Genomic DNA, 144,179 nt, shown 5'->3' with positions numbered 1-144,179 from the left:
ATCTCGAGGACGCATCTCCCGAACGCGAGATTTTCATCATGAGCCTAGAAAGGTTTCGTCCTTAAAAAGATGTCAGAGTTTTAACGTATTTGAACCGAGTAGGACGAGAGAAAGCTTTTGCGCACGGACAGATGATAAAGACGATGTGCAACGCACAGCGCGAATGTTTAGGATGATCGGCTGCGGTGATAGCTGTGAAGGTTCCCTGCTCGCTACCCACGAGAAACTCATATGTAGGGTCCTGGGTCCGAGTCCGTTCCATTCCACTCCGACGTTTTTTCTTTTCTCTCTATCTCTCTCTCCTGAGTTCAGCAGAGGCTTGAAACAACATTCGCGGTTATGTTCAACCGTGTTAACAAGTGCGTTCGAGCTAAAACAAATAAAACCAAAGAAAAGAAAGTTGACGGCCTCGGCTATCGCTGCGCGAGCGCACGGTGTGGGGCGCCCGATCAATACACGTAGAAAGGAAGATAGAGATAACAAGAATGTGAAAATGTTCAATATACAAATAGAAAAAAATACAACAATGAGGAAACAACATGCGTTCCTCGAAATCTGCGACATAGCGTGCACCGAATAAGTTGTTCCAATGAGCAATAGCGCGAACAAATAATGATTTTTAATAACATTCCAGCAGGCGAAGTGTGACGTTAGGCATGTGGTGGTGAGTGCGCCTGCTATTTCGGGCTAAGCACGGTAGCAGATGGTCGGCACAGCAGAAATTAAAGTGTTCGTGATAAAAAAAAAAATAGCCGGGAAACTGATTTTCTTTTATTCCTGGTTTGAGACATTGTTTGCTGCCACGAGTTCTTTGCACCACCAGGCCAAGTACGTATTTCTGGCCGGGTTACCGAGACACCCTCGCATATTTCCTGGGGAAATGCCGTTAACAGTGCACGTGAAGGCACAGAGGAAAAGAGTACACAACAGTGATGCTGTATCATCTTTGTGCATTCACGTGGGCTGTTACCATGGAAGTCCTAAAGTAACTCGGCCAACACACTGTACTGGGGAAAATTCGTTTACAATAGCCCGATCGGCTTGTTTTGTAGCCAGTAGGCAAGTGCAGAGGTGGTTTCGCCTAGCCAGTGCCGAGAAGCATGCGTCATCTATGGACTCGCATTTCACGCTGCACTTAGGTGTTTATTCGAGGACAAACGGACAATGGCAAACTTCATGGCGCCTTCTCACTTGAAGCCTTTGCAGGCGGGGGCCAGGCATAAACCATTCATTGGAACTACCCAAGGACCGGATAATACAGCGGAGTGTTGACTGTCAGTTTAAGTATGATTGACGGGACGGGCTACCAAGCATTTGTGCTGAAATTTATTTCTTGTATCCTTGTAGTGGGGTACGCTTATTATCCAAACTGTAGTTGAGTGAAGAGCTGTTCTTGCCTGGCCTGTGCAGAGATGCGTGAGTCATCTGTGAACATACCTGGACCCCCCCCCCCCCCCCCCCACACACACACCATGACAATGACAACAGGAAGCTAGCCAACCTGACCGTGTCTTTGTTGAGGCAAGCTGGGGGAGACGAGGACAATACAAGGCGTCCATTCCAAAGGCCTAGAAGGTGCTAGCACTGGATGCGATTATTGCGCAGTCCTTGCGTGGATGAAGCTAGGGGCCTCGTTTCCTGGAAAAGCACGCGCAACGAAGTCCTCCCCCTATTTTCGCGTGGCATCCCGGCGAAAATGGCGACCGATGAGGCTTCGCGCATGCGCAGTAGTGCTACTTGGAAAACGTTAACTGGGTTTGTTTTTTTTTTTTAGACAGTCACGTGTAGACACTGAGACTGGTATTTTATCCGGTTTCTTTGCTTAGATGCCTTGTTCTGTCAGGCTTTGACAATCATGTGCAGTTCCTCGCAATATTTTGTTTTCTTGGTGTCTTGTTTAGCCTGTGACATGCTCATCCTTTGAAACATCATGATTCTGTTTTTTTTTATATTGCTGTTGTTGCTTGTTGCAATGCTTTATCTGCGATGTACACCTGCATTTAAAGTTGGCGTCTTCCGCAATAAACTCAGTTACCAGTAGATGTTCTTTATATCCGTCTTCTTTCCTGTGATCGTGGCCTTACGCGATTTCAATGGATAGCATGAACCAATTAGCCCCACAGCAAGTACATACTTCTATACGCTGGAGGTTTACATGAACTCGACAAAAGTCGGGCCCGAGGATGCAGGACAGAATCCCGGCCGCGACGGCCGCTTTTCGATGGAGGTGAAAAGTAAAGCGCCCGTGTGCTGTGCGAACCTCGGGTAGCCGAAATTTCCAGAGCCCTACGCTATGGCGTCTCTCATAGGCTGAGCCGCTTTGGAATGTTAAACCCCATAAACCAAATCATCTGTGTTCACTAGGAAAACCTGCACCTCTATCATGTGCTTACCGCATGACAGAAGATATGAATGCCGCATGGTAACCCTTCCCAGAGAACGGTTTGCGCCGTCATGGTGTTAATACATCGAATCAACAACGCCGTTGATTTGAAACATATGTGTGCACAGTGGGGATCCGGTAAAAAAGTCCCCGGAAAAAACGTCTCCGGAGCAAATGTACCCGGAAAAAATGTCCCCGGGAGAAACGTCCTCGGAAAAAAATGTCCCTATTGGCGAAGTAGGAAAAAAATGTCCCCGAACGGGGCTGAAGACTTGCGCTATAGAACATAGACTACGTTTCCCCTTGGCAAGCTGCAGTGATGAATGATGCATGTTAACTTTATTACAGCGGTTTAACCTGTCGGCTTGGAATTCACCGCGAACACCGAACTGATGCGGGCATTCATGACAAAAAAGTTATGGCAGCGGTAATACCCAGTGACAGTGCCTCGTCTTCACGTTGTTTGCGGGGAAAAGAGGAGCTGACCATTGGCTTTACCGGAGAAGCTTGGAGCGATGCTTTAATATGTCCATGATGCACGACCGGTTAAGCCTCGTTCTGCTTATACCACCATCACCCTTATCACAATTCTACACCAGCACCAGAAAAACGGTTGCACCCCGTCACCAGAAGGTCTGGAAAGTAATTCTAGTGACGTCTTCTGCTTTGAGCGGTTCCCCGAGACTACTTTATGCTGATCCGCTTGTACCTTTCTAAGTGGGCAGTGTTACCAAACTTATTAGACCTGCCATATATGATTGCTTAACGAGCTGCGGAACTCGGAATCTCGCAACGCATAAAAAGCGCAGATGGCTCTTTCACCATGCTTTTACACAGTTCTTGTAGACATTTCGGGCCCCCAGAGGACGCAGGTACTAAATGATGATTACATTTAACTCAAAGACAAAAAAGAATGGCATAAAATGTTATTTATTTATTTTTTTTTTCATGTGAGTTCCGGAAGAAATTTTTTGTAGAGCCGGCTTTGGCCTTGGGGACGTTTTTTCCTAGCTGCCGCTTCTTCAGGGGACGTTTCTTCCGGGGACCGTTTTTACGGGGACGTTTTTACCTACACCCGCTATCTCACAGTGGGCGAAACATCACCACAGTCCACTATTGTTTTTCATTTCTTTTCTGGGAGCGACATTGCAAAAAGGCGTGCTCCTCGCATTATATAGTTACCACCGCCTGCCACCTGCTGCCACGTGGCCCTTCGTGAAAGACACGTGCTCATCCCGAGAATTTTATTGATCTCCCATGTCCATGTGCGAATTCGAGGAGGGTCCTTACCATGCGGCGAAGGCAAATTACACTTTCTGAGTGCTCTTGGGGTGAGAGCATCAGAGCAGAAGTAAAGGAACTAGAACAAAGTTCCATCGAAAGTCAGCTATGCCTTGTCAACCTGAAGGAATCATAATAAAAATAAAAGGAGTGGAAACATGGGCCAGTTAGTGGTACGTGGCTGGGAGATTAAACTAAACAAATAGTTTCCTCGGAAGGCACCTGGCAAAAAAAGAATGCGAAATTTCCTAACCTTTCTACTACAGAATGAATCAGTACAATTGAATCAGTACAATTTTGATCTTCTTGCTGCAAATAACCCAAAGAAATCTAAGCTCTTAGATCAGCGCCTATAGGCTATACATTTGTCATCTCTCATGGCAGAAGCTTGTAACAGCACGTCAACGATGTCCACTTGATCATTGTTCACTTGTTTCATATCAACTAGCACAAAGTGTTTAGCTTGCCATAATCGTGATTAAGCCTGCTCGTGCAGCAAGGGTAATTATTGCGCCCAGGTTGACCACACGCAGAGCTCGAGCACCGACTGCGCCGCCTTTCTTCGCTTTTGCGAAGTAGCGACGGGCTGTTTCTGCTCGCTAGTTTCCCGCAAACACTTGACATAACCGCAATGGCTGCCATAAGTAAGCTTTTCGGAATAGACCATTAATCGAATGAAGCGTGCTGTCAATCTACTTCCTACGGAATTCAAGAACACGTTACCGTACTTATCACGTGAATCGAAACAGACCTTTCGGTAAATATTATGGTATTAGGCTGTCATCAATTCCTGACTGACCCTGCCTGCATGACTTGATTGCCTCATGAAATGCTTTGCGCTGCTAAATGTTGTGCAGTACATGTTATATCAAGGTCCCGTGTTTACATGAAGGAGACAGTAGCGCATCGTATCGCATCGCATTTAGTAGCGCCTCACGGTAGTGCGATGAGACAGCGTTTACATGTCTGGAAGAATGGCGCAAGCGCAAAGTCCGCTGATGATGTGCCGCCATGAGTGCGGCGCTGGGTAGGAAGCTAATCTAAACGCACAACTTAGACCGCGGCTGGCGCTGGAGGCTGGTTCGTCGCCCGGCCCAAGAAAAACAATAGTCATTGCCATCGACGCAGCCTTCACTTTAGAGAACCTTGATGGACGCTGGTACTGTGCTTTGCCTGCGCGGTCACGTGGTTACCTCGGGAAGAATATTTTATTCTTATCAATAGCTTCACGAAGGGTATATAACAACACGCGCCCGCGACAGTCTGCACATTGCTCTTTAGTGGTGTCGGTATTTTGACATGCATTATTTTTGCCAAGCGTTTGTTTCTTTTATGCGGGGTCGGCTCGACGGCTAAAATTGGCGAGAATGACTTCGTAGCTGAAAACACTGTCGCTGTAGAAAGACATTGTATATTCGTACCAGCTGCCTCTAGATACGGTTGCCGTGCGCTGGAGCAAGCATGTCTCGGGTTGTAATTAGAGTGGGAATCTTTGATTAGGAAAGCTTGGCCTCGGATGATTAGCCCTTTACGCTTATAAACAAACAGGAAAGCGTGACCTTTAACATGGTGACCATGGCTAGTTGTTGCGAATTAACATACTGAACCAGCGAAATACACAGAAAAAAAAGAGTGAATTTTGTATCTTGTAATGATTCAGTAGGTTGAGGCCTCACTTGGACATATTCCACGAACTAATCATTATTAGGGAAGAAAAGAAAATTTTTCCGCGATGTGCTCAAACTGCTTGCTTTCCACTGCGATGGACAGAACAATGCTTTCCTTAATGGACTTCGTGGCAGATATTAGCATCTCTCGCGAAACCTTTTCGACTGATATCCTTAGGCACTGCATCAGGTTCGAAGCTGGCTACTTCCGTCTTGAAAATTTCACTCTTAACAATATCCCTAGACGAATAAATACAAGGGTAATAAATCAGGCTACCAATAAAACGCCAAGTTGGGGTTCTAAAGTGCCCAATTCATTGATTGGGAAAGGACTTGTCTGAATTTCTAACCGAAGAAAAAAATGGGATTGGAACCACATTTTTTTTTTTTTTTTTCATCACGGCCAGAGGCAGCCTTGTGACAAATTCAGAGGCGGCACCCTTTAAAACGCAGTCTGCGCTTCTTTCCATTAAGTTTTCCGTCGCTTTAGTAAGGATGGACAATGCGGCCGTCATAAATACCACGACAGACATTCATAGACCACCTTACCTGATGCTTGTCCTGACGTAGACAATGTGGGTTCTGGTTGTATCAATAATGGACGTTCTTCTGGTTGAGATTCAAGCTCCTGCGGAACTGGGCCTCGTCTGTCTAAAGCACTTTGTGCAGAAGTTGCGGTTCTTCGTCGCATTTAATTAGGCACCAAGTGAGCCGTTTCTTAAAGTCATTTTAGGGTGGCGTAGACGCACGTATTATGGGTGGTAGATGTGTCTTCAAAATGGCCTCTAAACTGAAGCCGGGATAGCTTCATACGCCCTGGCTATCTTCCTGACACTTGCTTCCGGCCCGACAGAAACATACGGCAGGACTTCAATGTACTTCACCTCGTTGTGCTCTCCCTATCTCTTTCATTTTCCGCCGGCCGAAACTTGGGTGCTTCAGATATTAGATAGCAGTCGCCGCGGTTGGCAACTCTTTTTTCCTTCCTTTTTGATTATTATTTCAGTAAACCATTACTACCACCACCATGTCAAAATCAACGTCTGCACTCGGTGGTCGTTTCCTTTTCTGAACATCTGACGGTCCGAAAGCAATAGTCGGCACTGGACTACCAGAATGTTGGTCAGTAATCAGTCTGGATGCCAGCTGCACTTCCATTTGCGCGATGGCATAGAAGCATAATATCCGCTTTCTCACTCTTGTGCGGCAATTACCACAAATCACAAGCTGCAGAACCACATTGCGGCACTTCCACGCATGATTCAAGTGAATACAGGCACTGGCCTTGTCGCGCGTGCAGTTCTGAAAGAAGCACCTCGAAGGCAAAACGTCCGCGCTTTTGATAACCGGCTGCTAACACATGCTTACGCAATCACCAGAACGGCTGCCTAATAGCACACAGCCACTGCCGTGCAAGTCCTCCTTGCCACGCGGACAACGACTTTACGCCTATCAGGGCACTCAAAATCGACGTTCGCGTAGCTGACGATGAGTACCATTTTTCTTACGCCGAGCGACGAAGCAGAACGCTAGCGATGGTCTACGCTGAGCGCCGAAGCGCCCTAGTAGGATAAGTTAGCACAGACGTTTCGGATTCAGCGCCGCACGCATTACGACGAGTCACCACCAGATGTAGCATTTGCGCTAGACTTCTGGCGCTCCTCGTGCACGGATTCATGAGAGAGAAATATCTACCTTTATTAAAAGCAGACGTCAAATATTCCCCCTGTAGGGAACCTGCACTGCATAGGTGGGGCTGCAATTGTACCGCTGCGTGACTCAAAAATGCTGCTGTTAGCCGCTTGGTTCGCGATAAACGACCGAGCACATTCAGTAGCATTATAGATACTCGTGTGACAGATAACGTCCTTGCCCAGGCGGTCTTGATGTAGCCCAGTTATCTGACACAGGCCATCCAAAGCTTCGAAAGAGCGTGCAATCCGATCCCTGCAAGCTCATGCAGGTGGCGTGAAAACGCCCTAAAAAGCCGCCTCAGAAGTGTATGCTCTTCTCGCTAGGATATGTGTTATGGCGCGGCGATCAACACAGCAAACTTCATTGCAGGTTGCCTATATGGGCAGCCTCCTCATTCAAGGAGTCATGCGAAGGAGGAGGAAAAACTTTTATTGTTGCGCAGAAATGCCCCCCCCCCCCCCCCCCCTCTTATCTTACGGCACTAGGCCGAGGAGGTAGGAGAAACCGCTTTAGATGCTGGCTGGGAGACGGAGAACTTGGGTCCCGGCAACCTCTTCAGCCAGTCGGACGAGGCGGCGTTCAGGGTCCGAGCTACAGAGCAGGATCGCCCAGGATTCTTTGTAATCAGTATTTAGCACCATCTCGACAGAATTTGGGTATGACCAGATTATATGGTCGAGGGGTCCTCTCAACCCGCATTGGTTACGCTCGTCTGATCTTACATCCGGGACCATATGGTTTGCCAGGATAGGGTGTGTTGTTGTTGTGGCTGTAGGAAGAAGGAAAACAAAATGCACGGGTCTGCTACTGGCTCTGTAGCTGAGCCACCTCCGCTGCCTCGTGCAGACAGAAGAGAAAGTAGAGAAGAAAGAGAAGGAAGAGGGAGAGAAAGACGCACGCCGCAACAACAGCCGTCGTCCACCGCCGAAGCAGTGGCGGGTGCAATGACGGCCTACAACAGATAAAAATTCGGTGGCAGGCAAGCCCCCGCCGCAAGCGGCGGTGACCTACCCGTCCCAGCCCCATCAGGGGAGTCACCAATAGGATAGGGTGTGGGTACATGCATTATAGTCGTCTCCGTGGGACTAGCTATACGTTCCAATCTGTAATGCTGAATGATTCCGCGTATTTTACCATGAGTTCACCTTTCCCTTGCCCGAGGGGGTATTCACTAGCCCGGTAGCATAAACTTGGAGCTAGCTCGTGAGACGCCCCGTTGCCCGCGACAGCGCCATGCGTCGGTGCCCAGATCAACCTAATTTTCCTCGCAATTTGTCGCTGGTCCAGAATTTTCGCCGCCGCAAGCGTGATTGTGCCTGCACTAAAATTTTGGATGACAGTTTTACTCTCGCTGACGAAATTTGCTCCCGTACAGATGCAAGCCAATGCTACCGCAACCTCCGCCGCCAATGCAGCGGAGCGCGCATTTCCGCGGCCATCTACTACCGCGGCTACTGCTCGGACGCCCACGGCGTCCACAATACATTACCTGCTCCAAGGGCATATCTTACTATGCCGAATACTAATGACTGGAGCTCTTTTCTCTCTTCTAATCTCGTTATGCTCTGGGTGCATATTCTTAGGTAAAGAGCCACCTCCTGATTTCCTCCTTAATCTCTGCATTTGGGGTTGTCCCTTGTCGGGATTGATTCCTACTTTATCCAGGATAATCCTGCTCGTTTTTGTTGCGCACAATATCCCAGTCTGAGATGCATGTACCGCTTCCGCGAATTCAACCAACGTGCTGTGCACCCTGAACGACAAAAGTCTCTCCGTGGATGTGCGCGTGGGAAGGCCCAGCGCGCGCTTTACGCATCTACTCATTAGTCCGTCATTTTTTTGTTTTTTCCTTTAACTTCAGGATCGAGATAAGGCGTAGAGAAGCTTCATATTTAGCACTTTATAGAATGGTTTTTTGCACGTTATAAAATTTGCGGTATCGGAAGAAGATAGAAACCCGCTTTTCCCAATAACCTCCAGAAGTCACTAACTAAAGTTCATTAGTAAATTTTAACCAATAATATTTACTATAATTAGCAAGTCTTGTTTGCTTCTACAGAGATTTCCTTTTTCCTCGAAAAGCTTATTTTTAGGACATTTTCAACGTGTTTTCTGAGACACTTAGCATATTTTAAAAGGCATCTCATTACCGTGATTCTCTTGTTTTTTTGTGTGTGTGTATGCGTTTGCAGTTTGTGTGTAATTGTTGCTGGAGCCACAATGAAACGTGAGCAAGCTGCTCTGTAAACTGTCGGACAGACATGTAATGCTATATCTCAACGCATTAAAAAATTGGCAGTGGCATTAGCTTGGCTATGCCAGGATATACGTAGCGAGAGCTACTTTTCTCTGGTTTCGGCACAGTTATCGAGCCTATTGTTGAGCTTATATTGATCATAGCAATGAAGAAATATCATCACACATTTTTTTTTTATTTCATGCACAGAAAAAAAGACGGCCCGGTGATAGTAACATGCGGCCGTTTCAGTTGAACGCATGCGGAATTTTGAATGTAAAGATTTTTAATATATGAGATCAATGGCAGCCCCCTATACTGTGTGGTTAAAGTCGAATTTCTGCTTCATATGATGACTGAACGAGTCCTCCTCTCTGTTGAAGTCCCCCAATGTCACGCACAACTCTGAAACCGGGCCGTAAGCTTGCACACAGGTGGCAACTGTATTAATCGTATATCCGACAGATGTTTGCGGCGCCTTGCAGACTCCTTATATGAGAATGCCGCTCTCCACAAGTCTACGACAGCAGGCTTCTCCATTGTTGACTGCGATCAAAGGCAGATGTCTGAACGCAGCGACACGTTGTCTCACGTAGACGTAGACTCCGGCTTTCTCACAAGGGTTCAAAACGACTGGCATCAGCTGCCAAGTTACACGATGGTCCTTTACATCCTCTTCTGTCGCTGTCGTCGGTTTCCCTTATCTTCCGAAGGCTCCATCTGTGCAGCTATGCACCGCCTGTTACGCTCTGCATCCTGGCGTCTTCACTTGGCAAGACGTTCTTCTCTCTGTTCAGGCTTCTCTGCTGCTCGCTTGGTCTTTTGGTATTCATTTCTTCTGTGCTGAACCTGGGGTCTAGAGGTAAAAAGGAAGTGTCAATGAACCGGTGGTAGAGGTCAGCAAGAGATGTTTGGAAAATTGGTGGATAAATAGCAGGGACGGGACGCGTGGAAGCTAGATCGAATTTAAACAAGGGTATTTAAAAATAGCCCGTGTCTAGAAGTGAAGTAGTCAAATTTGAAGGGCTATCTAAGTTAAAAACATAAAAAGAAAGGTCGAACATGGTGATATCACCACACCCTTTTCAAAGGGGATCGCTCTTAACATACATACATACATACATACATACATACATACATACATACATACATACATACATACATACATACATACATACATACATACATACATACATACATACATACATACATACATACATACATACATACATACATACATACATACATACATACATACATACATACATACATACATACATACATGCCTCCGTCCGTCCGTCCATCCGTCCAAATTGCGTCTGTTCGGTGGTAAAGGCAGTCATCAGACGTCGCTTGTGTTGCAGGCTTGCTTGAGAGCAAACTTTTCTGCTTACTACAGGTGAAAGCATTCCTTCCCGAGCAGCCACCATGTGGCAGAGTTATTTTACATGGTGTCGACCCAGCACCTTCCCCACAAGAAATTCTAGAAAAATTTCGGGATGCAGGAGTCGGGGTTCTTTCAGTTTATCGCTGCAGTAAAGTGCTGCATGGCATGTGTGTTGCTACCGAGTCTGTTATAGCATCTTTTGCGGGCTCCTCCTGCCGTGTGGAACTAAATATTTGACTAGTTGTATGGAGTGTGGACACTCTGCAAACTCGTCCTCTACAATGCACCAATGCACGGTAGCTGTTACACAAATGCGGGACGTAAAGATTTCAGTGCTGATCGCAAGTAAGTAGAGCAACCGCTTTAATATGTCGTATATGAGGCAGTTCAGCTTTGGACAACACAAGCCTAATGCGGCGGACTGATCACAACTCGAGCATGCATATTAATTTATTTAAAATACCGTGAGGGGACAAAAAATTACTAAGGGGAGCGGCGGATGCAAGGTATATAATATAGAGACCAAAAGGTTGATAGAAAATATGCACGCAAAGCTATAAAAAACAAGATCATTGTTTATTTATATTTACTCTTACAAGGCTTGAAACTTGGGATTTCTTTTTTTTTTACTTTGGCATACACTTTAAAAAGAAAAGAAAAATTACTATGATGTTCCGTGGAAAAGTAGGCAAAAACAAAAACGCTACCGTATTTGTTTTTCATCATACATGATGTCATATTGTGTCAGGGAATTCCCCGAAGTTATAATATTATTTGTAAGAGGAGGCCTAGAGAGATAAAGAGCTATCAAATACTGACACATCTGCATCGGTACTCAGGCTTGAAAGGCTTCAAGCCGGCATCGATCAATACATTCATATTTTCACGAAACGACGGTCCGTCGCTTAATCGATGCGACGAACTGCTGCACAATAATTGCGTATACAGTGCCCCTAGCCCACCTCAAGCGAGAAGACAGGGCCAGGTTCGGAGGGGGAGTGTGTCAAGGCATGTCCACAGATGACTTACTCGTCTCTGCTCACACTGCGAGACCAGAGCTCCACTCAACTAGCGCTTGGAAAATAAATATTTCTCGGCAGTTCATTTTGGATGGAAAAACAGCGCAAAGGAATGAATTATAAAGAAACAGGAAGCACACAGATGTCTATTTGCGCTGTTTTTCCATCCAAAATGAATTACAACCAATTCGCCCAACTCAGCATGCTACTGCATTTCTCGGTATCGCGTCCGGTCAAACGCACTTCGCCTGGCGGCCGCAAGAGGGGTGCGCTATTGGAAAAAGGTCCATTGTGATGTCCCTGGTCTTCGTGCTGAGGCGAGGAAGGAAATAATCAACATCCATTAAAGGCTGTTGCCCGCCTTTGCCAGCTTCTCTGTTGGCCCTTCGTTGATTACGTGTTTTGTCACCTGCACCTCGTCGGCGATCCTGGAAAAGGAGGCGTTTCTCGGGAACTTCCCATAGTTGCCACTTGCGTCTTAATTCTCAAAACTAGGCAGTCGGGCATCCATGTGGTGCCTACAATTGTTGGTCACGCCACGTTACGGTTGCGACAAAGGATCTTTCCATGTACGCGAACATCTGGGGGAATTTTAGTCTTCATGGCTGCTCAATTTTCTTGTTGAGCCCCAGCGTGCATTGCCTCGTCTCCGTGTTGAGACTGGTGGTTCTCGGTCAGCGATGGTTCTGTTGCTACCGGGGCCCGACTATTCTTTGAAGCGCTGCTTCCGAGTGTCGACTAAGGTGCCTCGATGTAGCGCGCCTCTTTTTTTTTTTGTATTCTGAAAAAATAAATAAATAAATAACCAAATGGTGAGCCTGCATGCATACCTGAGCAAATCTTCGCATGAAACCCATCACGTGTGGCCACTGGCAAGCGAACATATGTGCCTTGTATGTGACACATAAATACTTTATTAAAAAATAACATTCAGTAATTTTGCTTGCTTTTACCATCGTGGGAAGGCTCTTAATTTCATTAATATTCAGGTGAATGCATGGTGCTACTACTTCCAGTAGCGAAGTACTGGAAGTAGTAGGCGAATATGTCTACTTAGAACAGGTAGTAACCGCAGATCCGGACCATGAAAAGGAAATAACAAGAAGAATAAGATTGGGATGGAGCGCATTTGGCAAGCACTCGCAGATTATGACTAGCAGCTTACCGGTATCGCTCAAGAGGAAAGTATACAACAGTTGCATCTTACCTGCACTCACCTATGGGGCTGAAACGTGGAAGCTAACCAAGAGGGTTCTATTTAAGTTGAGGACAACCCAGAGGGCTATGGAACGAGAAATATTAGGGGTAACATTAAGAGATAAAAGCGTGCAGAGTGGGTCAGATAAATCACACAAGTTACCGACATTCTAGTGGAAATTAAGAAGAAGAAATGGGCATGGGCAGGACATGTAGTGCGAAGAGAGGATAACCGATGGTCGCTTAGGGTAACAAACTGGATTCCAAGGGAAGGAAAGCGTAGCAGGGGGCTGCAGAAAGTTAGGTGGGCGGATGCGTTTAAGAAGTTCGCAGGGGTCAAGTGGATGCAGCTAGCACAGAACCGGGTTAAGTGGAGAAATATGGGAGAGGCCTTCGCCCTGCAGTGGGTATAGTCAGGCTGATGATGATGATAGTGCTAACCAAAACCAGGCAGCTACACTGCCTTATTTTGAGCAGGCATTTAAGAAAGTTATTGATGATCCCTCGCTGCCTGTCGCCGCGAAGTTTCTCGCACAACTGCCGCACCATATGATTCCTGAGGCTGTCGCATTCCCGAACCGTCCAGAGAGAGAATTGGAAAGCATCGCGATGCTCTCTGAAGTGCATCGCCATATAGTGCATACACATTTCCATCGATGTTGGTTTAACCCTGCGATGGTGCAGTGGTTAGGGTGCTCGACTGCTGTGCCCAAGGATGCCGGATCAAATCCCGGCCGCATCAGACGCTTATCGATGAAGACGAAAAACAAGGTACCCGGGTGCTGCGCAACGTCAGTGCACGTTGAAGAACCCCAGGTGGTCAAAATTTCCGGAGTCCTCCACTACGGCGTCTCTCAAAGCCTGAGTCGCTATGGGTCGTTAAACCCCATAAACCACTTTAAACTTTCAGAAATCCCTGTGCCATAAAAAAACATAGCCTACCGCTGGAACTGGCCCGTCGAGTCACGGCATCAGCCAATTTCGTTCACTCAAACCACGATTGGGAGTACCAAAATCGTGGCGCGCGGGAAAAAGATGCACGTGATGGCTTTCTTTACCTCAAATAAATGGAATGGGAGTTTTTGAAGATGCTCTCCAACTTTGCAAATTATATTTATTGTTTATAGTCAACATTTAGTATTTTAGAAAAATTATCCTAAGTACTAATTAATTAACTGCAATATAAAAATTGCCTGTGGTGCGCAAGACAGTTGCCAGCTCTATGCAACTGGTTTCCCTGCTGCCTCCATGTTTTATTTTTTTTTAACACTTCACTATAAACCTTTTTACACCCTGCAAAGTGTAAAGCGTCTTGTGATACCTCTAGCGTCACGTGGCACGTGATCATTAGGGAGGGCATAGCTATGCGAGACCCTCTTACGCGAAAGAGCACCCGACGCGCCTTTCGGAGGTCACGGGTTCGACTCCCACCATCGGCGCATTGTTTTTCTCTCCCCTTTGTATTGAATTGTCCTTCTCCCTAAATCATTACTGGACTAATTCGGGCCAATATCAACTTAAAACATATAAAAAGAATATCCCCTACATTTACCTTGTGCTCGCAGACTGTTGGCTCCTTTCATTGTATCATAATGAGCCCCTTATTTCTCCTTTAATTTCCTGCTATACTGCCGTGAACCCTTCAATTATTTATTTGTTCTTTTTTGACAGTCGCTGGCAGGCGGTCTTATCATTGTGAATCTAGCGCGGATCACTTCTGTATTATTTGTTTGTTCATGCTCGTTGTCGCAAGACGCGGCCTTATCATTCTTTGTTGTGGCAGATGATTCGAGGTATACCTCGAAGGATTCCAGCCGCGTGGCTTATATTTCTACAATATTCGTGGTTATGCTATCCACTGTTCGCGGTTTTGTCTAGATGTTTTTACGCCGCTTTTAAATTGAGCGCTGACGAGTGAAACGGGCATTCGTAGATCGACGGCCATTGAGCACGATTGTTGCTATCGCCGCCGCCGATTTCTTAGTTCTTTTGCAGGCGGAAGTCAGCCCAGTAAAGAGTTGATTCCTGTGAAGATAAAGTCTCCTCATCTGGTGGAGGTGCTGAATCCCTGTCAACGTGACAATGCCGCTGAAGACGGAACCAGCCGGATAGGCACATCATCTCGTTTTCGTCTAGCCCCGTGAGCCCCAGCTTCCAAGGATGACCGGAGGAGGATGCAGAAGTCTGGCTCGAGCTGCTCGAACGCGTGTGAACATACAACGCCTTATGACGAAACGAAGCTCAGGCAAGTGTACTTTGCTCTTCGACGATCCGCTCGAATGTGGTTTGAGAATCGCGAGGATCTTTTGAAGGATTTGGCCACTTTCAAGACAGAGCTATTGAATGCTTTTACTATATAGTACAATCGAAAAAGAAAGAGCCCAGTCACTCCTTCAGTCAAGAATTCAGCTACCTATTTTGCCGTGCAGACCCTGAAATGTTTGAGGAAAATAAAGTGAATTCTTTATGTGAGGCGTCAAAGAATTCATTTTCGCGTGCCTCGTGAGAAAACCACCCGAAACAGTTGCCGAATTCGAACTAGAGGCATCCTTGATAGAAAGGACCGTAGACGCCCGGACTCGACAGTAGAATCGGCCTCTTCAAATGTTCTCTGCAAACAACTTCACCGAAAAATACAGGCACCTTAACAAGGGCGTGACGATCGCTTTCCCCGACACGCTAGCAGATACCCGAGATGTCTTCGCCCTACCCGACCAGCCCGCTGATGATGCCCTCACCCGATGAAATCTGCTGACGTTCGACGTCAGCCCAGCATTACCCTGATGCAGAGAAGTTCTTATAAGCTACATCGAGTGCTTTTCGTCAGCTTCGACGGCGCGACAAACTCCGTTGGCCAAGCACCGCATTATCACTGGCGAACACCTCTTCGTCAAACCCCTATCGAGTATCGCCGCGGGAACGCCAAGCCATCAGAGAAAAATTTAATGAAATGCTCCGTGACGATGTCATCCAGCCATCTCAGAGCTCATGGGCAGCACCCGTCGTCCTGGTGACGAAGAAAGACGGAATACTTCGTTTCTGTGTTGATTACCGCCGCTTGAATAGCATAACAAAGAAGGATGTCTACCCGCTTACCCGCATCGACGACACACTTGACCTGCTCTCTAACGCCAAGTACTTCTCGAAGGTGGACCTGAAGAGCGGTTACTGGCAAATTGAGGTCGACGAAAGAGACCACGAGAAGACCGCGTTCGTCACGCCAGACGGCCTTTTCGAGTTCAAGGTAATGTCATTCGGCCTCTGCTCGGCACCAGCAATATTAAAGCGAGTAATGGATACCGTATACTGGCTGGATTAAAATGGCAAATTCGTCTGGTATACTTAGGCGACGTTGTTGTCTTCTCTTCGAACTTTGAAGACCATCTTAGAAAGCTTCGAACAGTGCTTGACGCAATCAAGTAGTCAAGTTTAACGTTAAAAGCAGAGAATTGTGTCACTTCGTTTACGAAGAGATGTTGTTTCTGGGTCTTATGGTCAGCAAGGAAGTAGTTCGCCCCGACCCACAGAAAACAGCTGCGATCACGCAGTTTCCACAGACCGGTGACAAGAAAGCTGTACGCCGATTCCCTAGGACTGTGCGCATATTACCGACGATTTGTCAATGACTTTTCGCGCCTCGCCGAACCCTTAACGCAGCTTACACAATCTGACGTACCATTTCACTGGGAAGCACCACAAGCAGAAGCCTTCGAGGAACTTAAGCGCAGCATACAAATTGTGCGGCGCTTCCTGCCCTAGGCCACTTTGATGAGAACGCCGAGACTGAGATACACATCGAGCAGTGTGGGCCTAGGCGCCGTTCTCGTTCAGAAGAATGCCGGACACGAGAAAGCAATGGCCTACGCTAGCCGGTCCTTCTCAAAAGATGAAGCCAATTACTCCACGACCGAAAAGGAGTCCTCGCGATTATCTGGGCCACTTCAAAGTTCCGTCCGCACATATGGGGTCGACCATTCAAGATAGTAAGCGATCATCATGCGCTCTGTTGGCTTGCCAATTTGAAAGACCCCCTCTGGCCGCCTTACTCGATGGAGCTTATGCGTCTCCAAGAATTTGACATTACAGTGGTCTACAAGTCTGATCGCGAGCATTCCGGCGCAGACTGCTTGTCCCCCCCAAGACGACAACGACGCCTTCTTGGGATCGGTAAGCGCCAGCAGTTTCGTTCAAAAGCAGCGCTCGCGAGCGGACTCTGAGTAAGGACCTGAAGGACTACTTAGAAGGAAAGATCGATTTCCTTCCTGTTGTATTCAGACGTCAGTTGTCGTCCTTCGCGCTGCACAACGATGTCCTCGTGAATAACTTCGCGCCCAACAAGACCACAGACCTCCTTGTCGCGCCTAAGGAACTCCGAAAGGAAATTATGCAGGCGTTCCACAATGAACCGACAGCAGGGCACCTCGGAATGGTGCGCACGTTGCACGGGATCCAAGAGAGGTACTACTGGCCACGGTTACCTGCCGACGTTGTCCATTAAAACGTGTTGTGAGTGTCAACGACGCAAGACGTCTCCGATCAGACCAGCTGAGCTACTGAACGCCATTCCGCTCCCGACCAAACCCTTTAAACAAATTGGAGTGGATCTCCTCGGTCCCTTTCCAACTTCATCTGTGGGTAACAAGTGGATCATCGTGGACTGACTAGCTTACCCGCTACGCCGAAGCGAAAGGCCTACCTAATGGTACCGCGGCAAAAGTCGCCCAGTTCTTCGTCGAACGCATTCTACCGCGGCACGGCGTCCCTGAAGTATTTCATCACGGACAGGGGAACATAATTTACGGCAGAGCTCACGCAGGCTATCTTGACCTACAGTCATACAATTAAGTCACCGACGTACAACAGCGTACCATCCCCAGACCAATGGACTAACGGAGCGCCTTAACGATTGCGGACATGATTGCTATGTACGTCGACGTCGAACTGAAGACCTGGGACACCATCCTGCCGTACGTGATCTTCGCATACAACACGGCCATCCAGGAGACAACCAGAGCGACCCCGTTCATGCTTGTGTACGGCAGGGTGCCCACGACAAAGCTCGACGCGATGCTGTCGCACGTCACAGAAGATAACCTATAGAAGTCGCCGCCTACCTGCAGCGTGCAGAGGAAGCCCAACGACTCGCCCCGATGCGCATCAAAGACCAGCAACGCACCGACGCCCGACGCTACAACTTCCGAAGACGACAAACCAGGAGATCAAGTTTGAGTTTGGACGCCGATACGCCGTCGCAGACTCAGCGAAAAGCTCTTGCGGCGTTACTTCGACCCATACAAAGTCCTTCAGCGCATTGGACAGCTTAATTATGAAGTCATACCCGACGGCCCGACCATATCTCAGCAACGCCGGGTGCGACCAAAAATAGTTCATGTTGTGTGCCTTAGCCTTATTACGCGCTCTAAAGGCCCTAGTTATTTTAATTTCTAGTATATTTTCACCTTTATATGTTTACTTTCTAAGCATCGGGGCGATCGATGCCTTTTTAAGGGGGAATAATGCCGCGAGTCCTTCAAATCTTTATGTGTTCTTTTTCGACAACCGCCGGCATGCGGCCTTATCATTTCCTTCGTTGTAGCAGATGATTCCAGGTGTACCTCGCAGGATTCTAGCCACGCGCTTGTATTTCTACAATATTCCCGGTTATGCTAGTCACTGTTCCTGGTTTTATCTAGATGTTTCTACACCGCTTTAAAATTGAGCGCTGACGAGTGAAACGGGCATTCGTAGATCGACGACCACTGAGCACGATTGTTGCTATCACCGCCGCCGATTTCTTCCTTTCCTTGAACATCCTCACCGTCACATCACCATCAACTTCAAGCGAACCGATCGGGACGATCGCTCGGTGGCCACGGGAAGTGTTACGAAGAAGATCGGCAGTAGTGCGAGAGGAGCCCTTGCGCTAGGCCAACCAATAAATCATCCTGTCCTTTTCGCTTGTCACCACGTAACAATATTATTCGTTGTATTTGCGCAGTATGCAGGCTGCATACTGTTACATTTCGCCACAAATCCACTGCTTTCATGGGCTTAGCGGAAGTTGTCGAATGGCGAGCCTAAATAAGTGGGAAGCTGCAACGGGCGCGATTGTTGTCGGTTGCTGATCAGAACACGATCCTTCGTGTGCTGGCGCCTTGCCCATTTCGCAGAGCCGTGCGAGCATAGCCATCCTCCCTGACTTCTACCGCAGGTGTCCCCTCCCGTCCCAAGTTCCCCGTTGACAATTTAAAAGCACCCCGCTGAAAACTAAGCCGACATCGGCAAACAGTTCTGATAGTAGTGTCGTCGCACTGATCGCAGCGATTCTTTCAGATACAAGGCTTACTTTCCAAAATACATCTTGAAAATCAGATTCTGCTGTGCGCTGTGATCCTCAGATGCCTGAGACGTTTTATTCTAGTGCTCTATTGCGCGAAGAAAAAATAGTTCGTTAGGCGAAGCAGAGAACAACGAAGAGAGATGTCCATTTTCTTTTCTGCATGTTTTCTTTACATTGCATAAACTTTTATAGATAGCAACTTTTCTCGTGGTATTCAAGGTAAGGCGATTCGAAAAAAAAAAGCGTAAATGTACTCGTTAAAAACAATTCCAAGTGTTTTTTTTTTTGTTTTTTTTTTACAATGGGCGTAACACTTTAGCTATAAGGAAATTTTATTACAGGGATCAGGAAGTGAGGGGGGGTTGTTAGAAGGAGCAAAAATGGAAATAGCAGAGGCCTCAAATTCAGAATGCCCATATAGCGCCCCTGCTCAGAACTTTATATACGTCATCATTCGGGAGTCGTCTCAGAGGGAAAGCGCAGTAAGAGTTGGCGAGGCTACTATTTTCTGCTAGCTTCATGCCCCATTAAAGATGTATATTCTAAACACCTCGGTATTTCATTTTCGAGTGTGCGATGAACAACTGACCAGCAATTCAAGCATGTTTAAGCCTTCGGCCACGCGAAGAGAAATTGTAAACACATGCTTCCCTATGCAATTCATACACCCTTCTTAGTAAAGGGATTCGAAATTTGAAATGCCTTATTTATTTTTATGCTTATGTGTGACGACTCAATGACCCGATAAATCATTAAACAACCCACACATCCAGATCCCGCGCGCACGAGTACTGCTCGCTTTCAAAGGGCCACCGTTCTGAATGCCTCTGCGAGCTCAGCTATGGCGGCAAGACTCGAAAAGCGTGGCGCCGGACGGGCGCCCGGGGGCTTGCAACGCGCTGCCGGAGCTGCGGAAGCCGTTGGCCATTTCGGGTACCCGTTATGTATACTGTTAATGAGTCACACAGTGAAGCATTCACTGCAGCGCGCTTGTCACGTTACACACCAGCACAGAAAGTGATGCCCTTCCTCACTGCGCCGTGCATGGTTCTTCTTGGCGGAGTGCGATTCAGAGCACGTTAACCACTCGGGGTCGCCGATAACCGTGGCGCAAGCAACCGCGCCAGCTGTCACATTCCGCCGAGGACATGCCACAGGGAAAACCAAGGCACTGTTAGACTACCGACACCTGTCACGCCGCCGGCGCAGACTCGCTGAAAGAGATGGCTGTCACCACCTCGGTGATGGGCTCGCGGCTTGCAGTAGGCGGCTTGTATACGGGCTGCGGCTGCGGCGTGCTGCGCTCCAAAAGTTTGTTGATGTCCGTGAAGAACTCGAAAGGAAAGCCCCGGTCTCGACCGTTACCAATCACGTTGTCCTTGACGTCGGCCACCGTGCTCGGTCGTGCTGTTGTGGTCGTTGTCGTGGTCGTCGTAGTCCTCGGTGTGCCTGCCGTGGCCATGACTGAAGAACCGATCTTGTTACTGAAGACGCGCACAACGGTCGCGGGGCGATGCGTTGTAGACGGCCTCTCAGTTGTCGTCCGCAGGCGCTCCCAGCTGAAGGGCGTCGTCCCGCTCAGTTTAAGCATTGCTGTCGGCGTCGACTTGGACCAAGCAGGAGACGTTGGCTTGAACGACAGAGGCCTGTATGGCGCTGGTTTGGGCTTCGTGGTCGTGCTGGGTGGCGTCGGCTTAGGCTGCATGGGTATTCTGGACGGCAAAGGCTTAGGTTGGATGGGTATTCTGGGTGGCGACGGATTTGGAGGCGAAGGCCAGGGTCGGGGAGGAGACGTGGGCAAGAATGATGTTGATTTAAATTGCGTGGGTCTCTGTGGTTTCGGTGGAGTTGCCTTGGGAGGTATTGTAGTCCATCCGCCGTACCAGCTAAAAGTGCGGTTGTCCTTTAACGGTGGGCTAGTAGGGGGTGGACGGACCGGTGTAGGTCGCCTTCGCCGACTGGGCTTCTTCCTTGGCGGTGGGCGCGTCACTGGTGGGCGCGTCACTGGCGGGCGTGTCACTGGCGGGCGTGTCACTGGCGGGCGTGTCATAGACGAGTGCGTTGCCGGTGAATGTGTCATTGGCGGACGCATGGGCGGGTAAGTCATTGGCGGCCGCATTGGCGGTGACTCGGCCAATGGAGGCGACGTCGGAGGAGGCGGTGGAGGACGCGAGTTGTGCATCACATGTTCTGGCACAAACATAGTCTCTGGAAGGTAGGAGACGCCAAGCTGAGTCCAGGGCCGCATTTCTGGATTGAACGGTGGCATGAAGTTCTCAGGATGTGGCGGAATATGTGGCCGCCCTCCGCCGAAGACGTGCATGGGTCTAGAAGGACGAGGAGGAGGACCTCGGAAGGGTGGCGGCGGTGGAGGTGGGGCGGCTTCCTTAGAAGGGGGTAGACGGAACGGCGGCCACGCCGGCGGCTCCTGCATGACGGGGAAGAAGCTTTTGAGCGGGAAGTGGACGCTTGGCAGCCACTCTTCTTCTCTGGGGGGCGGCGGGCGAAGCGGCTGCCGTTTGAAGAAGCGCGAAAGTAGCAGCTGGCGCTTAACGCGTGTCGAGCGTGCCCGCCTGCGCGACGCCCTGTGGCGGAACTCGAAGTATCCAGAAGGCGTCTTGTGGTAGCTACCGTCGGGCCGACCAAGCAGAACTTCGGCCATGGGCTGCCAAGGTGGACGCGGTGGGTCCATGGACTGCTCGTACCTTGGCCGTGGTGGGTCCATGGACTGCCCGTAGATTGGCCGCGGTGGCTCCGCGGACGGCTCGTAGCTTGGTCGCGGTGGTTCATCGGACATCTCGTAGCCAACCTGGTCTGGTTGGTAGTAGAAGGGACGCCCCAACTCGCTGGGGTCATACACAACGAACGAGTTGGCCCCCGAGTCCCCGGAGGAGCGAGGCTCCTCATAGGTAACCGCGCTTTCACGCAAGGTCTCAAACAGGGCCTGGCGGTCGAATGGCTCCGAAGGTGTCCAGCCCCCATCGTCGTGCTGGACCGGCTGCACCGGCTGTGACCAGCGCGTTTCGTTGATTGCGGTGGTCTCGTTCCTGTGACTGCCGCCTCCCGCATCATCATCGTCCAGCCATTCATCCTCGTTGCTCACTGCGGGGCTGGTGACGCGCGGCTTGCCGAACACTGCCACCGTCGTGGGCGCCACGGTCGTAGGGGTCTCCGTAGTAGTCGTCGTGGTCGTCGGTGGTCTCGTCACTGGCTTACGGACCCGCGGAGTCGGGCTGGTGGTTGTGGTGGTGGTGGTAATGTTGTAGAAGCTCTCCGAGTGCGGACATAGCTCCGCGGCGCCAGGCTCGTAGTCGCACATGAGCAGCCGCTGGTTGAAGGTGGATTTTGGTGGGCACACGAAAGAGTAGCGGTCTGCTTCCGGGCCGCAGTAGTGGAACACGCTGCAGTGGAGCTCAACATCGGCGTAGTAGCCGGTCGCTCGACCTTGGCAGCTGAACTTGACGTCGGGCAGCAGCAGTGGGCTGCCGCGCTGCGCGTCGCCGCCGGCGCCCAGCGCCAGCAGCAGCAGCAACAGCAGCGGCAACAGCGGCTGAGGAGCGGCGGCAGCCGTCGGCGGGACCGTCATGCTAGTGGCGGCTGCCGCGCTGCCGCGGACGCTGGCCCGCTCTTGACCCAGATGGCGGCGGGCCAGCCGACGACCGCGACGAGGAAGTGGAGCGCGAAGCGGGTCACGGCGAATGCCTGCTCTGCTTCCGGAGCGCACATCTTCCAGGGCGCGCTGGTCTCCCATGCGTGAAATCGCGGGCGGCCCGCGCGTCTTCGGGCCCGCGGATTCCCCGCCTCGGCGTCATGCGGCGACCTGCCGGCGGCGCTGTGGGCTTTCCCGCAGTATGCGCGCGCTCTCCGGGTGGTTTTATCGGCGACGGAATGAACGACGGGGGAGGGCGGCGTCGACACCGTAAGCGTCCATCCGTATACATGGAGACCGTAGAAGGCTTCTCGAGTGCATATGTTTTTCTTTTTTCTCTCAGTCAGTCCGTTGAGCGGACGCGACACCGTGAGCGTGCGCCCTTTAATGCGCCAACTGCATCATGAGCAGCGGTGTGTAGGTCAAGAGCCAAGTCGCCCTAAGCGGGGTCTTCGGCGAGATGGTGCTGCCAGCGCTGCTTCCCGCGGGAGAAAAAGTGCGTGCTCTGGCCCGCCCTTTCCCCCACTTAAATATAGAACAGCGCCGCCCTCGGAGCAACCATCACTGGCTCTAGGTATACACCGAAACGTGCCTTCCGATAGCGGGTTTCGAAGCCTCTTCCTTCCCCATATCCGTTGACCGTCGGCTGCGCGCAGCGTGGACGAAGAAAACGGTTCTTATCCTCTCTCCTTCTACACCCCTTTAAGCCAACGACCGCTTCGTCCGCCGAACTAATGGACGATTATATATGCCTGCGGTCGTTCAGACGGCCTTGAAGCCTTCGTGTAGCCGAAGCGGCCGGATGCAAATGAAGAAGAGGCGCCTTCCTTGTCTAGCTCTGCTACATCGCGCACTAAAACAAATCAACTGACTGCGCGCTTGCGGATGTATGTCAGGTCTTTTATCGAACCGGCTGGTTCCAGTCTGGATTTGGCGGAGACGAAGTGTTTACATTTTCAACGCTAAAGAAAAAAACAAACAAACAAGCAAAAAAAAACAGTTGCGGCGGCGAAAGACCGCAAAGCGCGTGAAAGTGAAAGCGTGCATGTCAATGACTGACCGCGCGTCCCTTTCACATGACTTCTTTTGCGGTGCGTACTTTTTCCTTGTTGTCCCTGGGGCTACGATACGTCGGCCAATCGCTTTATAGGTCGAGTTTCGGTAGTTTAATTCCCCTTTTTAAATAGCATTTACTTTATTTCATAAATAGCAGGAGCTCCTTAAATGATTACGCAGATAGAGCCACTTATCTTGCCCAAAAGCCCTCATTTACACACGCCTGTCAATGGGCAACTTATCTATATGTGAGGCTTGGCTACAAGGGTCACGTGGACAGCAACGTGCGCACTGTTGAGCGTCTTCTATCACGACGCCCATGCTGAAAGACAGACAAATAGCAGCACTCTGTAGCAATGAAACTGTGAGCTGCTCGAGGTTTAGCAAAAAAAAAAAAAAAAAAAAAAAAACGTGCTTATTCGTTCTGAGCATACGTTTCATTTTTGGGTGGAAAACAGCGCAAAGGGACTAAGCAACAAGGAACACCCTCCTGCAACCTTTTTACCGCAATTTGTTTATTATGTTTACTTTTCAGACTTGTAGTTTTGAAGTCTTCAAGTACTGCTCGAAAAAGCTTTTCGCAAGTTACTGTAGTTACTACTATGGGAAAACCTGTCTCCTCTAACATGCGTACCTGTAAGCGCATTCTATCTGCCATTACGAATTTATCAGGCTGTCCTGCCGCTCGCAGCAATTTGTGGGAATTTTTATTCATTGACCTCTGGTGATGTGGCCTTCTGCGGTTTTACTTTCCGCATGTTCGTGGGAGCTAATAGGCCTTGTGATGTTATCTATAAATACATTTTGCTTTCTGAACAAAATTGTAGTTGCGCGAGTCAGCGCTCATCGTGCTTTTTTTCACCCCGAAATGAATTACTACCAACTATAACGTATATATATGAACGCCCTGCGCGCCAGTTCGTGGTTGTAATTGCGAACTGCAGTGGTGCGCGAGTTCTTTTCCTCCAGCGCGTATGTTCAGTGTAGCTGCTACCTCTACGCAAGCAAACGCGAGTATAGTACAACTCGATGCTCTTGAAAATGCACAACGTATAACAAAGTACCAAGCAAGCCATGCTACAGCATAAATAGGCGTTATGGCGAAAACAAAAGTTGCAAGGAAAGTCAGGAGATAGTAATCCATTACTTTGCTGTACTTAGTTACTTCTTAGGAGCTGTAATTGGCCACTGTAGTCAGTTACAATACGGATAAGTAATTGTAATTGTAGTCGGTTACTTATTTTCTGCTACAAGATTGTGCAGCGAAAAGCTTTTCAGGCCGTGAACCACTATAGAATCACCGAGCCGTCATATAACGTAATTATATTTTACAACTAGCCCAACGAATGACCGTGTCTGGACTCCGCTACAGAATCTCGCAAATTCGGTCTGCGTACTTGAAGTCAAATTTTGCGCGCTTTGAAGTGATCGCTTAGTATTCGATGCCTGACTCGAGCTGCCTTTTTCAACTTCATGCTCTGTTTATAACGTTTGCGGTTTTTTCTCCGATCTACAGAGCCTCTAACTCTGCTTTTAGCCGCTGATCCCCCACATATGCTTTTATCTCTCAACCTTCTTTTTCTGTTCTGTCGACTTACTCTCTCAGGCTCAAACTCGATATAGACGGTTCGTTGCGGCCGCGCGGTCTGTTACAGGAACATTCTTTACAACTATGCAGGACGAAAACACGGAACTAATCGATATATTTAGACACAAAGCGGGCGCAGAACGGGCGCAGAACGGCCGCAGCGTCCGTATTTCTGCATCTTCTTCCGTATTAGATATGTTGCAAACAATGGATCATTACCAGTTCACCTGTCTTATACATGCGCGCAAAACCTGACATCTCTCCGTCTCTCTCCCATCCATGCATGCTGACATAGGTTGTACTTGTCACAGCACACACCTTTCGTTCCTGGTGTCCGAGTCAAGCTCGCTCACGGCGCTGTGGTCAATGTTCCCCCCAGAAATCACAGTTTGTGCATCTCTGCCCCTCTCTGAGATGCAGTACACAAATCTCGCTCTCGCTTGCGAGCGGTCCCATTCATGAATCAAAAGAGATCAGAGTACTCGGTCTCTTCATCCATCACCAAAGACGCCCTGAAACAACACTATAACCAAGCTCCGCCAGGTGGGGGACCAGGTGGGCCGTATGATCCGCCGGGTGTCTAACAAACGCGGGGGGTTGCGAAGTAAGGATGCCTTGCGTCTGGCAAACGCCTTCGTGACCAGTAGAATCCCGTATTCGACTCCTTACCTCCACTTTCGGAAGCACGAGGAGGATACCCTCGAGGTGATCCTCCGAAAAATCAATAAACGTGCCCTCGACCTCCCAATCTCCCCCTCTAACAGTCGGCTCATGGCCCTAGGGCTGGTGAACACTTTCAGGGAGCTTCGGGAAGCACATTTGATGAACCAATATACCCGCCTCACACAGACAGTGTCGGGTCGCCGCCTTCTTGTCCGGCTGAACATTCAACATAAACAGTTCACAGAGGAGAGGCTCCGCATCCCAGAACTCTGGAAACGCGCCCTCAGAGTGCGGCCTCTCCCTGCCAACATGTCACGAGAAGACCATAATGGCCGGCGCCTGGCGCGCGCGAAAGCCTTGGCCCGCCATTATGGCAACAAATCAGGTGTGTTCTACGTGGATGCCTCGGGCACCCATCTGGGGGGCTGGTACACGGCCGCTGTCGTTCGCAACGGGAACACAGTCGATGGCCTTACATTCAAGGCCAAATCTATAACACACGCTGAAGAGGTAGCCATTGCACTCGCCGCCTCAGACCACACTTCTAAATAGATCATTACCGACTCATGAGGGGCTTGTCGGAACGTCGCCCAAGGGTGGACCACCCCCTTAGCCTATAGAATATATCAAAATTGCAGTCGGGACACGGACCCCGCGTTCCGATATCTCGTCTGGGCTCCTAGCCACCAGGGTCTTACGGGAACGAGGCAGCTGACGCAGCCGCCCGCGCGCTTTCTCTCCGGGCAGTTTCCTCGGGACTCGAATCGGCTGAGGACATCGATTCCAATGCGGCCTACACATTCAAAGATATTGTAATTTTTTAGCAAAACTCGCATCGCAAATACCCTAACCTTTGCAAAGGGTTAGGAAAAGCGAACGAGAGGCTGCTCCTGCGCCTCTTCACTAACACAATGCTGTGCCCGGCAGTACTTGAACACTTTGACTCCCAATTCACAGGCCAGAGCCAGTACTGTGGGGATGTGGCTGACATCTACCACATAGTATGGGCCTGCCAACGAAACCCATCCCTTCCCCCCATCCCTAACCCTTCCCGGGAGGACTGGGAGGCGACCCTGCTCTTCTCCCAGTATTGTAAGGCCGAGGCCCTTAAGGCTCCGCGTCAAACCTCCAAATATAACAACAAACGTCTTCACTACCCACTTGAACATGACATTACACTTTCTGACGTTGGTACACCGTCACTGGCGGTCGCCTCTTGAAGTCCCCAGTTACTTGCGCGTGGTAAAGATGCGCTCCCGAGTAGAATGTCAGAAAGCCCATAATCGCCTTCATCACAGCAATATCCTTACGGTATTCGTGTAAATTTTTCATCCCTGCTTGAATCGTATCTCAACCACAGGATAAACGGGCACGGACACATGGCGTCCCGCAAGGTAGCATTTTAGGGTCGCTGCTATTTAACACGCACATAAATTACATTGTAAACATAGACACATCAGTACAATTTATCATTTATGATGATAGCACTACACTTGCACCAGGGACCAATTGTTCGCCGCGTGCCTTGCGCTGTCCTATTCATGCAAATCACTGGACTCCAGAGAAAGCCACAAATCTGTGGGACGTCGAACGATTTCCACTCCTATTTGCTGCTCGTTTCTTCTTCGTGTTACGTCGGTATGGCAACGCCAGCGCAGCACAAGCGGAAAACGTATCCTCAATAGGTATACCTCAGTAAAAACGCAATCAACTTGAATCAAGTTACACTTGGCACGCTTTTTAGACACGCCATAGCCTTCAACATGTAATATAGCTCCAAGCTAGTAAAAGCTAAACTTCGGGTGTATCACGCCTTGTTCAATTCATATTTAAACTAATATTTAGTTTGGTGCATCACAACGCGGAGTAATCTAAGCAGATTTCTTGTTTCACAGGAAAATATAATCCGCTACATTACAAATATAGAACCAGTGACCTCAACAAAGTATGCATTCTATTCCTTAAATATCTCAAGAGTATGATAACTTGAACCTATCAATATTTTCCCTCTACAGAGATCCAATAATTTCTGTCATCTTTAACACAACGTATTTCTATTATGCACACGAGATGTACAGATGTCTGGAAAATCCCACATTTCGGCACAAAATACAAACGCGAATTATTAGCACATAATGCTTAACATCTATACAAAGATACAAACAACCTAACTCCAAAGCAATTGCATCAGTACGTTGTGCAATTACAAACCATGACGTTTGTGTTTGTCTTCCTATTGCTTTGCTTTCATCATTCACGACTATTTAAAGTGCGGTATTACTCTGTCTATTCAATATTCGGTTCGTGCCTTACTGTGATTTATATGACGTGTGCTGACTTTTACTTTTGCCTCCCACATTTGCCTCCCACTATAAACCACATTTTTTATCGTGTCCATGCTATCAATTTCTTGAATATATGATCTATACTGCTGTAAATCATTATATGTATTTTCTGCCCCCTTCGCAACAGTGCCTTTAATGACCACCAGTGCTTCATCATCAAGCTGTTTGATTAGCTTTCAGCCCAGGCGGCCGTCCAGATTTTTTTTCTGAAAAGATATGAACGAATGAATGAATGAATGAATGAATGAATGAATGAATGAATGAATGAATGAATGAATGAATGAATGAATGAATGAATGAATGTTGCATGATCTAACGGGCTAGCACATGAAAATTGTGGTTAACAAATCCTGTTGGCTGTGCCACTAACGTTACGTGCTCTTCTTCCTTCAGTATACTTTCTTGGGATTCATGTAAAAAAAGGAGCCCAATGACATTTACGAAAAAGAAAGCGTAGTTGATCTGTTTATTGATAAACGTGAAGTAATCATATAATCGCGGAGATAAACGATTAGAAAGTAGAAGAAAAGAAACACCCACATGCTGTAGCTGTGATCCGAACACAAGATCTTTCAGTATACCAGTCCGGTGCTCCACTTTCTTTGGTATCTATGTTATACATAACCTATCCTTGAGAGTGTTCACCAGCGCCATCTTCCTCCATAGCAGCGGACGTGGAACATCCTGTGATACCGCGAGCGCCGGGTATTGGAACGCGGTCTATCGGGGAGGGTGGAAGCCGGTGATTCTGGTGATAATGCTCCTACGCTACCTTACTTCAAGACCGTCAGACTCGTAGCCCTCGTTAAGCTAATCAGCAACCGAATGTGGGGAAAATGAGAGGTTTCGTTATGAGACATTTATGAAAACAGACAGCAGCCACTTCAGACCAAGGAAAGCATAGAAAATGCGGACACAACACGTTTAATTACGTAGAACAGTTCTTAACGGACCGTGAAGCCTTTATCCGCATTCAGGACAAGGAGCACGGTCCTTATACTATGGGTACGTAGGGCACGCCACAAGGCGCAGTGCTGTCCCCACTACTCTTTAATTTGGCAATACTTCATCTCCCTGCCCAACTAGGTGAGGTTCAAGGTATACAGCATGCGCTATATGCCGACGACATCACCATTTGGGCTACAGAGGGCAACATTGGTGAACTGGAGGACTGCCTTCAAACAGCGGCGGGCATAGTGAATCGCTATGCTACGTACTGTGGTCTCCAGCGCTCTCCTCAAAAATCAGAATTCGTGCATCTAAGCTCCTCGCCGAGATGCAAGACACAAATACTTCTCTCTCTGGCTAGTGGACCCATACGCAAAGCCACATAGATTATAGTCCTCCGATTCTTTATTCAGCAAAATCGTCGCGCTGACACAACACTAGTCAAGCTTCGCAAGGTTGGCGACAAAGTGGGCCGCATGGACCGCCGCGTCTCCAACAAGCGTGGGGGCCTCAGAAGCAGGGATGCGATGCGACTCGCCCATGCTTTTGTGACGAGTCGAATTCTTTATTCAACTCCATACCTGCACTTGCGCAAGCATGATGAAGGCATCCTGGAGGTCACTCTCAGCAAGATGATCAAGAGGGCGCTCGAACTCCCGATCTCTACCTCCAATGCGAGGCTCCTTGCATTGGGGGTGGTGAACACCTATCGGGAGCTACGCGAGGCGCACCTCACTAATCAATACACGCGTCTTGCCCAGACCATGTCTGGTCGTCGCCTTTTGGACCGGCTACATATACAACACAAACATCACAATGACGAAAGGGTACGAGTGCCAGAGCTATAGAGAGACGCCCTCCGTGTTCGACCCCTTCCTACCAAAATGGACAGAGACCACAATGGACGGTCTCAGGCGAGGGCAAATGCCCTGCACCGCCATTATGCCTCTAAACACAATGTTTTCTATGTAGATGTTGCGGGCCCGCACCATTCCAGGGGAGGATGGTACACGGTTGCAGTCGTTCACGAGGAAAGACAGGTGGATGGCCTCACTTTTAAGGCCCCTAGCGCAACCCACGCGGAGGAGGTAGCAATCGCCCTGGCTGCCTCCCACCATCAATCTAAATTCATCCTATCCAACTCGCGAGGGGCCTGTAGGAATTATGAACTGGGCTGGATAACGCCTACAGGCCAAAGAATACTTCGGAGAGCAGCTTGGAATCAGGATCCCCAGACCCGATTTCTCATTTGGACTCCAAGCCACCAAGGCCTACCAGGGAATGAGGCCGCCAACTGGGCCTCCAGCGCACTCACTAACCGGGCCCCCGGCGTAGACCCTGCCGATCTAGACCAGGACACTTATCCTCTCTTAACTTTTCAAGAAAATTGTGCCTATTATCGGGACTCGCACCTTCAGTACCCGGCTCCTCTCAAGGGGATAGGGAAAGCGGGCGAAAGAATATTTCTTAGACTTTTTACTAACACTCAACTGTGCCCGGCAGTACTCAAACATTTCGACCCTTCATTTTCTGGCATCTGCCCTTTTTGTGGAGAGGTGGCTGACACCTTTCACATGGTCTGGGCATGCCAGCTAAATCCTTCTTTTTTACCCATAACCCCTTCCCCTACCCGATAGGACTGGGAGGCGGCCCTGCTCGGCTGCCTGGATCTAGCGGCACAACAAGCGCTGGTCCAGCGAGCTCGTGTGGCGGCCCAGACCAATGTAGTCCTGGAATAAGGGACTCCACCTAGTATTGTATGGGGAGCGGCCCACTAGGGGTGGCTTTCCAAGCAACCTCTCCTTTTGTAATAAATGCTTTCCACCACCACCATCACTACCAATTACTTTAGGACTTGGTAACAGCCCACGTGGAGGCACAAAGAAGATGATACAACATAGCTGTTGTCTCCTCTTTTCTTCTGTGCTTTCACGTGCGCTGTTAATGGCATTTCCCCAGAAAATATGCGAGGGTGTCTCGGTAACCCGGCCAGAAATACGCACTTGGCCTGGTGCATGTTGCCAGAGTATTGCTCTACTCGGAAAAGTCCCAATAAGCTTGCCTAGCACCATGCAAAGTTATTAGCTTATGGAGTAGGTGTGTTGCAATTTTAAGTTAAAACAAAATGTGTCCCCATTAGGACTCATGGCAAGAAACAATATCTCAAACCTGGAATAAACGAAAATCACTTTCCCGGCTATTTTTTTATCATGAACACTTTAATTTCAGCTGTGCCGACAACCTGCGACCAAGCTTAACCCGAAATAGCAGGCACACTCATCACCACAGCCTAACGTCACACTTGCCAGCTGGCGCCGACACAAATAAGAACAATAGAAAAGACGACCGACGAACACAGCGTTCGTATGTCTTCTATAGTGCCGTCTCCTGTTCTTTTGTCCGGAGCCTTGTCAGGAGTGCCTTGCACTGGAACTGGTTCAATACGTATTCTTACTGATTCCCAAGAAGCTTACAAGGAAATCGCTACTCCGGGTTCACAAGATGCAACTGATACGGACATACAGCGCCTCCTTAAACGCCACCACGTTATTCAGAGGACCCCGGGTCACTCGGACGAATCAGGGGGCAATGCGGCGGCACATGCCGCGGCTGACTTGGCAGGTGGGATGTCCACATTTACTTCCCCGCCCCCCTTGCTTCATCCTTACTCGACCTTGGGCGGGTAACCCACCCCTTCTCTTTCCCTTATGCACTATACTCGGACCAGTCTTCGTAGCCTCAGTCAGCATCGCATGCAGGCGCCACACCAGACCCACCTTTTACGAGAAGAACCCACCTCACCCGAAGTGAAAAAGTCTTTTTGAATAAGCTCATCGCAAATGCGGCTTGCACGCCACGTATTATCGCGAGCTGGCGTCAGTATACAGAGTAAATGGTTACGTAAATGGCCCTGGGGAAAATGAAACGTGGTACTGCTCCGGGTGGAGTAAATGGCCCTGGGGAAAATGAAACGTGGTACTGCTCCCGGTCGTGACAAAATTACAGTCAAATTGTTAGCCAACCTCCCCGACCCGGTATACGTATCTTGGATTACATTAACTCAATATGACTTGGGGAAGTGCCACTCCCCATCAATTGGAGGACCGCTCTGGTCACCTTCATTGCTAAAGCTGACAAGGACATCAACACGGACAACCTTCGTCCCATCTCTCTGACTTCATATGTAGGCAAACTAATGGAGACGATGGTACGCGACAGGCTGTCCGAGTTCATGGAATCCAAACACACTTTCGCGGACACCGTGTTCAGGTTTCGCCCACACAGACCTGCACAAGATGTCTTGCTACAACTCAATCGGACTGTCCTCGACCCCGTCGAGTACTCCCATACTCCCAAGGTTGTACTCGCCTTGGATTTGAAGGGAGCATATTCGACAACATTGCCCACGAAATCATTCTCGCCCACCTCGCTCAAACTGCGGTAAAAAACACCTTTTAATACTTTCGGAAATTTTTGACCGACAGACAATCTTACATTCGAATCCAGGATGAGGAACATGGACCTTTTCGCTTAGGAACCAGGGGTACACCTCAGGGCGCGGTGCTCTCTCCCCTGTTATTCTATCTGGCTATGATGCACCTGCCGGCCCAGCTGGGCGCTGTCGCCGGTGTGCAGCATGCGCTGTACTCCGATGACATCACCCTGTGGGCCACGCAGGGCTCCCTCGGAGACATTGAGGCCAACCTGCAGTAGGCGGCGACCATAGTGGACCGTTATGCTCGTCACTGTGGCCTCCAATGCTCCTCCCCAAAATCTGAATTTGTGCACATACGCCCATCACCAAAGTGCACAGCCAAAATTGCGTTCTCTTGAGACAGGTCCAATCCCTGAACATTTCGAAGTCCGGTCATACATCAACACAAACGGTCAGAAACGATATAGGCGAAATTGCGTAAGGTGGGGAACCAGGAGGACTGCATAGTCCACCGGGGTTCTAATAAGCGCGGGGGGTTACGATGCAAGGACGTCTTGCATTCGACTCCCTCCACCTGCGAAAGCAAGACGAGGATGCACTCGAAATCATCCTCCGCAAAATTATTAAACGGTCCCTGGACCTCCCCGTGAACGCCTCCAACCAGCGTCTCCTGGGGCTGGGCATCGTGAACACGTTTCTGGAGCTCCGGGAAGTCCACTTGGCAAACCAGTATATACGTCTCTCGAAGGAGGAGGAAAGCTTTATTATGCGAAGCATTCGAGGCACGCAGACCTCCTGTGTCTTCGCACGACCCCACTCGCGACCTAAAAGTTCATGTGATGTTGAATCATGACGTATGCGGCCCGGCTGACGACGAACTTCTGCCTGAGCGGGTCCGCAGCCCGCAGTGAGGTCTCCTAGTCCTCCCAGGTTCGGAGAGGCACCGGCCCGGCGGGGGAGGAGACGCCGCGCAGGATAAAATAATGTGAGTAAGGGTGGCATTGGGGTGGGAAAACAAAGTGAATATGGGGGATACCGGCTTAAATTTGGAAAGTAGAGCTGGTGTCGGCAGCGTTGGTGTCTGCAGGCGACGTTTCTCGAAGACATCGTCGGGGCGCCGTCTTATTACCCGCCTACATATCCAACACACCACTCTCATGGAAGAGCGTGTACGCATTCCATCCCAGTGGAGATGCGCCCTCCACGTGTGCCTTCTTCCCACAAACATGACTCGTGAGGACCATATAATGGCCGGCGCCTGGCGCGAGCGGAAGCCCTGGCTCGTCACCATGGATTGAAACCCGGTGTATTCTACGTGGACGCCTGCGGTCCCCACCATGGGGGATGGTATACGGCTGCAGTCGTCCATCAATCCGAACTAGTGAACAGACTTACTTTTCGAGCCCGTAACATAACACATGCGGAGAAGGTCGCCATTGCATTAGCTGCAGCTCATCCCACTCCCAAAACAATTATTTCCGACTCGCGGAGGGCCTGTCGGAACGTCGAGCCATAGCCTCCTTTATGCAGGAGCCCGAATGATATTCCGGTTAGCGGGGTCCCCGGTGCAGACGCTGTTTTGGAGAAGGTGGTAGCCTAGGTACGATACCGGGCCAGCCCTGCTCGACCATCTCCTGCTCACATGGGCATTGAGGGAAATGAGGCGGCTGACGCCGCCGCCAGCGCGCGCTCTCACCGGGCATTCCCCTCCGACCCCGATGATCAGGAACTCGAATTCACACCAGCTTATTATTTCAAAGATATTGTTTTACTATATCAATCTGGCCACGGCATTCATCCCCGCCCGTGTAAAGGCCTCTCAAAGGCGGAGGAGCGGCTTCTGCTCCGCCTTTACACAAATACTTTGCTGTGCCCGGCAGCTCTCAAACAATTCGACCACTCTTTCTCGGGCAGCTGTCCGCACTGCGCGGTGAAGTCTTCGGACATTTACCACATGGTGTACGGGCCTGCCCCTCCAACCCTGCCATCCCCTCTCATCCCAACCCCACGCGGGAGGACTGGGAGGAAGGAGGAAGGATGTTTACCCTCTCCCTGGCATCGACGACACGCATGGACCGACTCTGCAACACAAAATATGTAGAGCTTCATTCAAGTGCAACGCCAGTGTCTTCATTTGTGATTAGGCTTGTTACCACAACGTGACAATAGCAATAATGTATTACAAAATGTTAGTAAGCCGCGCTGACCGGTTGATGAAAGCAAAGCGCACCGTTTTTTTGTTTTTTTTCATCAGCTGTCTATGGTAGCTTCACAAAGTGCGGATCACGCTTAGTAGGACCACTACTCTCATTCAGTGAGACAATAGTTGCTACACGTAGTGTCTGACAAGTTAAAGGAAGCGAATGGGACATGTTAATTAAAGCTCGTGCTATTGAAGGTATATATCGTTCCACTAGTACTAGTTTTTATTTAGCCCTGTAGATGGCCTATAGAGATGGCCTATAATAAGGCGCAAGGCATCTGCATCAAATCGATTATGAGCAGTCATCAACTTAACACCAATTTATGCACGAGACGCTTCTACGACGTCATGGAGAAAGATTTCCTTCCTCCATGTACGACGTGAATACTGACGTCACAGCGGCAGCCATTTTTTTCTCGTGCAGCTCGGAGGCGCTGCTCGGAAAGAGGCCTCGTGCATGTCTCATCGGCTTGTTGCCACCTGCTTCGTTTCCAAATGAGCTACCTGGGCGCCGTCTTATTGTTCGCAGGATCGTTATGTGCACCTGGCGCAATAGCGGTGGAAGCGGTAGTGGAACAGGTTTGAAACAGTTAAAAGAGAAGGTCACTGAGCAATTCTGATCGCCCATTCAATTATCTCAAAACAATCGAATTTTGGTGTTGACCGATTTTCATGAGGACCCGTGGTTAATCAGTATAGTTTCTTCCCTCTAATGCTAGCGAGACAGTGATTAACCACGGATTAACCGGCGACGTCATGAAAATCGGTCGGCATCATTGGCCGGAGGGGAAGCAGACACCCCATGGGAATATCTCAGAATTTGAAATGACAGAGTTGAACACTCAGCACTATGCGAACATGATATCTTGCAAAATGCGAACTAGGCAAGACAATTAATTTCAGTTCTGTCCTCGATACAGTTCAGCTCTTTACTATCACAGTTATAGGTATCATTGACCGCACAAAGCCTTAAAATGGCCTGACCCGTCTGTTCCGAACAGATGCAGCAGGGCATAATCATAGATATAACTTCTCCAACAATTCTTAATTCGTTTCGTTTGAGTGTACATTTTGCTTCTTGCTTGGCGGATATACGTATGTAACTTCCACTTACAGAGAGGCCGGAATCCGTCAGTTTCGGACACTGCCGTCATGGTATTTTCATTGGGATGTCTCTCGCGATGCATCGACAATTCATAGCATGTCCTAACCCCTTTCAAAATGGAGACGCCGATTTCCGCAGGAAAACATTTCCATCTGCATATTTACAGCTGCAGTATGTGAAATACCATTTCAACTTCCACCTCATGTTTCTGTTTCTATACTCTAGCAGGAAATAAAATTTGCCAGCTGCAGACATTCTAGTGGGGACTAAATTGATCCTAGCTGGAACGGCAGATAAGATCATTATCTCTAAGGGCCGACATATATCTGCGCTTGCATGCTTAGACCGGTACCCTGGACAGCGGACCTCTATGTAGGAATTCCCTATGTACGGCATGTACCCACCAAATATACGCTGTGGACATATATATTTTTGTGGCATCCAGGGGATATTCGACCATTCAAGCGTCCGCATGGACACGTCCTCCATCTTCGTTTCACATTTGACAGGCGAAGATAGAGCTACGTTGACGGCACTTTTCTTAAACGCAGAGACAGTACGCTACTGGATCCATGTTCGATATTCTGAAGTGCTAACGATCGTTAGAGATCGATCGCCGTCACAATACGTACTACTATCCGCGCGCACCGACCGCAGCGATGCATGCACTTTGAGAGCCTCGATCAAAGCATCCACAACTTTTTCCGAATTGGCGCTAAAAGCTGAAAGCGCCTTTGTCGAGTGACCACACTTGTATTTGCAGCAGTTCACTGCCTCGCAGTTCAGAGGTCCGGAATGACCAGAAAAAAGATAGAGGATGCGAAAGTGGTCCATGGTGAAGTCAAATGTTAGTAATTCCGCGCCAAACAACCGAAACCGTCCTTTGGACAAGTTGGAGAAAACGTACAAAATAGTTCGTTGAGCGTGTAATGCGTGGGCCTTTTATCGCACCAGGCTGACCCTGGGGGCGAAATAAATAAAAGATAAATCCGTATCGGTCACACGGCTAGCCTTCAAATCAGAGCGTGTGCGACCGCCGTTATTTTGACGGAACCAATGACTGAGCACGGAGCTGACTCCTCGGTGCGGCCTCGGCGGCCATGGCGGCAGACAGGCCTCGTAGCTGGTGATTGATGCAGCCGTGCGCCCCGTGTTGCACTGCAGAGTGTCTCCGACGGTCGCGACGCTGCACCTTGTACTACACGAAGAGCGCAGGCTGGCACCTGCAGCGCGTTCACCCCTGCCGTCCGTCACGGCAGCAGCGAGGGCCGCTGGGCGGCGGTGAGCCATGGCGCCGCCGCGGTGACGACCCTGCGCGGCGGATAAACCTGCGGCTACTGCGGCAGCATCGACCCGCCGCGGCATGGCCGGGCGTGTCCTCGTGCGTGCCCTGCCGCTGCTGCTCGTGCATTACTGCGCTGGTGGGTTCCCCGGTTGGACGGGGTTGGCAGCGGTTTTGCTCCCGACCGTAGCGAGGTTCCCTCGTGAGCTCGCACTCGCGCAGATAACCTAACGCTGAAGGCCTTGCTTGGCCCTAAAGTCGTGGTGTTAAATTCTCTGCAGCGTTTGCAATTATCGGCTTCGCTGTTTTTGTAGCTGGTTGGCGTTCCGGGGCGGGCAGCGAAACGGGTCATGTAGAGGGGAAAGTGAAATGGTAATGGAGAAGCACTGTGGCATCCCGATGTCGGGAAAAGCGCACTATCGGGTAGCCCGTGGCGATTCCGGTACAGTATCCACGTCTCGGAAGTGTCTGGCATGTAAACATTGCTGCATTACAACCGTTAAGAGTATTCATAGGGCCAACTCAGACTGCGAGGCCGAATGATCCAGCTGTTCTCTTACCGTCACCTTTGAAGCTTGGAAAACTCTCATTAAGCAAGGGGAACGTGGGTGGGCGTATGACGCTAGTAGGGCGATGTTATCGGCCGCTATTCCCGGCGCGTTTCTTACGCATGCATGAAAGTGTAAAGGCATAGACGAGCACAGAAGCGTGATGAAATGTGGTTCGTGCCGAAAGGAGTGGTGAAAGTCCGTAACCTGAATAATGCATGCTCGATGTTGGGTGAATAAACGGCGAATACGATGCCGGCTGAAAAGCTGCTCTTCATTCTCCGCCCACTGTACTGACTTCCTGCTCTATTTATATATATATATATATATATATATATATATATATATATATATAAATATATATATATATATATATATAGTTTGTTATTCCGGACGGGTGGGTTGTATACATTAGCTAGGATATATGAGATGCTTGGCATGTTTTACCCACATATTTGTTCATAGAAAGAGCCTATTGGCGGCAGTTAGAAGGCAGAAAGATGCTGCCCTCATAGCTTCAGCTTTGCCAACTTCAGACACGATTAAACACTAACTTCAATCACAGTTAAGCACTGTACTTTTGTGTGCGTAGTTAAGGAAGGACCACATTGACAGAGCGCTCGGTGGCATGCAAAGTGATTTCACAGTGTTATGGTTAAGCTTCACAACCAGTAAACTTTCATAAGAATCTTATAGCTACTTGACCTTCTTTGAATGCTGTGGTTTTATTCACAATTTGGATGAGGCTGAATTTGCAATCAGTTGACTTTGACTGAGATCAGCTGTAGGTGGAAAAAATGTTGCAGACATCCTGAGGGCAGCTGACTGCCCTTAACAGCCAGCAGTAACATATAATTTGAATAAAATGAATCAAATATAGGTCACATATGTTGCTGGGAAACAAAGAAAAAAGGGCATGTGAATGTAGTAATAAAAGGCAGAAACAAACATTTGGACTAGCATCACAATAATGGTATCTGGGAAGAGATATGTTGGACACAAAATGTTCTATGCATCTAAGGCTTGCACTACACATGAACAGGTGTGCTCAGCCCACTTCTAATCTTTTCATACAAGGGCAAAACCTTTTTAAGGTATTTTAAAGCTGTTCTTAAAAATTCAATGTTATATTTTTCTTTCCTGCTTGCAGGTCTTCAACTTTTAGCATTGTCATGCCATTTAAATTCCCAAGGCCATGCTTTTGTAATATGTAGCAAGCAGAATACATTATGATGCAAGTATTTTTCATTGCATTGTTTCCAAATCTGTCATAGATTAAATTTTGGCACAGTACACAACAGAAGTATATCTCATTCTTACCCAGCATTCCAGTATACTGGATATAAGAAAAAAAAGAAAGCAATGCACAAAGGCAAAAAAGCAGCATCCCATCAAAACGAGCTCACAAAAATATTGTTTATCTAGTGACGATGGATGCAATGAGCAAAGCTTTGAAGAAATGCTTCTTGGGTTTGCAATATGCAGTCTGCTGTGCGGATGGCTGCGACTTTCCAGCAGCCTGGTGGGGCGAGTGGTTCCTCCAAGGGGCACGAGAGCCTGTGCGCATCAACCGTACCCACTTGTCCACACGGGGCCGCTGCATCGAGGGTCGTGACAGCAAGTTCCTGCTGGCCGAGACTGGCTGCGTTCGCTGCCTGGGCATCAGTGCCAAGCATGCCAATGTGCTGCAGTACAAGGAGACCCCCTGCTCCCACCAGACCTCGCATGCGGCCGTGTGCGCCGAGTTTGCCGGGGATGCCAGCCTCTACTCGCTCTTCCGACTCAACGGCAGCGCAGAAGCGTGTCCCCTGCAGGGGCCGCTGCTGTTCAGCTACAATCAAGGTAGCGGTGACTGTGCCAACCCACCGTCAAGCCTCGAGTCATGCACCGAATCGAGCCAACTGTTGCTGCGCTTCCAGGCCTGTGCCAGTGTGCTGGGTTCCGAGAGCAGAGGTAATTGCACTGCTTGCTTAAGTGGGGCCAGTAGCTTCATTATGTATGCGAACAGTTCCCACATCTATCTGAGTAAAAAGAAAACAAGTGTAGTAGGTGGCATATTTCCTGTGCTTTGTCAAGATAAGCGCTCCTTTATGATTATGTGCCTGCCTGGCTGCAATAGCAGCAACACCTTTTGAGGGCTGCATGATCATATTTTGGGGTGTCAAAGGCGTTACTAATGCGCTAAGGTTATGATTCTTATGTTCCTGTTAAACAAAATTGAAGCAATAATTGTCCTGTGCTGCATCATACTCATGTTGCTGATGCGAGTGTTACGGCTGAATGTTATGCAGAGGAGCAGCTGACATGCCTGGCCTCGTGGAAGGAGGGCTCGGTACGGTACCTGGTTGGCCGACTGGTGCACGCTGCAGCCAAAACTGACGCTGACAGGTTGCGCTGCTTCGCATACGAGCACAGTGCAGCTGATGGTGGCTGGTGGCTGGCCCAGTCAGGGGACGCCACATGTGACGCACTCAGCGGTGCCACTGAGGGCTCCCGTACCCTGCGCCTGTGGCCCCCAGATGCCTCCGGGGGGCAGCCATGCAGCTGGCCCACCTGGTTCTCATCGGCCGCCTGGCAGCAACTGCAGGCAGGCAGTGCACCGCTGCAGGTGCTGGCACCTGACACACTGTTGCTGGGCACCACACGATTGAGATGCTTGGAGCCTCTGCCCGAGCTCGGTGATCCACCCGAGTCACGCTTCCTGGTCCAGTCTACGTTCGAATGGTAAGCATTGTAAGGAGCACTGTGCAAGCAACTGCCACTGGTAATTGCGTTGGAAGTTGCATAACCATGGCCATGGCTCGAAAAACCTGAGAAGTTGCCCTAACAAATTACTTTTAAGGCTTGCAAGGCGCTGACATAATTTACTGCAACAAAAGCTGCGGTCACTGGCCCTTTGTCGAAAGCTGGAGACAATGCAGGCAGGCCTTTAATTGTTGGTAGCTACCACAACATATGACAGTATTTCTGCTTGGAGACGCTTTGGTCCAGCTTGCCAGCTGCTTGCTGTGCCACATCCTATTGCCATCTTCCGTTTCACTTCATCGCTTTCTACAAGTGCCCTTTGCTTGGCTTCTTTTCCCTGGACATGTGAAAGTGATCTTTTATGTGCTTACGGATAACTTTAGTCGCTGGCTGAGCGTTTTCAGTCATTCTGCACCTGCACCTTGTGGTGATGGCACTCTTGCAAAGAGGCACCATTTGGGCGACTGGAAATTAGCTTGTAATAGTGGAACTTATGCAGGCTCCTTTGGTAATGGCATTGGCAAGAGAGCTCTTGAATTGGAGCTGTTGCTTCATTCCAGTGTACCACTGCCAAGGGCATGGGCACATACCGCAGTGCCAGAGCAGGCAACAGAGGATGAAAAAAAAATTAACACACGGAGATAGAAATCACGATGGTGGTGCCAACACCAAGCTCAGCATATGGGATTTACAGAGGACCATAGATAGCGAACGCGATGGTTAGATGGCATTCTCGAGGCATTGCAGATGAAGCTATGTGATGTTAAGAAGATAGTGAGAGACCGGAAAGCGTGGCGTGACATCGTCCATAGGGTCACGAAGAGTCGGACACGACTGAACGCCTGAACTGAACTGATAGATCCTGGAAGTTTGCGGGTGCACCTATAAAAAAATATGCTGTTGGAAAGCATTCACCGAGCCTTTCAAATAGTGTGCTGCGATTTCTTCTCCACTGAATGATTGACACTCAGTTGAAGGTGATGAGTTTCTGCAAATGACATTCAGACATCCTTGGCAAGAAGGTGATGTTGCTGTTGGCGTCAATCTTTAGGGAACTGCATTCTGTTTTGAAAAAGATCATTCGTACCGGAAATAATCTTTTTTGAGCTCAAGAAGACCTAACCCCAAAATACGGGTGTCGCTATCACCGGCTGATTTCACACAAGTAAGGCACTACTCCTCTGATTATTTGAAAATGCAGCAATGTCATGTGAATTAACTGGTGGGATTTCTAAAACCAATTTTCTCAGCGATACATGCATATTGTACTGCCACTTGAACATCAGCATAGCCAAAATATGCCAGAGAATCAATTTTGTAACTCATCCTCTGTGTCTATGTAAAAACAGTGCCAGCTAGTGGGCCTGAAAAGAAAAGACAGTAAGGTGCCTGCAGCTGCCTCATGCATTCCTTTTCGACTTGGGCACTTTTACTATATTTATCTTTTCTTTTTTTTACATTTATCACTGCTCATCCTATCATTTGTATCTTTTGTGTCTGGCCCCGTGTCTTGTCAAGCCTATGCAGCAGCCCTTTGGTCCTATTTCTACGTCTGTCTCTTTTGCACAGTTTTTCCATCGAAATGTTGCAACAAATGACCAACTAGCTCAGTCAGTCACTCGCATTTGTGCTGAGGACTCGTGCGTTGGCAACATTTGCAGCACCAGCAAGCGGCGCTGCCTGGGGCTGCTGCAGAAGGCGGTGCACGTGGTAGAGTTGCGGCTGGGCGACTGTGAGCAGCTGGCCAAGCCCCTGACGTTGGTGCAGCAGCAGCCTCAGCAGATGGCAACAGGCGGAAGTTGTGGGCCGCTGCTGGGCCGCCTCTTTCTGCTGCCCCCTGCCCCACCGGCTGGGTTGGGGGCCCTGCTGCTGCCTGCACAGGGCTGCAGTGGCCGCCCCGTGCTGAGTTCGGGCTGTGGCTACCACCAGGATCAGCTGCAGCTGCTGCTGGGCTGTGGCTCCGACATCCATCGTGAGTGCCTTCACCTCAAAAAGGCACAGCCCAGTGCCATTTGCAAGTGTGAGAAAACGTGTTGACTTGGAGACTACACCTGCCAGTAGTGCATCAAGGATCAAATTGTTCATAATTGGACAGCGACTCATTTCCTATATGCTGGGCTGATATAGTTGCCAAAACCACACTTGGCTTGTCGGAAACTGGTCTCTATCGTTTGGTAATCTTGCTGCTGGTTTGCTGGTGCTAGCTGTAGTTTCTTGGGTGCCAGGAATCCAGTATTGCTTCCCATTTGGCTGGCACCAATATGCCACTTGTCCCACTGTTAATCTTAATAATTTGAGCATTGTGCTGCTGCATTCTTTTTATAACGTTGAAAAGATAGATTGTAAGTGACCCTCATCACATCTTGTCCTCGCTTGTGAATGCCTCTTTGCGCAACCCATCTTTCTGTCGTTATAAGCCAATGCGCCCGACAATGAATCCTGCTGATTTCTATCTGTTCATGGTGCTTTCAGTAGAAGTCGTTGCCGGGTTGTCTTGCTCATTGTTTGTTGACTATCATTGTTCATTTCATGGATGTGTAGGTTGTGTATACTGTGTCCATGTGAACTGCAGTAGGCTTCAGTGCACCAAAAGGTTGTGACTGGCATTTATCAATGGCTCGCTCCATTAGTTATTTCATGCTGACAACATGACGCCTGTATAGGCTGGTGCTGGGTGTTTAAAAAACTTGCATGCAGTCAGGATAGCCACTGCAGTATCAGGGTAAGACAAGCATGAGTGTGACTGTTTGATCTCACGCTAGTTTGTGTTGGGCGTGCAGAGAAGTTGGACCAATGCGTGGTCTCATGCAGGGTTTGAGTGCCATGGCAGCTGGGAGGAGAATGGCACACGACTGTTGGTGGCCAGTGCATTGGCGAGCCGGCGCCACTACTGCATCGCTGTGTCCGCACAACGCGTACAGTTTGCCGAAAGCCCCCCCGCGTGCGTGCGGAACCTGCCCTGGCCGTGGGTGTCTTTCAACCTGACGCACACCGACGACTGTGACGCAGATGACAGTGCAGCCACTGTGGCTTACTGGCAGACACCGGTACTGCTGCTGTTCTTGCTGCTACCGCTGCAGCTGGCTCCAAGCTGGGTGCTTTCCTAGGCTCAAGAGAGGCGCTGTGGACTTGCATTTCGTGGTCATCGCATCGGCCGACCCCCTGTGTATGAACATGAGGCTGGTGTATCGAGGACTGCCTGAATGACAGGACAGAGATCCAAGACAAAGCTCGCATTACTGAGAAGACTGTCACCTCAGTGCTAACTCAACAAGTGCACCCCTTCCCCCCTCCCCAGGAAAAGGCCTGTGGATGATGGTGATGATGCTAGGTGGACACGCTGCGTGGTGCTGCAGGACAAGTCAGGTGCTGATGAGACGTTTGTTGTTTACTCATTCCATGATGTGATTTGCGAGTAGGCTGTTTGTTGAGCCATCGAACCTTGTGGCCTGCTGGCAGACGGGCTGCTGTCGACCTGCGACTGTTAGTAACTGTGGCAGTGAACACTGCAACGTAGATGTACAGTTCCGAGGAGTCTGCCGCTCGAGCACAGTGTTGGCAGCTGCATTTTTAATGGTCAACTTCCTTGTTTTATTCACTTTGTGTGGCCACAGAGAAATACTTTATTCAAAGCTGTATGAATGTTTCATTATAGTGAGCCATAATCTTGAGTTGTTTTTCTCTTCTTTTGATACCAAAGCAAGAGACGACCATGTGGAGGTTGTTTGGACTTTTAATTGGACAAGAGATAAAGTGCAGGGTAGTTTGAGGAGACAGATAGGCAGTCACTGCAGCTTTTAAGTTCTCTGCTCAATGTTTTGCTATGCAGAATTACATAATCCAGTAGTTGCCTGACACATAAGAGTATAGTTGAAGCAGCATTGGAGCCTGCTTTTGCACAAGCATGTTTTCACTCAGAGATGCTATGCAAAACTGCAGCTCACAGTTGACAGAAGCAGCTTGTAAGCAGTTGCAGACAAGGTTTGCTTTGGAGGAATGGAGTATTCGTTGACCAAGGTCCTTTGGTTTGAGCTAGTGCTACTGTATTTTGTGTCATGTGCCTCAAGACTGGTGGTTTGTTGCAAAATAGCATTTCAGGCATCTTAGCTGGCAAGGTTTACTTTAAGCAGAACTTTTTTTTTTTTTTTTTTTTTTGTACTGATAAAAAGGCAGCTATTAGTCCGGCTTGGACGAAAAAAAGAAAAAAACGACAAAAGCAGAATTTTGGTTTGTGGTTGTGATCTATTTAGAAAAAGCCTGCAAGAAATGGCAAGATGTGAAAATGACTTTTTATTTTTATTTTATGAAATGCTGTTATGGTTAGAACATATATTAACAATTTGTAAATTTTGCTTGTGAAGTACAGAAGGTGTACAAAATTGACATCTTGGTTTGCAAGTGTGTGAAAATGTAATGTTGGCAGCAAGAATTTAGAAAAAGTAACAGTTCATACAGAGTAAAATTTAAGCTACAGACTTTCATTGCTTAAACATGACAACAGTTGTTTAGTTTTGTGACCTCTTGTGAATCTGCGTTTAAAATTGCAAAGTAATTCAAAATGCTAGTCTTGACAGTTCTCTGCAAATTCAGAATTCAAATAGAATTTCTGCTGTGTTATGTTTTCTGCCCTTGCTTAAATGCAACAAATTTCATCCTACCTAGTTCACTGGATGCTGAGAGAAATCATTCCCGAGTTCTTTCACACAGATAGAACTGCCACATCCATATCTTTCTCTTGAGTTCATGGGTTCAGAGGAAATCCTTGTGACACTGGGCTGATAAAAAGAAAGATTATAATTTACAGTGCATACACACCGCGCCACACTACTACTCACTGTCGGATGAAAAATAAAATCCGAAGTTCTCGAGAAAAGAAATTTGCCATGAAGGGGACTATAATAGTGCAGAAATTCTATTCCTTCTCATCTTGCATGTGAATGAAAGTTATGGATAGGGCATGTGAGAAGCAACGCCGAATGACATTGGCCTGCCAGTGTTAAGTGAGCATTACAGACCCCATCATAAAAAAGAAAAGCAGGCATCTGGTGTAGTGTCACGTGTACCATGCCACTGCTGACAGGTGGCAAGGTATCAGCCACGGGACGAACCACACAAAAAATGCAATTAAAAAAATGACTAAGAATGCCTTGGCAAAAAGAAAAATGGCTAAAAATGACTCAGCAAAATTTAAAATGATTCGAAGTGGTTATAAAAAGGCAATTGAAAGCAAGGAGGCAGCGTTGCTAACACATTGTCATCGCACAATGAAAATTAAGTATATCGAATGTTTTCTTATTTTAGCTGAACCTTGATATAAGTGTGTGCTTAATACAAAGACAGAGAAGGACCCTGCTCGTCTTTAAGTGCGTACCTGTTTCAAAGGTCATGAACCAACTTAGCCTGCCACGGTCTTTGTATCCTCGGGGCATGTTGTGGCAGTAGGAGACTGCCCTGTGAATGGGGCTGCTGGCTTCGGTTAGTTGCAATGCTAGTAACCAGCAGTCAAATTTCAGGAATTCAGCAAGGGGAGTAAATAGTCGTAAGTGATTGTAAGACTAGACGTTTCGTCACAAGTGGGCACTGAACAGAACACATGTGCTGGCAAATTGCCAAGAGTTGCCACAAGCCATAAAGTTCCGGGAAACCTGGCTTCGTTGAGTACATGTTGTGTTGAAATTTGTTGTCTGTCTTTTTTTTTTTTTTTTTTCATCTTTTGGAGAGTCGCTTGCAGCAAGGGGGCTCCATGGCTGCCGTGTTTGTGCATACTAGTTGGCTACAGTGTAAAAGTTGCTAGTGCTGCTGGTATATCGGGGACAGTGAAAGCACACACTGCTCCGACAGTATTTTTGTAGCCATGTCTCAAGCAGTAAATATACTGATGAATTACATGGTATGACCATTTCATGCAACTAAGCAATGCAGACTTGACAAGCACTCGAATGTACTATTGTGGGAATAACTGGTCACGCACGCGCGCGCACACACACACACGCACATTAGCTCTAAATTAGCACAGCAAAAAAGAACCAAAGTTGTCAAGAAAGATGGGACAGGTGCTGCCAGGTCTTCTTGCAATTCAGTTTTCACTTTTGTGCAAATTAGTGTATTAACTGGGGTTTCACTGTGTTACAATGATGAATGCTCCCGTAAATCTGCAGATCAATGAGATCTGAGCCATGGCACAGATACCCGCAATATAGAAATAAGGCATATTCTCTGTACACATCTGCATCCTCAAGCCAGTGTAGCACATATCGTTCTGAGAGGAGCAGACACAGCTTACGAGAATTCCGTAGTGGTAGGGGGCTGTTGTGCCCAAGAGGCTATGCAAAGAGGCTGACCACAATCAGAAAACCTCTAAGGGCAGGGTAGCAGGACTTGCTCAATTCCATGGGGTGAACCAACTAGTCTTCGTCCTGCTTCCAAACACATCCACCAGTTGAGCCAGCTGCTCTAGGAATGTGAACAGACTACTTGCATTTTAGTGCAACGGCAAACAGCTAAATGGCAGCAAGAGAAAACAGGAGATCCAAGGGAGGCTAGACTCTGCTCGTAATCGTCACTCTCCTTCTCAAAGCAGTAAACGATGCTGTTGATCGTAAATTCTGCAAACACAGCTGCAGCGAACTAGAACCTAATACTTGTGTGGTAACGCTTGTTTACATGGACAACCTTGTAAAATTTATTTCAGGCCGTTTTCAATCCGCCTCAATACACTTCTGTGTTAAGAAGTAGCGCCAATTTATAGGTTAGCCTCAAGTCTTCTAGAAAAAAGGTAAAAAAATTAAGCAATATCCGAAAAAAAAAAAAATCAATACAATCATTCAAAAACAAGAGTGAACTACACTTTTGACTGAACTCCATTCAATGCAGGTGAGATGTACCTTGCATAAATATTTGTCTGGCCAGATATCCTTGCAAAATGCCCATTTCCAGTGGCTCTTCACAATGTGCAAGTGCGTCGTTCGCATACAAGAGCCAAGCCATGACAAGTGGGTTCCAGACGATGCAGGGCTGAGATAGGCAGGGAGAAAAGCTCCTACCAAATTTTCTGTCGAACATGGATTTTCTATCTCCTTCTAAAGTGCTTCAAGGCGGAGGCCTTCTCCGCCACGCTGCTTAGGCATTGACTGCGAGACCGTTTGTGATTGACTAGAATTGTGACAGGTACTGCGCCTTTTCTTTGCTGTCAACCAATTTTAAACACTGCTGATGCCTACTGTACTGCGTCTATTTCTAATGCTCTGTGGTGCAGCGTTCAAGGAAGCGCCAAATGAAAGGTGCCGGACGGACGCCTCGATCAAACGCCCGGCAGAGTCAGCTTCGTATATGCGTGAACCTCCTGGTGACGTCATCACTAGTCATGACCGGATGTGACGTCATTATCACTTCCGGTTATTAGACATGGCTGGGTGTGATGTCATAATGACCTCTCATTTGGCCATGATGTCACCACGTGATAATGTCATAGTCAGTCATCTGTCAAACTCACGATTATTTAATCATTAGTTAGTACTGGTTAGTGAATTAACTAATTAGCAAAGTCAACCCAGACTCACTTTGGGCACTACCACATCAACCCTCTAATTAGTTAAGCGATTACTCGCCTAAGTACAACTGGTCTCGTTTGAAATTCGCGGCCTGCGATGTCGCACCTCGATCGACCAACTGAAAAGCGGAATATTTTTGTCGACACATTCCTGCTGACAACGATGAGCCATTAAAGGCTTCTGCCTTAAAATAGATATGGTCTAACGTCTTAACACAACATGTGGACTGAAGCAGTGCATGGGCCCAATTTCAAGGCTTGGCCCGGGCCCACTGACTTCGTATGTTACCCGACACAGGCCCAGCCTAGCCTAGTCTGGTCCCACTTAGCTGGCCAAGCACTAAAAGGATGCCTAGACAGTTAATAATGCAGCTTCCACCACACCTTCAGCTTACGGGTGAAAATACAGTAAACTATGGGGCATTTCACATAGGATCAAGACACTGCGGTCCTGGGGAAGCTGCCTTTGCTCCGGTCAGTCACAAAAGTAAACATACATCTGTTAAACCTTTAAACGCGTAAAAATTAAAAAGAGGACAACATTACACACAAGTGTATAAGCAAAAAGTTTATATTTATAAGAAAACTTATTTACAAGGCTGTGAACACTCGATCGGAAAAATGCTTATACATCTCAACACTCGTGCACCGCACACCGGCGCTAGCTGAGCACCAAAAGAATGCACCACAAAGGCCAACACATACAGATGAACAGTGCAACCATGCACTTAAGTGTCATGCACAAATGGAGATGTATCATGGACATGCAGCAGGATGCGGTCAATGTGTGAAACCCACGTGCCAAGGTGCCTCTCTCACAGTACCCAACACCTCCTCTTCACGCACACGCACACACACACACACACAGAGAGAGAGAGAGAGACAAAAGGATGCATGCTAACAGCTGGAATTAAGAAGTCGGACAGCACGAACAAAATATGCAAATGAAAAGATACACATCTAACACGTGATAGAAAATATTTTCCTTCCTCACAAAGGAGAAAACCACAAAAAATGCCATCAAAGGAGCTTGACAAGGCGACTACCCGTTTGGTCAGCAAGCACTATGTGAGAGTTTCACCTTGTCACATGCACACAGAATGCACATAGACAGAATTAGATACATAGTGAACATAAATTCAACAACATGCAATACAGTTAATCTACTGGCAATAAATCAAAAACTGCGAAAGGGTGCTACATTGCAAATTACACTAGATGCATGATATCAAAAAATTCAGTAATAAAGCAAAACTACCCTGTACAGCTATACTACCTTCATGTTGTGCAAAGTGTGACACAACTTACACAGATGCAGTACAATCAGAAAATACATTAATAAAGCAAAATAATTCTGCAAAGCTGTATTCTCGGATAATATACACAGTGCGTATCGTTCATCACATAACCTGTTGCATTGCTAGCACTTGTCATGGTATATGCGTAGCACCTTTTATATGAGTGCTGAAAGTTTAGAGAAACTGTTCTAACGAAACTGCCATTGCTGCAGTCATGCCACCACCATTGTGGTACTGGGTACAGAGGTGATACTATATTTCATCCATTTGCTCTGGCACTATTTCTACATCGCGCTTAAGAACCATCTACACACGTGTGCATTGGTTGAAGGGCTAAGCTGTCATTTGTGTCTGCGCATTTTCTCCTATTTTTATTTGCCGCTTTTCCGGAGAAGTCATACACTGTGTTCCTCTCCCTATCAGTATGCATGTGAAGCTCACAAAACTATGGGCACATGAATGTCTCCATCATGAGCACATTCAAGCAGCTCATCTTCAATAGAGGAAACCTATGCAGCTCGTACTGCTGCTCTTACATGGAACTTACGAGGAATATGATAGCGAAAGGCTCTGAATTAACCTGAATAAAGGCATGTTGGTTGTACATAGGTGGAAGCTGGCACTGTTTACAGCCTGAGAAGTGCTCGTACAAATAAAACCTAACCTTTCAAGCACCAATTATAAAAACAAAAACAAAAAAACAGTAGAGAAACTTCTTACTGCATGCATTATCAGACCATTTCTTTGATACAGCATTTTTGTTAGGTGTGAACACGTGTTTTTCGCTTTGCACATTCAATGAAAAACGAAAGGATGAAAATTCTCTCATGGGCAGCTCTTGGGTATACACAGAGAATAAGAAAACCAACCATGATGAAAGCCATTCTAGGTATGTGCAAGTTAATGGAAGATCCAGCACATTATAAGGTGCATCTGTAATGCAAAGCTAGTGGACAGCAGGGAACATATGCAGATTCCTTCTTTCTTTTAGTCGAAATCTACAAGCGATGGATTAGATTCCAAGAGAGAGATGGCAAGCGCAGCATGGGATGCTAGAAGGATAGGAATGAGAATATCACTGAATTAGCAGAGAAAAGGTGGCTGCAGCTGGCACATGACGGGTAACTGGATCCATATTCCAAGAAAACATGAACCGGAATTGGCCAATACTTCTGGCTCTGGAATTTTCACCAATCAGACTACTCGAGGTCAGAGAGATGACACTTCTGAAAGTGATGCAAATGACAGGAGAAGGCAAATTTTGAGCATTTGGCCACTGCAGTGGGTGTAGTCAACCTGGTGGTGAATTAGGAATTATGCGTAGTAGCAGCCCCAGAAGTAGCGAAATCTCACTGATCTGATCCCACTCAATAAATTTTTCAGCATAAGATTTTTTCCCGCCCCCGGCCAATGCCATACAAAGGCAATTTACAAACGGCTAATAGGATCGCATTTTCAAGTTTGGATAATACGATAGTGAAAATATAACAAAAACAGCGTGTTTCCAGTTCTCCTCCAGGAGGATGCGAAAAAGCACTAGTGCGGGCGATAGTAGCCACAGTAGCTTAACACTCTAGGCCAGCCAATGTTTACCTCCCCCCCCCCCCCCCTTTTGTCAGTAAGAATTATTTTTAAAATTTTCTTTGGAGGAGGGGGCGCTGTCGCAGTCTGCAGCACTGACTATGGCATGGTGCCAAGATCGTGTGCACAGATTATATGGTGGTTTGATATCTTGAAGAGATCTCCTGGAGGGGTGGGTTTGGGGGAGGCGATGCTTTCAGTAAAGTTGGCAAAGCAACAAGTTTTCGAAGCTCTTCGTGGCTTTGTTGCCAGTGCAGAGCCGAGCGATAGAACTGCGACTCGTTTTCACAAGTTTCAGAAAAGCTCGCTCCTGGACATTCAGAAACAAATGTTCCAGTGTGAAATGACAGGTTATTCTAAGTGCGGTAATAAAAGTAAGCCCTATGCCAAGTATGTTTAATCTGCGACCTCTTGAGGCCTGTTTGGGATAATACGACTTTCGGATATAATACGTTTTAATTGTAAATTCCTGTGAGACTCGTATCAATGAGATACCACTATAGTTGAGTAGTATCCAAGAAAAAAGAAATAAGTACAGGCTGTTACATATAGAGAAACTGTAAGCGCTTGTTGGCTGTGTTCTCAAAACCGCTTCTGCCGTAAGCCAACGAAAATGGGTAGAACCAGGCACACACAAGGAAAGAGCGGCAGACAATGCCTCTTGTGCATGTGTTTTTGTTGCCGGCTTTCGGCAGCAGCACTTCACGAAACGCAATGGTCACTCGTTCTCAGTTTTTCTGTAACAGTGAAACAGCCTATACATATTAATAAGGAAAGAAAATTTTATGCAACTACAAGAAGACTTGAGCTTGTACTTTCAACATTTCATTGATGGTAGTTGCCTTAGAGCAATCCATTCTGCTTTGGCAGTTCCAGTGTAGGAAATACCTAGACTATCTCTTTCCACTTTCTGCTGGGAGCACATAGCACACAAATGCCATAATCATCTTCCAAGTGAGCGCAGCACACTTAAGGCACTTCAGCGCATTTTTATTACAATCAATCACAACCATAAATATACTATAAAACAAAACTTGTTCCAAGTGGCACTGCTTTTGGCTAGTTCTTTGCGAGCACATTGCTTGTTGCCCTAGTCCAGCAAGCACTACCTGAATCACTGAAGACTCAGCTTGGGCTATTCCACTGGGCACTGCTGTCAGGGTTGGTCCACATATACGGTGGCGTTGATGGCGGGCCTGTGTAGGGAATCCCTGCAAAAGGTGGTCAACACAATATCCTAATCAAGGTACAGCACTTCTTTTTACATCCCCTAAATTTTGTTTCTTTGGCCTGGGAGGCAAGACTAAAGCAGGGAGTCTGCCTCTTGACTGGGTACTCTCCCCAAATGTAAAGCATGTAATGTACGACAAGTAAAGAATGCACTGTTCACAATGCCAGCAAGTAGGAAAAGCCCAGCAAATTAAGTGCATCCGGAACATAACATGAAAATGCGACACATGAGAGACTAAACGAATTTTTGCTCGAACAAAACTGTATACAAAGACCTTTCTGTGCAAAAAGATGCAAGAATAAATGCAGAAACACAATGCAGAAAAAAAAACACTGAAAAATAAAATGCGCACCTGGTAATAAAAAAAATAAGTGCATCAATGGCTTAGTGTCCCTGCAAAAAACTGCCTCTCCCGTAATCGAGAGTAGATGTAAGCATGACACTGTTACGAACACAGCACACTGGTTGTAGATTATACTAGCCATGATCTTGAAATGGGTCAAGCGCACAACAAACGGACCACACCGCGAGCCTTGCTTTTGCTAACAAGGCAACACACTCAGTCATTCTCATAGGTTTTTTTCTTTGCGCGTTGAAGCGACTGCCTGCAATTGTGCGGCCATAGGTGCGCACTTACAGTCCATGGCAGCCTTGTCACCTTCGTGGGTGGCGGATAATCATGGTGTTGTCAGCAGGGGCAAGCAGTCTTCTGCCATGCCTTGGCATATACATAACTCGCAAAGCAATTGCTTTCCACAAGGTGCTTCCTACCTCTCCTTTCATCAGGATCCACTGCTCAGCTTAAGCAGCTGTGACAATGGCGGCAGTAAAATGCAGAATGGTGCAGGTGCGTACGCGGCCACGAAGAAACGTTGGCCTGACAAGAAGTAGGAGAAGCAGCACATTTGAGTGCTCCCTGAGCACCTATACAACCGTCTGCTAAAGAGAGAAATGGCATGAGCTGATGATAGTGTTACGTGGTGGCATGAAAAGCGGTGGAACACGGCGACACAACAGAAACAGAACGACGTGATGACATGACGATGAAATATGCTTCAATGGCCAGCGGGCCTGGCGCGAGCGCTCCGCCCCGATCGATTGCTAGAAATCCAATGCATGACGTGACGATGAACACAGACACAGGATTGGGACATGAAACGCTGGACACCACAATGAATGCGAAGATGGGAGGAATGCTTGCACCGGAGCATCAAGTCCAATCTTCACCGTTTGCCGAAGGCAAAGGCTCATGGACATGCTAAACGGCTTGGACGGGGTTGCTGTCTTCGCTCGAGTGGTCGTGCGGTCGCTTCGTCGTGGGGTCGGTAGGGTCAACTTTTGGCTCTTCCTGGTCGTCGTGTGTTGTGGTCAGGGCTGGGGACGAGGCTGGTCGGGTCTGAGCAAAAAGGGCTGGGGCAAAGCTGGGTGGCGGTCTCCACGGGCTTTCGGCAGATGGACCCGGCGTACGGTTGGCTTCGACGGTGCAAAGCGAGGATGGGGATGAACCGCACCTTCAACCAAATGTTACGTGGTGGCATGACAAGCGATGGAACACGACGACACAACAGAAACAGAATGACATGATGACATGACGATGAAATATGTTTTAATGGCCAGCGGGCCTGGCGTGAGCGCTCCGCCCCGCGCCACTGCCCGCTTCGTCATCTTCGTAGCAATAGGACACAGTAACAGGTTCAATTCCAATGCCCGAATGCTCTTCGAGCTGCTGCTACCTTGACCGCCGGTGTTGGACACCATTCTATGTGCGAGTGTGTGGCCCTGTGGTACCATCCTTGGGGAGGGTGCAGAAGCCGAGATAGTGAACTCATCTGGTGAAATCTCATTCGGTGCCAGGATGTTCATGTTTTGGTGCCCGGATGAAGGAGAATCAGTGCCCAGATGCTGGTTTCGGTTCTTTTTATTGTCCCCTCAAGGTCGCCGTTAGTGGCAGTTAAAAGCATTTCATAAAGGGCAATGTAAGAAAAAAAGAAAAACGAGAGTACAATAGAATAAGCAACAGCTGGAAGACAAACAACTGCCTGCTTATTTAAAGTAAAGTTTTCAAAAACTCCTCGATGCAAAAAATACAGCACTAATGTTTTTCCTCACACAGAGATGTCAACCTAACCATGTTCAGCATTTTATAGTTAAAGCTCTGAGCTGTGAGGACACTTTCTGCTATTTTGATCTTGCTCGGATACTCACAACATAGAAGTGTGATCTGGTATGGAGACTTGTTTACCGTAATAAGTATGTGGAATGTTAGTGTAGCAGAAGTTGTATGTAAGAAATTGCTAGTATTTCTGCTATAACTCTGATTCGTAAATGCACTGCATTTGGCTTTAACTCTGCAGCCCGTGCCCATGGACATTGCTGAAGACTGGAATAATATGTCTATAAATGAATGGCATGGCTACTGTGCACTCCTAAGGAGACTGTGAACAAAACACTGCCAGGCAACTTTCCCGTGTTAGCCTTGATGCTTGTGATAGGCAGCTTTTCACATGAGACATGGACACAATGTCTCACCGCAGAGGCCCCCTGCTGACAAGCTGGCCTGCAGCCATGCTTGCCCTGCTACTCTGCCTGCACCGATGGCGCTGACTGCGTGTGCACACATTTTTTTTATAGCTTTTGTTTTTCCCGGAATCTCTAATGCAAAGCATAGAAATAGCACCAGACAATTTCCACAGACCATGACAACACACCCGGAGGAATCGCAAAAATGTTACTGCACATGTGCACGATGAAAGAACGCTGCTGTCTTTGAGAGAAAACTATACTGCCGCCACCACCCAGTATGAGACCCACTGAAAAGCATCAAATTCAAGGTAGTCAAAATGAAGATCTGAATCGAGCCCTGTCTGCAAAAAACTGCAGCCAGGCCTGCACGCACCCACATGTTGGCGATTTTCACAAAATGAATGCCACACTGTGGTACTACTACCTCAAGCAAATCTAAGAAGGATCAGCAGTATGCAAAAACATTTGTTTCTTTCTCTGCGAGTACTCTGTTGGCACACTCAGATGTGGTTATAATTCTATGACAACACTGCCTATTTTCACAACATCGGTGCCATACTGAGGCCGCACCGCAATCGTGCTGACCGGGGACTCTCTTGGCACAGAGTCGTGCTTTTATGCTGCAGCATGGTGCTGCATAGCAAGCATTTTTAAGTGGCCTTTGTCGCAAAAAGAAAGCTCAGCAGCACTGCAGGGTGCCCTTTGTACATGAAACGAGACGCAAAACCTTGCCATTATCTTCCCACTTCCAGATGTTCAAAGAGAAGGCAGCTTCTAGTGCAGAAACTGGACTGGCAAGCCAGTCACAGCATCTAAGGTCACATGTTCAGGGTACACTCAGGAAGACCAGGCAGAGACTGGGCACCATTTTTTCTCTTTTAAAAGAATAAGTGACAACCATACTTGTCACAGCAATTGTGGCCATGGTGCAACTGTAATGCTCACAAAATTATACTTCATTGTAACCCAAACTCCAGTTATATATATATAAAAAAAAAAAGAATGGCATTCTATTTTTTTCCTCTCTGCATTCTATACTTTTGCACTGGCACCTGTAAATAGTCAAACTGAAGCAGGGGCAGACAATTAAGAAAAGAAAAAAAAAAGTAGCGAGGCAGGTTGGGTCAACTCACCGGCAAGAGGTATTGCCTACAGAGTACATAGAACCAATCAGTAAATTGCACCTTCCTTGTTTTGCACCTCGAAATTTGGTAACTGGTAAGTAAAACCAGGAACGAAAATCCGCGTCTCCTACTCGTGCAGTCATGCTTCCATGGGCATGCATTGTGGCTTGGTGGTATCTGGTCCTTTCAAGTTGTCGTTACAGAATTGCCTGAAACCATTGCTCAATTTGCCAGGCAGCTCTGCCCATCTTTTGGAGTGTCCTGAAACACATTCTTTCTGACCAATGGATAGTTCAGGGTAGTCAGAGGTCAATCCCTCATCCTCCCCACATTTTCAGTGGGAATGGATTGAGTAGGGAGTAGACGAGCGATGCCACAGCATGTGCTGCTTGCGGATGTATTGAGAAAGAGCTGTGGTCTAAACACCCCTAGCTGCTCGAAATGCTTTCTGAATAAAGGCACATCATAATGGTGCTCAATATACGTAGAAATACAGTCGAACCCGGTTATATCGAACCCGGATATATCGAATTTTGGCTATATCGAACTCACGGAATATCCCCTCGAAAATCCCATAGGAAAGCCGCGTCATATATCAAACTCAATTTCACCGGTCGTTCGATATATTGAACTCCGCACCACGCACTGGAAAGTGTGCCTTCCCCAAAGACGATCGTGTAACGTTTTCAAGCCACGCGCGGAAGGAATGAGAGGGGACAGTTCTGGACAGCGCCGCGCCCATTCCCCAAAGGCGCGCATCTGCAGTTATCGTTTATCGTTTCCCGCGCGCCAACACATGACGTTTGCAAGCCATGTGAGTGGGTGTGCCCATTCTTTTGCCGAGCTATCTCTCTCCTCCAGCACGCGCTACGCATGCGCCAAGCCAGCTCAGCCCGTTTTCAGAAAGACGTCGGACGCTTTCTCCAGCGTGTGTTGCGAACCCTCTGCGCGCGGCGGCTGACGTGGCTATGGCACCTGCGGACGTTAAGAAGCGGCAGCTCTGTTTTTCTTTTTTTTTTTTCGAGAGTCATTCTTTCTTACCGTTGTGGTGTACGCGCGACGTAGCGTAAGATATGGCGGCTGCGGACGTTTAAAAGCGGCAGGCTTTTTTTTTTTTTTTTTGCGGGAGTCGTTTATCTTTGCATGTATGAATCAACGGAAGCAAGCAGTCTGCTGCTGCGATCATGACGCCCGCCCCAAGCGCGGCGTGATAAATAGAACCAGGCTTGTGCAATCAAGCCATCACGGGCACTCCGCCAAGTTCGCTCCTCGCCACCGGAGGAGCTATAAGAAGATAAACGCGCCCTGACGTTATCGCTGCGCAGCATCTTGGCATGCTGCCAAGAAATGAGCTGTGGATGCGATGACCGAAACTGAGTGACGCCGACATGCAAGTGAAAACGTTCGCAATTTCTGCCGCAGCGACACAGAAACCTTGTATTGAGCTGTCGCGGTGGCTCCAGCGGCAAGAGGGACGCAGTTCCAACAAGTTTGAAATTTTTCGCTCTGTCGCTGCCGCTCGTCGCTGAGATCGCTTAATCGCTTGCATGTGAGCGAGCTGGTCTTAACGCATTTTTTATTTTTCAAATTCTCGGGTGCAAAAGTGGAGGGTGGGTTCATTATGCGAGTGGGCTGATTAGGCGACAAATACGGTATCGTTTTTTCGCATCGTAAGTGCCGTCACAAGCCATTTTTTGTATATCGAATTATCGATATATTGAACTATTTCGCGTTCCCCTTCGAGTTCGATATATCTGGGTTCGACTGTATTTACACGCCTCAAAAGCGCATTCAGCGCAACATAATGTTGCTACGGGAACTCAGATCAGCACTTGTTTCATTTCTCATTGTTGCCTGCGTCGGCGAGTCAAAAACAGCCTGCAGTGAATGATGGTGCAGCATTGAAGGCTATGGGATCTCAAAAGGGTGACAGCAGGCTTATTTCCCGAAACATATCTTGAATACTGCAACAGTCCACACAGCGAAAGTTGGGGGAGCCTCTTCCTTCTTATATGAAAAGTGCCAGCCAGCCAGATTCGGGACTGCAACGGGCAGCCTGCAGCTGCGTATATGCAGCGCCACACATGATTCTGCTTCTGGTCCAGACCTGCCCAGGTACAGTTCTGTACTTGGCAAATCGAAGAGACCAATCGAGTTCACTCTCAAATGCACAGACATGACCAAGCTCTACATAACAAAGCAAAATTTTACAGGTGCTTTCTAGCACGCAGCACAGCACTCCAGAGCCCTAAACAAGCCTGCTTACGAGTGCGCATACAAGGACTTTGCTGGCCGCAAGTAATGACCGCATGTAAATGGTACTAGGGTTCCGCTAGCTGAATATCAACCCAAGCAGACAGCAGTCAAAGGTGAAACTATTGCAAAGCATCTTAGCTCTCAGCCTCATGCAATGACGTCGCGAGGCCTTCCTTACCTGCGACAATGTGGCACTAAACACACACTCTGTGCTAGCAATCTTGACATCAACAAAAATACCCTGGAGGCAGGCCATGTTACATTCCACACACAAGACCCACACCATTCCGGTGCACTTTTTTTCTCACCATCCACCTAGATACTGTCAACACCGATGATCAATTTAACACAGTACCAGTGCGGACCAAGACTGGCACACAGGTCTTTTCAGGCTAAAATGGAGCCACTCAGTGTATACCAGTCTCAATATAAAAGGCTCTAGTGTACCAGTACCTTTGCAAGAGCACCTGCCCACGATAAATTTCACATGTAAATGAAACTACTACCCTTCTAAACATGAGTTACAAAATTTTGAATCTGCTGGTTGTAACTTTCCCACCTACAGTTTGGCAGAGTAGAAAACAAATCCAACTGTGTCCACCTCTCGCATGATGCCTGCCCACTTTCCATTTCACCACCATATCAAAATGGTGCCATAACCCCGGCGGCATGCCGGGGCAGTCAGCCTGTTTCAACGAAAGGTGGCCACATCTCTCCAAACTCACATACAGACGCACCTCCACTGAGCGGGCGCTGATGATCCTTGGTAGCAGTCGCCAAGGGCACTGGTGCAATGGGAGTACTAGAGTGCAGTAATTGAGGCCGGAAAAACCACAGGGCAAGGGCCACTGCCGCAATGGTCCCCATCGAATAAGACCACAGCGAGCTCAGCCAGCCAGCGTCGGTCCCTGCAAACACACAAAGATGATACAGTCAAACCCACTTATAACAATACTGAAGTGCCATGGAAATATCATTGTTATAACCGGGTTAGGCTGAAAAACAAAGAAAACATTATAAACTACACATTTAAAGAGGACGAGGTAGCTTACACTTATTTCGTAGCAGGAAGAAACCCGTAATCCGTAAGCACTGTCTGTTCCACGGCAATCTGGCTGACATCTTTATGCAGGGCATCTATCTGCTAAACTTAGTGCAGAGGAAGGTTCTTAGCAAAAACAAAGTCCCGCAGGGAGTTCTCGAAGCCTCCTAGTAAAACACAACCTGCACAGGTTCCGGTTTGTCGTCGTCGCTACCGTCACCGTCTTCCGGCGATGACTGCTGCGATGACAGCCTCGTCTATCAGCTCTTCATCTGTCGTGACAGTATTGTCGGCATGTAAAAATTCCTCAAGTCCCGACGCATTGCCGTCACTACCGCTCACTGTGGACTAAAGTGTGGTTATCGCTGCATCAGCAGAAGCTTTGTGACCTTCCGCGTTGCCGGCATCCCCAGCAAAGCCAGTCTTCCTGAAGCAGTTCATGACGGTGGAGGAGCTTACTTCTGCCCATGCTCCAAAAATGAACTGCACTGCCTTCAGGAGTAAAATCTCCAAGTCTGATGCCGGTCGGCGTTCTAGGACAGATATGTCAAGGCTCAGCGCGAGCCTGCTCAAAACACATCGGCGATACAGTGCCGTGAAACAAGCAATCACGCCTGCATCCATACGCTGCAAGCTTGCAGTAGTGTGCGGTAGGAGGAAAAAAATCTTCCCCATGCAAAAGCCACTGAGCTGTTTGGTGCGCAGTGCAACTGTCGAGCACCAATGCCATCTTCCTGCCTTTGTGCTGCATCCACTGATCAAACTCGACCAGCCACTCGCAGAAAAGTTTGCGCATCATCCATATTGTCCCGTTATGATGGCAGCAAACCGGGATCCTTGCAGCACCCTGAAAACAGCGAGGATTCTTGGATTTCCCTATGACAAAGACGGGGCACTTGGCGCTGCCGTTCATGTTCACACACAAGAAAACGATCACGGGCAATTTGCTTTGTTTGCCGCCCTTACAGGGCCATTCCATTGCGACCAATAAGACACGAGGTGGGGAACATAGTGCCACGTAAATATAGAAAAACACGTGGACCAATGATAGATGCTGCTGCACCCCAAACAACTATGTTTCAGAGCCACGAAACACCATGCAAATGGCACAGCACTAGTCATCATAACGGAGTAGGCCTTTATGGAGGGTTTTCTCAACAATGGACACCCCATCTCATGCTACAGGTCAAAGAGCGGTAAAGATGTCTCCAAGAAAAAAAGAAAAAGAAAATGCTAATCAACGGTTAAGCGATAATTTGTGACACTATGTGGCGACACACCATGTAGTGGGCAAGAAGCTGCCAAACCACTGTTGCTCATCTTGTCACTCGGGATTCCCCCCCTCCATCCAGATGAAAATTTCATCTATTGCCAGAAAGCTGCTGACGAGGCTGGTCAATGCAGAGGGCTAAGATATGTAGTAAGATACAACGCAAGTATGTAACCACCACGTGCCATTCCTCCATGACAAAAAGTAGACCACTGTTAAAGCTTTCCTTGCTACTTAAATAGAAAGCTAAGCATCAGCCCAAATTAAAGGCTAAATAATTTCAATGCCTCCTGGCTTGTTTGAAATGGTCAAATTTCTTGATTTCGTTTACTATTCAGCAGAGTAATACACAGGCTGTGTACCATGGCCCATAGTTAGCAACTGCCGTTTCATTTTTGTTGTACCCTACAACAAATACACGAATCTGATCTAGCTACTTTGTGAATGAATTTGCTTTTCTAAGAGGCTTTCATTTTGTCAAAAAAAAAAAAGAAACTTCAGTAAAAGCTCGGACTGAAGCATAAAAAGAAAGGCTGTTGTGGCATATGTCACATTTTTGACAAGGCACCACAAAATGTAGTCTGGCACCACAGCAGTGTGTCTTAGAAATGCCACAACTGTTTAATTGAGAGCAGGCGGACATAAATATGCAACATATTACCAAAGATGGATTTTCATTACCACTATTACCTCACTTTCTACTGATCAGGGCAGTTATACAATACTGCCCTAATACCTGAGGTGTCTGAATGTCAAAATGGCAACAACCAAGACACACTGAAAAATCAGTAATTATCACTAAGCCCTGTCACTTCTTATAAGTGTACCAGTGGAAGTGGTAGGCAACAACCATCACTACAGTTTGCTGAGCCACAAGGAAACAACACTTCATGCTCTTACCACTTTGCCTTGTCTGTGTAGAGCAACATTATGCAAAAGCAGCTTGCACAGGTGAGAATGCCCCTAGTCTGCGCCAATAATTTCTGCCTCTTTGCACTACTCCTTCGTATTACACCCCAGAGATGCCAGCAACAGCGCCAGAGAAGCGAGAAACTTGTGCCACAGGAACAAAGATGAAAGGGCTCACAGCACCTCGCCTGTTCTCCAGAGGCACCCGCAGTTGCTGACCCGTAACAGGACTCTCCAACAGCAACTGCACCGTAGAAGGGGGCACCCGCACGGTCAGCTTCCACTCGGCACCTCCCTCCAGGGGCTCAGGGAGCTTGCGCAGATGCAGAGGGTTCCTCCCTTCCCCCGACCGCACCTGCACACATCAGTGTGCTCTGCCAACGTGCACAAAAACGGCGACCACACAGAACCAAGGCATGGAAAATACTCGGGGCAAAGTATGAAACACAAAAGTTAAATGCCAATCTTACGCAACGAAACAGATGAAGAAAGAGAATATTTAAGCACACCAGTAACAAACTAATAAAACAAAAGCTAACAAGTGTAAATGCCAGAATGGTGCACATAGAAATATGCAAAAGAGAAGTGACCTGTGTTGCTTGTACAAGCTACAAAGAGGGCTTTTTTGGCTCAGAAAAAAATAATTACAGTTGAATCCCTTAATAACTAAAGCCCTCAGGAATGAAATTCGTGCGGCAATGAAGAAATATGGCCTCCCCACCAAAAGTCAATAGAGCATTCTGCGGCAGATCAGCTGAAACGAGAGGCATTTTGCCTGTCGCCAAAATGCAAATTTCGACAGCGTTGCGATAGAACAGTCGGGGCTGTGGTGCGTTTCCTCGTGAATATGAGCTTCTTGCTTTGAAAGCAGTGTCATTTTTTTTCCCTTGCCGGCTTCACAAAACGACACTTCTCCCGGTGCTTAATGCCACATAACTCTGTATTGAGGATGAAAGGACTCAGCACAGATTAGTTCAGGGAACTTTAACGACAATGTATGTTTGGGTACTGGACAACTTCCGAGAACATTATGAGCTCACAACTTTACAGGCGCGATGTGAAAGCCCATAGAGAATTTCAGCCTCATCACTTGAGGGCACCTTGAATTTTGCTTTATCTGTTTTCGGCCTCCTTGCATGGCGCCTTGGTTTGAACAATCTGCAAGGCACTTAAATGTGCCTGCACCGCGAATGCAAGCACAAGTAGTAAAGTGTTCTGCATTGCAGGGGCACTGCATTCAGAACATGGTACAATCTGCGTGCGGTTGCCTCCGCACTGCTATCCATGTTAACAGCAACTTGCATGCAGCTTCCGAGAAAAGTCAGTAAATGCAAGGTTCAGTAGCGCACCTGGATCTTGGAGGCCACAGTGGGGCCGGCGAGGAAAACCACTACTGCTTGGTCGCCTCGCATCTCCACCGACACCAACTGGACAGGTGCAACCAGCAGCAGGGGTAGCTGCTGGGTTTCTCGGCCAGGCAGCTGGGCACCCACCAGCAGGGGCACCTCGGGAAAGGTCAAATCTGCCACACTCCATACTCGGCACCAGTGGCCACCTGTGTCCACAAGCAAATGGGTGTACAGCCCACAATTTAGCGAGCAACAAAGGGTAGCGCGTGGAACTTTGAAGCTGCAACAGACTGGATGGCGACGACAACAAACTTCTCAGTGTTGCTACGCTGCATCTGGCAGCTACAAAACATCTTGGCGGCACCAAAGCTGGACGGTGTAATCTGGGCACTGCAGCAGCAGCAGCAGTGCTTCCTTCTCTCAGTAACTTGCTCAGGGATGCTTTCTAGTGTCTGCAAGGTTGTTATGGGACCTATGTTAAGCCCCGTGTCTGCCAAGATTGATCTTAACATTTTTTGAGGGCCTGCTTGTTAGTCACCACATTCTCATCGTTTGATAGTTTGTGGGCATTGCGTGAATGAAAGAATTTGGGGATATAAATAATTTTTTGAAATTCTCTAACAGAATTGAATCCAGTAACAAACAAATTTCTGCATGTCTTATTTCCCCAAACTGTTCAAGCAAGCCAGCTCGTCAAGAACCATGGCTGCACTCTTTGATCATGACATTGGCCCATGAAGAAAGCAATGCACTAACATATTTGCACAAATATATTGCAAGTTTTCCACTTAAATATTCTGCTTCACAGACATAGAGTGAATGTTTGTTTTCACTGTTTTCACATTAACCATGATCTCGCGCATCAAGTTAGTAACGTGCAAGAAAAAGACAACTTTTTGACTACTTTTGATCATTGAGGCAAAGTGTGTAAGGAGGGTGGCGATAGCCACTGAAAAAGAATAGCAGGCAGTAAACAGCTATGACAAGTATAAAAGGGGGATTCAAAAGGAGACATGGGCACAGAACTGCACAGGACAAAACATGGAGCCGTGAGGAAGGGAATGGCAACATGGTGGCCACTGTTGCACAAAAGGCCACTAAGTGAGAAATATTAGACTCTCTGCTCCCAATTTTCAGAATTTAAAATTCTGCCAGCAAAAATTAGGTGCCCAAATAATATGCTGTGCTTTTAATGCAGCGTGGCTTCACAGATCCCCAACTTCAAAGGCTTTCATTGCTCTGGAGGCATGGCAACTTTAGGCGTGACTGCATTCAGATACCAGACCCAAGGTTGCAGGACTGACTGCATCAAAATTTCGTGATGGATGTAAAAACACCGATGCGGTGTGCAATGCGAAAACAACCCCAAGAGGTCAAAAACCTCGAAGCCCTTTACTACGCTCTTTCTCATAACCTACGAACGGCCTTGAGATGGTGACCTCCCCACCCTGCGTTGCATGAGAGTGGAATTAACAGAACTCTGCACAAGAGTGCAGAGTCCTCGAACAGAAGGTGCCCCATTCGAGACCACTCACCGTTAGCCAAGCTGAAGCCTGCTGACACTTGCACGAGGTCTGGCGTGGCATCAGACTTGTTGCCCTGGTGTGCCACCCAGCAGGAGAAAGGCACATAGTCGCTCCCCTCCTCAAGGACAGGCATGGTCCCACAAGGCTCCCCTGAAATCATTCCACACATTCAGCCTCACACACCAGCACCTGTGCAGTGTCATGCTGACAAGCAGTGGTGCACAAATACTCTAAATATTAAATACGATGTAAGGGCCAGTGTGGGGCCTGTATTCCGAGTTTGCGTCGTTATCGAAAGTGTCGCCATCTCCCCGAATTCAACTCATCCCGATTGATGGAGACACAGACACTGGAAGTGGTAGTGGCATTTTGTTTTGGTGTGTCCATCGCCATACGGGACACAGAGGCGTGGCTGGAGAGAGAGGAATGCCGGCAAAACTGACCGGAGGGGAAATGCCATTACGGGAACGGCATGTCGGGTATGTGTGTATGTGGTGGTGCGCGAGTATGATCCGTGTTGGCGTGGTCGTGGTGGGCTCGAGTGTGAGCTCGGTGCGCGTTGTGTTTGGTGCGCGAACTGTGAAAAATTAAGTGCAGACTCTGGCGTGAGGCGGTGTGTTGACAATGAATATCATTTGTTCAATGTCTGGCTATTATTCAATTGAAGAATCTCCAAAATATTCGGACAGATCGATTATCTTGAGGAAGATTTTTGAGGATCGAGTTCTTTTCGCTTCCTTCACCATCATTTACTATGTTGACTGGTCACATAAGAATGCTGCTAGGCTCAAACTCCACATAAAATTCTTTTGCCATACATGACCCCTGATGAGACCAAGATGTCTAATTACCCACTTTGAGCAAGTGCAGTGAATGCATGTATTTTTTTTGTTCCTACATTTGTGCTGTAATACTTATAGGCACAATCATGACGTAAATTCTGACACTTTCAAAATCTTCTAGAGTGAACGCAGACATCTTGTTTCAATAACTGTGTCATGGGGGAAAGCAAGGTAGCAAAGTTTCATACATGCCGGGTCCAAATAGTCCTTTCGCTGCAGGGGCTTTGTGGTCTAAGACAGCACTGTGGCAGCTACTCTGTAGACTCATGGGAAGAAGGCCGCATTCGCTCATTGCAAAGCCTTCTAGGATGCTGTACCAGCTGTACTAAACAAGCCGCAATAAGCTTCCCTTGATTTGGCTTTCACTGGCTGCTTAGTCGATGATGCCTACAAAGTTAGGGCAGCCGCTGATGGTAATGCCGGCGACTGCAATGCAGCTGCAGGTTCTGTGGGTAGTTATTTGCAAAAGCTATTTTCACGCATGCAAAGACAATTTTTTGCGATACTATATGGCAGTGCTCATACAACTCAAAAGTGCATTTAAAAATCAGGAGTCTGGCTGCACTCACCACAAAATCCACGGGTGACCGCGCGAAACCAGGCAAAAGCCACCCGCCGGCGCTGAAGCAGACGCGGAGCCAATAGTGAGCAGGTCGTGCCCCTTGCGGCGGCGGAAAGTGTAACTCGAGGAAAAAAGCTCCCATTGTTTCCGCGGCAATTGAAAAGGCCGTAGGAAAGAGCGCGCACTCTCCCTCGAGACCGGCCGTGATTTTGTGAACGAAAAGGCAGGACAGCACGAGCAGTGCAGGTGTTGTGTGTGTGTAGTTTAATGTGGTGTACCTGTGTCTGTCTTTTTCGGAGTTCAGTCTTGCCGGCATCCGCCGAGCCGGTACGCTTCTCGGCAAAGGTTGAAGATGCTCGTAACACTACCAATGACGAAATGCATTTCGCGATGGCCCGGTAACAGCATAGCCAGCAGTGCATAGCACAACAGCAAGAAGTGGCTATGATCACCTCAAGTTAAATCTTACCGCATACAGGCACTGTAATCATGACAGTGCAATCATGTAATCATGCAGTGTAATCATGCAAATGAAAAAGTGATGTCTAAGCTGCTTTCAATGCCATGATGATCGCGCTGTCAGGCAGAATTACTGGAACAGCCGCAGCAGCAGTCGAGAAACGGGATCCTGTGACATGCAGAATCCCAAGACCTTGTTGAAATAAACCTTCTCCTGAACTTTAAGCAGTGCAAGACGAGCAAAGACGAGCAAAGACCGCATATCACTTGATACGGGCCGGCTGTGTTTAAGGTGTGATTGTAAGAATGACTCACATGCCACAATTTAAGTGCCAACTTCAAGGAGGTCGCAATGCAAATGCACCCATCCTGATACTAGCCTCCTGACCACGCATTCTGTTCGCCAGCTATTTCCTTTTTGGAAGGGCAATTATACCGACGGTAATTGGTGCATCAACCCTAGAAAGCAATCAAAACACACTTAAATGAGTTGGTGTTAACTTTCGTGCTTCAAAAATATACCATTAAGTTTTTCCCCAGTTTCTCAAAACTGCACTTTTGACGAATTCAGAATTTTGGAAGAGCAATATCTCAGCTTCTAAATCAGCTATTGCTATCATTCTCTTTTTGCTAGGAAGATAAATGAAACAGCTCTACAATAATACTAACTTTACACCACTGGTTGGTCAAGGACATTTTCAAATCATTGTCTGATTTGTCAAAATGAGCTTTTCCTGTTAAACATGCTGTAACTTTCATCTAAATTACCCTAGAATGATCATCTATGCCTTCTTGCACTCCTTGGTTACTACACCCATTTATAGATAGAAATCTTCTCCACAAGGCCTAACGTTCAATAACCAAGATTACCCCCAGCCTTTCCAAAAAAAAAAAAAAAGCCATACCTTCATTGCTGTATCGAAAAAAAAAAAAGAAAAATGTTTGCTGCTTTAGAATCGGAACACAAAATTACGCAAACTGCGAAAGTTTGGTGTAACTCTATCCATAAATAGAAAACATAGGTCTAAAACCAGGGTCCTCCTAGCTTCACTACAGTTGAATCCCGCCACAACGAATACCGCCACAACGAATAATTTTTTATTCCCCGCGAGTATCCTATAAGAATTAATGGCCTAAATTTCTCTGCACAACGAACCATTTTTGCAGAGCGTTTCCGCTTCAACGAAATTTTCCCGTTCAAAATCGAAACCGAAACTAGTTTTATTGGCGAGAAGTCCAAGTCAAATCCAAAGCCACATTAAGCATGAAATCACGTGATTGCAGTTCCGCCATTTTGGCTTTGTGTCGTGGTCGCGTTGTTCACTCGCTGCCTTTCTCTTCGACAACGACGAGTTTTCATCCGCAGGACACGATGGCAACGCAAGTGAAAAAACGCAAAACTTTTTCCCTTGAGCAAAAAGCTCAAATAATCGCCACAGCAGAAAGCGGAAGGAAGAAAGCGGCAATTGCTGAAGACTTCGGAATTCCTGCAAGTTCGCTGTCAACGATTCTAGGCAATAAGGACAGCGTGAGAATGGCACTTGCTTCAGGCACATCCTCGAAGCACAAAAAGGTGACGCGGCCCCTCCATGAAGAGTTGGACAAAGCAGTGCATGCGTGGTTTGTGGAAGCACGAGCCAGCAACGTCCCCCTGTCCGGAAGCATCGTCCAGCAGAAAGCCTTGAACTATGCATGCCTATACTTGGCATTGATGATTTTAAAGCCAGCATTGGCTGGCTAAACCGTTTCAAGGCCCGCCATAACATCGTTGGAAAAGTGTTGTGCGGCGAGTCAATGTCAGCAGACGTGGACGGAGCAGCTGCTTGGAAGGCGAGTAACATGGCCGGAATTTTAAGCAACTTCGCGCCTGCAGACATTTACAACGCCGACGAGACCGGGCTATTCTACGAGATGTTGCTGGCTAGGACGCTCGACTTCAAGGGGCAGCGCTGTCACGGCGGCAAACACAGCAAAAAACGCATCACAGTGCTGCTTTGCACAAACATGGATGGCTCGGACAAGCGTCCGCCGTTAGTCATAGGCAAAAGTGCCAAGCCGCGCTGTTTTAAGGGAACTCGTAGCCTACCTGTGCAGTACAAGGCGAACAACAAGTCATGGATGACCCGCGCTATTTTCACCGAGTGGATGATGGCATTCGACCGCGACATGAAGCGGCAGGGCCGTAAAGTTTGCTTGCTTTCGGACAATTGTTCAGCGCATCACTCCGACGAAGTCAAGCTCACTAACACGGAGCTGAGGTTTTTCCCTCCCAATTGCACGTCTGTCTTACAGCCTCTCGATCAGGGCGTGATTCTTAGCCTGAAGCGCGCTTACCGCGGGAGGTTAATTCAGCGGCTGCTTTTTAACACTGAAACCGGCCGAGACACGAAGGTGGACTTGTACGTGGCACTGCAGATTATGTCTGCTGCCTGGAGCACACTGGGGCGCTCAGTAATTGTGAACTGTTTCAGGCACGCCGGATTTGCCGAAGGTCGACCCGTACACTCTGCTGGCCTAACACCAGGCGTTACAGACGACGACGAAGAGGCGTCACCAGCTCCGGGGATTGCGGCCGCCTGGAAAACGCTGGGAGAAATAGGAACCGTGCCGCCTAATCTCGAGCTCGACGAATACATCGGCGCTGACGCTTGTGTTGTTGTTCACGAAGATGTGAGTGATGAGCAGATCATAAAAGCTGCCCGGAATGATAAGGACTCTTCCGATGAAGAAGACGACGACGTACAGGAAGCGCCGGCTGCGGCAACCGCCGTACAGGTGATGGACGCTTTTGATGTCATCAGGAATTCCGTTGCTGTCCGAGACGACGATGTTGCAATGGGTTTGCTGACCGAGTGCGAAAACCGCGTGACGGCGTTGCTCGCCGTGAAGCGTAAGCAAACCAAGCTTACAGATTTTTGGCATTAAACGCCTTTGCTGCTGCTTGGGCAATTCTTTCTGCGTTTCACGTCAAATTTTTGCGATAACGAAGTTCCGCGAGAACGAATTTTTTTTCGTGCACCGTGAATTTCGTTATAGCGGGATTCAACTGTAACACCATAGGTACATGTGACCCCTGAGCCTCCAAGTTACATTTAAAAACTCTCCACGAACCCTACTGTTTAAAAATAATTGCTTAAAAATTGAATTCTTGCTACTGCTTGCGACCTACCAGGCCAACGCCTCACCTTGTGTTTTTAGCCGGCAACACACAGGTTGTGAATGGGGTCCACAATAGCAATTTCCGAAGCACCCTCTCAGTGGTCGTGCCCAATTAGAAAGCGCACCCCGATTACCTACTTTATGTCATCAGTGGAAAAGCGGCTAAAAACACAAGGTGAGGTGTTGGCCCGATAGGTCGCAAGCAGTAGCAAGAAAACAATTTTTAATAAATTATTTGTAAACAGTAGGATTCATGCAGAGCTTTTAAATTTAACTCGAATGCTCACGAAGATCCCCTCTGCAGTTGTTTTAACTAGGGAGCTTTAGCATAGCGTGACCTGCAACAATCCATTACCGGGATCTGCCCCCATGCATTCCACTGCACTGGATGGCAGCATGCAAGCCTGCTGCTGCGTTGGGACCGGTCAGTGTGCAGTGCGCAGTAGCAGGTCACAGTGACGGATCGCAGACTGCATTATGCCACAACTGCATTATGCCCTTTTAGGACCAGGCACAGAAGAGCATGTCACTACGATGCCTAACTGATGGTGCAGATTTCCTGCAGGCTCAAATGGCCGAGCTCACCTTAAACTTTGACCCACAGTGATCCCAAGAAGGAAACGTAAGTGCACCACCAAAAAACAAGGTCAACACGAGGCCTTAGCAGTTTAGCCCTACAAGTTGAACTGACCATGAACATTGGAGGGGCGACCACCAAGCCTCACGGGAAGGAGAATCTCCTGGCCAGGAGCCAGCAGCAGAGGGGTGGCCTCCATTTTCCCCCCTTCCAGGCGCAGGGTGTCAGCCGGCTGGGCAACCAGGGCACGTCTCAGCCGCCCTTGGGGTGAGCCCGTCCAGAGGGCAACTGCTTCGCCAGGGCCAGTCAGGTGTGCCAGGCTGCACCCAGGCTCCACCGGCACCAGCCTCAAGGGACCGCCTTCGGCCACCCAGTGGCCAGCGGCCAGGGGGCCCCGCAACCACATCCGCTCGCCCACCAGCAGGGGCACCAACGGATGCTCGGCCATGGAGAGAGGTAGCAGGGCCTGCACCTGATCACCAGTGCTACCCGACCAGTGCACCAGCGCGTGGCCAGCCCCGTGTACACGCAGCCGCCAGAGGTCGCCTGCTGGTTCCACCGATACCAGGTCACTCCTGCACAGTTCGACCACCACTCCATCAGTACAGGATTTGTCTCAAGCACTGCCGATAATCATTTTTGCTGCTAGTTAATGGTGTGAGGCCTCCGTACAGCACCCATGCAATTAACAATGCGCCCTTATAATTCTTATCCTCTCTCTCCCCTTCCTGACCATGTTGGACGGCACAGAGACAAAGCCCGCATATTCTTGACCAAGGCTGCACCTTCGCAGCTCATCAGCAGCAAAGCGCTTCTTCTGGAGAAATGTTCAGTGCAATGGGTAAACAGCACTGACTGGAATGACATCACCCAGATGCATGATGCTTGTACAAAAAGCCAATTTCTGCAGCTCAGCTCCAACAGAAAAGTGCGAGTTAATCAAGCAGCACACATGGTTAACCACCTGTCATGGCACAAAGTAAGCCGCTGGCCACAAAGTGCCCAGCAAGCTACCACTGCAGATACCATTAGTGGCCACATGCTGCCATAAATGTTTTTAAACAGCATGAAGCTGCTGTGTATTGCATTTCACAAATGTCTGCTCACGTATCGTGGGCATCAGCACATAGTGCAAACACATGCCCCCCCCCCCCCCCCTTCAATTTGCCTCCTCCACTCGATCGTGCTTCCTTATCTTCCAGCTGACATCGATGACAAGAAACTTTCTGGAATGTTTATTTCGACCCCAACAACAAAACAAGAGTCCCTCAATGCATTCGAACCCAATGTCCAAATTGCCAGGCTATGCACTGGACACCCACCGTGAGCTGAGGGCCTCCAGGCTCAGGTTGGCCGCATGGAAGCGCTGCCCCCGGCCATTGCAGACGACCACCTCCAGCAGCAGCTCCAGCCCCACAGGCAGAGAGAGGGGCGCGTCAGCCGCGACCCAGGGCTCCCCGCCTGCTGGCCGCACCAGCGCGTAGGACACGGGGTCCACCTGCCAAAATAACACTCACTGTGGTACTCCTAGACACAGGGGTTTGCAGGGGAAGTTGAACCAAGTTGGCGAACACTGTGCACACTGTGTCCACAAGTGATCAAACAAGAGGAAGCAGAGGACAAGGAAGGAGGCTGACTGGATGGGAAACTTTGTTCAGACCTACACAGTCACGCACTGTTTATAAAATACAACCAGTGAAAAATTTAAATTATCAGCTTTTCTAGGCCCCAATTGTTAAAATTTTTTTCAGTGTATTTACGTGTTAACACCCTCCTCCTGGTATGAATTAAGAAGAGCTCGCGAATCAAAATCAATGAAATGATTACAAATTTGCTTACCATGCATTTTAAATATCCTTGGCTGCATGTAAAATTAAGCTCAAGGCCCCACTGAAAATTTCAGGCAGTGTCCAATGAGTCCTTTTGCACGGGCCTCACAGTAGGAGACATCGCTAGCTTCAAAAATTAGTCAAAGTAGTTTTGCTCAAGGCATGATCCAAAATGGTGGCCTTTACCGGCAGCAGATGTTGGAGAGTTGTGTCGCATACTGATGAGCGCTGATGAGAACTGACAGGAATTCAGTTCTATACTCCATCTCGGTAGTTCCCTTGAGCACCACCGAAGCTAGGATAAGTGCAGAGGCAACGTTCTGGTGCAGCAGAATGTACTGCCAGTATAAAATGGCTATATAGTATGTATATGGGACAAAATGTGTTTAAAATGCACATTTCAAATTTAGCCCTAACGTGTGCTCTCAAAACATACACTATTGCTCAAGCTTAGCGCTCGAGACTCTTGCACACAATAAAACTGCACAGCCAACAAGGCGGGGCACTTCAAAGCAGACCATCCCAGTCCTGCTTTGGTAATGCTTGTCATATCTTCAGTCTGTTCATTCATTATAAACAGAGCAATGGCATTTCATTTGGTCTTATCTGACCTACAGAGACATACATTAGAGCTAAATACCTTTCATTATTTTCCTTCGGGTCATGATTCTGCTTTGGCTAGGTTTAAAGAAGAAAGTCAGCTCACAGACAAAAATGGCTTCAGTTCAAAAAACCAAATACTAAGCTGAAGTAGTCGCTGCTGCCTGGTTTGCACTTACTCAACAGAAAGTGCAGGTGTGACGAACAACATAATATCATGCAAACTGCTGTTCTAAAACTTCCGAATGCTTTTTTGAGGGACTGGTATAACAGCGTCTATGTATCATATATACTTGTGTAAGGGCCACAGTTGCCGCGGCCTTTGCACAGGACTGCCATTTTTTCGTTAAAATAAATGTCACGTGATACTGCATTAAAACCTTCCTAAGGTACATTGCTCGTGATGTCTTGGCTAACAGCTAGGAGAGGCACTCTGCAAGCAATATCCACGTCTGTTGTCAGTGTAGAGTGGTCTTCCCCTGGGCTACATTTCTGCTGTGCGCATTGTTGTTGAAGTCATGCGCAAATCAATACTAACATGTTTATTGTTTTGGGAGCTTGCTATTTGATAGTAAACTAATAACCATGTTACACCTTGCGAGCCACACATGCTATGATGCCTATTAAACCTAGCGTCGCAAGGCGAATGACATTCTTGTACGATGCATATTCTGTTAGCGCCCGGCAGGCAGCGCATCGCTGCAAGAAGACAAGAAAATGCGCTACTCGAGTTTCCTTGCACGGTGAGGCGAGGAACGTTCTGGCTTTTGCACAGCATAACATTTCGTCTTTTCTGGTGTGAACTCCGATCGTGCAAGACAACTTAGCATTGCTAAACGACCATGTGTCAGAGGTTCCAGGCCGTGCATGATACGTAAGACGAAGCAGTCACGGAGATAACGACTTTTAAGTAGGCAAAATTATACACACACTAAACGGCTTTTTGGCAAACTTTTTCTTGCTTTCTGAATTTTTGCAAATCATACCTGCAGATGACAGGGCATGGAAGAACACGCTTAACCAATGTCTGTGATTGGCTGAAAAGTCTGACAGTGTCAGTTTCAAATTGCCTTAAATTGCCCTTGCCGTCGTGAGACATGTTGACGTCACATCCACATGTCGCGGCAAATGCAAAACGTTTACCTTTTCTCAATGCCTGCTGACAGACTCGAACCTGCCTAATATTGATGCTCCTTTGCCCATGGCTCCTCCAGTAATTCTCGTTCTGAACCAGCCACCTTTCTGTGCAGTCGTATCTAAACAGGCTAAACAGCTCCACTGGGCAGATCCTGTGGATTCTGCTCTACAGAGAGGGCCTTGTAGTGCCATCACGCCATGCTCGGTCGCAAGCCACAACACAGCGCCGGTCAAGGAAATTTCGGCATGAGGCACGGCTGGGTGAGGAGCGCAATAATTATAATAATAATAATAATAATAATAATAATAATAATAATAATAATAATAATAATAATAAAAAAAGTTTTGAGCATCAATGCTGCTGGAGCTGTTTCTTTCTCATCTCAGCTCCGACATCCTGAAGCACGAAAATTCAGAAGTATAAAATCACAATAACATCTGCAGATATCTCTTCTTTGGCTTTGATAGTTCCATGACTATCATAAGCACACGAGAATTTTAACTTTACTCTGTGTACCACACCAGGAGGCCTAGCTAACCCTAAGCATATATGCAAGCAACATGAACACAGAGTAGTTACAAGAAACATGAAATGCAACAAGCCACAGCAGCTACCGCTTTGATCGGTTTCTGAGCCAATGATGCCGATGGTGCTAGCTCTGTCGTTGGTGTTTGTGATTATGATGCAGCTGCAGATTCTGCGGGGCTATTTTCACCAAATTTATTCTTGCACGGGCAGAGGCCACTTACGGGAAGATATAGGGCAGTGGTCATTAAAAAGTCACGAGCATGCCTCTGACAGGTGGCAGTAATTGGCAAGAGATATGGCCAGGCTGCCAGGCTTGCTGGCAGTCGGTTCTCTTTTGTAGCACTCATGCACATAAGTTGCTAAAATCTCGCCAACCATCTGCAGGCTTTTTTTTTTGTGTTAAAAGAATGCCCAAGAAAACATTAAAAGAACTGCAATGCTAATTTCGAAGATTTATAGGTTAGCGCTGGCATGTTAAAGAGTAGTTTGCACTCAAATTTCACGGCGATAAAAGTAGATGGAACCCTTCATCCAATTAGAAATAACGTAATACACGGCACATTTTAAATCATTTGAAGAGAGGAGCCACGAATGATGTGCCTCCAAATTGACATCTGTACACTGAAGGGGACACTCGCTGTTTCTGCCAATGGACACAGTGAAAACGCATCGCATCCTGCATAAAGCCCACCTGGACTCTGTAGAGGTAGTTTTGCTGCTCTCGTTCGACTGACAGGAAAGCCCTGCCGGGAGCCGACAGGGCACGCAGTACAGGGGGCTCGTACCGGACGACCGCTTGGATCTGCTCCAGGAACACCTCTCTGCACAATGCAACAGCATTACCACTCGGCCCACTGGTGCTGTACACTGCCAAATGATCAAAGCAAACACCGCAACTTGTGAACAAAGAAAACGAAAGTAAACTGAAGAGCAATACTAGCTTAATGTTTCAGTGCACATTTCTGAACGCAGAGTGGGGCATATACGAGCACTCCAATGACATCAAAAGGATTAAGAACAAAAATACTGCATAAAATATACCAGCATTTAACTCCCTGATAAAAACTGTTTGTTCATCTCTACTAGTTGTTCGCGATAACCCAGGCAAGAGCTTTATATCTGCACACTTACTTTTTTTTTTTTTAATCAGCCAACCTCTATGCAGCATACACATGAATTGTTAGCCCATGATAGTATTTCTCAAAAGCCTAACCTACAGTACACGCATAATTGAACTTGTTCAGTCTAAGCAGCCATGCACTTATTAGTTCCCTACCTCTGAATTTTTAACCAGCTGAAGACAAGTACAAATTAGGAGGCGATTACGAGAGGAAAAAGTGCGGCAACTGCCATGCGAATGGCCTTCAGTGCCACAAGGAGGAGCAGACTGTGAGGCCCCCGCTTTGTTTTGTTGTTTCCGATGGAATGGCATGTGGCACGCATACAACCTAAGGCACAACACGACGCCAGCAGGGATCAGAAGCGAAATGGCATTTTACCCTGTCTTCAACACTCGAGTGTGGTCCAAACAGCTTGCAGCGAACCTGCACGGCTGTGTAGATCCAAATTCTGTGGCACTCGCACGTCCCCGAGATTTCTCTCCGAAGCTGCGCTCGAACTACCAACTAATCATCCAAGGGACCAACTTCTAGCATAAACGTGACATTTTTCTCAAAATCAGGCAATTTTGGTCATACGTTTTCTTGTATTAGTTTTCCCACATTTAAAAAAAAAAATTTTCAACGAGGTTTTGCTCCACTAAAGACTGACTGAAGAATTGTTTTTCCACTAATGTCATAAAACGCTGATGAAGGATTATGCACTGCACCCGGGAACTTCCTTCTTAAAAAAAAAAAATGAAGGACTTCAGGTGCAGGCTTGGAACAGATTACTTGTACTTTGTCATAATGCAACAGCACGTAGCAAGCTTTTCCTTTTGGCACAGTTCGTGTAGCAATCGCATCACTGCTCAACCTTTACTTCCTCCATCAGCGTAGCACTCGGTGTAAAAAGCAATGGTAACAATGTTTTAGAGTGTTGCCTCTACTGCTGCCATTCATCTGATGCCGCAACTTGACCTCAGGTGTGGCACGCGGAGCCGTCGACGCTCAGTTTTTCTGCTGCTGATTCTCTTCGTCTTCTACTTTGCACAATTGCTGCTGTTGTTGCTTCTTCACACATCTTCCAAACTTTATTTGCACCGGTACATATTCCCACAAATATACAAAAACGCCTGACACCATGCCACAGGATCTTCCAGTCCCCTGCCCACCCTTTCCCTCCACGGCAGCCCATTTGGCTCACTTCCTGGAACACATACAAAACGCCCTCGACACCTTCATGGCGACTAGAGCCGGCTATGGTGTCCTTGAGGCTCAAAAACAGCCATGGAAGGTTGCCCATCAGAACGCATCAGCTGCGTTTCATTGACCTTCGCAGACAGCCATGAAGGAGTTAAGCCACAGCGAAGCCCGTATCACCATGCTAAATCAAGCTTCCGCTCTAAACTAGGTTCAGCCAGATTGAACCCAAGCAGCTAACACTCGTAAACTCGTCCAAAGCAAGACCACCACCACCTGCTTCCATCAAGACTTTAGCAACAATCCGTTCGGATATGTATGCTAAGTACGTGACCACCTGCAATTAGCACGCTCCCATAATTCAAGCTAATGCAGTGTTGGATGGTTGAGACCCCTTTCCCTTTATTTTTTCACCTTCCTAACTAAAATGTAAAGATTTTGTAATCAACATGTTATGCAAAAAGTGAATGCTCCCCACCAATGAATGAGCTGGCGCAAGAGCATAGCTACGAAACCTTCAACAAATGCATTGATTACTTTAAGTACTTTAAGTGTGTGCATAGTTTCACAGACCCAGCCTGACGACACTTGTCTGCTCTGCCTAAGGCAACAATAGGTCAGCTGTTGCAGGAAACCCACCCGGACACCTTGATGGCCAGCTGTGCTCCTGGGCTCAGCACCAAGGACTCGGGCCGATCAAGGGCAGGCACCAGTATGCCTACAGGTGGCACTACCTGCCCAAAACAAAGAAACAAAAAACAAAGCCATAAAAAAGAACAGCACAGGTGGTGCTTGAACAAATGTCACTTCGCACAAAAGTTTTAAACCATTAGAACGTCAACAAACATGGGCTTCACTTCCAACAACACACGGCTAGGACAAAAGAACATGTGCTCCCCGTCTTCGCGTCTGTCTTTGAATACATACACCATCGTGCCTTCAGTTTTCAAGCCCACTTTCGCCCAGAGCCCTTTTTTTTAAGCCCACTTAATCCCAGAGCCCTTTTTCGCTCGATTTGTACAGCCGTACACAATACAGCCGTACACAACGCACGAAACAACCATTTTTCACTGCAACATCAAGAAGCCACCGCGCCGACTACGCATCACGGCGGACCGTCGCCATCTTGCCATGGCGGCACGCGGCTTCAGCTCAAGAACGCCTCCTCGGCTAGAGCAGTTTCCTTTAAGCCTCCTTGGTCCCGGCCACCCCAGCTTTCTTTTGCGACTTCCGCGGTCACTTGACGGATAGGGTTAAAGAACACCTGCGCAGTATCCACACTGACATGAATGTTATTCCGGGCGGCCTCAGTGGCATGCTGCAACCACTGGACGACGTCAGCATCAATTGGCCTTTTAAGGTTTAATTCTGAAAGCAGTACTTAGGATGGATGGCAAACGGCAATCACGACTAGACGCCGACCGGCGGCTCAAGCAGGCACTGCTCACGACTGTGCTTGGCTGGATTTTGTCTGTGTGAAACTCTGCACCTACGGACATTATATTCCGTAGTTTCAAGGTGACCGAGATTTCAAAGAGTTTAGACGGTACTGAAGACAATGACTTGTGGGTTGAATGTGTGCCAGAGCATAGCACCAGCTTGGAGTCAGAAGATTCAACGTGTGACAATTGAATGGCAAATAAACGCTCCACCTTCACTGATTAGTTTGTTTTTACTTGAAAAAGAAATTTTTTTCTCTTTTTATGTATGGTGCATGTATGGGCCTCACCCCGAAAATTGGCCCTTGAATCTGGAAAAAAGAGTGCGGCCCTTACAAGGTTTGTACAGTACCTGATTTCTTCAAATAAAGCAGCTTTGAAGTGACTGCAACATTTTCATTTCAGATCACGCTTGTCTGCACGCGTCTTCTCCCAAGGTATGGCGCGAGTTACTCCTGCCCGGTGCCCATAAAGCTTCTCCAGAGAGTAGTTAGTATTAGCGTAGCAAATAAAGTTCCTCTTTAATAATTTTTCCAGGTTAAATTTTACTGTATCGCATGACACCATAGTGCGGGGCTAATGTATCAGGTACTACCTCTGCAGATAAGGGTTTGAAAGCCTTTGTGACCAACCCATGGTTGTAACTAAGGTCGTGAGTATGTAACTAAGATCATGACAATCAGTCATTGTCATTAGCCGGGAGGCCTACATTGAGAGACATCTGCCACTGAGCTCTTGAGTTGTACCCAACTATAGAAACCTCATGTTTCAAGCTTGGCAAGTGATTGCACATGCGTGAATTTAACAAAGTAAGTTCCATAGGCAATCTTTGCAATGCCGAGAACAGGAGTTACCTCGAGAGAAAGATGGGCCACAGTGCGGTTGCCCCGCAGGAGGCGTAGCTGCACGCGTCCCGGCTGCAATGCATGCACATGTGCCACACAGAGGCCGTCAGGCGATGCATCCTGAGTTAGAGGAGCCGCCAAGGACACCAGGCCAGGCTCCGAGACCGCCCAGCGCAAAGGGCGCACCAGGTCGGCTGCCAAGCAGACCACGGCCGGACCCAGGCCACCATTAGCCTTCACATGCACTGGCACCTGTGGGGGCACATTCACCGCCACGGTCACAGCACTCTCCCCCACTGGGAGCTTATCTCTCTCTCTTCTCATTTCTCGGGCACACAGAGGCAAGCATTTCCAGTAGTGGGACACATAAAAAGAAGCATAACCACAGATAATAAAGCAAACAAAGACAAAAGGAACAGAGAAGAAACAGTGCTTGCCTTGTTCGTCTTCCTCTGTGCATGTTTGCTGTGCTGCTGTCCACCAACAATATATATCAAATTGTACAATTTTGCATTATAAATCGGATAATAAAGCAGCCACAATGAAGAAATTGCCCGATCAGGCACTCTTGACAGTCAGTTTCCAACTGGAACATAAAAATGAGGGCCCTGAAAAGCCAGTAACTCACCTCTTTAACCCAAGTGTTTTCAATCTTTTTTTACCCTTGGGGAAGGGTTCTCCCGAGAAAATTTTGAGAAATCAATATTTGAGGACTGGAAGATTTACGGAAGGGGGGGGGGGGGGCTATACCGAGAGAGAGAGAATAAACATTTAATTCATCTATAGAGTTTGTGGTGGTTAGATGTCTACCATCTTCCGTAGCGGTGGTCGTCCACCCTTATTCCAGGGCCTCGCAAAATGCCGCCGCCAGCTGGGCCCGTCGGATCAGACCTTCTTGGTCTTCCCGCCGGTCGCTGGAGAGCATTCCCTCCCACTGCTCCACACTCGGGTTTGTTATGATAGGTGCTACTGGAATTCCCTGACATTCCCACGTCGTGTGATATAGCGTGGGTGTCTCTAAGCACCATGGGCATTTATTTGTGTATTGTGTGGGGTACATATAACACCATTTCAAAAAGGAAATAAAAATGACAGCATAGTTGGCTGCGTAGATTTTTTTTCTATTCAAACTCATCTCCAGTGCATGACACTACTCAAAATACAGCGTAGACCACTTATAGCATAGGTCATTGGGGCCGCAAAAATACGCACTATAAGTGATACCACACAACAACCGAAATATTTTTTGAGGTCAAAATATACGTCAGATGGGTAACCTTCCTTTCAAAAACGCCTTATTAATCAGGGAACGAAAAGCAATCCACAGATTAGATCCGCTGCACATTTAGATTATACCTTTAGGATACTGCGGGACCACCGCCCATGGAACTGCGTACGAGCTTGTTATCAGTGCATGCCCAGTTCTGCTAAGGCATCACTTAGCTTTTTTCATTCCCACTAAGAATGCAAGGCGTCTCAGAACAAGACCATTTGGTTGGAAAACAAGCCTTGCGTTGAGGCTTACACAAGAATTCTAATTTTGTGTTTAGTGTGCTTTTGTGGCAGCCCCCAACATCATAATTCTGTTCTGCTTCGGCAGGACCACTCTGTCATCGCGAAAATACCGCCTCACGCAAATAGTTCAGGAGAAATATAGCCGAGCGGCTGTCACAATGGTGCACCGACATTTCAGGTTCGCTGCCTTCCCAGGAGTGCGGTGATATGCATGACCAAACTTTAATAAAGACACAATTACAACAAGCATTTTCGCTCACTTTTATCCGAAAAGAGTAATGTGTGAGCGATGGAAACTATTATAGGAGTCACGATGCAGATGCATGGAAAGGAGAAAATCGAAAGAACAAAGGGAAAAAGAGTAGCTGCTGTGCAATGGTGTACAAGACAGGAGCAACGCGTGGAGACTGAAGACAAAGCGAGCGGCACACGCGCATGGAGCGTGCACTTGTGTTGTGCCCTAAACATATGGTGCGATGTGCTGCGCTACTCAGCAAAGGCCAATGCCGCTGAGGAAAGTGCACTTACTTGCTGTTTTTCACTGTCACAGAGAGCATTATAACTGATCTTGAACTATAAGTGGTTACACTGTGAATCGTCTACACTGTATAGTTTGCTGGTTTGTTCAAAAGGCCAGCAACGCACGCTGCAGTGTCTGAAACAGTATGACATCACAGTAATGCGTATAACTTGAAGCCTGAAAGGTGTGTAGTGGTGGCAAGAAGGCTGGGGAGGTGAGCAGTTGGCCTGAAAAGTGAGAGACAAAATCATTGCTGCCCACTGTGGGGAGAACCCTGCCTTGGGTAACATAACAGGTTTTCAAAAGGTACAAGAAAAACTGGCGTGCCGTGCCTTCCATGCCTTCCTGTCTCTTATATAACATATAAATGAGGGATAAATGGGAGAAAAAAAGAGGAAGTGTGCAGACACAACCCCTCAAAACGATGACCATGTGGAATAATGACTTTCCAAAGAGTGTGCTGAGTAATTGCCATATGATGAGCCCCAAAATAAATTGGGCCGAAAGAAAAGCATGGTTAAGACTCATGTGGGTGAAGGCACTTGGAGGACCTAAAAAAGGCACTCCTAGGAACCCAGTTTGAAAGCCCCTACTTAATCCAGGAATTGAGTCTTCTTTTGTTCTTTTTAATGAGTCAGTGTTAGAACACCGATTATCGCAAAAGGTGTCTGGTGCTAGCACTAGTGTGTGAAGTGTCCACTTTCAGGGTACCCTCCCACATATGTCAAACTCACACAAATTGAATCATTGCCAAATTGAACTTGCTGAACGTCCCTTTAAGGGGGGACGATCGTGTCTATCCGTCTGTAATGCTTTAGTTTGAAGACATCAACAGTGGTGTAGTATATTGTGCCTTGAAATGACGTCATCACATGGTGACATCGACCGTGAAGTCATCATGACATCACATCCGGCCATGTCTAATAGCTGGAAGTAATGTCATACAGCAAAATCTCGTTACAAGAGACATGGCTATAATAGACCCTTGGTTATAAGAGACACTTGAAAATGGTTTGGTTGGCTTTCCTATGTTTGCCATGTTAACAACATTGTATACCAGAGACGTGGTTACAAGAAACACTCTGTTACTAAGGGCAACTTTTATAGGTCCTAAAGTAATTTCTTCACTTTTTATAAGGGACATAATCAACCCAGGTACACTCATTCAACGCAGCTGACTCGTAGTTCATATGTGTGGCAGTTTAGATTTCCTCATCTAAATTCTATTCCATATCAATGTCCTGTTTTGTTGCAAGATGTCAGGAACCAAGAAGGAGTGCCTCCTCTAGACTGGGAAACCAAATGTCCCTGCTGTTTCAGTCACACGAGAATGTGATGACAGTGACTGAAACAATAAGGACATTTTGACTTCCCTGTCAAGAGGAAGAGCTCCTTCTTAATTCCCAGCTCCTTCTTGGTTCCCGACATATTGAAACAAAACAGGACACAGATATAACTGATGAGAGACACCTTTTCGGGTCCCTTGAGTGTCTCTTGTAACGAGGTTTTACTGTAATGACGTGACATCCGGTCATGACATCACGAATAGTGATGATGACGTCACCAGGTGATTCACGCTTATATGAAGCTGACCCCGCTGGGCGTCCTATCCAGGCATTCGGCATTTCCTTTAACGCCGCACTACGCAGCATATAGAAGCAGACGCAGTACAGCAGGCATTAGCGGCATTTCAAATTGGTTTACAGGAAAGAAAAGGCGCAGTATCTGTCACAATTCTCCGCGTACACCTTAACCGAATCACAAGGAAAAAGAGGAAGGTGGGAGTGAAAAAGAGAGAAAGAGGTTCTATAGTGGAGGGCTTTGGACCACCGCACAACAGATGCTTATTGCACTTTAGAGGTCCAAAGTGCCCCCTAGAATTTTATATATCGAGTTGACCCTGCTAGTGATGTTCATATTAAAAGAACAATACTGCACTTGACTATTTGAGTGAACATTCGAAATTATTGAACATTTGCAAGGTCACCTGAGATCCCTGGATGACCTTGCTCAAGGGGCAGTGAAGCTCAAGCTTCCCAACAGATACCACGTGCACAGACGTCTCGTCCCGACCTCCAGTTGCGGCTGCAGCCCACACACGGCCCTGGCAAGGCGGACCCTTGGCTCGCACCAGGCCCGTCGCAGAGACAGACAGGCAGGGCATATCTTCAGAAAGACCAAATTCTACAGCAACACCAGCAGGACCGCCTGACCAGCCAAGCTGCACAAAGAGACATCAACATTAAATTTATCACCAATCCAACCAAGGGGGTCAAGGACAAAGCACAAAACACACTGCAGAGAACACAAGAACAGACGATCTGAAAGTGTGTTGGAAAACCCAAATCTAGGCCAGCCTCGATTTTAAGTTGATACCCCAAAGTTGCAGGTCCGGAGAAAACTAATTTGCCTCGGGTTAAGTTGACCAAAAAATATAAAATTGATAATGACAACAGCTACAAAACATAAATGGAATTTATTTGCCATGAACTTGCCCCCACTCAATCATCATTACAATCGCTGTTCTCATCATGTCTTCGATAAAATGTGCATTCTTCAACTCCATCAAGTGCATGAGAAATGCAGCCTGCAAGATTTAGTTCATGAATTTCAGCGAGCCAGCGTACATAAAAATTTCAAAGCCGATCCTTAAAGGCTTGTTCATGCAGGTATCGAGAGGCAGTACCTGGCCTGTCAATTCGGCAGGTATGATCGTGACATCTCTACCAGCTTTGGCAAGCGCAGCTTTCACTTCGTCAGTCAGATGCCCACAGTAGAAATCGAAGACATGGAGGCAGGCTCACTGAGTTGTCAGGGCGAATGTGCATCATGAATTACAATTTCAGACCCTCAATTCTTAGCCAGCGTAAGAGCTTCACACTCCTGCCCTAGATTCAAATAAGTGCATTTTGCTTTTCTGGGCTGCTGTGTGCACCTGGCACAAGCATGCTGGAAGTGGTGCATCTGTTTTATTTTCCCAATTTTTTGGATATGCTCGATTAGCCGGACTTTTTCGCAGCACCACGATATGTTTCACAGAGTTAAGGTATATGAGCACCTGAAATTTTGGATGCATTGCGACTGGTTTCTCAGTTTTTCGAACTTTGTTCACCTTGCCGCTATCGGAGGATGCTTCACCGCAGGGATTGTGAGGACTACGTCGTAAAGCCTACACAAAACACGGCGGTACAGCCAACCCACAGTGGCAGGTTCGCTTTTGCGTCTCTACATCGTCAAATCGCGTGCATTCGCCAGTGACGTATCGATGGCAGTACAGATACAGGCCTTTTTTTCCTATATTTGCTCTGAGTATTTGTGTTAAAATAAATAAGTGTTTTTCGAATGCATATCGTATCACGGGTATGCATTTTACCTATCTTTATCTCATATAATTTGCAGCAATACGTTTGTCAGAAACCTATGGAAAAAAAAGCCATTTTTCCTTTGATAACGAGAGTTAAGTATGTTCTAAATTTACCTGTGCAAGTGTGAGAGGTGATCACCAAAGCATGTTTCTATTTATAGTCATTATTATATAGGCAAGCACAAACTTGTGTCACAGTTCTAAACATTGGGCAGCCACTGCAGGGCAATACTAGCAAAACAATTAGATTCCACATTCCAACTTGAGAAAATTTCAACCACAAAAGAAAGCGCAGAGAGCAGGTGAAAAGCATGCCGTGAAGCACATCAGCACAGACTAATTTATTGCACAATACAGAGAACTAGAAATATATTTAATATTAGAGTTTGAGGCAATAAGGTCTTATTTACATGTAATCATCTACTACATGTAGCAGACATCTACTGAGGGGCTACACATCTGCCCAATTCCTTTGTGCATGCCTGACAGAAAGTGGGGTGAGGACAACAATATGGAGTGTAAACAAGTAAAGCAAAGAATATCATGGACGTAAGAAGAGATGCTGTGACACTTCATAATACAGCCTGCATAGCTTCAGTGGAATTGCAATGGCTGTGCAGGGTGTTGGAACTTGGTTCCTGGCCTATTTGCTTCGTTCACATCACACTTGGTGTAATTTGTAGGGAACTAAGCTTCCATCCCTCTCGCTATAGGCCCAAGTACACAGTGCACAGTGAGAATGGACATGCCAGAAGGCAGCCTCACCTGGTAAGTGGAACCCACTGCCAACGTGAGGTTCCGGGGCTCCAGGCGGAGTGGGGCAAACACATGCACAGTGGCCAAGGGACTGGCCAGCTCCGGCAGGCCTTCCACCACAAACTGCACGGTGCCACTTCCCAGGGCCGTGCCGCGAACGGCAAAGCGGTCGCCACCCAGCGGTCGCAGGGCCAGAGGTCCCGTGGCCTCGCCTGTCAGGGGCAGCGGGCTGAGCACTTCCCCCCTGGTGTCGTCCAGCCACACGCGGGCCTCCAGCTCGGAAGCCAGCTGCACCTGGGGGCCCAGGGCCAGATGCACGTGGGCGGGCCACACGACATCCACGTGCAGCGGGAGTGTGGGCGCCCCCGGCAGGCAGCGGTCGCGCAGCTGCACCTCCAGGCGGCCTTCCTCCAGGCCACGCACCTGCATCTGCCGGCCCTGGAGCGCCAGCTCAGCCACGGTTCCCCCGTCGCCTTCCAGGGCAAAGTGGCCCGAGCCATCTAGCACGGTCACGTTCAGCTGCAGCAGGGGACATCATCCTTCAGCAGACTCAGTTGAGAGCAAAAAGTGGACAAAAATATCAACTGCGTATCCTTTTTTTTTTTTTTTTTTTTACGATGGTTTTATCATGACTGAACAGATACCACTGAGGCACAAATAGAAAGCCAGCAGTATTACCTTGAGTTTCTGGGCAAGATGAGAAAATGAGGAAGAGGCTGGAGTTGTGGAAAGGCGAGGCTTGGATTCATCAGGGAAATGTCGTGGCTCCATATTCCCTGCCCGCAAAGCCGATTCTGTCCAAACACACGATGCCCAAGCTCGACTTCCTGCCTTACTATATAAAGCCAATGAATGCTACCTATCTATTTTTCCAAGTGAAATACAAGTTGAAAGTGACCCATACTTATAATGGTAGAGTTGATGAGAGGCTACATTGTCTAAAGAGAAAGATTTGTGTGCAGATGTGCACAAGCCAAAAAAAATATATATATATATGGATAGAGATAACAATTACCATATACAGTTAAACAACCTCGGTTTAACAAACTTCAGTATAACGAAATTTTCGATATAATGAAGTTACAAGGAATGCATCACATAATGCCCATTGGAAACCATGTATATTTTACCTCGATAAAACGAAGTTGCAAGGAATACATCACATAATGCCCATTGGAAATCATGTATGTTTTACCTCGATATAAAGAAGTAAATGTTTCTGTAATTTCATTACAACGAAGTCTTCAGACAAATTTTACCCAGGACAAAACTTTCGCAGAGGAGATGACGGCCAAAGGGAAAGTGTTGCCAGTGCACGAGACTTGCGTAACTCACACGGACGGGCCTCCCGGGCAGCGCAGCGTTCGCTGCCTACAAGCAAGAGATAAGCGATAGGCCCCTAGAGGAGCCACGCCCCCGTCTCCCGCTTTATTTTTTTCTCTCCCTCTGTCTTTTTGCTTCGTCACAAATGGAGGAGAGCGGCAGCTCCATATCCTACCTCCATTCCTGCTCTGCTCACCCCCTTTGCTACGATCCAAAGAAACTCTTCCCCGTGCCCGCGAAGGCTGATGCGTCAGCGTGCACGCCCATCTGTCATCCCTTTCTCACACGACTCTCGCGCAGCCACTGCTTCCGCAGACATTGTTTGTGCGCTGCTTACCGCTCAGTGTGCCGATTCTCACTCTCTTTCGCTTCGGTTTCCCGCGTGCGTTGCTGCAGCAGCTGTTTGTATGCTGCTTTCTGCTCTATTCATCCATTCTCTTCTACGACTCTCCTTCGCTTTGTCAGTACCTGGGACACTGCCTGAGTCAGCATCACTGCCTGGGTCCTTCGCAGGAGGACCTAAGCAGACTCACTGATGCCGAAGACGGCGAAGCCCCAAGTAACCATGAAGTGCTTGACGCAATAAACGCAACAGCAAGAAGCGATGCAAGCCCTGTGGGCCTATGAACGCAGCGTGAGGCCATCTCAGCTAAGCACACGAAAAAGAAGGTCATGGATTACTTTCAGAGGAAATAATAATGAAGTCCTCACAATTGGCAAGTGCTCAGGTAATGTTTCCGCATGCTAGGCATGAAATTTCGATACAACGAAATTTCATTACAACAAAGTAAACTGCCGATTTTTACGACTTCGTTATATCAAGGTTTAACTTCGCACATATAAGTGACTCTGAATATAAGAAGAGACCCCCAATTGCGGCCTTTGGTGAAAGGAAGCCAACCCTGGGAGTTGGCATTTTGGCACACACAGCTCAAGGCAAGTAAAATTAAACGCAGGCTCAGCTTCGCAACGGATGGATGGACATGCAGAAGCCTTGCTTAGCTATCATGCAGCTAAGGTTTGCTTCGTTTATTTTTTCTGCGAAACTTCTCGCCATGGTGAGCTAAGTTTTGCTTCATTTAACTCTGCTTTTGTCATGTTTAGCTAAGCTTGGCTTCATTTAGCCGCGCTCTACCACATTTTGTTTTGGCTGAATCAACTAATTATGCTTAATTCATGTCTATTTGCTTTGTTTTGCCTCGCCTTACCATGCCTAATTAACCTTTTCACTGCCAAGTTTTTTCTGCTTGCTGTTCACTCCTTTGCGTTTCTTTCTTTTTCTTTTTTTTGCAAGTTGGTCAGGCTCGTTTTTATGTTAGTTCCATCAAAGTTTTATGCCAGTAATACACTGATGTTCTGCAGGACATTTTTATTGCAGAAAAATTTTTATCTGATTTTTGTTAGTTGGGTTTTATCTTCTTCCTTAGATAAGTCTTAAATGGCAAAGGCTCTTCTTCGCTGCCTTCACTCGACAAGTCATTTAGCCGAGCTGTTAAGGGAACACTGCAGCACAAAAACCGGGCTTTCAGCAGAAACCCACAATTTTTCATGCTGCGAACTAGAATATCATATTGAAATTACATAGAAAAAAAAGCAGATAGTCTTTTTTAGCAAAAATACACTGCCAGCGTGACAGGGATCACCGCGGGTCGGGCCGTTGCCTGTGATTGACCAAAATGTCGCGTGACGACATTTTGAGGACCTGGGAAACTGCCGATGCGGCTCCATCGCTGCGCTGCGTGCTGATCGCAGCTCTCTGCAGTTTTGTGAATGTCATCATGACAGGCCATTTCCACTCGAATTACCATCAGGATTTTCCCGCATCTATCTGTACCAGATACTAAAACGATGCAGCACTTCTGTTGTGTGGAGGGTAGGTTTTGTATGAAAACTTGCTTTGGTTAGAGTAAGGCATTTTGAAAACTAGAGTGTGTCATTATTAGCAGGAACTACATAATCCTCAGGGAACCCTCGGTGCGCATATTCCTGGGAAGGGAGGGCAGAGAACAATGCATACCTCCGTCTCAGTCCCCTCTCCCCCCCAAAACAATTTCATTGTTGTGGAAAAAGGGCATGAGCCGCGGTGTACCAAATCCTGCTTTGAGTGGCAGGCGTAGTACCTTGGGAAAACGAAAAATTTTATCGAAATTGTGAAGCAGTATGAACAGTAAGCGAACCGCTGCTGCCGAGTTCTGTGATGCACGCGAGGCACTGACGGAGCTATTGTGCTAAGACCCAAGTAAAACGCGCAGAATGCTGCTGGAGTCACGGGACATTTAGCAGACGCAGAGAACATTTCCCTTTTATCGTAGGCTCACTATATACGTTTAGTGAATTGACGGCTGACGTATGTTGAAAGCTAAGCTGCAGCTCTGCCGCGCCCATATCTTCATGAGAAAAACATGTTCTGAAATGTGCTTTCCTACAAGAGCCTCGTCGCTTTAAGTTATAATTTAATTTGCATCCGCAAAACAGGACTGCGTAAAATGACGAGGCAGCAACGGGTGCAAAATCACAAGGTCATATACGAACAACTTCAAAGATTGCTTGCTTTGACACATCAAAGGAAACCTCGCTTTGTGCGTTCCATATCCAAATTCGCCCACACTCAGCTGAGCGGTACATGCCTTATCTTCTAATAATGCTCCCGTCGTAGTTGCACGAACATATCAGGGACGTGCCGTGCTGGAAAGGATCTCGCAAAGTCGTTAGAACCTAGCTGCGACACAACAGTGGGCTCTTCTTAATCATCTGCTCGTTCAGCGAGATCATCAGGGCGTGCTGATGATGAGTAATGAGACATGCAACTACAAACATGTGTTGATGCTTTCTGCCCGTCCCATGGTGAGATTCTATTCCGTGAACAGATTGAAATCAATGCTAAACACAGCGGTTCACATACAAATGAGACCTGAATAGTGAGAAAGTAATGAAACTACAAAGTACAAGCCTTACCTCCCTTTCTTCCTTTAATAAACACGGTTCTAGGAAATGGTGACTGGTACGACTATTGTGTGCAAGGAAATAGAAGGAACTGCAAAATGGTTCAGCCATGTCTTTTAGAAAAAGTCATATAGAAATCGCGTTAGGAACAAACTGCACATAGTCATGAAAATGCTTCGAGTAGAATGTTTCCCTTGGTCGGCTTGAATTTATCTCCATTCTCAGCAGCGCCGGGAGCTTTTGACACGATGAAAGACGGCATCATCGTGTCCACAGCTGTTCGTGCATCCGAACACATGCAGAGCTGCATTGTATCAGGTGCAAAATACGAAGTTGACATGTTTTGTACTGGATATGTTGCTGGGTGAGTTGGTTATGTTTTGTACGTCCGTAACGCACGCAAGATGAGGAACAGCGCACGCCGAAAGCTCCCTCCGTTGGCTCTGAATGCCTCCGGCTCCTCACTGTGACGTCACGACGGACGGAGAAGTGAGGTTTCTCTCTCCGCTTTCCTCCATGTACAGCTGCACGGCGCGGGAGATTTGAATTGCGTACTTTAAGTCGGCGATTGTGCAGATGTTTTATGCATAATCGAAAAAATAACTTCACAAACATCATCAACAAATAATTTATTTAAAAAATTTATAGTATTGGCACATTTGAAAACCGCTGCAATGTCCCTTTAAATCATTGTCAGTTTCGTATGAGTCAGAATTCGTTAACAGTTCCTGAATATATATGTACCTGTGAAAGCGCAGACGCACCTGGCAAGCTTACTCGCCCTTGGCTTACAGTGCTCTAGACCAAGGCTCCTCTTTAGAAGTGAGACATGCCTGAATATTTCTTTTTGTGTGAGCAGTATCGGCAGTGGGGAAGAATGAGTTTAACTCTTTTGGGGCTGCTCCATAGGCCATCATGCAAAAATGCATGACGACTTTGAGCGTGCCGCCCAATTTCCACCGCCCTGGAATGCGTATTGCCATCTACTGGCTACTTTGGCAACTAAAGTTTCAGTTTCGGTATAGCATGCTTTTTTATCGGCAGATGGCAAGGCACGAGAGATTTTTTCTAAGGCACGGCGGCGGCTTGTATGAGAGCAATGGCGTCGAGCTCGTGTCAGGTTACAAGGGCCATCTAGACTACAGTTATATGATGCAATGTCCATTTATGTTTCAATGCTGCCCAGAACTGCTTCCGCGAAAAACATTTTTCCGCCTTGAATTTTTAAAAGAGGCATCATTACTTATTTTGCATATTCTGGAATAAGTTTATTCCACTGTTTTATTTTTTATTCAAGAACAAGCCTTTCTTTGTTTTTTTTTTGTTTGAAAAAATTTGAATTCAGATTTTTTTCTTTACTGTGTACATTTTTATAAATCTAATTTTTTTATCAGTGTGAAAGTCCATTCTTTTACCTCCATTTTGATATATGTTGCATAACGCTAGTGTAAACCATTCACCTAATAAAAAATATTTTGTAACACCTATTACTATTCGCTGCTTTTTGGGCGGTCCCGAATGAGTTTTAAAAGGCAGCATGAGTTATCTCGTTATCTCAGGAGTTACCTCGGGAGTGGCAGTAAAAGGATTAAGGTGTTCATCACAAGTGAACACCTTAGTCAGAGGGGGCGAAGACAACAAAAACATGTAAAGTGCAGCATGCAAAACTGGCAGCTTTCAACGAGCCAAAGTAAAGATTTCCTCTGATCTTTCCGGCTTGCACCCTCGCCTAGCACACCGCACAGCCTGCCATTGGCTCAGCCACTGTGGTCACGGGTAAGCACGGGATTTTTTTCGCTCGGCAGAAAATGGTGGTGGCATTCACGGGTATAAAAGCCTGCTTCATTTTGTTTTTGTGCAACAAACATCTGCAGAAGGCGTTCCGGGAGCCCTGACAGCATTTGCGTTGTATCGATGCCGATCTTATGTTCCGCTTATGGGTGATTATAGGTGAAGCAACTGAGGAGGCAACAATAAAAAGATTTTTCGTTATTTGCTGTATGCAAAAAACAAAAACGGTGCGGCTTGCCAAAAGGTTTGGTTGCACATGGCGAACTTCGGTAATGCACTGTATCCACAGCTATATGAGGTAAGTGGCCATTTCTCAGCAGTCAGTAGTTTTTCTTTCCCCACCCTAGAGATTTGGTGTGAAGTGTGTGCAACTGCAGACTTTATTCACAAAAAATGGCGTCCGACACAGCTGTCGTTAGATTCATTTGCTCATGGGCAACAAAAAGCTGCACTTCATGTTGGGTGACTCCCTCATTCCTGCTGCTGGTTCATTGTGCACATTGCCTGGCGCATTCATATGGTTGCAAGTGGTTCTTTACAGGCTCAACTCAAAGGTTGCACTTCATGTTGCTTAAACCCTGTTGCTTACACTGTAAAGGCCTAGCTGTAATGTTGCATACTTTGCTGAACGTAGTGGTTTTTTGTTCAACACTGCCTCTATGTCGACGTATGCTCATGTTTATGTGGCCGCAAAAGACACCCTTCTTGCAGAGAAACTGTATTTATAAATTTTTCCCTCCGCTCGATTCAAAATCTGAACGGGCTCCATGATCACTACCTTGAAGTGAATTCGTGCACAGTGCAGACAGGTGGTCCCTGGCATCCACACAAAGAAGAAAACTGAGGAGACACAGCTGCCTGCCTGTCTGCTAGAAATCAACTAGTCACCATCAGCAGTGATGAGATTCCTGCTGCAGTGTGGTGCAATTTCAACTTCCCTTTGAGCCAGGCATAAGACATTTGCGCAGCTATCAAAGCGGTATTAGCGGCAAGGCCATTGTACACTTATATGTGCTACTACACTAGAAGAGCTACGCTTGTGGGCTCTTTTAATGCAACACACTGAGTTGGGCCACCCTTCCTCACCTTGAAAGAAGAAAGCTATGCTATGGGACTGTATGTGGGCTTTATAGGGGCAGAACATTGCACTTTAACTGTCCATTTTTTTTTTCGCCGCAATAGAAAGCTTACTCTCTTGAGCTGTCAATTCCATTGCAGTGTGGTCAGAAACGCTGCAGAAACATTTTACTGAGAATTTTTCAATTAGTACATGCGCCTGTTTTTATGTAGTCCAATGCTAGGAACCACGAGTAGGGACTGCAATGACGATTGCACGTTGACAAACCAAAAACTAATATCTCACTTGCCAGACGGCAATTAGACAGTTTTTAGTACAAAGTAGCGTCCATTTCAGTTTCTACACCCAAGGTTGTTATGGCACATGAATGTGTGCATCATCGATGGAAGCTTTAGTAGGCTATAGTGACCGCTTCATCCTAGGAATTCAAAACACAGTGGCGCCATCTAGTGACAAATGCTAAAAGTATGTCATAGGCGACACAAAATGAGGGGTGGTTTTTGCTGACTGACGCACTGAACAGAATGCAAATATATTAAAACAAGGCGAGCACTCTTCAAAGAATAAAGAACACTATGCAATTACAAAATACAGCAAAATTTTCCCGAAATGTGGTCACGTAGGTTACTACAGCGATAATTACAGCATTTTGCCCCCAGAGGCCACTTCACACGTTTTTATGCAACCTTCAGTGCCAAATTAAAATCATAAACCATCGCTTCACGACTATTGTAGCATTCAATCTATATCATACGAGGCAAGATCTTTTCATTTCCACCTAATCCCATTACATATTTTGGTCAGTGTTCTCTCCCTTTGAAGTGTCACACGAGATTTGAATGGTACCATATGGATGGCTCTGGATTAATTTAACTTCGCGCCCTTTAATGAGCACCTACACACCATAGCAAAGAGTCCTTTTTTGCACTTCACCAACACTGAAATGTGGCCAGGGAAAAGGATTCGATCCTGTGTCCTCCTAGCATAAAAGCTCTGTATCAGGGCCCTTAAGCCAAGATAGTGGGCTAGGCAATTTTGCACCTTTACTACCAACATTCAGTGATCAAAACAGCCTATGCAGAGCTTCACAGAGAGGTTTTTGATGATACCAGTTAGGAAATTTCACTTTAAAAGAAACTACTTATAATGTGCTTTTTCCGGGAACGCCACCTCGCGCCACCTAGAAGTGGCCAATGAAGGCTATCTACTACTGTCTTCATTGCTTTCTGCAAAACTCTTTTCTTTTTTTATTTCATGCTCTAATTACCTTTACAGATGCTAGTGTATAAAATTTTGCTACTGTATATTTTCAACCAATTTTGCGGCCAAGGTGGTTGTGAATACTTGTTTGATGGCTATCAGATTGTCGACAAATATCAACAATCTTGAACTTTTCAAGTTGGACACAGTTTACTATAATGTCTGTGTGTGCCATCACTATCCCTAAGCACTTAAATTTCGATCAACTTGGACCGCCATGTTTTTCGTACATAGGCCCTATGAGAAGTTTCACAACTGGTAATAATAAGGAGCTCCAATTCTGTCAGCCATATTCCTGGCACCCTGTGCCAATGTGTATGAGCAGTGCAGTAGACTAAAGAAATAGAACAGGTGGTGGCCATATTGGGTGGTCAGGGGCCTTTATTGCAACATAAGGGGACCCCCGTTAGTAAAGTCACCACCACCACAGTTAATATGAGGGATGCGCAGCACGGCCGGCCTGCTGCCTCTATAACTCCTGTGGTGATAGGGGAGAGGAGGGAAGGAGGGCCACAGTCAGAGGCTGACTCACCTAACTCCAAAGTGGGTGGTGCCACTCACCTGGTGCGATGGGTGGGCAAGCACACGCACATTGTTGGCCGACATGTGGGCAGCCTCCACCAACTCCAGTTGCAATGAGCCGCTCACCGGTTGCACCTGAAAACACAAGCACACACATCGTCACTGCATCAGGCACAGGGTGCCAAAGGTAGCAAGCAACAATTATGCACGTTATACAAAAACAGAATGAGCAGAGCTGTGCAAAAGGCAAAATATTTAGTGCAGAACGAATTATAATATCAAAAATTGAGTGCAAATCGGACACTGTATTCTTCAAACATTGCCAAGTTAAATTACAAACTAAATGTTATGCAAAACATGGCCAATTTTTTCAGAGCAAAGCAAATTTCAAGCATAATCAATGCATACAAACTTAGTCTAAACTTATCAGCATAGTTTAATATACCTGTAACACCTACCAGGCATTAAATAACGATGCAGTATTAACGTAGACTAATGATAGCAAAAAAATTCATTTTGCAGCCTTTCACCCCAAGTAACGTTCTTAGGACAAAGATTGCTGTCAATGAAAACAAGTCTTATATTACAGTTTGACTTGATTATCACATCGTAAAAAGAGTTTGTTGAATGATGTCAAGGAGCATTTTGAAGTGGATATTAAAAAAATAGTACAGTGCATCCCAGATATATCGAACTCCAGGGGGATCGCAAATCAGTTTGATATATACATAATTCTTTATATAAGATATGACTACACATGAGCTTCTCTGTCAGAAGCATGCATATGGTGTAGCCATACTAGCGGCCTGCTCTGTGCTGCGATACGCGTCTTGCCTGCTTACTAGCATGCCACTGCTCGCCGCGAGTGCAGCTTCTCGAGAGTGCACGTGCACGTACCCACTCGTCAAGCGCTATTATACACCAGGAGCTGAGAAGGAGGGCTGCACCTCTGCGTCCCGCTCCATAGCACACAGCAAAGCTGTATGAACTGGCTTCAAGCTAAACACTTCTGTCATATCTTTTTCTTGACCACCAGCTGTGACCTAAGATACAGTTTCTTGGTTTTTGACGAAAATTGTGCGTAATCAAAGTGCTTGCCAGAAAACAACTGCAACAGCACATAATTTCAGAGAACTTCTTATTGAGCTAGTTGGCAACTGATCATTTTAAAGGCGCCAAAACCACACGCACGCGCACACACGCACACACACGCTGTCTGCTTTTTCTTGTGTGTGTGTGTGTGTGGTTTTGCCGCCTTTAAATTTAAAATGTGCAACTGTACATGTGGGCTGCAACTTAACTTAATCTGCTATCCTCTACATGCCAGGCCACTTCTGTAGGCATGGGCATTGTGATCTAAAACACATGAGCGCGGGCTTTCGCTGCGAGCTGACAGTCGCTTTTATGATAAGGGCGAACTGTGGTTGCGCGCGTGCACACAAAGGAGAGAACGAGGAAGTGAAAAATTACAGAACAGCTGAAGAGCAGTCGATTGTTGCATTGCTGTCTTGTCTACAATGCAACATATTTTGGCAACGAGTAAGGCATGTTTGCTTAAGCCAGGACTTCGACGTAGACTCCTGACTGCCCATCGTGAGCTTCTCAGGTCATCAGCCGCCACTGCCCTTTTTGCAGACTTCTAGTCGTCCTGCCCTTCCGTGGGAGCAATGGGAGCTGGTGTTCCACAATTACATGCTGGCGTCTAGTGCCTCCGCACTTCCTGCAGACTGGTGAAGGTCCATCCTGCTCAACTGCTTGGGACTTGAAGGTCAGCGCATTTCCTACCCAGTCGTCCCCTTCAGTGCCTACCATTGCTGATTTACATTCCGATGACGAGGCGCCTCCCAGTGATGAATTTGACGAGGCGGTTTCCACACTGGCGACGCACTACGAATCTTCCATAAATGTGATCGCCGCAAGCTGTCGTTTTCGCCACTGTGTACAAGCTGCCGGAGGGACTGCTGATGAGTACATCGCTGCCCTTCACAGCCTTGTCAGCAACTGCGGCTTTGGGAGCCTCGCGGACAACATGATCAGCCATCAGCTTCTATAGGGAAAGAGCACGTGAACTTGTGCGATAAGTGCAATATTGTGGCATTTGGAAATACCATAACGTTTTGCCACCAATGCACATCATACTGCCAACCTGGCGAGATCCGAAGTCTGGGATGAATTTTTGTTCACACCACGAAAATTGAGGAGGGGGGTCACTTGGTCACTTTCAGGCAGTGTCCAATGGGTCCTAATATAAAGATACACACATAGCAGTCGCAAGCATGAAACGTGACTAGAGGTGAGTGCTGAGTGTTCACACTATGCAGCCAATGCAAACTGACCCTTGCGACGCCGTTCTCTTGGTGCCATGGGCACGGTGTTTAGAGTTTTAATATGAAACAATTCTTAGCTCCACTAGATGCAATCCAGAGTACAATTTTTGTTTGTCGCAATGGTTCTGAAAGATGACCCATCACGCATCGTCGGGAATAGCACAGCACAGCTCTGTAACATGAGCAATGCTGTCGAGCATGACACAGGAGGATAAGATGGCATGATGTTTGGGAAAACCTGCGGCAACGTCCCTTCAATGTCAAGAGCGCTGAAAGGCCTCCCTTTGGTCGAGATCCAAGGCAAAGCCAGCGAAGCTTCTACATCTACTGCGGCTGACATAACTGTGCCGCCAATGATGCTGATCGTGCTAGTGCGGCCTCTGATGGTGATGCTGACAATTATGATGCGGCTGCAGATTCCTCGGTGCAGTTTCGTAAAAACAATTCCTACGCAAGCAGAGGCTACTTATTGGAAGATTTAGGGCTGTGATCGCACAATCAGAAAGTTTGATGAAAAATCGGAAGTATTTCGGGCAAACCAATAGGGTTGGCAACTACGAATTTAGATGAACTAGAAATTCGTAATTTCTGAACAGTTAGGAGATAAAATAAACTGTACCACGAAAGTTTAATGCAAATTGAATTGAACAGCAAATATTATTCGAAAATTATTCGAAGTTTCGAATACTCGCGCATCCCTAAGAATAAGTGAATGCCTCAAGTGCACCAAACATGTCCTTCTCAAAGCAAGGTATCAAAAGATATACAACTGGCCATTCATGCACAAATTTCGCATAGATGTGGCATTTGGCAGTAGGTTTTACTCAACAGTCCATTCTGGTGCCAGCAGCAACCCCAAAAATGTTGCAACACCACTGGCACATTGAGCAACCGACTGCACACATAGCATAGGTTAGCCACATTCCCCGACCTGCTGGTGTTGCACTCGTGCCCACACCCAAGTTTCAGACAAGCTGACAGCAACTGCAAGCTATCACCAAACAACTCACCTTGTGCTGGGGCAGAGACGTATGGCGCAGACTTTGGGGGTTGTAGCCGCGCACGGTTGCTGTCACCGTCAGAGAGCCCGTCTTACCCTGTGGCTGCAGCACCTGGAAGTCTGCAATGACAGAGCAAAGGGACGCATCGCCACCGAGACGAAACGATTCCGGATATTACTACCCATGGGTCCATGCGATGCCACATGAATGGCTGAGGCGCTCCACTTGGGAGATACCCACCTCGAGTGACGCGCTGGTAGCCAGCCGAGCCATCTACATGGGTAGTCACGTCCCGGTGGTTGGCCAGCTGGGCCAGCGTGTAATCCGACAGTTCCCACAGCACGTCGAGTGAAGTCAAATTGGCCAGCCGTCGGCCATCAGCATCCCGCACCGCCAACTCCAGCTCTAAGGGACCCCCACTGCTCGGCACCTGTCAAGTCCATTCCCCCCAGTGCAATGAGATGACAACTCATTCGAAACAAATGGGCAAGACCGCTAATGTTGCCTGTTTCACAGCTAAAGTCTCTCTCACTGTATCCTAAAGGAGTGCAACACTGGTCACACAAACTGGTGCAACCCAACCCTAAAACAAATGAAAGGCTGCCTACACAATGCCCTTGCTTTCTCTGGAGCTTTTCGAAACATGGCCATAGCAATTTAACCGAGACAGTAACACCACTTCAGTCTATGCCACATAAGACAGACTGGGCACAAAAAAGTCTGGTAAAGGCATGTGTACAACCCCGTTATAGTAAACTCGGATATACTAAAGTGAAACTGAAGTCCCTGTTCATCTTCCATGGACTGTATATCTTGCCCCCTTTATAGTAAAGACATTTTTTATAAACATCGGTTATAGTAAAGTGCGTCTGGTCACGGCGACGCCTTCCTACGAAATGACGTCGCCGCACGCACGCTACCTAGAATTGCAAAGCAAAAAAAAAAACTTCTTTTAAATGGCTTTACCACTAGGCTTAGTAGCACTCAGGAGAAACCAACTTTACGTAAGCCTTGGAGCCGTGAGGGAAAGCATGCAGAGCATAGGAAAAAAAAAGAAAAGTAAAGCTGTCTACAACATCTGTTTAGAAAGTAAACGAGATTAAAAGTGCAGCGAGAAATCGGGATGGGAAGAAACGACCGAACATTCAGAGCACTGTGCAGCACGAGGCAGCAATGGCAAGAACTGGAGGTGCGGCATGTGCAGTTTTGCAGCACTTGCCTGCCGAGCTCATTTCTCCTCTATTGCCTTCTTACTGATAGAAACAGCAGAAGGTGATGTCGTGTTCATGCAACGCTTTGGTTTTCACATCAAATCAAACTCAGTTATATTCACAGTCACATTGCCAAAGTATACTTCCAAAAGTAGTAAACAAAAAATCCTAACTGAAAAAAAAAAATGGGGCAAAGAGACAATAAGAGAGATAAGGAAGGTGCCTTTTTTTTCATTAAGCAACAGGACATGTTCAGTAAGTAGCCATTAAAAACGGCTACTTCAGAGTCATGCTATCACCAACCACTGATATAGTAAAGACTCTAGTAAAGTAAAAATTTTGCCGGTCCCAGTGACTTTAATATAAAGGGGTTCTACTGTACTACATGCTTTCCTTCAAGAAATATTTTCGACACTTAACATGCAGTAGTATCTATTACTTAATTCTAAAGGAGACACCTGCAAGTAATGTAATTTTTCGTTTGCCAGACATGCACAAATAATGGAATGACTCTTCATATTACTCTTGGAAGCAGTGAGAAAAACTTCCATTGTTTTTGCCAGTAGGCTGAGGACAGTCAGAGCCCATGGACCCAAGTGCACCCCCTCCAAGCCTGCCAGCGTTATCACATGCCAGTGATGGGGACCATATTTTTGTGCTCCAGCATTCCCTGCTGAGCAGGCACAGTTGATGCTCAGAATGGATGTGCACTGCATGCTTCTTACAACACAAGTACTCCACAAGGTGCCCTTCTTCACAGAGCTATTGGTGCAAGGACTGGGTAATTCAGTATGTTTAAAAGCAGGCAAAAGTGTCCCCATCCAGAAGCTTTCGTTCGTCACTAAATAAAACTATCTGCAAACCTGAGAATTGGCTGTTTTCTCTAAAAAAAAGTTACAGCTGTTGTTTCATTTTTCACATGCACGTTATGTGCATTCTACCCAAGTTTACAAGCAATGCACCTACTCCACAACTGTAAACAGCAAGACGTGGTTCAAATTAACAGCACAATACACAAACCAAAAAAGTGAAATGACATCCCACGAGCACTGACTAGTGCTGTGGTTTAGGTTGAAGACACTTTGGAAATAGTGTTAAAAATTTCAAACGTCATACTATTTCCATTTCTTCAGAAAAGGTACACAAAATTTTATACCCCAGCCTAAAGACAAAATTTCTGCTACTAAAAAAGTAAAAAAAGCTGCAGCATAAAACTACACTTCAGACCACAAGCAGTTATTCAGATATAATGCTGAAATCAAGATGACCAAGATGACTAAATGCAATGAAAACACACAATCTTAATCAGCTTTCTTTTTTGTGTGTGATTTCCAATATCTAATCCCCTTTCTAATATGTTAATCAGTTTTCAAGATAATTACAATTTTCATCCTTTGCTTAAGAAATAACATACAAAAAAAAACGCTGATAAGAAAATTATTATTAATGTGCGAAGAGATGTATATACAGTATAAGGAATACAATATACCTACTTTTTTTTTAGCTACTTTCTTAAGGCAATATTAGATGGTGTTTGATGTAGAGAAAAGTAGTTGGTGAGCCATTTGGATTAGAGTGCATAAAATGAGAATCTGTTCCCAGCATTGTATAATCGATCACTTGCAAGCATGCTGCAAAAAGTTATTCCTTTATTTGCTGTGGACGCAAAGATATCCTTCTTGTAAATTAGCAAACTGTCAAAAATTTGCGTTCTGAGAAAATGAGAAAAAAAAAACAGAGATGGGATTTATTAAGCTTGTTTGCACCTTACAAAGCGGAATTAGTGACCCTGTGAATGAATAAATTACTAGGTACATAGGAGATGGGCTGTAGGTTTCCATATGTCATTTTCAAGAAGTCGCTTTTTTTTCTTCCTCAATATTTTTAACCACTCAAGAGCACTGTCCGCTCTTAACTCCCAAATTTAATGCTTCTTTGCTGGTTATCTTCTTTATGTAATGATAAAAGAGTTAGCGTAGAAGTCAAGATGCAAATAAAAAAGATGAACATGATCACTAAAGAGACACAGTTGGCCCCTCCGATTCTGTCAACTTTGAAACGCACGCATACATACATACATACACATGCATTCTAGTTACTGTGCAAGCTGTACATGAACGGCCTCAATGAATGAACCCAGAACTGGCTGTGGGCCGAACAGGGAATTATAACAAAAGGGAATGTGGCAATACCAGCCACAGTGAGGCCAAAATGCAGCTATGAGCAGTTAGCATGAGTGGTCCAACCAGCTGCCACGAGTGCATATGCAGACATATACAAGGGGAGAAAAAAAACACACGCACACATACCTTATTTTCAGGGCACGAGGCAGACGAGCTCAGCCGGATCTCAACAGAGGCTGGCACCGAACACACAAACCTGCGCAAAGGTTCAAGGCAACACCTTAAACATACTACCCAGGACAGAAAAGCCAAATGGCCAAAAAGGTTCCATTTCCCAAGCTTGCAAAGCAAGCTGTGCCATAAAACGCAATGCAAAGTTATGCTACAAAGCCAGGAAAGCTTCCTGGTTTGGCATCCCAGACACTAACCACTAAACACTAACCATGGGAAGACGCACAGAAAATAGTTATATGATGTTTTATGGCGCAAAGGCAACCGCGGCTATGATGCGCCAAACTCGAGGTTAAATGATTTGTTTTGTGAAATGCTTAGAGTTATGGTATTCAAATTTGATTTAAAATATTGGCTTTCTTTAGAAATGTACAAACAAGAAAAAAACCTATGAATGCTTGTTCGCCTGAAAGCAATGCAGGATGGAGCTGAATGTGTTCATTGTAATATACAGTAAAAAATCTTTTCCAAATTTCGTGAAGTCGTGGGCACGAGATTAATATGTGATTAACTGTGAGCTCATCACTGCACATTTCACACAAAGGTTTGCCTTTTTTTGTTGACAAGAAGCCATGGGTGATGTGTGTGTGTCCTATGCATAGACAACATAAAATAACTTCGATAAAATGCTCTTGATGTCTGCTCATGCAGCTTGTTGTTTGCTTCATTTGCCCAAGTAGCTTGCCACCTAGCTCTATTTGTTGCACACCAATTTAATGCAATCCCTGTGGGGTATGCCTCATGTTTTATTTTCATTCAATTGGCTTGTGCAGCAGTCTGCTCTCTCATTATCCCTAATCCCAACACGACTGGGGACCTAGCCAAATTTTATATTATGTTTTCGGGACATTATCTGTACTATGTTGTGCATTATGTTGCCAATCAGTGGTTCAACTGCATTTTAAGTGTTTAGTGCAGTGAGGACGCTTAAAGAATCAGTGTCGATAATGCTTGTTTTCATTCCTTACTTTGTCCACAGCAACACAAACTGCATAACACATTCTGTTGTAAAAACTGATGTGCACTGAGGGATTCACATTTATTTCTCTTTTTCATCCTGCACTATCGCACTTCCGGCATAGTCTTTAGTTTTTAAGCCATCTGTATAAAATGCAGAGTAATTCCTATATTTTTCCTCTAGCGCCAAATATTCTTGTATTATGAGTTTATGTGGTGTGTGCACATTCTGAAATTTTGTTAGTATGAGGTCACAAACAGGTGTACCATGGTGGAAGTGATTCACGCCTTGGGGCAATAGTTGGCATTTCACTCATTATGTCCAGGTCCTGGCATTTTTCTTCAAAACACAGGAGGAGTGGTTTTATTGCATGGGGCTTCTTGCCGAAGAGCATCCTGGTTGGGCATTTTGTGACTATAGAGTGACAGAGATGTTTAGGCTGAGAGTAGATTTTGAGAACATATGTACAAGTTAGTGCCGTTCTTCGATCTCCTAAGGAAGGTTCGTTTGTTCCTACACCATTATCATCATCATCAGCTAGACTATACCCACTACAGGGCAAAGGTCTCTCTCATATTCCCACAATTAACCTGTATAATGGCTGGCTATTAGGGATGTCCTATAAGCACTAGAAGATAACTGTAAATCAAGATTATGCACTAGGTCTAGTCGTTTAACGTAGGATGGTCTTGCTGAGCCATATACATACTATTGACCCATAGTCTAACTTAGAATGAATGAGAGAATGATAGATATGTAATAAGCATGCCCTGTCAGAACCCCACAATGTTTCCGTGACAGTTGGAGGACACTGAGGGCCTGGGATGCTTTTTTCTTTAGGTTACTTATGTGTGGTAAAAATATTAGTTTTTTTAATCAAAAGTGACACCTAAAAATTTATGTTCTTGTTGAGTGGTATAGTGCAATTTGGTCAAGATATAGTGTGGGGTCAGCCTGCAGACCTCGTCTCAAAGAGAACAGAGGAAAAAAAACTAAATCCATTTTATAGCATTGGTGAGGACTTTTCCCCTGCGGTCCGTAACGTTCGAAAACAGCTAGTTACCTACGCACGAACAATAACAGATAAATTCGCCTTGCGTTTTAAAACCCTGCACATTGGTCCTAAGCGTTACACTTACGACGAAGCTTCACAAACCATAAAAGAGATTAAATAGCAGTCATTCCGTCAACATTCGGCAAACAGTCCTAAACATGCACCGCAACTTACTCTTTCTTTATCAGCGATTTTCACGAATATCCGCAGTTTTATTTCAAAGCGCGACATCGTTTCTAATCTGGTCTTATCATCATCCAGCAACTTACTAATCTTGACAGAAACGTGGCTGCACTCTGACATCTCTGACAGGGAGGTCCTAACTGACTTGCCAAATTTTTGTCTTTTCCGCAAAGACCGTAAAGACAAGAGGGGAGGGGGAGTACTCATTGCAACTAGGCAGGAGCTATCATGCACATACATTAACTTGTCATCAGATATCGAAATATTGTGGATCTTACTTCACTCTTTACCACACTCGGTTCTCATTGGCGTTTGCTACAACCCCCCTAATAACAGTTCAGATTTCCCTCGTAAATTTAACAATGCATTGAATGAAATCAGAATCAAGCACCCTAATGCCACCATTCTACTCTTTGGCGATTTCAATTTTCCTACTATCAATTGGGAGACTCTAACAGCTATGGGTAACAGCGATGCTAACGAATTTCTGGATATTTGCCTTAATTTCAACCTCGTACAAATAATATCCGAACCAACTCGTGTAACCCATGACTGCGCTAATACCCTCGATCTCATATTGACGGACCGTCCTGATTATGTTAAATCTGTCGCATATCATCCAGGTATCAGTGATCACAAAATAATACATGCATGTTTCACCATTAAACCCCTTTCTCGCATAATCAATAAGCAAACAATTAAGCTATATGATAAGGGAAACTATACTGCCATTAACAACGGTCTTCGCGCGTTCCAACTTTTTTTCGAGTCAAACTATAACCAAAGAACAGTTCATGACAACTGGTCACTATTCAAAAGGAAAATTGAAGAATTGGTTGAAAAATTTATTCCTAAAATGACCGTACGAAACAACCAACAAAACCCATGGTTCACCAACACATTAAAACGTTTGGAAAACAAAAAGAAACGCCTTTACCGCTCAGCTAAAAACCAACACACTGACAACTCATGGAATAAGTATTACGAGGCCGAGAAAGTATACCTAAAGAAAATTCGTGAAGCCAAACGCACCTTTTTTCATTCCGATTTACCTAAAATGCTGACCACTAACCCCCGGAAGTTTTGGCAACTCATTAATCCACAACATGCGCGTACCATTTCAATCGCTGATGAGTCAGGTGAAACAATCTCTGATACAGACTGCGCCAACATATTTAATGAAACGTTTTCATCCGTATTTACTAACGAATGTGATCCACCTCTTCCTGTACAACAGACATTTATTCACCACCCTATGCCTCCCCTAATATTCTTTCCTGCAGGAATCTTATCATTGATAGAAAACATGAAGCTGTCATCTTCTGCCGGTATCGACAATATCAACACTAAAATACTGAAAAACACCAAAGACACATGTGCGTCTTTATTGTCATTGTTGTTCACGCAGTCACTACTCACAGGCCAACTACCCAACGATTGGAAACGTGGGAAGGTCGTTCCAGTCTTTAAATCAGGTAACAAGAACTCGCCATTAAATTACCGCCCCATTTCTCTAACCAGCGTACCCTGCAAAATCATGGAGCATGTTATCTATACCCATATCATGGCCTTCCTTGATTCTAACAACTTTTTTCACCCCGCGCAGCATGGGTTTCGCAGGGGCTACTCTTGTGAAACCCAACTGGCTATTTTCGTGCATGACCTGCACATTAACCTGGATTCTAATCAACAGTCCGACGTCATATTTTTAGATTTTGCTAAAGCCTTCGATAAAGTACCCCACAAACGCTTAATGATAAAACTTTCCCTATTAAATCTGCACCCCAACATTTTAAAATGGATTGAAGAGTTTCTAACTAATCGCTCCCAGTTTGTTACTATTAACAATAAGTTCTCTAACTTCCTTCCGGTAACGTCAGGTGTTCCCCAGGGATCAGTACTTGGCCCCCTACTTTTTCTTATATACATTAATGACCTACCAACACATGTAACCTCTAACATACGCATGTTTGCTGACGACTGTGTAGTTTATCGTACCATCACTGGTCCCACTGATCAATCAACACTACAAAATGACCTTAATGCTGTACATAACTGGTGTGACCACTGGCTAATGGAACTTAACCCACATAAATGTAAACTTTTATCCTTCCACCGTCGTCGTAATCCTCTTATTTTTTCCTACGTAATCTCTGGAGTGCCCGTACAACCTGTTCAGTCATATAAATATTTAGGCGTAACACTTTCTAGTGATCTTTCTTGGAATTTGCATGTAACTAACACAATATCATCGGCCAATAAAACATTAGGATTCTTAAAACGTCATCTACATTGCGCGCCTCAACATGTTAAACTCTTAGCCTATAATTCACTCGTCAGGTCTAAACTGGAATTCGCGTCACCCATTTGGAACCCCCATCAAGCTTACCTCATTAATTCTCTCGAGTCCGTTCAAAATCGCGCTGCCAGGTTCATCCATGCCCTGTATTCTTATGATGTTAGTGTCTCTGCCCTAAAAAAAGCCTCAGGTTTATCATCACTATCTCTCCGTCGTCGCACTTCAAGCCTTTCTTTATTCCATAAAATATTCAACAGTCCCATGCGGGCAGCTCCTTATATTCTTCCCCCAGCACGCATATCACCCCGCACCAGTCATCGCCTGCACGTCGCCCGTCCATTGTCACGCACCGTTACCTTTTCGAATTCCTTTTTTCCCCGCGCAGCTGCAGACTGGAACGGCCTTCCAGGTGACATCGCTGTTATCACCTGCTCATCCAAGTTTCTTGAAAATGTCAAAAAATATCTACAATAACTATGTTTTTATAATGTTTCCCACCCCTTATGTAACACCCCTTCCTGGGGCCTTTAAGGAAATAAAATGAAATGAAATGAATCTGCCCAGGAAGCCAGTTTATTTATATTGTCATTTGTATTTGTCACTCACAGATATGCTGGAAGAGGTGCACGCTATTTGCAGGTCATCTACGTACAAGCACATTATGAATTTAGGGATGACTTTTGCTATGGAGTTCATTTTAATGATGAATAGAGTCGTGCTCAGAATGCACCCCTGGGATACACCATTTTTTTTAGTAAAAGTGTTGGAGAAAGTTGCGCCTGGGCGGACTCTGAACGCGCGGTTGGCCAGGACGCCATTCAAACAGCTCAGCATCCTGCCGCGGACACTTAGGCCCGCTAGGTCATGGAGAATACCGAATATCCATGTGGTATCGCAGGCCTTCTCCAGGTCGAAGAAGACCCCGATACAGTGTTAGTTGTGAATGAACACTTCCCGGACTGTGTTCTCAAAGCGGACAAGGTGATCGGTTGTGAAACATGCATTTTTAAATCCCCGTTGGTGTATATCCAAAAGTAGCCGGGAGTAAAGCATGAAGGTTAGTCTGATGTTTACAATGCTTTCGAATGATTTTGCTATACAGCTAGTGAGTGCTATTGGCCTATAGCTGATGGGACTAGTTGCTAGATTGGGTTTGCTAGATTTTATGAAAGGTACTATAATTTCTTCTTTCCACGCTTGAAAAATTTTTCCAGTTATCCATATATTATAGAAAAAATTTTAGCAGAGCCTCTATGGCAGTCTCAGAAAGGCGGGCAAGCATGGCATAACATATATTGTCCGGGCCTGGTGTTGCCTTTTTACCGGATGTTAGTACTGTATTTAACTCCTACAGTGTAATAAGCTGATTATTGTCTTCATGTATGCCTTCTCCGAAGGGAAGTTTTTGTTTTTCTCCTATTGCTTCGTGCTTTTGGAATGTGTTGTGTGTGCAGCTGGATGACCTTGAAACTGTGGAAAAATGCTCAACCAATATGTTGGCCTGCTCTTCTAGTGTTTGATTACCGGGTGTTGTTAGCATTGGAAATGTAAAGGGAGCAAAACTCCCTGCGAATTTCCGCACCTGTTCCCGCATTTCCTTTGATGATATTGAGGTATTTACCAAGGATATGTACTGTTGCCGTGAGACCCTCTCTGCTTTACATCAAATGTATCGTGCTTTGATGTTTACTGCAACAGCTTCTAAGTTTGTTTTTAATGGTACACCTGTTGCAGCGGTGTCACTTTGCATTATGCTAGCGATGCTTCGTGAGAGTCGGCTAGCCTGCACTCGGGCTTTCCGGAAAACATTATTATATTTTTTAAAAATGCTTGCGTATTGTGGCCTAAGGCTCATTTCTTGTAGGCACACAGCTGTAGGTGCCATTGTTTTTAGAATGTCAGTTATGTCTGTGTAGTTTCTGAGTAAACTTCTACAGTTCCATTGTATCATGTACGCCACTGTGATAAGATGTATTATTCTCAGGAGACTCGCAGTTTCCTTTTTCTCTCTAGGGAGTCTTGCCATTGCTGAAGAGGTGGCAAACCGGTTGCGAACAAATGCAGAATGTGGCTACTGGTTCGTTGGTTGTTGAGCAGGTCATAAAAAACTTTGGAAATGCTTCTGTTTCTGTGTGGTCAGTTTTTTCAATCAGGGTATTTAGAAAATTTATCTATAAGGCATGAATTAGCTCAGGATTCCTAAATTATGTCACCTCTGTTTCATCCTTATATGCAGAGGAATTCCCGGAGCCCCTCGCCTGGTAAACATACGAGGAGGCCGTCGGCTGAGGCTTGACCACAACCTTGACCACCACCATTAATGGTTTCTACCCTACACCTTACAACCTATCAACATGGTACGGATGACAGCTTCGGTATGGGGACTCAGGGTGCGCGTGGTGGGGACACACAGAAAATAGAAGGACAAAACTGGCAATACATCTCTTTCTGGTTTTTGCATTGGGATCATCGTGGTACGCTCACGCACAGTTCTCAAGCATCGAGAATATGACCCACAACATATTCCTATGAGGAATATGGATGCAGGTGCAGTGAACACAGTGACATCAAACAACCAGTTGAATTGCATAAAAGACTTAAGGCAGTATGCTACATTCCTAGCATCTACCTATGCTGATGACTTTAGTCGCAAAGGAAAAGGGCCCTAGCTGCAAGTTGGCACATAACAAAATTGGTGCTACTCCTTGCCTGATGGAGGCTTTGCTTGAGGCTGGGCTTGGCAGGCTGGCCGACACATTGTTGCCCACAAACAGGTCCATGTTCTGCACAAAGGGGGAAGCACTCAGTGCCCCTTCCTCTCCGTGTGACATACTGATCACCCCCAACCCAACCTCCACAACTAGTCTCCCACTCACCATCTCCCCCATTCCTTTGCACAGCACTCGAAACACGTGAAGGTCACCTGCACAGAGGAAGGCCAGCATGACGACCCATGCGACCTTCCCAAAGCTCACGATGTCTACTCACGGTTTCTGCGGAAGGGGTCCATGATGCGCATGACGCTCACCACATCAGCAGTGCTTGGTGACACTGCACATACAGAAAGAAGAACCAGAGAGTGACGCTTACCAAGTCAGCAGTGCTTGGCAGTAATATATGCACAGAACGAAGAACCAGACACAACAGTGGCACAGCTACAAAACCACAACCGCACAAAATTTCGACTAGCATATGAAACCTGCAGGTCTCTGCAATGTGGCTTCCACAGGATGCACTAGTTCTGATAAGTGCCGCAGCGGGGACAAACAGTACTATGAGCATGCAGCACCAGTTTAGCTAGCGCAAGTGTAGGCCTAGCCAGCCAAGTAGCCACCAACGAGCGTACAGTATTTCGCTTGCCGTAACACAAAAACTGTGGCCTATTTCGAAGCTGCCGGCAAACGGTGCACTAGTTGTCATGTGGTGAGGCCAGCCTAATTGACCAAATGCTTCAGGTGGCTTTCGTACGACCCACTTCACCACTGAAGGCAACACAAAAATCAACTGTATCCCAATTTTAACTGACATATTACAGTGAAGACTTGTTAATTCGAAACTCAATAATTCAAAACTGCAGAAAATTTGAACTGCACTACTTGGTCCATCCAAGCTCCGTAGAAATTTATGTAAAAAAACATGTTAACGGGCGGCCTGATGTCCAGCACATAGGCAAAGAAATGCACACCCCGTGACATGGCGGCATAGTTATAAGGCTGCTCGCCTACAAAACGGGAAGAGAAGATAAAACCAGGTAAAACCATTTAAGATTGGGTAAAGCCAAACTGGCGCTATGAGTGGCGCTGCGGCCACCTCCTCTATTCCGAGAGACCTCCAAGACTTGCAACTAAACACTCGTTAATTCGTCCCCCATCAACTCGGAAATACAGATAAGTCTTGCTATCAGCGCAGTCCCAGCCAATGCCCATGTAAAGGCTATGGTGTCGGATGGACGCTATAGGTCTCACACTGGTTAGACTATGTCCCCGTACGACTGGGACTGTAAATGATCGTCAAAATAGCACTCCTCAAACATGGACTGCAAGTTGGGGAGTTCATCATGCACCTCTGACCTGCGTGCAATGGCACGTGTGATGAAAGAACAACCTAGTCACTGATAATAGGTCGAATACTTAGTTTCAGAGTTGCTTAGCTTCAGAGCCATTCGAGCCAGCCCGCGGCAACGGTGGCTATCGGCCAGCTATCCGATCGCAGCAGTACGGTGTTTTGGATGATCACTGGCGGTCTAAGAGTTCTCTGCACTCCCACCTGTGTGGCTCTTCCGCTGCTTCGAGACTATGAGCTTGTAAAGTGCCATTCAACGTGTCGTGCCATGAAGCCTCACAGCGAAGAAGGCTGCTTGTGAGGGGTCAATCACTACCGCGTCGCACTGTGAAGGCCCTTACTATTTCCGAGCACTTCTGCTTTGACACTGCCACAATAAAGCATGGATGAGAACGCGAAGATCACTCATTGTCAAGCTGTTCTGGTCTAACAAGTAGGCAACCACTGCACAATTACTTGCCACATATATTTATTATAATGTAAGTGGTTCTTTTCAATTTTTTCAAGGCCATTCAATAATTTGGACATCAGATTATTACAACGTTTATCCCAGTTCAATGAAGTTTGAACAAATAAACTTTTACTTTACTATTTTTATAATATGACAGCAGCAGAACTAGACCTATGACATTGCCGGCTGCAGCTTCAAAATGAAGTGAGCTAGGCCTAGCGAGACCCAGCGAGCTGTGCATTGCCTGTATGCCGGCACACAGCACGTCACTGCACGAAGTGTGCCACTATGGAGAGTGCCCTATATGCCCAGTTATTTGTTATAATCTCATGCCAAATTTTATATATCAAATTACCAATTATATAGTTCCTTTTTAAAACACAGTATATAGCCAAAAAATATGGGGGACACTTAAGCTCCACCTTTAAGATATGACGCTAATAGCACCCATCTATGGATTCCTTTGCAAACCCTTTGTTTGCATACATTGACTTTAGGTCTCAATTAATAATCCCTTAATTCTCACACATCTCATTAGCATACAGTCATAAGCTGCCTCATTGCATGAAAGACCACCCAACATATATAGGCTCTGTTCCGAGCTGTACCAACATGCCTGTGCTGTCTAGAAGCAATGCGTTTGATTCGAGATCCAAAGGCCCCAGTGGGTTCGATTCCCGTCTCAAAGTAGCTAGCAGAGTTGGCAGCTCCTACCACTATGGTGCAATCTCAGTGATACAAATTTCCAGGTGATACTTCCCCGGCATGAGTGCATTGTGTATGACGTGTGGAGTTATAGATGTTCGGAACATTCTCCTCTGACCGCGACCACACCCCTGAGCATTATGCGATCACCAGCCGCGCTGTACACATCACGAGCAGTTTGCGGCAACGCATGGCTTGCACCTCAAAACTGCCTGTCCTGCTTTACACGCTGCTTGAAGTTGGCTGCAGCGCATGGCCCACAGATTGACAACAGTACAATTGCCAGTCGAATCCGCAATTGCTAATCGCGCAGTACAGGAAGTAGTTTGTGATGGCGAGAAGAGATCGCCGACGTCCCGATCGTCTGTCACCCTGTGCGCACCACGAGTGGCGAGCTGTGGCTGTGTGGCCGTAAATAAATCTCCTTGGCCATAAACAAAGCTACGCGAATGCATTCCCCATGATATTTTTCACGACCCCCGTGAGATTTGCATCACAGAGGTTCTACAGTATACTACAACCTGCCCCAACCACTTTCGTGATTTCTGCTCCTAGTGGCGACAACACTAGGGAAAGAAAGTAATTTAATGACACGAAAGGTGGATTTCTTTTTTAAGAATGGGACTTCTAACCCCATCATATTAATGAGCATTACTGACACGAAAGTGTTAAGGGTCACTGTAAAGAAAAAATCCGGAGCACGTGCCTGGCAGGTAGCAAATGGTAGATTACATGACCAGACTAGCAAGCCAGCACGAACAACTGCAACTGCCACCATAAACAAGAGAGTGATATGAGAAAGACTACCTTTCCGGACCCATGGATGCTGACTGACATGCTACCCTAGGGCCATGAAGGCACATTCAAGCAATTTGATTAGAATGGGGCTTTGCATATATGTGGGGTCTTGAGTATAATGTGGTATATGCTAATGAATAAGTGTCAGATAAGAGAAGTGCAAATTAAGGAATTAGTGATAAAATGAGTAGCAAAAAGCATGCCACGAACAAGGATCCGCAAGGGAAGAAGCGAACACTGCTGTGTCAAACCCTTAACGGTAGACCCTACGTGTCTCTAAAATTTTGTATGCCATATTTCATGCACAACAAGCAACCTTCAATGCTGAAATCCAAAGAAAAAGAGAGAATAAAATTTGCTAGGCATGTTTAGCATCAAGAGATGGCCCCAGGTGTTAAGCAAGAGGACGAAGTTATCGTAGGGACAGTAAGACGACAGGCGGCAGCCAGGAACCCTGTCCTGTGGCCAGGCTATACGATGTAATGACAAAGTTATGGATGTTTCACCCCTGTAGGCTTCCTTTCAATGCAAAGAAAAACTGTCACCTAGTATAAAAGACAGGCCATGGCCTAGTAGTCAGCAGAAACTCCCAAGGTGGAATCGGTGCGTAACAAGGGAGTAATTAATCATTAGCATCGACCCAAGCACAGCCGTTTGGCTGCAAAAGAAAACTACACAGGTTTCAAAGAAGCTTAGCAGGTGAAGAAAAATTGATCATAGTCCAGGGGGTCCAGGGGCCTTCAAAATTAAATAACATAATGAAAATTGATAAGTCAATGTGCACAGGGCTCTGAATAAGTCAACGTCAGGGCTGTATAATGTGCACTCTTCCGCAAAGCGAATTCCTTCAATACGGAGAAGAGTACATGTAGAAGAAAGTTGGCAACGCACGCTTGACACGGTGTCCGGCAGGCAGCATGGGCCAGGCTCTGGGGCCACCCTCAAAGGCCACATCTTTGAATGCTCCATAGGGGACAGCCACACTCTTGGCCGGATGCACCGCCTGCACCGGGAAGAAGGAGGAGAGTCAGCTGCAGCAGTTACCCACAGGCAAGCCTCCCAGTTTGGAATAGTACTTCACATGGAAACAGTAGGTGCTGCAAACAAAGGAGTCAGAAAACTGCCCTTTTCCCCCCTCTAGTACTAGGCAGTTAAAAAATGAGGACATGAGCGAGCATGGAATGCTATACAAAAAAAAAAAAGGAATAGGAGTGCCTTAATATAAAACAGCAAGATAGAACACTACAAATCTTGCTCCACTAGCACAACTGCACCTCCCACAATGAGTAGCTACACTATCCCTTCCATATCAGGAAACACCGCCACTGCAACAAATGGGCGCTCACCCGCAGTGGCTTGTAGCAGCCCAGCAACAGGGTGGTGCGCAGCATGCCATGACTCAGCTGCAGGCGAGTGTGCCCAGGCGCCAGGCACTGCAGCCGCAGGCTAGTGCAGCCTCGGCTGACCGGAGGGCCCCCTGCACCACACACACACATTCACGTGGTAGTACTAGTTCACTGATTCTTGGTGACCAACACTCTGAGCTGGAACTTCAAGGATATGACTGTTGACTGTTCTGAACAAATGCACCAGTCTCAACAAATGCACAAAGACTGAATTAACAAGAGTGCGCTGCAAGGGCGTGCCGTAAGACTTAAGCAGAGCCCTCTGCCAGCTTGGTTGGACTGCTGGCAAATAACGAAGAGGCACTGCAATTACCAGATTACAAAAAAAGCACAAGTTATATCGGACAGCCCACCTGATAGAAGCTTGACCAGGCCCTTGTCCACCACTTCGGCAGCGAGGGATACCTGGCTGCAGTCATCAAATGGCCTCAGCTGCTTGTCGGCAGCTGCAACACGGGAAACCAAACACAGCATTTCACAGGCAACTGCCACATAGCCATGACCAAAGTTAGGTTCAGACTTATGGGGTTTAATTCAGGCCCTGAAGGTCACCACAGTGGAGGGCTCTGGGCGAGTTCTACAATATGCAGCTTTGATTTCTGCTACTTGGGATTCTTTAAGGTCCACTACCATCACATAGTGCACAAGCGCCTTGCGTTTCGCCTCCATTGAAACGTGGCTACCACAGTCAGGATTGAATCCGGCTCTTTCTGCTCACTAGTCGAGCGCCCTACAAACTCAGCCAACATAGCAGGGCCAAGGCCAAAGAGAAAACTACAGCAAATCTGCTTAAGGACTAGAACTGTGCACTGAAGCAGCTGAAGCTGTGATTGTGTCACCCAAAATCAAGATGAAAATCACATTACCCAGGTGACTGTATGCACATTTTGCTCTTTTCTGAGCCGGCAATTGATAGCTTTGGGGTGCAGGGTTTACGCAAGTTTTCAGATGTGATATCCAAGGATTTTCGAGGACTTCTAAAGACCCCACAAACATTTTTTTTCAAACACCAAAAAATGGAGCATTGTATTAAAAATTTTTTACTCCTCCCATGTGCAAAACTAACTGCACAAAAATCCTTAAACGAAAACACTGAAGCTAATTTGCTTTTCAGTTTCACTTTTCTCAAATTCTCAGCACCAAATCTGACAACATCCTTTGTCTTTTCTTCAGCAGCCTTCCTCAAACTGTCCAAATTTACACACCATGTTATGTCATTTAGCCTCTGTTTCCTCATCATTTGCAACCGCTGAAGCATTCTACTCGGCGGCAGCTGCTTCCAGGCTTTTTCACCTACGCAACAAATTGAGCCTTCCAGCAAAGTTAGTGCCACTGTGGTAGCTACAAAATGCCGTCCCACAAACATGTGGAATCGCAGACCATGAGAAACTTGTTCCTGAATTTTATGCAGTGCAAGACAAGCTAAATGAGTGTATCACTAGTTACGAGCTGACTGTGAGACTGTACGGGAGACAACCTGGGCCAGGGGGTGCTGTACCGCTCTGTGCGTCAGATCCCTCCATGGAGACCTCGGCAAAACCTCCGCGCTGCATTGAAACGCATGTTGTCGTCTGCTCCGCACTGCATTCCAGCGAGTGTTTACATGCAAGCGTGGTTGTTGCTCTCCTCCGGCCGCATTCTGGCTGCCGTCGCGTTCCAACAAAGGGGGCAAAAAGAAAAAAGCTAGAATGAAAAAAGTTGCGCACTTTTCGCAAAGCATGTGTGATAACGGGTAACTAGATGGTTGTCAGCCCCCCCATTTTTTTTTTTTTAAGTATCTTGCACCACTGTTTGTCCCTGGCGGTGCCGCAGCAGCCATCGCGGAACCGAGTCGGCATCAAACAACAGATACGTCAATGGTTCTATCCTCATATGCGATCCTGATTCGGGAGCTCAAAACTGCTAACTTGCTAGCGGAGATAACTGAACTAGGAATTGCACAGAGCAGCTGTAAAACTAAGACAAAGGTTTCCGTGGAGAGATGTCCCCGTCTACATGGAAAGTCCTCAGGCATTTCCTCGCTTTTTGTCTCGTGGTGAGAAGAAACTGCCGCAAAAATGGTATGCCTCGGCTTCTCGTCAGTGACCCAGGTCGTTAGAAACCTCTCATCGTTAAAGATAGAGAGGTCATTGGTTTCGGATGGCAGCACCGCAGCAAACTTCCCTGGCCGCTGTCAGCATGAACCGAAAGGTAAGTCAGCATGCTTTGTGCCTTTGTAAGCACGCCCAAAATGCGCTGAAAACAGGCACCACGGCGTCGGTAGCATTCTGTGCAGTCACCGTGCTGAAGCGAATGGGTCATTATGGATGGCGAAGTTTACTTTCGTTGACCTTGTTGGGGGGTTGCCAAAAATGTCTGTCCTAAAAGAGTTGAATGGGCCCCTTTCAAGTCAGCAGTCACAGGAAAGGAAGCTCCCCAATCGGCGCCCGGAGCACTCATCGCTGTGTACATGCGTATCAATAATTTTCTATGAGAAAGCTGAACCCTTCATTCTCTGAACAGCATGGACAAAGACATCGGGGCTTCCACATTATTCTTTACTCTCCCACACCTTAACAGTACAAGAAGTGCCGTCTCAGGTTCCTCAAAATACCTGTCACTTGCCTCTTGCCTTCAAGCAGCGAATCCATGTTCATGATTTTTTTTTCTTTTTATGTCTCAGAGCTTGCCAACAAGCGCTCTTTGAAAACAATGTTCACAGCGATCGTTTTTCAGGACCTGAAGTGGTGCATAGTGATGACAGTCTATCGGTTAATCACAATTTCTCGCTTTCGAAAGCACCAATAACAAACATATTTCCAACCAGCCTGTTTGTCAGCCGGAGAACATAAAAAAGCAAAAATGAGAAACCACACACGAAGAGTGCCGGCACTGCGCGCGTCTGTACGCGACTGTTCCTCTGTCTCTTCATTCTCCTTCTCCTGCTCCTCACACATGCTCAGCTGTGCCTGGCAAGCGCTCCTGGGCAGGCGGGCTGCGCAAACTCCACAGACCTCCGTGTGCTGTGCAGCCACGGCTATGTGTAGGTTTTGTAGTTCCCCTCCGCTCCGCCAGAAACCGAGCGCTGGCATCGCGGAGCAAAATCCAGCTCGGGTTCCCTGTAGATGTTCTGGCATTTCTCGTTTTACTTTGAATAAATTTTGGACCCCTGTCTACTTTAGTACATTTATATTTCAATCTAGAACAGAAGGAAATGCAATTTTCCTTGCTAAAGGGAACTGCTGGTGCAGGGGTTGCAATGGCAAAAGTAGAATTTCTCAATCAGACTTCAGAAATTAATGATTATACAAAGTTCCAAAGGCTAGAGAGGCATATTTTGAACATTATATTCAAAGTTCGATAATTGCATGTATGATTAAAACAAAAAACTGCTTTGATCCTTACATTCTTTACTCATTAGGCTCTGTCGACATGCTTTAAGAACGCATTTTTACCAATTCATTCACTCCGCATCGACACATCAATTAATTTTAAATAAAGGAATGAAATATCTAAATTCAGCATGAAAAGTTAAGCATGCTAGCATAATTTAATTATTGGCTCAGAAATAAGGAAAATACCGTCAAGACCAGTGTCTCCCCTTGAAGAATGAATGAAAAGCATGAGGCAAAGAATAAAAAGAATGAAGGAAATATGTCGTCCCTTTACAAGAGATCTGTCACCTATGCACCCTTCCTAGTTGATGGTGCCACAGTCAGCAGCTGCAATATATCACACCACTGCAATGCACACGCTGACCACCTCACAATACGAGACTATGTTGCAATGTTCTAAAGCCTGAGCAGCACATTATGTGCACTCTTTCCAGCACACACTACTTAACCTGCTGCCAAAATTGTGCCCATACTCACAGTCACGCCCATACATGGCCACAGCTACCAGCAGCTCGCCAGCCGGCAGCTCCGCCTCGAGCACAGGTGAGCCAAAGGCCTCCAGTTCGGCCACGGGGACCAGCGTCACATCCATGCTAGCTGGGGCAAAGTGGCCATCGTGTGCCACCAACCGGACCCGGCCAGGGCCGCCCCGTGTCACCATGGTGGCTGCAGGGCCCAGTGCGGGGCCCTCCACTGCAGCCCACCCTGGAGCCCCGTCCTCCAGCTGCCAGCGCACAGGAGCTCCCGAACCGCCACGGGCCTGTGCCCGCAGGGTGTACACGGGCTGCTTCTCGTGGTCCCAGGGCAGCCACACCGTTTCAGGCTGGACTGACAGCCGTTCCTCGATGGATACTTCCTGCTCACCCGTGGCCATAGCTCGCAACAGTGCCCCATCCTGAGGAAAGAGAGAAAAAGAAAGGCAGTGCAGATACACTTTAGTGTGTGTAGACACATGGCATGTGTAACCATGGCAAGCCTCGTGCACCAGTTCAACACACAGCAAGCTTTAGAAAGACTGTCCTTCAAAGTTAAGTACATTCCTTGTCCTTATCTGAGGCAGCAAAACTCACTATTCACATAAGAGCAGCATTACAAATGCAGCGAGGTCATCCAAAAAGATGGAAACAAGTGCAGCACATCAGCAGTATGGAGACCAGTTATCCCCGGTAGAGGCACCAACTAATGTATATCCTTGATGGTATTGCAATGCCTATGCCCCAGTCCAGTAGCATTCTGAATGGGTCCACTCCTCCCTGCAGGAGTCTGCACTGAATGCTGAGCATAGCTGTCCAAAGACAAACAAAGCCCTTCAGATGAGAAAAAGAGGAGTAACATGTTAAGGCAAGAAGGGCTAGATAATGTGGCAGGTTCTAGCTTATCTCAGCAGAACAAGCCGCCTAAAGTCCACGGATGTTAGCACGCACAGCTAAACTCAACATGTGCTCCTAAATGCATTGATAAAGTGTATAGAAATGGTGCCAATAGTTCAATAAGACAGCCACTGCCTTTGCGCACCACAGCTCAAGTCAGAGAGAGCGGCTGTTACAATTGTGCATAAACTCTACCTTTCACAGATCACTGCCAGAATTCCTGTTCATTAGCCGTACGCCCCTGCAAGACTAGCACCATCCCTCGATGCCTTGGGCCTAAAAACATGTGATGTATTTAATGAGATCTGCTGGTAGTAAAGACGTTTCGCCTGATTTTACTCACCAGCCGCCGACATCCTTCCAGCTCTGCCCGGATCATGGTGTGGCCAGTCTTAAGAGCGCGCACCTGGTGTAGTGTGCCATTTTCAGTGGAGTGCTCGACCTTAAAGTACTCGGGTGGAAACGAAACGTGCAGCTCCAGGCCCTGCACATGGCAAAGAAAGGAGAGAAAGAAGGTTGAGCCAGAAGCCCTTCTTCTTGTTTGGGGTATGACAGCCACCTACCTCACTGGCATGAATACGGTGGTGATGATCATCAAACAGCTGCACCAGTACAGTGTACAGGCTCTGACGTTCAAGCACCCAGGCATCCCCCGGTGATACCGACAGGCCTACCAGTGAGAAGGATTGATGCACCAAGGGGGTTAAACTGAGAACATATGCTTTGAAGCAGCCCCAAGAGAAGGCCAAACAGTTTTCGAACAGCATAAGCAGCAACTTAAAATAATTTGGCAAAGCCTATGTGTTCTCTAATACGGCGTATTAACAAGGGTTCTTAGAGGACCCCTGAAATGCTATTTGGGGTAAAATTTTAACACCAGCAATACATAGAGGTGGTCTTCGTGAGTATCCGAGTCATATTAAAAAGATTTACATGGAGTCAACAATTTCCAAGAAATTAATTAAAGTGGTGCTAGCAACCGCTCGCAGCCAATTTGGGTGACGCACCGCCGCGCGCAAGTCTCCCCACTGACGTCAGAGGGGCTGCTAGGCGCCCCCGCTCATTGGACACTCCAAAGTTAGGCAAGCGGTACAGGGAGTGGTGGGGTGCCGTCACAACTTATTTTCTTTTTTTTTTTCTTGTGCACCAGCGTGGGTTGAGTTGAGGGGGGAAGGGGAGGAGCATCACTTTCAATCACATGTATGTTTGGTGCTAATGAAGCTAGATTAAAGATTCTTGCGTTGCAGAGAGGATTGATAGGATACCTATTGCTGGTGCGCGTTCTATAATTCTAGTAAGTAGCTTTTCATGGGCCCTTTCATGACACACAGAAAACAAAAAGCAAGTACAGCAAAGCTACCACCTAACCTTGACAAAATAACTAAGCAGTTTTCATAATGCGTATGAGAGAACTCAAATTTGCCTGTATCAACAAAAAGAGCGCATTCTAATGATAAAGAGCGTACTTTCGCCACAGGTGGACAAACAAAAATACATCAGAAAATGGCATCATACTGGGGTCCCCACCACTGACAAATTTCAAAGCAGGTAAACTGCATATGACACAGTTCTTTTGTGCACAGAGGTTATGCTACACTGCCACTCACTCCCAAATGGTGATCACAGAGCCCTGCAGATGTTACGAGTTTGCACCAAGTGCTCGTTAAATTTTCAAATGTAGCTTTTTCAGCCCTAAATCGGTCTTTTGCTGCCGTACAATCATCGATGTAAGAGAATTAGTTTTTGCAAGGAATAAGCATTGGATGATGACATCCTCCGGTGTCTCTTGAACAGATGCTACTCTCCCTGTCTTCAGCCAGGCAAAAAGAAATCAACAGTAACTTTATCAAGCCACATACTGCTAATATTCTTTGCTGTGTAGACATGACATGCAATGACCATGGCCTCCTATATTATCCATGCCCAATCATAGGAGCCATGATCAAAGGATACATGGCTGCAGAAAGAAAATTGCTCTGTTGGCATGCTGCGGCGAGATGCGAACTACTAGTGTGTGCCTCTACTGGCAGCACATTGTTTGGGTAACCATGCTTTCCGCCGATTCTGCTAATGTTCCTTCGGTGCAGCAACACACGCACCGAAATTTTGTGACCTGTGCTAGCAATAAGACACTGCAGCATTGAAATACGGCTGTTTTCCTCATTTAAATGCCTAATTCTAGAGTTCTAATGAGAAAATTCCTGTGTCCACTTGTCTTTGTCCTCGTCTGTGTGCGCCGAGTATTTCCAAAAGGAATTCTAAGAAAGTAGGAGCCTTTATGGCCCTTCTTACCATAGAAATCAAGTGAACTTAATTAGTTTCCTAACACAAAGACATGCATCGTCTGCTCGTCGCCTCGTCTGACAAAGAGCCATTCAGTAACTTCGTGCCGCCAACAACAGTCATTAGAAGCATGAATTTTTTATGCGTTTGGCCAAGGCAAGGAGAGCGTAATTATGCGCTCACTGGGAATAAGTGCTCTGTACATTGCTGCAATAGCGGCTGCGCACTCAGAAAGGAGAAGGTATTGTTCTCCAGTACTTATGAAGACGAAATTCAAAGCGCAGGACTATAAAGGGATATGCCTGCAGCCTGAAAAGTTTTTCAATACACGCAAATATGATACATGCATTAAGGGCTTCTGCGAAATGCTGCCCCAGAAAATAGTCCCTCCAGTGCTGGTGCTGCTCCTCGTAACCGTGCTGTGCATAAAAAAATGCGCCTTGCGGCACTGTCGGATCATCTCTTCCACCGAGCTTTAGGCAGCCCCAGTGGATGGGAGGTATCGGCTGCTAGCGCCGCTTTGCGTCGAGTGACAACAGTAGGTGCTCCCAGCAATGAATGAATGAGTGAGGCACTTAGACACAATGACGCGCGCACATCACATCATATGAATTGCAAGCACATATCGTCACACAAACTGAGCGCAATGCATTCAGCCAGAGTGTTGCATATGTAAGTGCCTCAATGCAGAAATCGGCTTCTGTTACGCGTCGTGAAGCTGTGCTTGCAACCCAGGCACGTAAATAACAACCTTGAACAGCGTTATCAAAGCTAATGACCAGGCATGAGAAGCTAAGCAATGACAAACATCACCACGCGATCAAACTACACCAAAATTTCGCTGCATTAACTGTTACGTGATATGTGAGCTGAAGAACAATAATGCATGATCTCTTGTGCACATACAGGCAGCTTTCTCAGTAGATGTCGCTGGAATTAGAAAATTAGAAAACAAAAGATATCAGTTATAAAATATGTATTACTTTTTCACACAATAGCCATGGATGTTCATGTTTTGTAATGTGCTGAGCATCACTCCAGAGACGGAACACACACATTTACTGCTTTAAGAATCCCTCATCTACAGCCATCTCTTTATCATGTGAGACCATCCCGACTCATGGTCAAAAATGACATCTGACAATGCCCTCAAGTAGGGAAGTAAATACATATAGTCAGAAAAGTCACTACGGCTGCCCAAACTTAGAACAAGAGGTGGACCCGCACTTGGGGCAAGAGTGAGTGCTTTTAAGCTTATCCGGCACCAAGCATATGCCGCCTCTGCAAGAAATAGCATGCAGTCCTCTTACGTAGATAGCTTGGCTTGACCACGTGCACTTCGGCACTCGGCTGGTGTTCCTCCGTGGTCAGGTCTGGGAGGTACCTTAGTCAAGGGGGAACACACGAACAAAGAGGAACAAATAGGAGCAAAGTGGCAGGGGCCTTTGGGAATGGAAGGATACGGGTGTTGGTCAGAAGCAGGCGTGTGTGGCCCAGATTCTGGGCCCAGATGCACTGGCCCTCCAGATGAGCCACCTGGCTGTCCTCAATGCGCATGGTGTACCGCTCCACAGGGGCCACCGCTGCACAGGGAAACATCCCGCACAAAGTCCAACATAACACAGCTGTACAAAGTATCTGCCTTAGGTGCTGGTTAAGGAGTGGATACAGAGGAAAGATGGCCAGCTTCTAGCTAACTATACAATAAGCATGCATCTAAAGGGACTTCTGATTTGTCGCTGTCACGTGCAACACTGCTTCGATGGGCAGGTACAGTTAGACCTCAATTTCAACCTGGGGAGAGACGCACGTGCGTATAGCGGCCTTGTGAAAAAGGCAGATTCCTTCACCACACCATGCACCAAGCTTCCAAAGTTGTTCACAGTACAACATGCTAGGCTGCACTCACGGCTCGGGGGTCGCCCTCGTACAAGGCGTTGCAGCTGGAAGCAGACCTGACAGCCGGACAGCACGAAGGCGGCCGAGGGCTGTAGTTGAACGCTGTCAATTACGTGCAGCTCCAACTCTTGGGGCACCACATCGGTGTAGGCTGCATGGGCTGGCCGCACGGACAGCCGTGCTGTGCCAGGTGCCCGCCCTTCAAGCAGAACTGCCCAGCCGCGCCGGCCCCGCGACTCCCACAACTGCAGGCCCGTACCACCGGGCTGCAGGTATGGCCACTCCGACAGAGGCACAAGCCTGCAGAAACCGTGTTGGTCATACTCCACCACTATGAAGACAAGATTACTCAACATGTTTTTCGTAATAGCCTGACACAGTGAACTTTTCGCCAAAGAAGTCAGCGTCTTGCAGGTTGACAAACAAGCTTCAACCTCTCTCTACATCATCATTTAATATGCCTACATATCAATTTATAACCACCATTTCACTGTTACAATTTTTCATTCTATTTTAAGTGTCTTCTGCACATCATCTCCCACTGCCTTTCTTTTCCCACCTGCATTCCAATGAAAACTATCATTCTGATCCCGAAAAACACCAAGCACCTTCCAAGTAAACCCTCAAGCATTTTCCAAATATCCCCCAAGTGCTTTCCAAACATCCACAAATGCTACCCAAATATCCCAAATGTTAAGGTGCCTACATCCAGGAGAACAGCACAGAGCACTCAGGATGCTGATACCATAGGCTAATCAACAGCGGGACCTAGACTCCTGCAAGCAAAGCATTACTGCTCTACCAGCATATCACCCCCTCCCCTCAAATTTATCAGCACACATGAAAGGCCGGCCACTTTACAATCCATAAAAAGAAGGTATGCACTGACCTTAGCACAGGTTCTTGCTGCTGCAGATTCCAGTCAAAGGAGATGCCCTCCAAGGAGGAGAAGGTATCACCTGCAGAGAAGGGTTGATCAGCAAAGACTGCCAGATTTTCGTCCCTAAGCATACCACGCACCTTGTCGATTATGCCCCACCAGTTCAAGCAGCTCGGGTGAGTCCTCGAGGAGTAGTACATGAGTGGTGCTCACCACTTGGATTGCAGCAAGCGTATCCACAATCACATCACAGCGCAGCGTCTCACCCGACTCTGCACACACAGGACACAAGACACTTTCTGCAGTCGCGGCAAAGCTCAGCTCATAGTGCATTGAGAGAGGGTGTCGGAGATCATGTGTTCACAGGGAAACATGAAAACCTCGAAAAACAACTGCAGGTGAAATCAGCAATGCATGTACGGCAACAAACTACTGGCAATTCTCGCAAACTATAGGCAGCACAGCAAAAACAGCAACCACAAGAACGACTCCACCTGTGATCAGCCTAAAAGCGATTACAAGTTCTCTCAGTTGCACTGTTTCATTAAAGGTGAGAGCCTAGTTTTAGCCAAATGCATGGCATTAGTCGATGTAAAACAAAACACTGATGATGCACTGGATTTTGCATACTGTATCTGCAAACGTTTGTGCAATATGCACTGAGAACCCCAGGTTGTTGAAAAGTTAGCAGTTCTCCACTATGGCATCCCTAACAGCGTGAGCCACTTTCGGACTTTAAATCACAAAGCATAAAACGGTAATTAGTGTTATATCACTGAGATATTTTACTGGAGGCAACCCCATAAAAATTATATTGCTTTGAACACAGCAAACAAGATAATAGCATTAGGTACACTTATTTTACATTTAGAAAAACGCAAATCCAGACAGTGTGAAAGTGCCCGAAGCTCTGAAATTCAATAAAAACATGCTTTTATTTTGCTTTAAAAGCACAGCAAACTGTGCGTATTCTGAAGACAACCGTTCATATTAGGGGACAAGTGAGGAAGTTCAGAACTTGACAGTGCGGTGAACAATTGTTGGTTTCTGGCTGAACCACTAAAGGCATGCATGTGATAACCCGTCACAATGTCTCGCGAAGTGTGACAAAATAATTCTATTGCACGAACATAGTTATCAAGGAATCAAGCATAACATATGCTAGCTATCTATACCACAATATGAGCTTTTTCCAATTATTACTAGTATTGCAAGGCTGTCTACATCTTACGGCCTGCAAAATGTGGCTCAGTTCATTCTGTTCAAAGATGTCAACAAAGCAACAGCATCACAGTTTTGTCAAGCCCTTCAAAAGTCAGTTCCCCCATTCGTTCTGTGGTAAGAGGTAAAAAAAAAATAAAAACAGTGCCAATAATTTGGTTTGGTTTATTATGGCTATGAGAGACGTCATAGTGGAGAATAATTTCGACTACCTGGAGTTCTTTAACGTGCACTGGCATCGCGCAACACACGGGCGTCTTGCTTTTCGCCTCCATCAAATAGTGGCCACCGCAGCCGGGATTCGACAGTCGAGCACCTTAACCACTACACCACCACGGCGGTGCGAAACAGCGGCAATGATGACTGACGCAGCCCAGAGGCATTTAGGAAGAAGACAGCACAACACAAGGCACACATGGCAGAAGGTGCCCACCTGGCTCGTGGACCGAAATCATGGCTGTCTGTCGACTGGGCAGACTCCACACAGCCGACACAGTGGCCTCCTGCGAGCAGTTGCCCTTGGTCGATACAGTGGCAACATCAGGTCTGCTGGACTGCCTGCACATACCAAAGAAACCATTCTTCCATTAAAAAACTATATCTAAACAACCTGGTGTCGTGCAGTTGCACCATGTCCCATCGCAAAACTTCAGCAAAAGCTTTTGCACAGTACCACCTTGGGGCAGCAGTCACAATAGAGAATATTAGCTGGCCAAGTCCCACTTGGCCTAGCACCGATGCCTTATGCTATAGCATATAGAAACATGAGGAGATGCCTTTCAGCTCAAAAACACTACTAAAAATAACCGAGCTTCATGTTCAACTGTTGTTGTAACCACTGCAACTGTATCCAACACAAAGTTTTTTTTTACTTTTTTGGTTTACCGAGTGGATCGGCAGCCAGAAGGCTGTGAATCAATTTAAAAATTGTTTCAGGTGATTACGATACTTATTAAAGCAAAATTTAAGCACACCAATCCTCCCTACATTACAGAAAACCTGGTATCTTCATTGTCAGCTGCATGAGCGACAAGCATACATCCGCTGAGTCACTGGTACAGTCCCATAGTCTAGAGTGCTTCCAGTTCAGTGGCACCACACAGCAGCTAACCAAAGTTTTATAAATACAAATTAAAATTCCCACAGCAGCTTCTGGTCGAGCAGTGACAGCTAGTGGCAAATTAGTGAAATTTTATCAACACAAATGAAGGCGCAATAAAACTAACTACTTCAAGGCAGATCTGTGATACAGTGTTTAAATGTAGGCCGTGAAAGCATTAAGGACTCCTTAATGCAGGATCACGATGCTGTCATCCGCCAGACTGTCGAAGTCGTCTGTGTTCTGAACAGCCATTGCAGGTTGAGACCGCGAAGAATCTTGCACGCCAGGTAGGCCACTGCCTACTGCGACATAGTGGGCTCCTAGGCCACCATACAGGTGCCTAACAGTTGCACCAACGCCACTCTCAGGCCAAATGGATGCCTGAAGAGCTGGGCGCTAGAATGTGTACAAATACCGACGTCAATTCATTTGACTAGAGCGCTCGAACAGCGCACCAAGGAGTTACAGGCGTCATTTATGGGTAGCCTAGGGTTCAATCTCTTAATCGGTTTCATTGATTTACAGGGAAGGAAAAGCGTAGTATCGTAAGGGAAGAGAGAAAGGTGGGAGCGAAAGTGGAAAGAGAGAACGAGGAGCCGTAGTGGAGGGCTACGGAATACTCACAAACGCTGTCTCAGCTACAGAAAGTTTACATAAAGCAGCGCCGTTCCGGGTACTTTATTATTCACAATGGAAGCGTCAATCAGCTTCTTGGCGTTAAAAATGAGACACAATAGCAGACGAAGGCAATTAAGTTTTGAATGTCGCCGCAATACTTTCAAGTTGGCCCGAAATCAAGAGCATTTCTGTATTTTCTCTGTATTTAGTGTCGTGGTGCTCTAACATGATTGATCCGTATCAATCGTTTAAATTTTCAACCCTTTCGCAAGACAGCTAGAAGAGCGTGTCTCTTGAAAGCGCTACCTATGATTTCCATTAAGCACTCAGCTCATGCTCGTCTCCATGCACGGTAATGATGCTCCAGAGACATTTGTGCCGAATTCAGAGACATTTTCGTTGCAGGACAGGGCGCCGCAACTATGCACAAAGCGCGTCAGACAGCACGTGCACTCACCATTCGTAGCACTTCTCACCGTCAAGGAGCTTCAGTGTGAAATTCGTAGCCACCTCCTGTAAGTAAGGCAGCAAGATCCGTGGTACATTCAGCCTAGCAGCTTTTGAAACGTTCACCACAATTAATAAATAAAGGCAGGCACGCAGTGCACGGCGCACACTTTGCGCCATGTTTCAAACCAGTTTCGAACTGCCGGCCCGTGGTGAGCCAGCGCCGGCGCTCTAGCGTAGGCAGCGTAGGTGGCGTAGGCTGCTCAAGCCAGCAACTACATGAACGATGATGATATTTGTTTCAAGCAATAAAAAGAAGGAGAAGAAGAAAAAGATGCAAAAGCCAACTTTAGCAAAACAATTTTTTATTCCATTTTTCAAAGGCGAGCGAGTCACGAGAAGCTAAACTGCACTAGTTCCTGCTGAGGCTTTCGGCCTTATCGTTCATTCCGAATGCTTTTGATACCGAAAGTCATTCTACTTGAAAGCCGATCTTGTGCTGCTACACAAAGTGTTTCGAAGGCATTCGACTGAAACGTAATTCGAGTCGAATGAGGAAGACCTTCGCTCTGCAGTGGGCATAGCAGTGGGAGTAGTCAGGCTGGTGATGATGATGCTGCCAACCTCTCATTTCGAGCTCGATGGTATCTATGGTTTCGAGCAAATTTTACACTTCTGTATTAACTCTACGCTTCACACCTTTCGTGGGTGAACTGGCGAACAGCAAATAAAATTTCGCAAAACATGGTCTGTCGGTTTTTCGTTTCGCTGTTTTTATTCTCCACTAGGGTGTAGTTGGAGAAGCGGATTGGTTTCGGTTGTTCAAGGCAGAGAGCTCTGTTGGATTTCAGCTTTCCTTTCACGCAAGGCCTTGTTGGCCTTTTCGCTTTGTTCACGTGCGTTCAAGCAGTATCACTTGGGAGGAGCGTGAGCGGCTGGAAGGGAGTGCATGGCCTTGCGGTGCGCTGCTTGGTCAGCCTGGTGCTCGTCCCGTTCGTACGCGGCACGAGCCAACGGCAAATCGACACCTTTTCTTTTGTCCAAGAGTAGGTCAGTCGTATTGATCAGCCTGTCGGTTCCTGGTGCCGCGAGGAACGTGGGTTGCATTGTCGGCGCGAAAAATCGTAATTCGCGAAGGCTTCAAATTTTCGTGCAATTGAGGAATGCATTTTTCCCGATCATATTAAGAAAACAGCGCCGAGGTATGACCTAAGAGCATGCGGTTACAGGTAATGCAGGAGCGCTGCTTTAACTCAGGGCGTCATTGCGGGTGAGACTATTGGGGCCCAGTTGTTCAGGACGTCAGACGTTGAGGGCTAAAATTGTTGGCTAGTGCAAACTACACAGATTTTTATTTTTATTTTTTATGAAACTGCGATGTCCTGTAAGGTTCCTGCACTGATGGCACATATGCCGATGCACGGGGTATCGAACCAACGGTATTGTGCTTCATTCTGCAGGAATCTGCAGCAGGATCGACACAGGTCCCGCATGGCGTCGTCGCCAGCGTACCTCACGGCTGCTGCTGTTCCCCCTAAGCAAGACTTTGATTACTTCCTGGTGCTTGACTTTGAAGCCACATGCAGCCGGGAAAAAGGAGTGCCATCACCACAGGTGCTTGCTACTCCGGCTGTTGTGTTGGTTTAGGTTAAGGTAGTGTAATAGGCCCGTTACTGTTTCTGATTTTCATCAATGACTTACCATTAAGCATCACCTCAGCACTCAGAATGTTTGCTGATGATTGTGTTATTTATTGCAAAATCTGCTCTGTTAATGACCACATCGCTCTTCAAGATCTACACTGCATTAATAACTGGTGCGCATCATGACAAATGTCCCTTAACACTATAAATGCCAATTAATGACATTTAGCCATAAACAGACTAATTACCTTTCCACTTACTTGCTTAGCCACAGTCTAGTCACACGTGCGTCATACAAGTACCTTGGCGTGCACTTTTTATCTAATTTCTCATGGGAAGACCCACATAGAAAAAATTACTGCTAAAGCTAACCATACATTAGGTTATTTAAAATGTAACCTCAGAGGTGCACCTTCTTCCACTCAACAGTTGGCATATCAAACATTTGTCCGCCCTCAACTTGAATACGCATCTTCCATTTGGTCACCCCACCAACACTACTTAATTCATTCCCTAGAGCACGTACAGAACTGTGCCGCTCGTTTCATTGCTTGCAACTATCACCGACATTCCAGCATAACTAACATTAAGGCGTAGCTATTCCTTCCATTCTTAGAATCTCTCAGAACAATAACACTTATCTGCCTCTTCCATAAAATTGTTCACAGCCGTCATTCCTTCACACTACCTCTTACAAATCCAGCCCGCACATCTCGCCGATTGCATAATCACCTCAGTTTTAAACACCTTTTGGAAAGGACCACTGCATTTAACTCATCAACCCTGCATTGGAATAGTCTTCCTGACAACATTGTTCACATTTCAGATTATGTTATTTTCAAAGAAAAAATAAGCATTTCTGAAATGCGTTTTTACTAAAGTGTGTTCTGTAGTATGCTTTTCAATTTTGTTGTCTTTTCTTCTTAGTTGCTTGCCATTGTATAACGATAATTATTTGAAAATAACAATGTAAAAATAACCATCTTCTGCTTCTGTTTCGCATGCAGTTATGTAACCCCCCTCACATAATACTCCAGTCGGAGCCCGTGAGGTATTTGAATAAATAAATAGGTTGATGATAGCCCAATTGCCAACAGATAGAGACTGCCTTCCGAGAGTCATAGTGGTGAAGCCTTGTTGCTTACTTACTTATGTTCAAGCACGATGATTGGAAAGATTAGGTAGATGGATTGATTTGGATGAATGAATTTGTGGCTTAGGTATAAAGAGGCTTGCATGAATGAATGTGGTACTTAAAACGTGGCCTCACCACAGCAAGCTGAACAGTGTAAGGATGTTGCCGCTCTCTTGCCTGGGAGTGGGCCATGAGTGTAACCTGGTTGGTGGCATAGCTTATTTTGAATGGGTTAAGCCATTGCTGACTTTCCGAGCTTTCTCCTCAAGCTGGTATACATTGGATGCAGGTGGTGTTCCTACTTGACATGTATAATGCACAAAGTTTAGTACAGGCTGTGTAGTAGTAACTTTGCACTAAGTCACAGAGGACTTTCTAGTCTAAATTCGAAATGCACCAATAGTGCAAAATATGTGCACTTATGCACAAAGCTTACATAAAGGCTGTTGCATGGGCATTGTCATCTACCATGCCTTCTAACAAGTCATCTTAATGCAGGAGATCATCGAGTTTCCGGTACTTAAAGTCAATGGCAGCAGTTTTGAGACGGAGGCCACATTCCACACTTACGTCGAGCCACAGGCACATCCACAGCTGACTGCATTCTGCACAGAGGTAAATGCCCATTTCTGTGCCCTTTTAGTTCAAGTCTAAGTTTGTACCAGCAGTGCCATTCATTGCAACTGCGGCATAGTCTGCCATGTCATGGATACCAAGCAAAGGGCATGTTATCAAGCAAGCAGATTGAGTTGTGACTTTTTCCTTCAGGTGCCATGTTATAAACGGGAAAATGCATGTAGCTGTAAAGGGCTCTTTCTCAGTGCAGCGCGCTATGGTAGCTAGCACTACATGTGCTAAATGTCGCTCTTAATGTTGTTGTCAGCTGACTTGACTGCTTCCTGTCCGTAATGTAGAGCAAGACTAACTGAAAGCCATGAGAATAAACAAAAAATGGACGTTTTACTTGAATAGTCAAACAAGGGGTAATTACATATCAACTGTCTCACTCAGTCACCCAGCCAGCACTCTTCCAGCGGTACCAATGGCACTCATTTTTATAGCATTGGGCCGCTCATCATGCATCCCCTGTGTCCTGTGTGCAGTCTAATGGCAGAAATAGTGTTGAGTCATAATGCATGTATACGTTACGACAGTGTAAAGCCAAATATTTTCATCAATAAGTTCTGTTGAGGTTAGGTTCTTTCTGAAAACTTTGTATTACACCCATTTTGACTGCAGGCAAAAGCTAATATAGCAGAACCCCTTTATAGTAAACTCTGATGTAGCAAAATCTCTGGTATATTAAAGTGAAGCTGGAGTCCCAGTTCATTTTCTCTAGGCGACTGTACATTTTTCCCCTTTATAGTAAAAACATTTCTGGTAAGCATAGGTTATAATAAGTAAAATCTTTGGTATATTAAAGTGAAGCTGGAGTCCCAGTTCATTTTCTCTAGGCGACTGTACATTTTTCCCCTTTATAGTAAAAACATTTTTGGTAAGCATAGGTTATAATAAGTACGCTTGGCCATGGTGACGACTTCTCACGAAATGACATCGCCGCACGACCGTTACCTAGGATCTCAGAACAATAATAACACCGTTTTTGATTTTTTTTTAAATGGCTTTACCACCAGGCTCATCAGCATACAGAAGAAGCCAACTTTACGTAGGCCTCGAAGCCGTGAGGGAAAGCATGCAGCAGCGCATAGAAAGAAAAAAAGTAAAGCTGTCTACAAACATGGAAAGAAAGCAGTGCGGTCCATTCAGAAAGTAAAAGTACAGCGAGAAATGGAGAAGGGAAGATAAGTTGAAGCACAGAGCAGAAGGCATTGGTGGAAAGAAGTGGAGGTTCGGCATGTGCGGTTTTGCGGTATAATGCGACTTCATATCACAGTTTTGATATGAAGTCACATTATACTTCATGTATCGTTTCCTGCTCGCACCATTCATGAGGCAAGGCTTTTGCCTTAATAAATTAGGGCATGTTTGTTTGCAGCTGACCGGCATCATACAGGACATGGTGGATGGCCAGCCTCACTTGTGTCAAGTGCTAAGTGATTTTGACAACTGGATGCGAGAACAGGGATTGCTTCAAGCCCGGTCAATTTTTGTCACCTTTGGGGACTGGGACCTGCAGAAGATGTGAGTCGCTTAAGAACATTTAGATAAAATAGTGAATTAGTATCTTAATCAGTTCATGCACCACATTTGATTGTGACTGATTGCTGTGCAGGCTTCCTTCTGAGTGTGCTTACTTGGGCATACCGGTGCCACCCTACATGACCCGGTGGATCAACCTCAAGAGGGTGAGCCTGTATCTTGATGCTTCTTTTTTCACAGTAGCGAGAGTCTAGCAAGCCATTCACAGTGGCTCGCCAGTCGTTTCTGGTGCAGTCACGGCTAGCTTTCGAGTCTTCCGAGCTGTATAGAGCAGTGCAGATGTCCTTGCTATGAATGACGAGCAGCCACTGCTCACACCAATGGCAAGTGCTAGAAAGTGCAATATATAGTTTGAATGTTTCTACAGCAGCGAACGGGCAGGCATTCCAGAGGGAAACATTGTTTTGGGTTGTGCATGGCTCTGCACTTTGTCACCCTGTAATAGTGCAAAGGACAGATCGAGGGTCGTGGAAGGCTTTATTTTAATTCGGCTTTCTACAAGCAGCAGTGGTGCGTTTGTGAGGAGCCGGTGCAATGTAATGCTTAATTCTAGTCCTTTTCATCACAAATGCTGCACTGGAGTTGCACTACTCGTGTGTACCCCATTTCGCAGGCATTCTCGGAGTGCACTGGGCACTGGCCTAAGACCCTGCTGGATGCTCTGCACTTCTGTGGCCTGCCACAGTTGGGACGCCACCACAGTGGCATTGGTGAGTTTGTCATGGCTGTGCATGTGCCTCATTGCATTTAATGGCGTCCTTGCAGCTGCCCAACTAGGAGCATTAGTGCATCTTTCCTTTTGGCTAAGTTGGATTACAACCAAGCAAAGTGCAATATAGTGCACCCAGACTGTTTGCAATGTGTTGTTGCATTCCCCCCCCCCCCCCCCCTTAATTGCGGCTGCCAGAGTCTGGGTGGGTACAACTGCAGTACTCGTTATATAAGATCTGGAAGCAGTGCGAATGTCGAAAGATTTAAGTGTACAGTTGTGAGTAAAAGTGGTATGCAACACGCAGCCGGTGGTGGAGCTTGGGAAAACTGCATCGAAACCAGGGTGTTGAACCAGAATTTTTGCGGGTTTGGCTTGGTTTCATGTCTTTCGTTCTTGGCTTTGGCTCCGGCGACACATTCCGTTCCGGTTTGACCCTGCCCAAACCGGTTCAAATAGCTTCAGGAAAAAAAAACGTCTGGTGTATATTTTACTCCACTTTTTTAATACTGAGTTTTCTTTCCTGTTCCAGTATATAATAAAAGCAGAAAATTCATATAATAGTTTGCCTATTGTTTTTGCTGTCAGATGTGACAAGCTCCACTTGGTAGTACAGACCCCAGCAAGATGTTTATGAGTGACTGACAATTAGAGCAGGATGGAGGAAAATAATTATTTTGGTTGGCACACATTGGCACATGGCCAACTAAAGCTGTCACTCAGCGAAAGAGATTTAAAAGAAAATAATGTTTCCTGCTGCTCTTTTCACGTACACAAAATTTAACATGAATTTTATTTTAGAGCAAAACCTCTGCTACTACATGTACAACAATTTTTCGTCCAGCTCTCACTAAAGAGCTGAAATCAGATCAAGGTCAAACCAAGCACACATCCAAAGACTAATGATGTATATACCATATGTGTGACTATATCGCACAGCATGTGGATGCGTTTGAATATTACATTTCTGTGGAGGTGAAACGCAAATGCACCTTTGTATTTTGGCCTGAAAGGCGCCGACAGAAATCCCCTCTCTGCGCATTGGAGTTGCAGTCATTATCGTATTTGCCGGAGGACTGGATTTTCTTGCTCCTGTGGCCACGATGCAATGCGATCATCGTCTTGTTGCACATCATGGTTGCCTGCATAGGCACACTAGTATATACCTTCTTCTAGAACCACTTTGAGGTTAGGCTGGTATGTTTAGTTGAGTAATTTACAACAAGCGTGACATCACATCACGGTTGCTCGCAAATATTTTATTCAGTGCTCAGCAAATGCTGCCAACTTTTTTATTTGCCAGCATAGAAAGACTAAAAGAAGAGGACATTGTCGAGGGTTGTTGCATCCGGGTTCAATGACGAGAGGGTATACTTAAGACTCTGAACTGTACCGCGAACCGGTTCGGAACGGTTCGTTTGATTTATTCCGGTTTGGGTTCAGTTCCAAAAGGACAGAAAAAAATTTGGTTTCATTTTTCGGTTCAATTCTGGTTCGACAGCCTGATCGCAGCGCCATCTAGCTACAGCGGCACATGCCTATCAATAAAATAGAGCACTGCCACGTTTGTCTCGGTCTCAGATAGCTGTTGCTAGATGGAGATGAAATTGACTTTTCTCTAGCTGCGCCACTGGCTGCGTGTTGTATACCACTTTTGCTCACGATTCTACTACATAACCAGACACAAAGGCACAGTTGTTTTATGCCTCTCAGGCAGGTTTATTTGCAAGGAATAGGTGGACCGTCGATGTAACCAATGGGACCTAGAGGCAAAAATGTCATAATATTGCATGATTATGCTAGAAATGGCAACCTTTACCAGCAGTTCAAGTTAACAGCATAGTTTAATTATTGCTCACTGCATCCACAAATAGTGAACTTCTAAATGCATTTTGTTATACATGTCTGGCAAGAGGGTCCACAACATACCCGACCCAAGGAGTTGACAAACTGTTCTGGCTTCCATACGCATTGCTGAGAATGGCCTTTTCTGTATCCACTTATCACTGCTCACAGGGCGTTTGCACGTAACTGTGTCCAATTGATGGCATGCTTTAACACCTGGTGACAGTCAGCTGTCTGGATTATAAGCTTCTGGTTTCAAGCAATAGTATCACATGCATGCAGCAAACTCTAAAAGCATGGTTCCATGTTCGTGCTGTTGGTTTCAGTTGCTTTTTAAGCAGGCAGCTCAAAATATTATATGCGACTCAGATTTGTTTAAGAGTTTGAGGCACATGATGATGACCCATCTTGGCCTTTGGTAGAGAACAGGTGGTATCATAATGCTTGTAACGATTGGAAAGTGGTGGTGCAAAAGTGTGAGCTATTATTAGCTGGTGCAGTTGGTGTGTCGCTGTGAAACATTTGTTGAAATGTGAGAATGTTGCATACTATCTATTGCATCAAAGGTAGAGTTTAGAGATAACTTATGCTTATGGAAAAGTACACCCTACTTGGATGTCTTGAGGGCATTTGGTGAATGTGCACATCACAAGGATTCTCTCCAGCCAAGTGTAGAGACATCACTGCTGCCCTTCTATGGCTTTTACTGTAGCTGCTGAAAACATTTATCAGCATAGCATTGCTTGGGCTGTCTGCTAGCTCGTGTTATAGGTGTGAGCCTTCTTATTCTCACTGCTGTGAATGTTTTGTAAGCTGTTGCTGTTCTTCCTATTGTGAGGTAATTGTTCTATGCAGTTGTTTGTTCGGGCATCTGCACTCAGGTACAATGTTCTGTGGCCTCATTCACCTGCAGGTTTTGTGCTGGCGGTCACAGGAGGCTGAAAAATTATGGCACCTCTGCTGAAATGCTTGTCCTTAGAGGAAAGCAAAGTTCCCAGTACTCAGTAGTCTCATGCAAATATATTTACTTACTGATTAAGATTGTTATCAAAGAAAGAAATCGAGGCTATAAGTTATGCAGCATTAGGTGTATATCAATGGGTTTTACGTTATATGTATACATGCAGCAACCTGCATTACATTAGCACGAGATGGATGTGAATGCAGTACGGGAAGTAGCAGTGTGCATGATAGAATGGCAGAAATTAGTAATCAAAATACTAACTTGCCACCTGATACAAGTGCATCTTATCAGTAGCATTTAGAGACCTTTAGCCATTTTCCACAGCCTTTGCTTATACCATGCTCATATAATAGACTTCTGGCATTGCATTGAGCATATTGCAACTGTAGAAACACTGAGAACATACTTTCACTTTGCCTGTGCGGGTGCTATAGTTTTGTGCAGTATGACAGCTCTATAATCTACAAATTTCCATATAGCATTGTGGTGAAAAATGGAAAGTTTCAAAAAGAATCTCCTGGTCATGTGGCAGTTTAATGCTCAAATCTAGTTTTCAGGAAATGGCTAATATGAAGCCTCCTTGTGTTGTGTATTTCTCAACTTCCTATCAATTTTCTGTCGGCCATTGATCAGAAGTTGTAAGTGATTTTGTTGCTGCTGTTGTTATTCATTAGTAATGAGGTGATGTAATGAATGCTCAGTGGCTAGCAGCACAGATGCAGCTCCAGTGGATTACACTACTTCACTATATTGCTTGTTATTGACAGGCCTTCCTGCCCACATGAAAACTGACTTCTTCATTGTGTTTTTTTTTTCTTTTCCTGGTGTCAAAAGCATTGCTGTATTGCACATTTGCTGGTTTGTGTGTTATGAAGCAAGAATATTCGAATTGTTTGTGCATAACTGTACGCACCAAAGCACTTATTATCCATGCTGTGGAGGCTTGCACAAAGTGTGCGTCCTCACTGTGCTGTTAAAGGTTGCATTGCACTGGCATCATAGCTAGAAGGGGCCAATAGAGTTCCTTATTCTTCCTTTGCTGCTGATGTGCACAGTGGGGGTAGAGGTTTGTCCTAGGTAACCACCTTGATAATGGAGACATTAAATCTTTGTTTTGGGGGGCAAGTCCAGGAGGAGCTAGAGATGAGTGCTGCACTATGTTTTGCAGATGACTGCCGCAACATGGCGCAGCTGCTTCGCTGGCTTGCGTCACGGGGCCATCGGTTCAGCGGCAGCTGAGGCGACGGTCGAGCAGGCACAGCTGCCTCAGGAAGCCTCGATTGGGCACGATCTCGCGCTTGCCTCGCACCAGGCGCACGGCCTCGCGGGCGCTTAGCCGCCGTCGCAGCATGAGGAAGGCGAGCACCAGCGTCGCCGAGCGGCTGATGCCCTGGTGGCAGTGAACGAGCACGCGGCCACCAGGCTCTGCCAGTGCGCTGTCGATGAACTCGGCAGCCTCGCTGAAGAAGCGGTCCAAACGGAAGGCGGACATGTCCAGTGCTTCAATTCCCATGAAGCGGATGCCAGCTGAACGGTACAGCGCCGGGCCCGTGTTCACCAGGCACATGCCCCGGCCGCAGGCAGCATTGAGCACATGTGTTATGCCCAGCCGCCGCAGCAGGCCCACGCACAGCGCCGTGGTGCCATCGCCAATGAGCACTCCCGGGTACACCTCGTTGTAGGGCTCGCGGGGCAGCTCGATGCGGCCCCGGGGGCACAGCAGCTGGCACAGGCCCTCCTCCTCATCGTCCAGCCCTGCAACATGTATGCGGGATTGGGCACTCGGGAACAGTGATTGAACCGCTAGTGTAGTTGAATAGTTGGACAGTAGTGTGAACTGAGGTTTGCATAGCTCTGTTATACACTGGTGTATTTACATATCTTTGACTGATGTGTCATGGTAGCCACGTGTGCAGCGTGTGTCTAGTTATTGGCTCGTGTGGAGGAAAATAAAGCACACGGAGCAATGTGTGTCCATTTCGTCCATGTGTGCCACTGCAACACCTGAAACTTAGTGTTCACGAGCGAGGCGGTCAACGTTTGATGCCATGTAGATTTGAAGGTGACAAACGAAAGAAGCCATAAATGTTTGCGGAGCTTGCGCCCAGAATCCAAATCAAAGCCTGCAAGAACCCAAAGTATTTTACGGGGCTTTGGACTACTATGTAGAAAGGAGATAAATAGCTTCTTAAGGGCATGATGTGATAACGTTAATGTCTCCCATCTGTAACTCCCCTTATGGATCCTTGTTTGGATATGCGCACTTTGCTACTCGCTTAATTGCTTACTTCTTAATTGGTACTGCTGATGTCTCACACATATTCATTACCATGCAGTCGTAAGCTACCACATTATGTGCAAGAGCATAGATTCAAAGGCCTGCTTTAACCAAGCCTTACGACCGTGCTTGTATGCTCTAAAAGCAAAGTGCTTGAGATCCAACTCGCCCTCCCACTTCAAAGGAGTTACCCGTATTGGACTGCCAACTCGGCCATATCGTGATGTCACGCAAATGACCCACAGACCAATCAGTGCCTGGCCATGTCCCTGCCAACTAGCAGCTGCCGTATGCATGCTCATGATTTTTGTCTCTCAAAGCCGACGCAGGATTTTCTGCAGAGTGGGGCCTTCGACCGTGTCACGGTAACAAAAGCCAGGTGGGTAATATTATCGCTGAAAGCCAGGGTTTCGGTTGGGGTGATTTCAATATCTGCAGGAAATATTTGCTCATATACCTTAATGCATCAACCTTTGCTGCAGCCTGCACGACGCCTGAGAACCAAAGAGTTTCAAAGAAACTGTGGCGCATTTTGCTGTACTTTTGATCACACTGCCATCTAAGATTTGTCGCTTTTTTGTGAAAGGTGCGTGCTGTGTGGCATTTCCTGTGCTGTAGCTGTGCCGCTGCGTAAATGCTTCCACTAAAGCATGCACTCCGAAATTGAGACCGCCGAAATTCGGAGTTTGTCAGCATATGAGGCACATGTCTCAGAGGCCAAATCTAAAGGCGGCAAATTTTTTGGTCAGTAACGATTTCTATACACACCTTCTGGAAGTGGGGGAGGGTGCTGTACACCCCCCCATTGTTTCTTTAAGACATCCTTGTAAATTATAACTTTTTTTGAGACTAACAAAATGGTTACCACTTCTCAACATCCCTCTCCCTTTGAATAGACCCCAGCCCTTTATTTCAATTCCTGGAAAAACCTTGGAATTTTGCCGTGATTTTTAGCCTTGTACTTTCAGAAAATGTCATTTCCAGATGAACTGGTATTTTCAGTAGAATGTGAGGGGTTGCAAATTAACAGACTTTTTCCTGTGCATCGCTTTGAGAAGAGCTTTTGCAGCCAAATAAAGGTACCCTGTCTGGCAATTGTAATGTTAACAGTTGCATTCAAAGATTTATATTTTTAACGAGACCACAGAAAAAAGTACAAGCCTGTGAGTGTTGTTGCTGAACGGATTGAAGAGGGAAGTTGCAGGAATGGAAAAGGTTTTTTCCAATACCGGCCAGTGAAAAATTCGTTCATCGTTGTCTGTCACTGTTTGCCTTTTGCCTTCGAATACCTGCATTGTTTTGTGCTAACCGCTTTTATCATACGCAGTTCTCCTATTGAGTGCAGAATCGCCTCTCAGGTCATATGGACTGAGAAGAATGCGTACAACAGAAACAAAAATTATTAGGAGGCTTAAGATGCGACACCGCCTTTTTATTCAGGAAATTTTATTTTGTTTAACACGTGTTGTCAGTTAGAATCCCTATTGCAAACTAGCCTCCAGATTGAGTAGCAGATTAATGGTAAATGAAATGGTATGACACTATCCTGTACGTTGCATAAGAATGGTTGCGTCTTAATTTATCGCGATAGCGTTAAATGTAAAATGTCCCACTCCTAAGAAAATCTGGTGTTGTGAGCGAAAAACCTGGAGGTGTTCAACGCTGCTTAATCGAATACGGAGCTCCCTTCTCTTATAGCCGGTTCAGAAAAAATATGGCAGGTAATGCATGTTTCCTTCTAAGCCAATTATCATTTTTATTATCATTATGACCTTGATCTCGACCGCTGGCGGCTGCGTTTCGATGGTGGTGGTGGTAACAAACGTTTAATGATTTAAAAGGGGTGGAGGTATGCATGAGCCGGATCTTTGAAGATCCAGCCCTTACAGATACTAGGTGGGGTCCCGTACAGTGGCGTCGGCCGCTGCCGGGGCGCGCTCGACCAAGGCCTTTTGGGCCTGCAGATCATAGCAGCCGAGCAGGGTCGCCTCCCAGTCCTCCCGAGTGGGGTTGGGGTGAGGAGGAATAGCTGGGTTGGATGGGCAAGCCCACACCATGTGGTAGATGTCCGAAGACTTCTCCACACAGTGCGGACAACTGCCCGTGAAGGAAGGATTAAAATGTTTTAGTGCTGCCGGGCACAGCAGAGTGTCGGTATACAGACGGAGTAAAAGCCGCTCCTCTGTCTTAGATAGACCTTTATTCGGGCGAGGGTAAAGGCTATGGCAAGATTGATAATAAAGAACAATGTCTTTAAAAGAATACGTGGGTTGGAATTCGAGATCCTGATCTAGGGGGTCGAGATGGGAAGCCCGAAAAGAAAGCGCGCGGGCGGCGACGTCGGCTGCCTCATTCCCCTCGAGACCCATATGAGCAGGAGCCCATACTATTTTCCGGTAAGCGGGGTCCTCGGTATAGCTGCAGTTTTGAAGCAGTCGGTAGGCTAAGTATGGCGCCCAGCCTTGCTCGACGTTCCGACAGGCCCCTCGCGAGTCGGAGATAATTGTTTTGGAATCAGTCCCAGTCAAAAAAATTCAATTGGTCCAATTGGGAATTTGCCAATTGAAATGAACTGGTCAAAAACCAATTGTGTTTTCGCCACCCATTGGGCCTGACCATTTGATATGAATTGGTGCTCCCAATTGGAAATAACTGGTCCCCCATGAAGACCAAATGGTTCACCAATTGAACTCAAATGGCATATCCATTGAGCCCAAATGGTTTGAACTCACGTACATAGCTGAAAAAAAAGAATGGAGATACAATTTCAATGTTTTCTGTCCAGAAGTTACAGGGGAGCCGACGTTTATACAAGTGGAATGAGATTACAAGTTTTTACAGAAATAACGAGAGACAAGCATGCATCACGTACACACACGGTACTAACACAGATTCAATGTATATATCCACAGGATACTTTGCGGACTTATATACTCCATTCTTTGAACAGTGCTGCTGGGACCAGTGTAACATCTCTGTTATTCAGAGTTAACTTTTTTAGTTATGCCTGCACTGACATTGGACACGATATAATCATTTAATAAGATTAAGCGGCATATATACCTTTTGTAAGAACTTGTAAGAAGAGTCGGACACGACTGGACTGACTGTATATCTGTGCACATCTCTGTCAAGGATATCACTGACTTGACTTTCCCAATTGGGAATGTTTGATTAGGACCAATTAGAACCAATGGGAAGCCCGATTCATTTCAAATGGGCGTCCCAATTGGAAGCGAAGGAATCCCAATGGGATTGAAGTAACCCATTGGGCTTCCCATTAGCCCAATAGGTTTATTCAATCCCAATTGGAATGTCGCGTTGGTTTCTTCACTACCAATTGGGATGCCCGATTGTTTTCTTCATTCCCAATCGGGAGTCACGAAACCAACCGGGCGTCCCAATGGAAGTGAAGAAACCAACTGGGCACCCAATTGAGATTGAAGAAACCCATTAGGCTTCCCAATTGGGAGTGAAGAAACCAGTGGGTTGGACAGTACCCATTGGACAAACCATTTGGGATTGGCAGAACCAATTCAATCTGACTGGTCGTTCCAATTGGACCCATTGATTTTATTTGACTGGGGTGTGGGTAGCTGCCAGCGCAATGGCGACCTCCTCCGCGTGAGTTATGTCACGGGCGCGAAATGCAAGTCCGTTGCACTAGTGGACCACTGCGGCCGTGTACCACCCCCATGGTGGGGGCCGGAGGCGTCCACGTAATAAATGCCGGGTTTCGACCCATAATGGCGGCCCAGGGCTTCCGCCCGCGCCAGGCGCCGGCCATTGTGGAGGCGAAACGAAGAGGCGTGCGCGTGCTATGCGATGCCAATGCACGCGTCCGTGTCGGCTTTGTGAATGAAAACTTGAGCGGTTCAACGCTACTGAGCCGAATGTGGAGCGAAAGCTCTGGCTGGGGCGACCGAGCGTTACATCGAATACAAGCAACGTTCCGTCGCATCAAAGTTCACCGGCGTTCTATGCAGAACCCATTTTCACGCCCTACGCATGCAATGCCGGCAGACGCTTTCCCGCTCCACTCGGTTGCACTCGGTCAGCTCTCCGCGGCGGCGCGCGCATCTGCTAGGATGTAGGGAGCCTACATGTTTCGCCGCGGCGAAACATATGTAGGCTCCCTACTCCCTACTGGGATGCCGCTAACCTCCTCTCTGGCTATAGCATCATGCCATGCATCACGCACATATTTTTTATTGCGAAAGCAATATTACGCGCATTTTCAAGCCCTTCGCGTAACACGGCGGTGGACACGTTTGACCTTAAGAGAAGTGACGTCATACCAGCTGCAGAGAAAAGGGGCCCCAGCTCGACTCGTCGGAGAACACGGCGGTGGACACACTCCGCTCTCCAGTGGCGCTACTGTCAGTGTAACGTCATACCAGGTGCAGAGGAAAGGGATCCCAGCTCGACTTGTCGGAGAACACGGCATTCATTAATTCATAAACTTTTATTCATGAGGATGACCTGAGGCCTAGAGGGGAAGGTGGGTTAGGTGAGGTTGAGGGCGCCAGACTCCGACATGAAGTCTAGCAGGACACGAAGCTTGCGCTTGGCGTTGGTATTGGGGCAGTCCAGTGTTCTTAGGTCTGAATGTGGCGAGCATATGTGTAGCGGGCGCGGAGGCTAGCCGTGCCAGGACAGGTCCAGATTAAGTGATGCAGGTCAACGGAGTCATCAGGGTAGTTAGGGCAACTAATCTTGGTCCGGCGTCATTGACTCAGGATGTCTGATGTGTATGCTGCACCGGCTCGCGCCTTGTAAGTTAGAACTTGGGCAGGACGAGAGAGGCCGGAAGTGATCGGAGGAGTAATATCGGGGACAGGTCCCGCAGCAATCCCCTCCGCTCATGTTTAAGCCACGTGATGACAGAGTCCGGTATGATGAAGGAGACGGGAGAACAGTAAGGGTGGCCCGAGTTGGACGGGCCCACATCAAGGCTCCACGTTTCAGTCCCATAGGTGAGTACAGTGCAGACTAACCAAGAGGGTTTTACTTAAGTTGAGGACAACACAGAGGGCTATGGAACGAAAAATGGTAGGGGTAACAAAGAGATAGAAAGCGTGCAGAGTGGGTCAGAGAAATAACTCAAGTTACTGACATTCTAGTGGAAATCAAGAAGAAATGGGCATGGGCAGGACATGTATAGTGCGAAGAGACGATAACTGATGGTCGCTTAGGGTAACAAACTGGATTCCAAAGGAAGGAAAGCGTAGCAGGGGGCGGCAGAAAGTTAGGTGGGCGGACGAGGTTAAGAATTAAGTTCGCAGGGGTCAACCGGATGCAGCTAGCACAGAACCGGGTTAATTGGAGAAATATGGGAGAGGCCTGTTCTGTCCACGGTGCTGTAACGTGGTCCAATATGGGCAAGTGAAGGTTTGCTTCGTCAAAGATTCGAGTGAGAATTAGGCGATGCCTGTTGGGTGTGTGTCGCAGGCGAGTTTCATGATTGGCTCGATGCGTAAAGTGCATCCACTGGTGGGAGTTGTGCGAATCTGTTGAGCTCAGTGATGCGTGTGCGTACAGGTAGACCAGTTATAACCCTCAAGGTAGAGTTATAAAGTAAGCCAAGTGTCTTGTAATTGGCTGCGGTCAAGTCAAAGTAAGGGGTACCGTAGCGGAGCTTAGCGAGCAGAATAGCGACGGTGAGGGTCAACAGTGTCTACAAGTTGCAACTTGCAGACACTGTCTGCACTTTAAGGCCTGCTATATCTTCCTCTACTGCCATACTTCATTTCACAGCACGGCATAGTATTCGCAATCCTGTTCCACTCCTTTATGAAAACATTTTCAGGGTGTTTTTACAGCAATTTGACCAAAGTGAGCTCTGTAGCACCGCCCGGAATATGATGCTAAACTTCGTGCTTAACTTCGTCCCGGATGATAAAAAACGATCTTGTCCATGCTTTACAGGGACCGCTCGGAAACACTAGTGGATACATTTGATAAATCAACAGATATGCCTGCAAGGCGACATCAGCAGAGCCATTGCTGCGCATGCCTGATCACTTCACATTTGCGCTGCATATATGACCGGACTAACCACTCGTGGAGAACTCCGTAGTGACGTAAACCTCTAGGAGCATTCCTTCGGCACTACCAGCGACCCCAGCTGCGACATCGGAGACGCATAAAAGTCCCGGTTATCCTTCAACGCCTTCCAGCGTGCTCGGTAGCACCGCCTGGAACACGATGCTAAACTTCGTGCTTAACTTCGTCCCGGATGATAAAAAACGATCTTGTCCATACTCTCAGAAGCCTGAATGTGGTGTCCTGAATATGGCGCATGTGGTGTCCCTCTCTTGTCTGTGTCCGTTTCCGTGTTGCATCATCATCATCATCATCATCAGCCTGACTATACCCACTGCAGGGCGAAGGCCTCTCCCGTGTTTCTCAATTTAACCCGGTTCTGTGCTAGCTGCATCCACTTGACCCCTGCGAACTTCTTAACCTCATCCGCCCACCTAACTTTCTGCCGCCCCCTGCTACGCTTTCCTTCCCGTGTTGCGCCGCCGTTCAATTCCATCAGAAGCCTGTGTTTGCCTAGTGGTGCTGCCCAGCCCTGGCTTTGTTTTCCAAAGCATTAGAGAGCCTTTCCATGTTGGTTGCTTGCTGTTAAAACTCAGTGGCGATGTAGCAGAAAACCCTGGTTCAAATGCCGAAAAAGAAATGTAGAAAACATTCTTGAAACTGGCATAAACATTTTTCAAAACTGCTTCAAACTAAAAGGTAAAAAATGGTCAATTGCTGTGGACTATTCTGTATCGGTTTGTGAAGTGCGCAAGAACCTGTGGCAATCATCCAAGATAAATCACGACAACGGTTATAAGGTACGTGGCTCTCATCTCTAACAACCTGAAGATCAATGACAACCTGAACATTTGGGACAAAAACCAAAATAAGCGAATGCCACACTCACGCGTGTCGCACTTGTCTGCCAACAGTGACACGGGAGAGAGAAACTGACAACAGGATTAAGCACCATTTGCACGGACATGTTTCAATGCTAGAAATATCGCGAACAAAACTGAAAAACTGCTGGTGACTAGCCGGATGTAGGTGTGATAACAGCTAGGAACCTGGCTGAATTCGGACATGACTCAGAAAAAGTTCCTATAGTTCTTACGCCTTGATCCGCACGGATTGCGATCGTATATATAGTGGACAAGGAGGTGGTGTAGCCATTGCAATAAAACAAGACATTCCTTTCAAAAAAGAATGAGGTGCACTCTGACAGTGTCCAGTGCACTATTCAAATCTATGTTTGTTCCTTTTCGACAGCCGCCGTCATGCGGCCTTATCAGTGTGATTGCAGCGCACATTTGTTCATGCTTGTTGTCGCGATACGCAAATTTATAATTTTCCCTGTCGCGCAAGATGCGACGAGATGTATCTCGAAGAATTCCAGCCACTCGCGTGTTTCTACAATGTTCCAGGTTATGCTAGTTACCGTTTGTGGCGTAGAAATTTGGTATAACTAATGAAATGATCTAGATGTCTCTTCGCCGCCTTTAAACTGAGAGTTGGCGGGTGCGACGGGAATTAGTAATTCGACGACCAGCGAGCACGTTTGGTGCTATCACCGTCGCCTAATTGAGTTATTTTGAGGGCGCAAATCAACCCAATAAAGAGTTAAGTTCAGTACT

At 46.8% G+C, this 144,179-nt stretch overlaps 4 protein-coding genes across 4 annotated transcripts; 2 read left to right on the top strand and 2 right to left on the bottom strand.

Annotated features, from left to right (window-relative positions):
• Nucleotides 1–20,397: 20,397 nt before the first annotated feature.
• LOC146182097 (uncharacterized) lies at nucleotides 20,398–22,956 on the bottom strand. The gene is made up of 3 exons (XM_084575895.1): nucleotides 22,003–22,956; nucleotides 20,981–21,891; nucleotides 20,398–20,851 (listed from the first exon to the last, which is right to left on the bottom strand). The coding sequence occupies exons 1-3, from the start codon at nucleotides 22,954–22,956 to the stop codon at nucleotides 20,398–20,400; spliced, it is 2,319 nt and encodes a 772-aa protein (XP_084432021.1).
• A 14,274-nt stretch (nucleotides 22,957–37,230) lies between these two features.
• LOC146182096 (uncharacterized) lies at nucleotides 37,231–44,929 on the top strand. The gene is made up of 5 exons (XM_084577092.1): nucleotides 37,231–37,619; nucleotides 39,514–39,981; nucleotides 40,320–40,752; nucleotides 42,435–42,745; nucleotides 43,585–44,929. The coding sequence occupies exons 1-5, from the start codon at nucleotides 37,562–37,564 to the stop codon at nucleotides 43,878–43,880; spliced, it is 1,566 nt and encodes a 521-aa protein (XP_084433218.1). The 5' UTR covers nucleotides 37,231–37,561; the 3' UTR covers nucleotides 43,881–44,929.
• A 3,968-nt stretch (nucleotides 44,930–48,897) lies between these two features.
• Gp210 (nucleoporin 210) lies at nucleotides 48,898–126,028 on the bottom strand. Its single transcript, XM_084577091.1, has 32 exons — nucleotides 125,795–126,028; nucleotides 124,051–124,175; nucleotides 122,537–122,668; nucleotides 122,406–122,475; nucleotides 121,527–121,816; nucleotides 121,081–121,200; nucleotides 120,928–120,990; nucleotides 117,898–118,004; nucleotides 117,678–117,818; nucleotides 116,442–116,859; nucleotides 112,944–113,036; nucleotides 112,531–112,661; nucleotides 112,076–112,187; nucleotides 108,157–108,219; nucleotides 108,045–108,091; nucleotides 107,878–107,951; nucleotides 100,630–100,699; nucleotides 97,350–97,539; nucleotides 97,119–97,228; nucleotides 93,821–93,916; nucleotides 84,874–85,383; nucleotides 82,732–82,965; nucleotides 78,719–78,961; nucleotides 77,065–77,159; nucleotides 74,817–74,946; nucleotides 71,353–71,528; nucleotides 70,145–70,605; nucleotides 64,441–64,581; nucleotides 62,906–63,111; nucleotides 61,740–61,911; nucleotides 59,073–59,243; nucleotides 48,898–52,412 (listed from the first exon to the last, which is right to left on the bottom strand). Exons 1-32 carry the CDS (start codon nucleotides 125,962–125,964, stop codon nucleotides 52,327–52,329), a joined length of 5,247 nt encoding a protein of 1,748 aa, XP_084433217.1. The 5' UTR covers nucleotides 125,965–126,028; the 3' UTR covers nucleotides 48,898–52,326.
• Nucleotides 126,029–126,636: 608 nt separating this feature from the next.
• On the top strand, nucleotides 126,637–136,211 carry Snp (Snipper). The gene is made up of 7 exons (XM_084577093.1): nucleotides 126,637–126,834; nucleotides 127,245–127,398; nucleotides 129,061–129,177; nucleotides 130,559–130,704; nucleotides 130,796–130,868; nucleotides 131,336–131,432; nucleotides 135,409–136,211. Exons 1-7 carry the CDS (start codon nucleotides 126,734–126,736, stop codon nucleotides 135,477–135,479), a joined length of 759 nt encoding a protein of 252 aa, XP_084433219.1. The 5' UTR covers nucleotides 126,637–126,733; the 3' UTR covers nucleotides 135,480–136,211.
• The last annotated feature ends 7,968 nt before the right edge of the window (nucleotides 136,212–144,179 follow it).

The sequence above is a fragment of the Amblyomma maculatum genome, chromosome 8 (genome assembly GCF_055883805.1).
Source record: "Amblyomma maculatum isolate TAMU_Amacu chromosome 8, ASM5588380v1, whole genome shotgun sequence".
Lineage (NCBI taxonomy): Eukaryota > Metazoa > Arthropoda > Arachnida > Ixodida > Ixodidae > Amblyomma > Amblyomma maculatum.
The sequence above is the reverse complement of the archived record's forward strand: the minus strand, read 5'-3'. Positions and strand labels throughout refer to the sequence as shown.

What these genes read in the sequence shown, in the direction of transcription:
- LOC146182097 (XM_084575895.1), bottom strand. Translation starts at nt 22,956, where the DNA reads ATGGGAGACCAGCGCGCCCTGGAAGATGTGCGCTCCGGAAGCAGAGCA. An exon ending in CAGACCAGGTTGGCTACGAG is followed by an intron (nt 21,892 to 22,002) that starts ATGTCCGATGAA and finishes CAGTCCATGGAC; the next exon opens with CCACCGCGTCCACCTTGGCA. An exon ending in ACGTCTCCTCCCCGACCCTG is followed by an intron (nt 20,852 to 20,980) that starts GCCTTCGCCTCC and finishes AGCGCCATACAG; the next exon opens with GCCTCTGTCGTTCAAGCCAA.
- LOC146182096 (XM_084577092.1), top strand. Translation starts at nt 37,562, where the DNA reads ATGGCCGGGCGTGTCCTCGTGCGTGCCCTGCCGCTGCTGCTCGTGCAT. An exon ending in GCTCGTGCATTACTGCGCTG is followed by an intron (nt 37,620 to 39,513) that starts GTGGGTTCCCCG and finishes TGCAATATGCAG; the next exon opens with TCTGCTGTGCGGATGGCTGC. An exon ending in CTGTGGCTCCGACATCCATC is followed by an intron (nt 42,746 to 43,584) that starts GTGAGTGCCTTC and finishes GGTCTCATGCAG; the next exon opens with GGTTTGAGTGCCATGGCAGC.
- Gp210 (XM_084577091.1), bottom strand. Translation starts at nt 125,964, where the DNA reads ATGGCGCAAAGTGTGCGCCGTGCACTGCGTGCCTGCCTTTATTTATTA. An exon ending in ACGAGGGCGACCCCCGAGCC is followed by an intron (nt 121,201 to 121,526) that starts GTGAGTGCAGCC and finishes TTCCCTGTGCAG; the next exon opens with CGGTGGCCCCTGTGGAGCGG. An exon ending in GCAAAGGAATGGGGGAGATG is followed by an intron (nt 107,952 to 108,044) that starts GTGAGTGGGAGA and finishes CCCTTTGTGCAG; the next exon opens with AACATGGACCTGTTTGTGGG.
- Snp (XM_084577093.1), top strand. Translation starts at nt 126,734, where the DNA reads ATGGCCTTGCGGTGCGCTGCTTGGTCAGCCTGGTGCTCGTCCCGTTCG. An exon ending in TGACTGCATTCTGCACAGAG is followed by an intron (nt 129,178 to 130,558) that starts GTAAATGCCCAT and finishes GTTTGTTTGCAG; the next exon opens with CTGACCGGCATCATACAGGA. An exon ending in GGTGGATCAACCTCAAGAGG is followed by an intron (nt 130,869 to 131,335) that starts GTGAGCCTGTAT and finishes CCCATTTCGCAG; the next exon opens with GCATTCTCGGAGTGCACTGG.